This window comes from Larus michahellis, chromosome Z (assembly GCF_964199755.1).
Source record: "Larus michahellis chromosome Z, bLarMic1.1, whole genome shotgun sequence".
Taxonomy (NCBI): Eukaryota; Metazoa; Chordata; class Aves; order Charadriiformes; family Laridae; genus Larus; species Larus michahellis.
Genome location: NC_133930.1, coordinates 43933033 through 44077211, shown reverse-complemented (window position 1 = coordinate 44077211; position 144179 = coordinate 43933033). Strand labels below are relative to the sequence as shown.

The window sequence follows — 144179 nt, the reverse complement described above, 5'->3', positions numbered from 1 at the left end:
GGGCCTTGAAAAGCAAGTTTTATGGTGACACAGCATGCCTGAAAGAAATAAATCTGACAATGAGACTCATTTCTGAAGCAGCCTTATAAACGCCTAGACCAAGGAGCATGGCACTGAGTGGGTCTATCACATCCCCTATCATGTATCAGCCTCCAGGAAAACTGAATGATATAATGGACTGTTAAAAACTACACTGAGAGCAATGGGTGCTGGGTCTTTCACGCATTGGGGTACACATTTAGCAGAAGCCAATTGGCTAGTTAACACTAGAGGATCTGACAGTCAACCTGGCCCTGTCCAATCAAAAACCCTGCACACTGTGGAAGGAGGTAAGATCCCCGTAGTACATGTATCAACTTGTTGGGAAAAACAGCCTGGGTTATTTCTTCCTCAGGACAGGGGAAACCTATTCATGGTATTGTTTTTGCTCAAGGACCTGGGTGCACCTGGTGGGTAAAGCAGAGGGATAGGGGAGTCCAATGTGTACCTCAAGGTGATGTAATCCTGGGTGAAAATAATCCATGATTTGAGTTGTATGATGGCAGTGTTACATGATGCTGCGTGTCACCACTGCTGTGGCTGCCATGTATCAGCGGTATTACAGCAGGATATCACTGATAGCCAAGCTAGAGGCAAGAGGAGGAATTCACTGCAATGTTAAAACTTATGACCTAGTCCAAAGGGACCAGAAATAAAGAATGTAATGGATATACCTTTAAATCTTTGTAACCCATGATTTGATTTGCATGTTACAGGCAGTACTACAGCAGAAACCACCTAAATCAATGAAGGATGAACCTCACAAGAAGCAGTGCAAGTGCAACAGTGACTCCAGCTGATTTTAGTTCCCCGTAACCCCATGCAACACTACCTCTCCTGTCCTGAGTGAATACCATAACAGATGAAGCCCAAAGTCATACACCAAATGAACTCAATGAACATTTTATGGATATTTATGGACATTTAACAAACATTTTATGGGGAACGGGGTGATAATGAAGATGTATTGCAATAGGGTGGGACCCGAACATAATGTAAATAGCATGGAATAAGGGGTGGAGAACGTACTGGTTTGGGCTGGGATAAAGTTAAATTTCTTCACAGTACCTAGTATGGGGCTATGTTTTGGATTTGTGCTGAAAACAGTGTTGGTAACACAGGCACAGCTCAGTTGCTGCTGAGCAGTGCTTACACAACATCACGGCCTTTTCTGCTTCTCACACTGCCCCACCAGTGAGTAGGCTGGGGGTGCACAAGAAGATTAGAGAGGCAATGACACTGGGCCAAGTTTTTTTCAGGTGTGAATGGGTCAGCTCCAATGTCTTCAGGAAAATCTCACCTTAAAATATTGGGCAGACGGGTTTTCTGACTTATCTGCAAGGGAAGAAATCTTCCACTGATGTAGACAAGCAGTAACATTTTCAATACTTCTTAGTAGCTTTTCGAGATGGAGAGTGTCGCAACAGTGGAATGCTGAGGTGACAAAGACAGCAAATATGGGGTGAGGCTCCAGGAGATGGCTGAGTCACAGTCAAAGCAGACACTCCATCTTTGCTCCCTACCACTCCTACACCTGGGCAATCCCATCCCCACTAGCACCAGTATGGCAGGTTTCTGATCCCAAATTGACCCAGTTTATCTCACAAAACCACAGAAAACCTCAATCATTTTTTTTTTCTTGGTGGGCAAGCTTTCCTAAAGGAAAACAGCATCTATTGTACACACACACAAAAAAGCCACTTAGAAGATGTGCCAAATACTTGTTTAACCTAAGTAAATGTAGCTACGGAAAAACTGGGAATGTAATGACTTGGTTTAAGCTGGAACAAAAAGTCTGTGGCAGATTCAAGATCAGCACTCATGAAATTCCAGAGATTACATCTCCTCAAAAATAAAATATGATTCCGTGATGCCCAATACTGTGATCTGTTCTTTAAGTTCAGTTTTACCATTTATATGTATCTCACTTATCTTGTCTGATTTAATGAGTTGTACTCTTTTAATATTTTTCAAATTCTCTCTCTTGTTTTCTTTTATTCCAGGTAAATTTTGCAAGATTTGCTAATTCCCATTTCAGTACATTTGGATTCAATATGCTGTTTACTTTTTCTTGCAAAAGCTGACTAATCATATTTAGAAAAAAATCCCAGCTAATCAAAGTTTGGGTCTTCCAAGTATCATGCATATTTAGGACATGTGGCCCTTTTAGCTCACTTCCTCTTGTATTTATCTGATCATAGAAAATGCTAGTATTTGAGTACACAATTATCCATCTAATTGAAATCTAAAACAGAACCTGAGAGTTTCATAAAAACAACAGGAATTTTAGTTTCATAAAAATGACGGGAACTTGAGACAGTCTGGCATGGGTGCACTAATGAGGAGCTTCCATAAGACTAAATGTTGTTTGACCCACCCCAGTCAGCATGCCATGAAACATGCTGGGCCTGTAGCCACTCAAACAATTTTATGGAAGAAGGTGGACAGACAAGGCTCAGAAACGTTTCTGTGTTTGGCACCCCAGCCACATCTGCTCACAGTAATGGTTTTGGTAACTTCCGCTGTCATTAAGGGTAACAAGAAAAGCTTCTATAAGTTGTCAGTGATAAAAGGAAGACTAGGGAAGATGTGGGCCCTCCCAGAAGGAAACCGGAGACCTGGTCAACCAGGATAAGGAGAAGGCTGAGGTACTCAATCACTTTTTTGCCTCAGTCTTCACTGGCAAGGGCTCTAACCACACCACCCAAATCACAGAAGGCAAAGGCAGGTGCTGTGAGTATGAAGGACCCCCCACTGCAGGTGAAGATCGAGTACGAGACCATCTAAGGAACTTGAAGGTACACAAGTCCATGGGACCTGATGAAATCCATCCGCAACTTCTGAGAGAACTGGTGGATGAAGTTGCTAAGCTGCTTTCCATTATATTTGAAAAGTCATGGCAGTCTGGTGAAGTTCCCACTGACAGGAAAAGAGGAAATGTAACCCCCATTTTTAAAAAGGGAAAAAAGAAGACGCAAGGAACTACAGGCCAGTCAGTCTCACCTTTGTGCCCGGCAAGATCATGGAGCAAATCCTCCTGGAAACTCTGCTAAGGCACATGGAAAATAAGGAGGTGATTCGTGACAGCAAACATGGCTTCACTAAGGACAAATTGTGCCTGACAAATTTGGTGGCCTTCTATGACAGGGTTACAGTGTTGGTGGATAAGGGGAGAGCAACAGACCTCATTTACCTGGACTTGTGCAAAACGTTTGACACTGTCCCGCACAAGATCCTGGTCTCTAAATTGGAGAGACGTGGATTTGATGATGGACCACTCGGTGGATGAGAAATTGGCGGATGGCCGCACTGAAAGTGTTGTGGTCAGTGGCTCAGTGTCCAAGTGGAAACCAGTGATGAGTGGCGTTCCTCAGGGGTCAGTACTGGGACCAGTTATGTTTAACATCTTTGTCTGCGACATAGGCAGTGGGATTGAGTGCACCCTCAGCAAGTTTGACAACAATACCAAGCTGTGTGGCACGGTCAACTCGCTGGAAGGAAGGGATGCCATCCAGAGGGATCTGGCCAGGCTTGAGTCGTGAGCCCATGTGAACCTCATGAAGTTCAACCAGGCCAAGTGCAAGGTCCTGCACGTGTGTCATGGCAATCCCAAGCACAAATACAGGCTGGGCAGAGAATGGCTTGAGAGAAGCCCTGAAGAAAAAGACTTAGGGGTGTTGGTGGATGACAAGCTCAACATGAGCTGGCAATGTGTGCTTGCAGCCCAGAAAGCCAACTGCATCCTGGGCTGCATCAAAAGTAGTGTGGCCAGCAGATTGAGGGAGGTGATTTTGTCCCTCTGCTCCACTCTGGTGAGGCCCCACCTGGAGTACTGCGTCCAGCTCTGGAGTCCTCAGCACAAGAAGGACATGGACCTCTTGAAGTGAGACCAGGGGAGGGCCACAAAGATGATCAGCGTGCCGGAGCGCCCCTCCTATGAGGACAGGCTGAGAGAGTTGGGGTTGTTCAGCCTGGAGAATAAAAGGCTCTGGGGAGACCTTACAGCAGCGTGGCAGTACCTAAAAGGGGCCTACAAGAAAACTGGAGAGGGACATTTTACAAGGGCATGTAGTGATAGGACAGGGGCTAATGGCTTCAAACTGGAAGAGGGCAGGTTTAGATTAGATATCAGGAAGAAATTTTTCACTATGAGAGTGGTGAGGCACTGCAACAGGTTGCCTAGAGAAGTCGTGGATGCCCCATCCCTGGAAGTGTTCAAGGCCAGGCTGGATGGGGCTTTGAGCAACCTGGTCTAGTGGGAGGTGTCCCTGCCCATGGCAGGGGGGTTGGAACTGGATGATCTTTAAGGTCCCTTCCAATCCTAACCATTCTATGATTCTATGATTCCATGCCAGGCCATCTCCAGAGAGCGTCTTGCCAGGCAACTTTTCTTATTTTGAAGGGTCATACAGGGGAAGGCAAAAGTAACTTCCAAGTGCTGATGCAAACTAGGCTATAAAGCTATCATGTCCTGTCTTTGAAAGGTACCATAAGTAATTTTGGGAAGTTGCTGCTATTTACCTCTGTTCAAAATCTGTATACTGGTCCACATTTTGCTAAGGAAGTTCTGCATTGGAATGGGAAGGTGAATTCTCAGAAGGACCATGTGTGAGCTGATGCAGGCAGGACACTGGAACAACCACAAAACCATGGATAAAAGGCAAAGAACAAGTTTAATCTTAATACCTCACAGACTGGGGAATCTCCAAAGCAACTAGAGGCACACAAGCAGAGGACACGGCACCAAAGAGTGAGAGAGAGTCCTTGTTAGCAAGAGTCCTTGGCAGTGAGAGAGTCCTTGTTAGCAAGAGCATGCAAAGACTCCCTGGTCTTGCTATTTCAAGGGCTCAAGCATAGGTTTCCAACTGCTTTGACCTTCTTCAACAGTGCAGGATTCTCAAGCGGCTACATAAGGTGTCCCTGAGTCCATCACAGACTTACGTTATCTAAGTGCAAATGTTTTACTTGGAGGCACCGAAGTCTGAACAACAATTACTGTGACATAGGTGTTTCCCAGCACCCCAGGTGTGAGCTCACTTGAGCACCTCACTTGAGCTTATTTACAATCCTCCTCGCCGATCTTCCATTGCTTTCGCACAGACCATCTGATGAGGTGGGTTAAGAACACCTATTTTCCACAAATATGGATGCAAAAGTGTTGCGTGAAAGGGGCAAAGCGGTTTTGGCAGAAAATAAACACCCTTGCATTCTAACACTCCTCACCGAGGTGGGAGGCTAGGTGCGGCTAGGTTTAAATTCTGAGTGATGCCCAATTCAGCACTATCAGTCCAATCGTGTCTAATATGTATTAAACTGTTACGATTTGGATACACTAATAGTGGACTGCACCTTCAGTCTAGTCGTGCTCCTGAACTAGCATGGCCACTCTCGAGTCTTTGGTCGCGTTCAATGAGAAATCAAAATGACTAGCTACTAAAACAGTGCAGTTTATTTAAACAACAGATATATAGGTTCTTAGGATTGCCGGTGATAAATACACCGTCTGCAAAGCACATGCAAATAAAAGTATTGTTAAATATACAAAACACGCGACAAAGTTATAAACAATTCAGCCTGGCTGTAAATGTAGGAAAGAGATTCTCTAGAGAAATTTCTAAGTTCCCCGAGGAAGCACTCGGTATAGCCTAAGTCTTACGGAAAGGCGTCCCTATGCGGGGGAAGAAAGGCTCAGCCTGTCGACTGGTCCCGGAAGTCAGTGATGGGGTTCTCCTTGACTTGTTCGCAATGGTGTCTTCCCCAATATCCCCCCTCTCTTGGGCTATTTTTATACTATTTGTTATCTTCAAGGTGGAGTTTGAGTGACTTTCGTCATACATACTTTTATTATGATTGGTGTAAATTTTTCTCACTTCACAATTAAAGGTATAGTTTACAAGAAATTCAGGGCGCATAATCAAGATGGAGTGGTTGCACCTTGGAGGCGTGGGATGAAGGAGCGTTTTGGTATTATAATGACATTATAATGAGCAAAGTTTGCACAAATGACAGCATTTCATCAAAATTTGAAGAAATGTTGTCTCAGGGTAGCAAGGAGGTGGCTTATCTGTTTCATAGTACCATCTTGTTCCCGTATCTGCTATACGTCACAAGGCAAGGCCACAGAAGGTTACATTCCGTTCCGTCCCTCATGTAGCTTTGCAAGCATCCTTGTACAGGGAATCACAGATGTTGCATTCTTTGCATGCCAGCTGCGGCTGTATTCCACCTCAGAAGCCTTTTGATTTTATAACTTTCCTTAATGTGTGAACAATGCTGTATTTTTGTCCATTTTAGTAATTATTACACAAAAAGAGCAGCAGGAAGAGACCCTCCTAAACTAGGCATTAACTAAATAATGAAGGGGGCATGCAGAAACAGGGAGAAGCTGTAAGAGGAAGAGGCTGAGCGAGTGCAAGTAACATTCTGAAAATGTCACTTAATTCAGTGAGAACCGTAATTTAGTGAAAAGGGAAATAGAAGGTTTTCTTCTACAGGAAACCAGGTATGTGCCCACTTCCCCACCTGCCCAGGGTTTTCCCACTTCCTGCAATTTGTGTTTCTGTTTCTCTTGAGTCACTTGCTCTGAACATTACCTTCTTCGACTGGGGTGGTGTGAGGAAGTAACAATAGATTGGTGAGGAGGATTGTTCACACACTCAAGTGACTCGCACCTGGGGTATCGTAAAACACATACATCACACCAATGGTTATTTAGTCTTGTGTGCTTGACAAGTAGAACATCCGGACTTAGATAACACAGGCCTGTGATCGACTCAAAGGCAACTTATCAAACATGCTTGAGATGCCTGTCCTGCTTTGGAAACAATGAAAGCACAGTAGAAAACTATGCTTGCGTGAAGCCCTTAAATACAGGTGAGAAAAAGCATATTTGGATTCTCTCTCTCTCTCAGACTCTCTTGCTAACAAGGGACGAGCTCCATGGTGCCTGCGTTCCTGCTTGTGTGCCTCTGCCCAAGTGCTGCTTCGGGGATCCCCCGGTTTGCGAGGTATTGAGATTAAATTTACTCTTTGCATTTCATTCTGGGTTTTGTGGTTGTTCCTGTGCCCTGCCTGTGGCGGCTCACACAGGTGGTTGGTTTGATGAGGCACCCAGGCTATGTGCGGTTGGGTTTGGTACCCGCAGCGTGGCAGTGCCTTCACTCCTCCAGCGGACGAGCAAACAATGTTACGTTCTGGGGTTATTCTGCAGTATTTCCTTATATTGTGCTCTTTTTGCGATTGCTCGTGCCAGGCCATCTGGCACCGTGCCAGGCGCACACGACGCACCCCTTCCATTTTTGTCGGGTTCCACTGAACACTTAATTGCCGCGTTCTTCCGGCCTCGCGAAAGACCGCTCCACACCCACTCGCGGGTCCAGGGCTGGTCGTGACACAACGCCCGCGCCACCGGGAGCCCACCCGCCGACCCGCGGCCGCTGCCGCCCCCGCCTCCAGTGGGTCAGTGGGTCGGTGAGTGGGTCGGTGGCAGGGGGGAGGGTAAGGCCGGGGGCAGCTCCCTGCGACTCCCCCACCCCACGGCCGAAGCGAACCTACGGCCCAACCTACCCACGCCTTCCGTGAACACCCGCCCCGCCCCGCCCCGCCCCGCCCGGTTCGTCCCCGCCCCGTCGGGGGGAGGTGCCGGGCTGCCGGAAGAGCGGGTCGGATCGGCGGGGCAGAGGGCTCCGCACCGCTTCCGCCGCGGCAGGAGACGGGCCACCGGCGGCCGGTGAGTCCTCTTCCCTCGGCGGGTGCGGGCCCGGCGAGGCCTTCCCCGGCAGCGCGCGGTTTCCCCCAGCGTCCCTCCGCCCCGCACCGTCCCGGGCCTGGGCCACGGCCCGCCCGCCCCCGCCTTCCCCGCCGCTCGGCCCGCGGGTCGTCCGGCTGAGGCGGCGGGGCAGGGCCCAGCCGGCCCTAGTCCCCCGCCGCTGCCCCGCGCCGGCCGCCTGACCGGCCCGCCTTCTGCAGGCCGTTCGGGGGTCGGGCCGCAGGGGGCTGGGCTGGGGGCCTTCGCCAGCCGGTGGGAGGGCTAGAAGCGGGAGGGGGCCGGGAGCTGCCGCCTGGGAGCAAGGGAGCCGCAACCCACGTAGCGTGTTTCCTGCGTGGTGCGTCCCGCGGGCGGCGCGGCCGGGGGCCCGCGGGGAGCTGTGTGTCCCCCGCCCCGGTGCGGGCCCGGCAGGCCGGCACCTCCCGTCGGGCTGGGGAGACAGGGGACAGCGTAAACTGACTTTCCGGTGCCTTTCGGGGTGGCAGGGGAGCGCGGCACTGTCCGGGCTGGCGGCTGGGCGAGGGTGTTGCTGCTGGGGATCGTTCTGAAACAGGCTGGTTTTAGGTCACTCTGGAAATTCAGATGCGACGGCGGTTTCTTTCCTAAGATTGGACGCGGGTTCACTTTGCGCGTTTGAAACTTTTGTTTCATGTCTGAGCTGGAATAGCTGCAACTCCACGGTCGTACGTAACCGGCTCTCGGGTCTTTAGGGCAGGACTCCTACTTGTTCTGTCACTTACGTGACAGCAAGAAAACCTCTGTTTAAGAGGAGGATAAACACTAAAAGCCTGAAGCCTATAGAAAGCAGGCACTGAGGTGCCTGAGGATGTCTTTGGGGCCTGCATAACTTAAACATTTAAGAAAATCAGGTACCCTACTCCCATATTAAAGGCAATAGGAGGGCATTTCCTGCTGCTTGTAAATGCCCTTCAGCCCTCGCTGCATCCTTAAGCACACACATTTCTTTTGAAAGAGAAAACTTTTTTTGTTTGGTTTTATGTGGCTATATTTAAATTGAACAATATTCAGTGTCAATGTGACTGCTGCCACTTTACAGTCTCTCCCAGCTAGCTTCCCATTTCACAGTCCACACGGGTTTATGCTAACATTGGAGTTATAGCTCCCTGGAAATGTTTTACGATAAGAACATGGATGTGACCAGGGGAGGGGGGCAGTGGGCAGAGGAGACCAAATTGGTAGTCCAGATGTTTTAGAGAATACTAAAATAGCATGAAATACCAGTGCTTAATAACGAGTAATGTGAGACCTCAGAACGCTGGTATAGGTAAAACGTGCAGAGTGCACTGGGAGTGCAGCATAGTTTCTTAATCATTGTATCGTATTTGCCTGACAGATAGATTGTTACTCAACTTCTACATCTCTAGCTCCTCTGATCACAGTTTTCATTCTTAACAAGGTGAACAGTGTCTACTGTGGGGGAAAAGGGAATATTCTGATGATACTGAGGGGCTTTGGGGCCATCCTCATTATTGTCTGCTACATATTCTACGTACTACAAAGTTTCTTCTGTCATTCTTTCAAAGCTGAGACTCCTCTGTGGACTCTTAAAAGTAGTTATCTGTCCTAAAGGTGTCTAGGTATAAATGCCTAAATAACCCATAGGCGGTCTCTGCAGTTTGTGAATCATCCATAGGTTTTAGACGTTTTAAGAGAAGAAACCTAGCTGAGTTTTGAACTGCCTTTTGTTTGGTTGAAGCAAATTTTGCTTTCCACTAAGACTTGCTTGCCTTGATGGTATTACAGAGGCAGGGCTTTGATTGTTGAGATTTCTATAACACATAATAACCAGTGTTTATCTCTTGATTAATTTTGAAATGCAACTTTTAACTTCTCAATTTCTAGGTGGGGATCACTAAATTGAACAGCAATAACCATGGGAGATGCTGCAAAAACTTGCTTTGCAAAACAAAATAAGGATCAGGAAATTTTACATCAAGAAGAATTAAAAGGAAGTCCCTCACAGAAAGACTACCGAGTCATGGATGAATACAGAAATGGCCATAGCAATAAAACAGATACCAGCCTGCAAAAGAAAAAGGGAACACGATATGATTATGGAAACAGTCCCAGGCGAGGGCCACGTAGTGTTTTGAGTAGCCCAAATTCACTTAGAAACACAACTTACAGTCAAGGGTCAAAGTTAAGTGATATCCAGAGAGACCAAATGAAGAAGTGGGTGTCTGATGACCATCGTGGTACTTCTGGCAGCTGGAGAGAGTACAGATCTGTTGCCTGGATTCCTGCACATAGCCGGAAAAGAAAGGACTCTTTTCATGAGGTTGAAGGTGCTGGAAACAGAAATGTAAGACAACAGCTTCAGGAAGACTTAATGAGTGAAGATGTGCCAGACATGCAGAAAGGAAGCTCTGGTAATCAACATGTTTGATTTTACATAACTATCCAGTAAAATATTCACATATTTTTAGTCCAATGGTGATTTTTGGTCTGGGGTCTTCTAACACCTTATTCGATTCTTTTTCTATGTCCAGGCAGGCAAGCTGTTGACTACTCTTACCTTGTTGATCTGCAGTCTCTGCTGACAGTTGTAGCCTCCTTATCTTGTTTTCTTATACTAAAAGACTAAACACAGCACTGTACCAGCTTCTAGGAAAATTAATAAGAAAATTTATTCTGAAGCCTAAAGGCTTCAGCAAATCTAGCTACTTGTGTTATGTAAAGCTAAGCAAACAGCATAAATCACACCATAGTATAACCCCAAGTAGCTTATTCTAAGTAAAATTTATTTATTTAACCCAAACTAATATTTCTCAACAGAGAAACTTATTCATGAAAACTGAGGTACTGGCATATAGGAAAGGGCAAGTGTCTCTGTCTGGCTTTGGCACCCCACTTGAATGAATAAAATGGAAACAGTCCGAAGAAGAGCAAGAAGAATGCCAGGGCACATAGAAAACAGAAACTACACAAACTGTAAACAATCCCCAATCTTTCTGCAAAAGGAAAGGGTAGGGAGGCACGATAACAGTCTTCAGCTGTCTAGAAAGGCATTAAAAAGCTGATGTAGTAATCTGACTTGCATATTTCCAGTAGATGGGACAGAAAGCAATGGGCTTACGATTCAGCAAGGAAGGTTCAGATGAGGAATAAATGGAAAGTTTCTAATGGTCAAGGTAGGGAAGTACTGGAGAGGTTTTTCTGGACCGCTCATGGAGTATGTACCTGAAGGCCTTTAAGAACAGGTTAGGTGAGCATTGCTTAGGATTGACAAAGTTGATTTCATCCTGCTGTGAAGCACAGGCATGGCATAGCTCACCTCTTGAGGTCACTTCAAAAGCTCTAATTCTATGTCAAGTAGCAAACAATTATTAAAAATGTTTCTTCTAGCATTTCCTTTTACTTGAAATCTTTTCTGTGGTTATCCCTTTCCTTTACCTTTATGCCTTTTTACTGCAGCTCATAAGGAAGGAGTTTACCGAATCTCTGAGACACTGATTTTTCTGCAGGAGCTTTAACTTCAACTTGTCTTTAGTACTTTATTTAGTCATTTACCTATACTACTGCAACTGCCAAATATTAGAAGTATTTATTTATTTTATAATTTTTTAAAGTTAATTAGTGGTTACAGAAATAATTGGCAAGTAGGTAGTTGTCACATGCTTTCCTGCAAAGATGTTCATTTAATACAGATTTTTTCCAAATTCTGTCTACACTGATAAGTAAAAGTGTAGTTGAACAGCTACGGTGCGTCGTAGGATTTTGAGCTGGGGAGTCAGCAGGGAAAATGGAAGGGATATGTAAAGTTCGGGGACTCAAACTTCTGTTTCTGCTCCTTGGAGCTTCCTTTGGACTACTGTCCCTGCAATCTGCTAAGCCTTAGTTCTCTTTATTCCGGCATAAACTTGTGCTGCTACTGAAAGAAATTATATTGTCATTCTTGCTCTGGTCCTGTTTACCACACTAGCACATGCGTGCTGCTTAGTGAACTGAATCAAACTGGTTTAAAGTACACAAGTTGTTCCCCCTTTGCCAATTGTTAGAGACAAATATTGTGATCACAGGAAGGAAACTTTGTAAGCATATTTGGTAGAGCAGTTGTGTTTTATCTTCTTTTTTTTTTTAACAATTATTACAAATGAAAACATGCTATGATAAGGGTTTTGGAGCTTAGGGAACTTGCATAAACTTTCTCAGAAGCAGTGAACTTTAGAAATTCCAAGCATCTGAACATCCTGTATAGCTGTTCAAGTGAAAGGTAAGATGTGATCTGAAGTCACATGTGAAAATCTGGTGTGTGTATATTAATTCCTGAGATGATTTTTACAGGTATTGGACCAATAGCAATCCCTGCTTCAAAATGATGGCAAAGTCTGCTTAAAAGTAGAACTGGTATTTACATTGCTTCGTTCCAGAACTTTTGCTGTAAATATAACAAGCTTTCTAAATCATGTTTATTCTGCCAGTTTTATAGCTTTATTAAGCAACGTGTGCAAATACTTGGCAAGTTCATTTATTGACTTACGTAGCCAATAGAGGTTATTAGTTTGTTGGGGTTTTTTTCGCTTGTCTATTTAATAATGTGAAGGCAATACTGATCCATATGCCAGTTTAACTGAAAGGCAAGCAGCATTAACAGGCGGTTATTGCTGGTGGTAATAAATTATTGTATGCCAGCTAAACCATGCCAGTGCTATATCATAGTGCTGTTAGCTCTTACAAATCATTCAGATAGGTCTACACTCACTAATTCGGTCATATTTGTAGTGGTCTATGGGTCAGTTCATTTTCTAGCTTGTTCATCTACCTAAGCCTGACCAAGCATCCCAAAATGTTTATTCTGCCTTTTTGTCATAATGACATACAGGTATGTCCCAACTAGGCAGTGAAATCTATTGCATTTAGTGTTATTTTTTTGCCAGTTCTAACAAAGCCATCTAAATAAGGTTGGTGACTTGGACAGGAGAAATCAATGGTTTTTAATGGTTCAGAACAAAGGTACTATAGATTATGATATAAATATACAGCCTTGCTATTATCAGACTTACACAGAACAGAATATGAAACAATGCAGGGTAGATGATTTGTATCTTATTTGACTCACACATAAGTAGAATGGTAATTAAAGAAGAAAAACCAAACAAAATGCTTTGTGGTACTCTGAAGTTATTTGACATATTTGCTTTCCTAACTCTTTATAAGAAATGACAAAGCTTAAGAAACTAAGAAAATTGAGAAGAACTAGACAAGATGAACATGATCAAGATGAAGTGGATGGTCCAGTCATAGATGAATCTGTGCTGTCGGCAAAAGAACTTCTAGGGTTGCAGCAAGCTGAAGAACGATTGAAGCGAGACTGCATTTATAGACTGAAGAAGGTGCCACTGTCTTTACTTCTATAGTCCTCTCTTATTTTCTTGTCTGTAAATACAATATAGCGGGTACACTTCAAGCAATTTCTCTGACTGTAGCAGGAAAGTCTAGTTATAGAATTGATGTAATGTACAAAATGGGGGCTATTAATGAATTGTCAAGAGAAGGCAGGTTATTCTTTGGGGTTTTGCTATGTGTCTTCGTTTGGCAGCAAGTTAAGCACAAAAAATCGCTGCTCCTTTAGTTCATGAATTAACATCAGATCACTGCATGCCAGGGCAGTGGACCAGAAAGGTTTTATTGTATATTTGTTCAGTTAATATATTCTTCCATGGGCGTTGGGTAGTTTCCACAAGGCTTGATTGACCAGTACCACCATTCTGCTGGCATTATTTTTGATATGCAAACTTTTGACTCTAGAGATGAAGTTAGGAAAGCTAAAGTGAATATTTCTGGATTTCAAAGTTAGTCATTCAACTTAGCAAGTGTATTGAGTGAAATGAAAGTGGTATCTTTCTATATTTTAGGGGTTTTTTACTCTCTTTGTTTTAGCAACCTCGAAGCTACACGTCAGCAAAATATACCTGCAAATTGTGTGACGTTTTGATTGAGTCAGTGCCTTTTGCTCATAAACATATTAAAGAGAAAAGACACAAGAAGAGCCTAAAGGTGAGTTAAGGACAAGAAAAAGTATAAAATGCATATTTATGAAACTGTCTTCACCCTACTAATGACAATGAAACTATACTGCTTCGAACATCGTTCCACATTTATTTTTTTACTGTGTTTGAATCTTCTTAAAAACTCTTATTTAATCATATTGGTAAAAAGAGTAAACTTGGGACTTTGCTTCTGCTCCCAGCTTTGTAATATAATTTGTACTTTTTCATGCCTATTGTTACATTAAAAGAAGTCCTCATTTAAAGTGTAACTCAGTAATATTTTGTTGGTGGTGACTGAAGTATAATAAAAAACAACTGACTCTTCTGTTTTGCTGTTCTATAATTCTTCTTGTAGGCTACTTACGTGCATTCTTCTTGGTGTATATTTCATTGGCATATTTCAACAACGAAGAGTTTTGAACAATTCCAGGGCAATGAGGAGTAGCAATAAGCAAATATAGTTGGTATGGCAGAATTAGAAATTATAACCTATGTATCATGGTGAAGATTTCAGTTCAGAAATACAGTAAAAATTAAGAATTGTGCAGTATTACAGACTTGTTTATATGTAAAGGAAATAGGTTTGTTTTGAATATAAACATCAAAATAACTTCCAGGAAAACATCAATTTTACTTTTTTAATTAAACATCTTCTGTTCCTTCTACTTTCTCAGCTTGGATTGGACAAAACTATTTGTCTTCTGCAGCTTTTCTATTTCTTCCTTTTTAACTCCTACCCTTTCCCATGTCACAGGTGATGAAAGAATTGGTGACTTTTTTTTTAATATTCCAAATATATGTTTACATACCTCTACACATTACCAAAGCCTCCTGGAATATCTAGTTCTTCATTCCTGTTGCAGTTTCTCTGTTGGTGTTCTTTCTTCCAATTACCTCCATTATCTCAAAAACCTGTGGTGGTGTTACTTGGGATGAGTTGCAACATTCATTCTAGCACATTAAGCAACTCAAGAAAATCATTAAAACATCAGTCTTATTGTCTTTAAAGGAAAAGCAAGAAGAACAGCTGCTGACTGCTCTGCCTCCTCCAACGCCTTCCCAGATACAAGCTATTGGTGTTGCTATTGAAAAAGTAGTGCAGGAGTTTGGTTTAAATCATGAAGATCTAGAAGAAAGGCTCAACATTAAAACAGTGATGGAAAACTTGCTGTGTCAAAAATTGCCAGGTATTATTTGCAATTTGTTTTAAATGCTAGGTATACCAACTTAACAACAACAACAAAAAAACCCAAACTGAAACAACCCACAACAGCTCATAAAGTGAAAACTTAATTAAAAACTTTGTCTAGCTAAATTCTAAAACAGTATATTTAGTTGCTACTCTGTTGAATGACATGATGTGATGCTATAACCCTGAATTAAATGACAATGCTGCTCATGACCCGAACAGGGTCATGAAAATAAACAGGATGTGGGGGGCATTCGACCTTCACGATAAGCTTTTATGAGCAACAGCATGGAAAGCAGGAGTTATTAACACAGTTCTGTGCTGTTGGAAGACACTTCTTTATTTCCTGTGGTTATCAAAACTACATGTAGGTTTAAGATCTACTGACAATGCTGTAAAGAAGCTACAGGCTTAGAATGAGTAATGAGAATGAGTAAATGCAGTATCATTCTTTTTGTTGCAGAGTGCTCATTAAGATTGTATGGCTCCTCCTATAGCAGATTTGGTTTCAAAACTTCAGACATAAACATAGATATCCAGTTTCCTGCCAATGTAAGTAAGACCGTTTTATTAAGTATGTCTAAGTGGGTTTGAATGTTTGCACCTTTATGTAGATTATAGTTTAAGTATGACTTACAGTGTGGTAGTAGCACTTTTTATGAAAATGAATTAGGTAAAACAGCTATCACATTAAAATGGTCTTAAAATAGCATTCCTCACTTCATACATCAGTAATGTTCAGGCAGTATAATACAGCTTTGTGTTTTATTGAATCTTTATTCTGAAAAACTGAAAATACTTAAAACGTCTGTATTCCTACCAGTCATGTGAGACAGCTCATTATTTATGGCCTCTTACAGCTGGATTAAATGGCACTCCCATGATCTTATTGGTGTAGTGATACATGCACATCGGAGTTTTTGATTGCTAGGTTAATTTGAGCTGTGAAACCGTCTTAAGTCATTTATATGTAAAGTAATTTAAAGTCTTGATTTGTCATGCTAATTGTTTCTGTACATCCTCATGCCTGAACATTGAAAAAAAAATTAAGGACTGCGAAAAGCTTTTGATTCCGTATTTAAACTTATTCCTGCTGTAGTTGATTTGACGGGTTAAAATTTAGCATTTCCTCTAGGAAACAAAGATGGAAATGTTATATGGAAAAAGAATGATCCAAGTTCATAAAGTGCATATAATTTAAAAAGGCTATGATTCCAGTCTTTGATGTGAGGTAGATCCAGTATGTCCGAAGGCAATGATATTTAAGTGCACTGAAATAGTAGTTCTGTTGGTGGGTTTTTTTGCACAATCAAGTCTTTGGTACAGGTTAAAATAGCTTTGCTTCAAATTACTCCAGGGTTTGGGTTTTTTTTAATTCTAAATAAGCAGAGTTCTGGTTCCTTTTGATACAATTTAGTGATAGCCAAGGATTAAGAGAAGTTTTTTCTCATTTGTTGTTTTGTTTCCTTCTTGCTGCCCTCTCTGGAAGAAAAACAGAAGTGGCTTGGGGGGATGGGTTTTTTTTCAGTTGTGAGAAAGCACCTCTTTTACACTATGAAAACAGCTTTGTTACTTTTATTGACAGATGGCTCAACCAGACGTTCTCTTACTTGTGCAAGAAAGTCTCCAGAACAGTGGTAAGAAAGAATTGCTGCCTTCACAATTCTGTTAAATGTTACTGCTTAGTAATTGTCGAATTCCACCTCTGTTGAACAGGTAAACCACATGCTATTCTTTTTTTAGAAAGATGTGAGACTGAAAAATAGTGCAGGAAAGAATACATTGGCAGAACTAACTTTAGTTTGGTATTCAGTTTTATGATGGTTGAAGTCCCGTTGTTTGTGTTGATATGAGAAATTCCTAGTGGGAAGTTTTCTTCTACATTATAAGTGAAGATGTCATTAAACTACCTTAAGGTAGACTGTGCTGCCTTTCTTTTCCCAGGCTGCTCTATTAGCTGTGTATAGTGCAGAAGGTAGCCTAAGCTCTTCTAACATGTGCTCAGAAACTTGGTAACGTAATTTCAGGTTGTGGTCTCTCTTCCTATAATTATGTGCCCATGCCTGTTAGTGCAGTGAGGCTGTGTACAAATGACTGCATACAAACACGGTTTTTTTTCAGGTAATGAATACAACTCTATGCACTAATATAGGCAAGTAAAGTCTAAGATCTTAAAAAAATGCACTTACTCAAATCAATTCAAGCATATGCAGGCAAAAATGAAAAGATGGGAAAGAAACTCTTTTTAAATATAGATTGCAAAAAGTAGCTTTACTATTTTCTTGCCTTGCTTTATGCCCACGGTTGGGAAATCAGACCATATGGTTTCAAACTTGTATATTAAACATGCATATATTTACTGACCTAGTTTTTTCTCATTACCACCCCCATTGTATGTGCATCTTCTTGTCTGGTCAAATAACCATTATAGTCTTTGAGAATGGCGTTGTTGTTCAGCCAGACTGCTGGAATGGAGACCCAGATCCCATAAGAAGTTAAGATCTCTAATGTGTTTTGAAAGCAAGCAATATGTGTATTAACATTGTGTGCAATGCCTTTTTCTGTGAGTCAGAAGATACAGGGACAGAGCATTAGGCATTTGAGGTACCCCACTGGCAAAAGCAAGAAGTTTTTCAAAGAGGATATGTGTCCAAAGGGCTAGGTAACATCAAGAAAACTTTGTGATTTCAGAATTTTTGAGTTGGGTATCTAAAATTATTTCATAGTTTCCTATCTACCTGGCCCAGTGAAACAGTGAGGCATCAAGAAGTAAGCCCAGTTTGGATCAGTAAACTCCACTAGGAGAAGGGACTGCAGTAGCATCTGTATTTTGTAGTGTTAAGATAAAAATGTAGCTGAATTGTAATTGGAAACCTATGTAACGAATAAGAGGAAAAAAAAATAATTAATCATAGCAAGAAGACATTACATTTTGTCAGTAAGCCTGTTCTATACTTACATTTCTAGATTAACAGGGAAAGTAAACTTGCATATTTTCTTTCTGTCTGGTACTGACATAGCACTGTTTTTTTTTCATCTTTCGAACTAACATGTTTTTATAGATGTTATTGGTCTCTCTGTATGCCTGGATTACTGAAGCCAGCACTTAACCAAAATAGAGCTACTTAATTATACCTACTTTATGTATGAATTTTGAAAAGCTCCTTTTTTCTTGAGAATTCTCTTACCAGTGCTTATCACAGAGTAAAGACCATACTCTTCCCATCACATATGGAAACACTTGCATTAAAAGAGTTACAGGATTAGACTATCAGATGTGCTGAGCTATTTGTTTCAAAATTAATAATTTTATTAAGAAGTTGAGGTTCTAGCTGTACTCCTCTAGCTGCATCCAGTTCAACATATATTTTGTCAATATCATGCTTAACGTGGCTTCTTTTTCTTTCTCCCGCCTAGAATCTTTTATGGAAGTTGATGCTGATTTCCATGCTAGAATACCAATGGTGGTGTGCAGAGAAAAGCAAAGGTCTCGGTTGTCACTTTGTGTGTTCTAATAGTATATAGCAGTGTAAATTATGTGTACCATCATCTGAAAAATGACGTTTCTGTACTAAATTATTACAGTTCCATGGATCTTGAAACACAAACTAACACTCATGGGCAAGTCATTCCTAGCCTAGAATAAGAGGGTAAGGGTTGTTCTGTCCTCAGCTGTGTATTTCCCAATCCCTTCAATCATTATGGCTTCCAGCATGTACCCTTACCCTTCCATTTGGGAAAACTGCTTGAGCAGAAACTTTCGTTCCTTATGGGTAATGTAGATACCATATTAAATTATGGATTTCTGTAGGGGCAATATCAGATTATTTAGCTTCGCTGATATTTTGAGAACAAGTGAAAGACGTCTTATTTTGCCCATTTAATGGATATCACTTAAGATTCATGAAACATTCTATAGACAGCTACTGATATAGAAATGTTACCAGTTATTTGCTGCTACCTTTATCTTTCACTGGTGAAAATATTTCTTGTGCTATGTAAACAGCATAGAAACTATTTTCTGGTGGGCGTGGTATGGGAAGATTTTTCTGATTCATGAAGGAAATCAGTACTGTAACTTTTTTTTAATTCAGTGAACTAATGTCATTAGAAACAAATACTTGAATTGTATTTGAAAATACTTGTACAGAAAAAAAGTATAACGCATGTATTTTCAACCTATCCATAAATCAAATTGGTTTTTCATACGTCTTTTAAAGTAGATACAGTGTCTTTGAAAGGCTGCAAAGTCTTTCCTTACAGCCTCTGCCACACTGTTTTGTGAGAAGTTATCTGACCTATGTCTGGTCTTAGAAAACCTCCAAGATCTTTTACTTTTTTTTTTTTTTGGGTTTTAGTGGCCTTATTTGTAAAGTGAGTGCAGGGAATGAGAATGCTTGTCTGACAACAAACCATCTGGCTACACTTGGAAAACTGGAACCTACTGTAGTACCTTTAGTGATTGCCTTCAGGTACTGGGCAAAGGTAGGAGTCATTTATATTCCCCCATCTGTGAATAAATATTGAATGAACATTGATAGTATGCTGGTGAGACTGAAGGTATGGTTTAGAAAACAGTTGTTGAAACTCTCTTTCTAAAGAGTTGGGAAAAGGATATTTAAGTTTTCTATAAATTGTAAATTTTATAAAATATATCATTTATATCATTTGTGTGTTATAACGTTCCACTAAATTTCAAAAGTGGAATTTTAAGCTTGCTTCATCCAGTGGCCTGCAGACTGTAAGTATCCTGCTCTGTTACGAAACAAGTCAGAGGAACGTGAATTACCAGTTTCCCATAAACTTAATTGATCATGAAAAAAATGACAGGAAAAAGCTGCTTGTTTCCATATGTAGATGAAAACTTTCTTGTGAATTTAAAGAACTTGTTCCAAAACTTTGTGTGCCTACAACTAAAATATGATTTAAGAAAAAGCTTGAAAAACTTTTGATTTGTACTATATCTACATAAAACAAGTCATCATTTTTCCAAAGAGGCTGTATGCTGTCTGTTTTGCCAGTCTGCATCCTATGGCTGTCACACTGAAAATAAGACATTAATATTGTGACTGCAGTAAATGCACAGGCCTTGAGAACAAAGTCCATCTCATAAGAGCTCAAAGATGTCTGAGTTTCTGTCAGTATTTAATGCGACTGACTTCTGAACAATAATTAAAAGAATATTTTTCACATTATTACTTGAAACGTTAATGACTGCAGAATTTATTTTTACAGTTGTGCTGCATTGATCGTCCTGAAGAGGGAGGCTTGTCACCATATGTGTTCGCTTTAATGGTTATTTTCTTTCTACAACAGAGGAAAGAGCCTATTCTACCTGTCTATTTGGGATCATGGGTATGTGTATTAACACACTGAATAGTATAAATGAGAGGACCAATCCCTTTTCGTGGTGTGTAACCTGTCAGCTTCTTGCTATTCTGAGCAAGCCACACGCCAGCCACTTCTTCAGGAATTCAGGAAGAATGTGAATTCAGCCAGACTACATCTAACCTTTGTATGCTTGGCTGTAAGGATGCGATTCACAATCCTAGTCATAGAATTAAGTGTTCTGTTGCCCCTTTTGTAAGGAGAGCTGGGCATTGACTAATGCACTTCATAACAATCTACTTCCTCGTTTCTTCAGCCTTTTTTCCAGACTCTTGAGAACTCTGAATTCACATAGCTACATCAAAAAAAAAAAAAGTCTTGTCTTTTCACATCTAATTCTACAAAATGTAGACCACAGCTGGGGAGCATACTGGTGTGGTGTCTGCCCAAAGGATCAAACTAGGGGTTTAGAGCATGTATATCTTGGGTTTAGAAGCTGAAATTCATCTTGATATCAGGAGTTGTATGAAGGACGGAAATCCAGAATCCAATTCTCTAGGACACCATTCAAGTGTTATATTCATGGCATCCATTTTTGTTCTTAATAGTCAACTGTTATATTTAGCGTGCATGTTCCAGTTTCCATAACCAATTACATGGGCATTCCGGTTTACAGTTTCCTTCAGTACATGAATGACTCATTCCCAAAGCCTCTCCACTGTCTGCACTGAATGAGAGAAATGTGCTATAGTATATGGCCATATAATTAAAAAATATGTATTTTTGCTTGTGTCATGTGCAAGGCAAGTTTCTGTGACATATTGGATACCCTTCCAAAAGCAGTGACCTTTTGAGAGATTTTTTTGTATAGAAGTATAGGGAAAAGAGAGAAGCAGATTGGACTATATTCTAGGCCTGGAACAGTTATTTGTAAACTTTGTTCTGTTTTAATTTGGATTGGGGGGGGAATAGTAAGACTTAAAGTTCACGTGATCTTTAGCTGTATGTTTCTGTTTCCTTTAGATTGAAGGATTCTCATTAAACAAATTAACTAATTTTCACCTGAAAGAAGTTGAGAATGATGCTGTGGTTTGGGAGCATAACCCCATTGATGATTCTGATTTGCCACGAGAAACTTCCCCTAGAAGGGGCAAGGTCTGAACTATTTAATTTACTTCTGTAGTAATCTAGCAGTCTAGAACAGCAGAACTGCTGTTCTTGAGAAAAAGAACCATCTCCTATTTATTTTTTTTGTGTTTATGTTGCAAAACCATGAGCTGAACTAAGAGATTGCACGATTGCTTGGTACAAGGCTTTCTGTGTTTACCTCTTGATGCTAAGAGGCTAGCAGGAAACTAGGTGTTACTTCAAAGTCTTTGGTAACACCCCGGGTTTTATCTGTCAGGGGAGAATATAGTTTATGATTGCATGTTATGACAGTTAACAATACAGGTTAGGCTTTGCTAAAAAATAGGGTATATAATCCATTCTGTCCAATTAGATTACACGTGATATTTTCTTGGATATTTATAAATTATAAATGCTTAAATAAGCAATTGCTATTTATCATTGATGCTATTCTTTACCATTGCTGGAATCTTTCATTTGGAAATTTTATAATCTGAGTTTATGTGATCTCTTTCAATTTTTTTATTTGCAGTTTTTATTGCAATGGCAGGAGTATAGAAGCAACTATAAATTTTGTAATATTACATTACAGATGAGATACAAGGAAGTGTAACAGCTAAACACTTGTGCATTAAAAATTATTTAAGCTTTTCTTCTGTAATTTACAGGTTCCCTTAGTATTTGATTCAGGACATCAGTGTTCAGCACCTGCTGGTCAGCTCTGGGTAGAACTGCTTCGTTTCTATGCTTTGGAGTTCAGTATGGCTGATTCGGTTATTAGCATACGGCTCAAAGAAACAGTCCCTCGTGAATCAAAGGACTGGCCTAAAAAGCGCATTGCTGTGGAAGGTATATATATCAACAAACATCAAAGAACCGTTACTTTAATTTTCTAGGGTACTGTCTTGGCTATTGACATTGTGTGTAATAACTTAGAATTTTTCAATATTGGACTGTGATTCCCAATAATATAGTAGAATATGTTTTGAAAAAAAACAAATTTAATTAGTATTTCTCTTGGGTATTTTTTTCCACATTATAAAAGTAATTAAGAGAACTTAAAAATTGTCTTCAGCACAATTCATAGATCTATGTCCCTAAACAATGTTTTAGAGTAACAGTACTATATTCAGATTTTGTAAGGATGAAAGTGTATTCTTTTTTTAAAAAAAGTTAACTCCTACACTGCTGGCTCACTTCTTTTTAATAGACCCATATTCAGTGAAAAGGAATGTGGCAAGAACTACGAACAGCCAGCTAGTCTATGAGTATATTCTTCACTGCCTGAGAGCAACTTACAAGTATTTTGCCTTGCCTCACAAAAAAAGTGCAAAATTGAGCAAAAAATCCTCTCCGAATGCCAATGAGGAGAAATCCCAAATGCTGGACCATGGAAAAGATGCTATAAAGCATGAACATTCTGAGTTGCAAAACTTGGATGGTAGACCAAACACAGCAATAGTGGAAGATTGTGTAATGGAGACTGCAGGTATGCCCCAGGCACATAGAATTGATCCTTCAAAACTGTGTGATGGCTCAGAAAGCTTCACAGAAGAAGAAGTAGCTGATGATATAAGTCATTTGGGAATTGCCCATGAAGATTCAGACTGTATAATTGAGGAAGTTATTTCTGGAGATAATGAGGATTTTAAACCAAGTTGTGAAGAGACGGAGAGTGGAAATGACGAGGAAGAAGAGGAGGAAGACGAAGAACATGAACAACAAAAAAGATGGAATAATATCTTGACTACTGAGCAGGGAATAGATGAAGACAGTGATAGTGGAGATCTCCATGTTACAGTGAATGAGCATGATGTAGAGACATGTAGTACTTCAGACTTAGAAGGTTTTCAAAATGCTGCACTTACAGAGAGTGATGAGTTTGGCTTAGAGTGCTCTGGCATAATGGATGACAAGATTGACATCGATGAGGAGAGCACTGAGGGTACTGATGAACTGGATGAATCGCCCAAAAAATTCCTATGTTCAGCACAGAGTCAAATATCCCAAATGATTAACTCAGATGATGAGGAGGAAGTGGAGGAAGAAGAAACAAGTCTTCTAAACCAGAGAGAGTGTGGTGTTATCATAAGACCTGGGGATGAACTAGATAACACATACACTGGATCTGGAGAAGATGATGCACTGTCAGAGGAAGATGATGATTTTTCCATCCATAAGAAATATGAGAATAAACATTTCGAAGAAAATGTGGATGCACCCCTGAGGATCAACTTGAGTCAAGAGGATCTTACTGAGAAGGCGAACCTTTTTGAAGAGAACACAGCAATAGAACAGTGCTTAGAATCTGAACTTTTTTATGAATTCAGTAAACCAGCTTTTACAAGGGGCAAGGTAAGCATGCTGTATCGGAACATAAACATACTGCTTATGTTCTATTATCAGTTATATGAAAGTGTTGCTCAAACTCGTCAAAGTGTTATAGTTTTTAAAACCAGTCTTGCTTTCTGTTCATGCAGTCTCCTACAGTAGTATGTAGCTTGTGCAAACGGGAAGGTCATTTAAAGAAGGATTGTCCAGAAGACTTCAAGAAAATTGAGCTTGACCCACTGCCAGCGCTAACGCCCACGTTTTCAGTTATTCTAGATCAAGTTTGTGTCCAGTGTTACCGTAAGTTTTTTCCTTTGAATATTGTGTGATAGAAAAAGAATTGCAAAAAATAATGAAATAACTATGGACTAGTGGTGTTATAAAGGGGGCTGGTTTATTTGGACTTCGGACTTCATCATCTGAAAGGTCCCTTCCAACCTAGACAATTCTATGATATGCTACACTGCATCCAACTCTTAGATAAAAATCTTAGAATAGGACTGCTGAGTAGTTCGTATCTAGAGAAATACAAAATCTTTAGGTTTATCTTGTATGCGTTGGCTGTCTGATTACTCATTTAGACATCTTAATATAATTTCTAAGAGTTTAATTTTAGGTGCATTTTTTGACTGATGCTTTTACATTTCTGTCTACATTGTCTACATTTAATTTTGTTACTGTTCCTTAACTTGTGGTTTTTAGTAAACAAAGACTTCAGTGTTCTAGAAAAAATGGAGTCAAAATACTGTTTTGTAACACTTCTCCAATTTTGTTCTTTTCAGAGTGACCCAACTTTCCTCCTTTCTCTCTCGCCATTTCTGACCAGACAAAATGCATTATTTGTCTAATTAATGTTTTTCTTTGAACAGGTATTTCTCTTCTACTTCATCCTTGCTTTTTTTCCTTCACGTGTGAATCTTCTCTTGCTTTTTTTTTCTCCCCCCTCCCCTGCTGTAAACCCCTCACTTTTTTCATTTGAATCTTTGCTGTTGACTCTTTCTACAGATTAGTTTGCCTAAATTGTTGTCACTTTTATTTTTTTTTTCCAAGACGATTTTGCTCCAAATATTGGAGAGGATCAGGCTCGGGAACATATAAAAGAAAATCTGGAAAACTTCATTAGACAGGATTTCCCAGGTAATTGGGCAGTTCTTGCTTTATATTTGTACTTTGGTGTGTTCATACTTGAGTGTTTTCCAAGAAAACATGTATCAGCATGAAAAGGACTTTAGTTTTGAACATAGAACCTATATTGTAGCTCAGCATTGCTATACCTCATTACTTTAATTTCTGTCTTAAGACTTCCAAGGCTTTGGTTTAAGTCTTTTTTGACTTAGTCATATATACAACACATTAGTAGGAAGGAGCAATGTCAAGCTAAGCAGAAAACAATCAAAGCAGTAGTGGAACAGGTTTGTAATTGTTATTTTAGCCTTATTCATTAGACAGACTTCTTGTTTGTAAAAGCAGATACAATAACAAGCGTTTTGTAGTCCTTCCTACTGAAACTTACTGGTTTTGGAATATTTTAAAATGCAGGCACAGCATCTTACCTATACACAGAATGTTTTTTTTGTTTGTTTCTGGAATTCTTACCTGTAACACCTGAACTTTGGTTCGTAGTCTTTTAAAACTAGCAAAAGCTTTTTTGGCTGGAGCCTGGTATGTGGACAGATATGTCCCTTATCCTGAAAATCTTTGTAGAAGGCGGTCTTACTTTTTTTTTTTATCAGATGTCAGCTCAGACCTGCACGGTGATGATTTAATTATTGGAAAACCTAACTTGTTTCTGGATCTGTCAGACTGCTCATTTGAACCAATAAGAGATTCTTTTAACGGTGATGAGGATCATCAGCAAAGTTGATATGAAAATAAGTTTTGATGTACCATAGAAAGATAGTGATGTTTTCATGCCTTGTATTAAAAGACATGCAGTGGTTTGAAGCTATATACAATTTGAGATTCTGTGTCTCTATGGGGTTATAACACATCTAATAACATCTACCATTTTATATAATTTATAAAATCTCCTGTTTTATTACTTTATATAACCCATTTTATAACGTCTCTTGCAGGAACCAAGCTGAATTTGTTTGGCTCCTCAAAAAATGGCTTTGGCTTCAAACAAAGTGACCTTGACATCTGTATGACAATGGATGGGCTGGAAACTGCTGAAGTAGTTTGAAAAGATTTTTTTTTTCTTTTTAATAAATGCAGAATTTTATGGTTATATTGTGTATATAGTGTAACAAATTTATTATTTCATAAAAGCTTTTCAGATGAGAAGAAAACACAAGTAGGTGCCAGAAAGGGGTTTTGTTGTTGGTCTAGGCATGAGTTTAAGAACTACTCTCAGTAGTCAGTTTCCCACTGAATTCTGCACTAATATTACTTCTAGGATTAGCTGCGCAGATAAATAACGTGCTTTTTAGCATAAACAGCTAGGAACGGGAGACAGTGGAACAGGACATCAAACTCCTTTCATGACTAATATAAACTCCTTAAAAGTCTATGTTAAGATACCGTCTAGTGTTGATTTTACAAGTGCTATTTTGAACCAGTTTCTGGTATTCACATAATTCTGTATCGTATGAAACGTAATTACACAGCTTTAGGTTTAATGTCAAGTAATAAAAGGTTTGCCGAAAATACTTGTGGCAGATACAACCTTCAGCCTTTTTTCTTAATATCTTAGGGACTTGATTGCATCAGAATCATTGAAGATTTAGCAAACGTTCTCAAGAAACAGACAGGTAACTTTCTTGAAAACTAAAAGAAGTAGTTCTGTTTCCGTGACTTCAGTTGCTTTTGTGAGAATGTTCTGGGCACTGTAGAAGAAAATAATTAAGATAAAACTATATTGACGAGCTTAACGTTAGTAAAAATGAGGTTATATGTTGTGAACACTTGCATTTATTTTTGTTTGTGTATGTAGGTCTATGAGGTCATAATGTTATAGGACCGCATCTGAATTGGACAAGTAGTATATTTATAACCTACATGCAAAGGACGAACCTTGTTAAAGCTTCGGGCTTGAAGTTAGTAGTTTTGTTGTATTTGTATGTTCAGTGCCTAATAAGTTAAAAGGTAGGCTGAAAAGGAATGCTGTTTTTAATACAAGAAATTATGATTTTTATAGTGCTTGGTTGGTTTGGTCTGTGTCCCATGAATTTAATATAATTGGAGTGAACTATCAATGACCTCTTCAGCTTATTTTACCATAACATTTAGACAGATCTTTGCTTTATTACAGGGCTTAATGTGTGTTTGTATATATTATATTTAGCCAATTCATCATGTTTGACAAATGCCTAAAATCAATATTAAAGTATAACTGAAATACAATTTCAGTGTCACTAAGATTTTATTTTGTATCCTTTTTACTACAGTTTTGAGTTATTTGTGGAGTATTTGATACTGTTACAACTGTATTTCAGTCATTCAGTAACTAAACATTTCATCCTAGGTTTAAGAAATGTCTTGCCTATAACAACTGCTAAAGTCCCAATTGTCAAATTTTTCCATGTCAGAAGTGGTCTTGAAGTAGACATCAGTTTATATAATACTCTGGTAAGGTCATCTCCTTTTTTTATTTTTTTTAACAGAAAAATGTGGGTCTGCTTCTTGAAATTTAAGTGACTGTTTTGAGGTTCAATAATCAACTGTCTCCCTTCGCCTTATTGGAGTTTTAGATTTCTGAACAACTTTTTTTTTTTTTTGACTAGTAGTGGAGTCAGTTGCAGAATTGTGACTTTAGTGTTGCCACTTTTCTAAGAAAATATATTAGTTCTTCAATAATAGTAAAAAATAGTGGTTTAGGTGTTTAAAGTCTTCTGTAAATAAGAAAGACAAAATAATATAACTTCAGCTTTCCTATATTCCGCTTCCCATCATGGTGCTTGCGTAGTCTTGAGACCTGGAATAGTGATTTTGAACTCAGCTTGCCTGAACTAGAACATGTGTTGGAATTTACGAAAAACCACAAGTTCTTGGACAAATATTTTAAAAAGAAGCTTTGGGGTTTTTTTTCAACGTCTCTGAACTGCAAAAGCCAGTTCCTTGAAACATCAAAGACAAGTAAATTTTAGAGCCAAGTATTAAGCTTTCTGAAGGTTTTTTAAGAGCTCAAGGGAAGTCTTCAAGAAGATATCTCAACAACTAAGTAAGTCTGAAAGTTTTCTTCTTGAAGTTATGCATCAATATGGCTCAGTTGATAGCTCTCACATTTCTAGGCTCAAATCTCTTAGTTCAAGAACTTACCTTCTACCAAATATTTTGAAAATGCAGTAGTAGATTAGTGCTTCCCTTTGTGAAGTACTGTTGTGTGAATGCTGCTTTGTACCACTTCTGCGCAGATTCAGGACGTTGATCAGCATTTTAAGAGAGCAGGTCATAACTTCATTGTTGAATGCTTCCTTAGAAAATATACATTCTACTATGCAGGGCTTCACATCTGCATTTCTTGAGCGCACAGCTTAAGAGCTTTTGGTTTTCATGTTTTCAGTGTATTTCTTCAGAGCTCCTGTATTTTCTATATGACTTTCTTTTTTTTATAGGCCTTGCACAACACAAGACTCCTGTCAACATATGCAGCCATTGATCCTAGAGTAAAATATCTGTGTTACACAATGAAAGTCTTTACGAAGGTAGGTATATTTCAGACATTTTAGAAGCAAGAGACATAAATGACATAGAGACATAACCATAGAAGATACAAATCGTGTTTCTTTTTCTAGATATGTGACATTGGAGATGCATCTCGAGGTAGCCTTTCTTCTTATGCATATACTCTTATGGTGCTTTATTTTCTGCAGCAGAGAAATCCACCTGTCATCCCTGTTCTTCAAGAGGTACAGTATGTCAAGAAAGAAATGAGGATCTGTACACAGTATTGACCAATAGAATGTCAGTGCTGAATCTGAAGGGCTCTTCTAATGAGTTTAATATTGTGCTTTCAGATCTACAAAGAACCAAAAAAGCCTGAAATTTTAGTTGATGGCTGGAACGTTTATTTCTTTGATAAGATAGAGGAGTTGGTGAGTAAATCAGGTTAATTTTGAAATGGTGTTACCGGTAGTTTTGCCAATGAAAAAAGAATTTATTCTAAGAAACATTGTTCTCAAATATCATAGTTGAATATAGAAATGGAAGTGGAGTAGCTATTGCTTTGAAAATCCCAATCCCTTACTGTAAAGCTTTAAGAATCTGGTTGGTTATAATTCACCTGTGAAAAATCTGTAAAAACTGAAAAAAATAGATTAGATTAAAAAAAGTTATTTTAAGGTGTTAGTGAAGATTAATTGCTCTGTGTGTCCTGTTACTGGGTGGAGATAACCCCTACAAATACCAGCTGCACATCTAGTCACAGCTGCTTGATCCTGTTGAATAATTTTATGTCAAATAGACACATAAAGTGAATGAATATTTTTTTTTTATAACAGGCAAAACATAATGTTAGAAGTTCTATTAATTCTCCACTTTTGTTGTTAATATTTAAAAAAATCCACCACTTAAAAATCAATATTGTATTATTAATACCAATTATGAAAGGAAGAGAAGTATTCTGGTGTAACTCAATTGTGTCTCTTTATAAAATAAGACTTGCATTGTTTAAGTTTCAAAGTTATGAAAATTAATCTGCTTAATGTAAGTACTGGAAGTCAAAATACTTTGTCATTTTCAGTCAGTTGTTTGGCCAGACTGTGGCAAAAACACTGAATCTGTTGGGCAGCTGTGGCTGGGACTTCTCCGTTTCTACACAGAAGAATTTGATTTTAAAGAGCATGTCATCTGCATTAGGAGAAAAAATCTGCTTACAACTTTCAAGAAGCAGTGGACATCCAAATACATTGTAATTGAAGGTAAATGCCATGAAGTACATGAATATGTGGAATTTCTTTAGTGCCCACGTGAAAAATTGTGTCTTTCCACAAGGCTTGCTTATTTTCTTTTCCTGGGTTATAAGTTGTTATTTGCTCATGTTTTGAAATCATTGCAAAATTCCCATTCATGCTAAATATTATCCTTGGCGGCTTTGTCTCTACTGAAAAGAAGATGCAAAGCAGACTTCATACTTTTCATGAGGACAGTAACTGACAAAAAAAAATTTAACCAAATCCTTTAGAAAATAAATTAGCTGTAATGCAGTTGAGGTTTTCTCACAAATAGCTAGGTTTAGCAGACTCCATGTTTACATGACCAGTTTAATCCTGTGTATGGTTAAGTATGTTAAGTAATACCATGGTATCTATCAAGAAAATGCAGTGACACGTTTTAGAAATGTTCCCTAAACCCATATGATTTAGTGAAAAGAATTTCTGTTTTCTTGCCTGCACATTCAACTTACTGTTTTATAATACTTCAGTCAGTTTAGAGCTGGACAGCTGTGATCCTTTGTCTGTGGAGTTAATTCCTTTTCAATAAATTTGTAAATGGTTCCATTTCAGTATATTAATTCTGCATTGGGAATAGCTGCCTTGGGTTGATCATGTGTATGTATACATTTCTGATCTTGCCCTGGACTTGAATAATGCCTGTAATGCTTTTTCTACAGACCCCTTTGATTTGAACCACAATCTTGGAGCTGGATTGTCAAGAAAAAGTGAGTCTCCTGTTAACAAATTTGGGTACAAAGTGAAGATCTTGTCTTAGATCTTGTTTTACTGGCTTGTTTGATGTTTGGATGACGATGTTTTTGTGCTGTTTTTTTTCCTTCCCCAGTGACAAATTTTATAATGAAGGCTTTTATCAATGGCAGAAGGGTATTTGGTACTCCTATAAAAATATTTCCTAAAGAATATCCATCAAAAATGGTAAGTTACTTCTAAGACCAATATGTGCATACTTTTGGGTGTTTAGCTTAGCTTACCACTTGCAGGAGTCTGGTTACACTCTCTTTAAGCTCTTCTCCCTTAAATTTCATCAGTACTGTAAAAATCTGTATGGGAGTTATTACTGAGTACTGTTTTCATGTTGTTTGCATGTAAATGCTGAATACTAATCAAGTCAAAGCTTCATTGTACAGGCTTACATATTTTAGTTCCTATCAAAACCAGCTTACTATTTCTTAAAACTGCAGTTTTACAAAAGACCTTGCAGACCTGGTGGTCATCAGGCTGCCTGCAAAAAAAGAGGCCAGTGGCCAGTTAATGTCACCAGGTGTTTCAGGACTTCAGCTACACACACCAGGTTTATTATTCTCTATAACTCCTACTGCTGTTTAACACTTGCTTATCTGTCTTGATTCCAAAGTGTATGGGTTTTAATTTTAAATTAATGATTTCTTCTTCAGGAGTACTTCTTTGATCCAGAGGTACTAACAGAAGGAGAACTGGCACCAAATGATAGATGCTGCAGAATTTGTGGTAAAATTGGCCATTTCATGAAAGATTGTCCCATGAGAAGGAAGTGAGTATAGTTTTGGAATCTGTGGCGGACTTTTCCTTAGGTTTGTTTAGAAGAAAGATTAGGATGGTAATGCTAGAGCAAAACTCTTAAATGCTGCAGATTATTTCCGCACTGTTGAATTGAAAATGTATCAATACCAGTTTTGGCAGTGGTGGATGGTGGTGTTTTTTTTAAATTTTTGGTCAGTGTTGAGTCACTACTTAACTTTTGCCAGTATCATTTGTAGTGGTTTTTAACAGAATCTTTTCATAGAAAGCTGCAAAACCACCTAGCTTAAGTTAGTAATGCTGACTGCACTTTGTTAGTGCAGTAGTTAAAGAGAATCCAAATGATACTGTGAAAAGCACTTGTGAAAACAATCTTTTCATTTAAGAGTTTCTACTTCTAGGATCCTGCTACTCCCAGGAAGAACAGATTTTGTTCTGTTCACAGCAAGACAAGAATGTCACAGTGTTATTTATTTTTCTTAAGTACATGTGTAAGAGAACAATGTCTTGGTTTACATCCAAGAGAAGGTTTCCTCATCCTGAGTAACCAGAGATCTAAAATTCAGCAACTATCGTCTTGTAACAAACGAAAGCTAAACTCATCTTTCTGGTTTTCACCTTAGTCTAAAGTCTCTATTAAGTCTAAACTTAAAACTTATCCATTGATTTCTTTCCTAGTTAAGACAAAGTCTTTAGAGACTTCATGTCTATAAAAGAGTGAAAATTGGCAAATAAAACTTCAAGTGGACAACATCTTGAAAGCCTTTGTGCTCACTTGTAAGGTGAATGGAAAAATCTGACCTTTGTTTAGAGTCTGTCTATGTTAAAGCTGTAATTAAAAATCACCTGCACTTTTATGCCAAGTTGCTAAAAAGCTACTTGCATTGGATCAGATGAAGTAGCCTTTATGCTATACAATAGAGTATTGTTGAGACTGTTAATTTGGTAATTTATTCAACATCACCAAATGCACGTAGAGCAGCTGATAATAGTTTGATAATAAAGAAAAATGAAAGTGGTGTGAAAATCTATTCAGTGTTTAAACAGCTGTTTCAGATGCAATTGATTTTTTAGTCTTGCATTCTGGAGTGAAGCCCCAGTTCACTGCATATGTGCAGCTATGTTCTGTACAACATTAGAGTGAAAGTCAGTGGGATCTTGCATCTAAGCATACCCCCCCTTACGGGGTAAGACCACTGATACGTTTGAGTCCTCTGTCCAGCCATTGCAATAGGAGATGCTGTCTATGGAGGGCACACTAATTTGCTGTTCTCTGTAATCTCATGCATTCCCCCAGCATCTGCAGTCACTGTGTAAGAGATGTTAGAGCACATACCTGCCGTGGTTTGATAGTACTCTTTTGTGGACTGAGTTGTTCATGATTTTGTCCGGTTTGTTTGTATGTTTTCTGAACCTGATTCTTCCATTTTCTTTAACAGTCTTCTATGGCAACCAGTTCCGTAAGAATCATAGAACCGTTTAGGTTGGAAAAGACCTTTGAGATCATCAAGTCTAACCATTAACGTAGCACTGCCACGTTACCACTGAACCATGTCCCTGAGCAGTACATTTACATGTTTTTTAAATACCTCCAGGGATGGCAAATTAATCACTTCCCTGGGCAGCCTGTTCCAATGCTTGGTAACCCTTTTAGTGAAGAAGTTTTTCGTAATATTCAATCTAAACCTCCCCTGTGCAAGCTGAAGCCATACATGTGCATATATACATGAATGACATGGTGAGAAATGAAAACTAGTAATGGTAGAGGGCTGGAAGAGAGCCTGACGCCCCACATCGCTACAGCCTCCTTTCAGGTAGTTGTAGAGAGCTATAAGGTCTCCCCGCAGCCTCCTTTTCTCCAGCCTAAACAATCCCAGTTCCCTCAGCCGCTCCTCATAAGACTTATGCTCTAGACCCTTCACCAGCTTCATTGCCCTTCTCTGGACACACTCCAGCACCTCAATGTGTTTCCTGTAGTGAGGAGCCCAAAACTGAACACCGTATTTGAGGTGCACCTCACCAGTGCCGAGTCCAGGGGGACAATCACTTCCCTAGACCTGCTGGCCACACTGTTTCTGATAGAAGCCAGGATGCTATTGGCCTTCTTGGCCATCTGGGCACACTGCTGGCTCATATTCAGCCAGCTGTCAACCAGCACCCCCAGGTTCTTTTCTGCTGGGCAGCTCTCCAGCCGCTCCCCAAGCCTGTAGCACTGCATGGGGTTGTTGTGACCCAAGTGCAGGACCCAGCACTTGGCCTTGTTGAATTGTTGAATCCAGTTGGCCTTGGCCCATTGATTCAACCTGTCCAGATCCCTCTGTAGAGCCTACCTACCCTCATAGAATCATCATAGAATCATAGGGTTGGAAGGGACCTCTGGAGATCATCTAGTCCAGCCCCCCTGCCAGAGCAGGGTCACCTACAGCAGGTTGCACAGGAACGTGTCCAGGTGGGTTTGGAATGTCTCCAGAGACAGAGACTCCACCACGCCCCTGGGAAGCTTGTTTCAGTGCTCTGCCACCCCCAAAGTAAAGAAGTTCCTCCTCATGTTTAGGTGGAACTTCCTATGCTCAAGTTTGTGCCCATTACCTCTTGTCCTGTTGCCAGGCACCATTGAAAAGATCTTGGCCCCATCCTCCTGACACCCACCCTTTAAGTATTTATAAGTGTTGATAAGGTCCCCCCTCAGTAGTCTTTTTTCCAGACTGAAGAGACCCAAATCCTTCAGCTTTTCGTCATAAGAGAGGTGTTCCAGTCCCCTAATCATCTTGGTAGCCCTTTGCTGCACCCTCTCCAGCAGTTCCCTGTCCCTCTTGAACCGGGAGCCCAGAACTGGACACAGGACTCCAGGTGCAGCCTCACCGAGGCAGAGTAGAGGGGGAGGATGACCTCCCTCGACCTGCTGGCCACACTCTTCTTGATGCACCCCAGGATGCCATTGGCCTTTTTGGCCACAAGGGCGCATTGCTGGCTCATGGTCATCCTGTTGTCCACCAGGACTCCCAGGTCTCTTTCAGCTGAGCGGCTCTCCAGCAGGTCAGCCCCCAACCCGTACTGGTGCATGGGGTTATTCCTCTCCATGTGCAGCACCCTACACTTGCCCTTATTGAATTTCATAAGGTTCCTCTTTGCCCAGCTCTCCAGCCTGTCCAGGTCTCTGTATGGCGGCACAGCCTTCCGGTGTGTCAGCCACCCCCCCAGCTTTGTGTCATCAGCAAACTTGCTGAGGGTGCACTCTATCCCCTCATCCAGGTCATTGATGACTATATTGAAGAGGACTGGACCCAGTACTGACCCCTGGGGAACACCACTCGTCACTGACCTCCAACTAGACTCTGTGCCCCTGATCACTACCCTCTGAGCTCTGTCTTTCAACCAGTGTTCTATCCACCTTACTGTCCATTCATCAAGCCCACTCTTCCTAAGCTTCCCTATGAGGATGCTGTGGGAGACCGTGTTGAATGCCTTGCTTAAGTCAAGGTAGACCACATCTACGGCCCTCCCCTCATCTATCCATCCGGTCATGCCATCACAGAAGGCTATCAGATTAGTCAGACATGATTTCCCCTTGGTGAATCCATGTTGAGTACTTCTGATAGCTTTCTTTTCCTCCACATGCCTTGAGATGACACCCAGAACAAGCTGTTCCATCATCTTTCCAGGGATGGAGGTGAGGCTGACCAGCCTGTAGTTCCCCAGCTCTTCCTTCTTGCCTTTTTTGAAGACTGGAGTGACGTTGGCTTTCCTCCAGTCCTCAGGCACCTCGCCTGTTCTCCAGGATCTTTCAAAGATGATGGAGAGCGGCCCAGCAATGACTTCCGCCAGCTCCCTCAGCACTCTTGGGTGCATCCCATCGGGGCACATGGACTTGTAAATATCTAATTGATCTAATTAATCCGTCACCCGATCCTCCTCAACCCAAGCGAAGTCTTTTTTCCCTGTTACTTCTCCCAATGCCTGGGACTCCCGAGGGCTGGGCTGAGCAGTAAAGACCAAAGCAAAGAAGGCATTCAGTAACTCCGTCTTCTCTGCATTCTCCATCACCATGGCTCCTGTCTCATTCAACAGTGGGCCCACAACTTCTCTGTCTTCCTTTTTCTTCCAATATACTTGTAAAAGCCCTTCCTGTTGATCAGGATCAACAACCCTCAAGCAGATCAACACTCCTGCCCAACTTACTGAGTGTGTCATCTGCAAACTTACTGAGTGTGCACTTGATCGCCTCGTCCAGGTCTTTGATCAAGCTATTGAAGAGAACAGGCCCTAGTACTGAGCCCTGGGGAACACCACTTGTGACTGGCTGCCAACTGGATTTAAGTCCATTCACCGCAACTCTTTGGGCCCAGCCATCTAGCCAACATGCTAACTGATGTGTAAAATAGTACTTTCTTTCATCTGTTTAAAGCCAATCTCATTTTAGTTTCATAAGCGTTCCATAGACGTAGCCTTGTGGGATTCAGTTAGTAATGATACTGGCTTGATGATTTTGTAAGCCATGATTGTATTCACCTTCTCTCCAGATGGGAGAGTCTTGGCCTTCTTATTATCTGTTCCTTAAACACTTTTGTTCTTCATCACTTTACTGCCTTTCTCCATACCTTCTGTAGCTCTACTACTTCATTCTTAAAATACTGAGACCAGACTAACATGCAGTACTCAGATGTAGGCACACCATGGTTTTATGTAGCAACTAAATGATGTCTTCTGTCCTATTCTTAGCATTTTATTTGTCCTATCACTACACTTGCTGACACAGTCCCTCCCCATCTTTCTTGTAGGCCCCCTTTAAGTAGTGGAAGGCCACTGTAAGGTCTCCCCAGAGTCTTCTCTTTTCTAAGCTGAATAACCCCAACTTTCTCAGCCTTTTCTCATAGGAGAGGTGCACCAGCCCCCTGATCATTTTTGTGGTTCTCCTCTGGACTCACTCCAACAGGTCCCTGTCTGTCTTGTACTGAGGGTCCCAGAGCTGGATGCAGTACTACAGGTGGGATCATGAAAGCAGAGAAGAGGGACAGAATCACCTCTCTTGACCTGCTGGCCATACTTATTTTGATGCATCCCAGGTTGGCTTTCTGGGCTGTGAACACACATTGCCAGCTCATATTTGGTTTTTCATCCAACAGTGCCCCCAGACCCTTATCCTCAGGGCTGCTCTCAATCTGCTCATCACCCGGCCTGTATCTCTGTTTGAGATTTGTTCTGACCCACTTGCAGGACCTTGCGTTTGGCCTTGTTGAACTTCACGAGGTTCGTAAGGTTCACGTGGGCCTGCCTTTATAGCCGGTCAGGATCCCTCTGTATGGCATCCATTCCCTCTAGAATCTTAACCCCACCACTCAGCTTAGTGTCTGCAAACTTTCTGAGTCCCACTCTAAGCACTCAATCTCACTGTCCATGTCCCTAACAAAGATGTTAAATAATACCGCTCCCAGTATGGACCCCTGAGGGACACCACTCGTGGCTGGTCTCCACACTGACATCGAGTCATTGACCACAACTCTTCGAGTGCGGCCATCCAGTCAATTCCTTATCCACTGAGTGGTCCACCTGTCAAATCCATGTCTCTCCAATTTAGAGACGATGATGTGCGTGACAGTATCAAATGTTTTGCACAAGTCCAGGTAGGTGACGTCAGTCACTCTTCCCTTATCCACCAATTCTATAACCCCATTATAGGCAGTCACCATATTTTTCAGGCACGATTTGCCCTTAGTGAAGCCGTCTTGTCTGTCAGCAGTCACCTCTCTGCTTTCCACGTGCCTGAGCATAGTTTCCAGGAGGATGTGCTCCATGATCTTGTCAGGCAGAGGTGAGACTGACCAGCCTGTAGTTCCCTAGGTCTTCCTTTTTTCCCTTTTAAAAAAAAGGGAAGCTCACCTTGAAGCTCATCTGACTGACTGAAGGAGCCTAGTATCATCTTCAGACTTGAAAGTTTCACTGATGTCTCTTTCTCTAGGTCATGTATAAAGAAGTTAGATAAAACCAGTCTGGCAGTGGTAGCCATTTCCCCACTGCTAGATCTCTTAAGTCGCATAGAATGTTAGAAGTTTCTCCCAGTAGAAGAGACTTTTGGAGATACTGTGAACATGTACAGTTTCAGAAGGAAGGGAGTTCTGATTGAATTGTACAAGTAGGAAGAAAATCCCAGAACTATAGCCGTATTTTTCATACTTTGTTAGCATTTTGCTCACTGTTTCTTTTCTCCCCCTGTCTTTGCCACTCTAGCACCCAGATTTTCTGTTGTGTTTACATGTTTGACATATTAGGTATTAATTATTAGAATTTAAGGCTGTATTGTAATCTAATTGTAAACTTAAATTGTTATATGCACGTTATATCAGTGTACCACTGTTTGGTAGGAGAGTACAAGGGACAGGTATGTTAATTTGCTTTATTTAACCCACTGAAGAAATACATGAAATACATCGATTGTCTGCAGACAGCACTTGGTTTTATTTGTTTGTTTTTTAACTCTTGTGTATGTAAGGCCTATGAACTCTGCAGCATTTTTCTCCTCCTGCAGACTAAGACGGCAGCGTGATTACGAAGATATCCAAAACCAGAGGTACACAGAAAGTAAGGAGAAAAGAAGCAAAGAGGACAAAGAAACTCAGAATAAAACAACAGAAAAGGAGAGCTTAATTAAGGAGGGAAAATTGCATCTATGTACACCTCAAAAGAGGAAACTAGCAAGGGTAATAGTAGAAACCGGAAGAGAAAAGACTCCCAGGCAATCAGCAGAGAAGTGGAAGCGCCTGGAAGACAGAGACTTAAGAGAAAAACGCTGCTTTATCTGTGGAAGAGAAGGTCACATTAAAAAGGAATGCCCACAGTATAAAGGAGCTGCAGGTATGAAGCTGATCAAGCTGAGTAGTTTAAACAGACCTTATGTTTTTTTGGTATTTTTCACAGAGATGACTAACGGGTAAGGTTTTTGCTTTGAATGGCATCACATAAATACTATCTTTTTTTTAAAAAAAAACCAAAATGTAGTCACATGTAGTCAGTTTTCCCTTCATCCTCGCCTACCTTTCAGAACTTTGTTGTATCCCAACAGATTTGACGCGGTTTCTCTTGGCAGGTAAGATGCCTTTAATAGAAAGGGTGTGAGTGTCTAATATGTTTAAATTGCTTCCATTGTCCTCGCTGTATGAGTTTGCTAATGTTTCAAATTACAATTTCTCTTTCAGTACATTATAATTACAACAAAAGCTAGCCTTATAGCTCTTCACATCACCTAAACCAGAATTCTTCCAGAAGACCATAATGTCACTATGAAAGTGCACAGATTGCTGAGACAGAATACTGTGAATGAAATGATGTTCTTGCCAACTCAGCAGTCAGAGGGATACAGCAAGCTGTCTTATTTTTCATGGAGTCAGTTTGCAACTTTGACTTAAAAAAAAAAAAAAAAACAAACTATAAAAATGTCCCCAAATCCAGATCCTGACTGACAGACCTGAATGAAATAATGAAATAATGAAATACTTGCTTACTAGCATCTAAGTCATATTTCAGATAAGACAGATCTCTCATCATCTGTGTTGTAAAGGAAAATCATTGTAAGATAAAACTGAGACTCCTTAAGACAGTGAATGGTACTTATAGTTAGCTTCCAAAGGAGCACAGTATTACGGATTCCCTGTAGGTAAACCTAGGAGCATTTAAATTCATGCTGGAAAAATTTGCTCCACAGATTTGACCTCTTAAAGTAACAAATAGGAATCCTTTGTATAAATGGAATTTCAAACCAGCTCTTCTCTACTAGCAAAAAATGTTCTGTCTGGCTTAGATCAGGAGACTCTATTTAATCAGATGTAATTGGTGGAAAAGGGCATAAGACTGTGCTAACAAAGTACTGGAAGTGGGAGAAAAATGGTGCAAATATATTCAGAACTTTCAAGTTATTTAGAAGTGCTCTTAGTTCAATAGACCACTAGGAGCATTGGGTGGACAGAAAAGATGTCTAAAAATTGAAGCCACATTTTATTCAGCTTGTGACCTTTTGAAGGTCTCTGTCAAGTCTGAATTTAACTTCTGAGTTTCTTTATCTTTGACCTTGTCTCCTTGAACATTTCTTTCTATCGTTCTATTTGCCATGAGTTTGCTAAGGTGGAGTATGCCCAACTGTTTTGTAGTCAGTGACGCTGTATTTTACAATAGTCGTCATGTGAGAACTAATGCTGAGGCTGTATAGTACGTATGTCTAAAATCATGAATTCTGGAGTAGGTGTTTTTGTCTATTATCTGTAATTTGGGAATTACTGTATTTGAATTTGAAGAGAACTGCTGTAGGTTGGGCTTTGTCTGGTTTTGCTTGCTTAGTGCCTGAAGTGTTCTGTAGTTGAATAGAGGACTATGAACAACTGGACCTAAGAGATCAGATTTCATTCTTTGCTGTGCTACGTTTTGTGATACTATGGTCAATTCACTTATCACCATATTTTCATTCTCTGAAGTTCCCTGTCTCCCTCTGATTCTGAAGGAGGATAGCGAGCTTAATTTATTGTAGATTCCTAACTTAGATGCTTAACTGTAGATGCATATCGCCTCATTGGGACAGTTTTTCTGTGTTATGAAACTGAGGAAAATCAATGTCCTACCTTCTACGTACTATGAAGGTAGATTGCAAATACTTTGGTATTATTATATCTCATGATACCTGAAATGGAAACTAGTTTCAAATCTTTGTTATATTATGATCTTTGCAGGTGGTTCAAAACCAGAAGTGTTGTGTGGATCCTATTCTTTACCGAGTGCTGCCAAACATGCTGGTAGATTAAAGCAGGTAAACACCAAGTGTCCCTTTTCTTTGATCTTTGTCTCCTTACATGTTCTAAAGTCCATATAAAGTAATTAAAAATAGCTTTACCTAAGCTTTTGAGAAGAACCTTTTATTTTCTTATTGTGGAATGACATAATTAAATTTTGTTGATTCATCAATGTGTGTATGTTGTTTATAGGGAGTGCTTATACACGAAGAAAAAAAGAAACAAAAAGGAAAAGTATTTTTGAGTCCGCAGTCAGGTTTGTATATCTTCATTTCAATTCAGAAATTCTGCGTAAAAGCATGTATTTTTAACTTGCTTTCTCCATCAGTCCTTATGGGAACTCTGCCTAATTTGCTGAACGCAGCTGCAGTCTGGACAGGTTGCTAGATAATTCTGAAGTGAAGCCACGTTTATTTTACTGGAAAAGTGTGCAATTTTTCAGTTTTGTTTATGTCAGTTCTATACATTTTTTCTTTAACTCTGGTAGACTTATTTGATAAAAACCCACCATATCCTTCTGTAGATTTCACCTGTTTTGGCATACATGGGGTTTTGTGTTTCTTCAGGGACGACATATGGAGTGCTTTCTTGTGAGGCTTCCTCAGAGTCATTGTCTAGAATTCTACATGATCAGCTAACTTAAGAGAGCCTATCAAAGCACATCCTTGGTCTGAGCTGCCAAAATGCAAGAAAACTAAAATTACACTTACAAATAGCAGGCAAATGATAATATAAAGGCCTTTATGTACTCTCTCTGGATCAGAGATGTTTTGTGTTAGATGCACGGTTACAAATGTAGCTTCCTTAAAGTAATTTCTCACACTTACTAACAGGTACAATTACGATTTTAAAAGCAACTGCTTTGTTTAATTACTTTGAGTTTCTAGTGAAATCCTGCAAACCTTTTTTCAATAAAATATATAAATGTCTTCTGTGGCACCTGGAGGGGGACCTAAGTAGTCTTTAACAAATTTTGGAAAGCTAAACTGCAATTAAGTATCTCAAATTAAATTCTCAATTTTCTTGGGAAGACATGGTATTTTCTGTTTTCAGTGCAAGGCTTTTTCAAATCTAAGTTTGGGGATTTTAAACACAAGGTGATTTGTCATTGGGTGTTTGGTTGAAGAAAATGCTAGTTTTCAATTTTGTGTTTTAATACTTCCTACTGTCCTCCAGCAGGTAACGATGTAAAGCTGATCTGTACATGCTTTCATTACAGTTTGACTTAGCAGTAATTTTCTCCTGTCTAATTGTTTCAGTTGTTTTATGTCTTGGGTTTTTTTTCTTTACTTTTTTTTTTTTAAAAACCTTTAAAGCGTGATGCTTTTTTCCTCCCAATCTTAGGCAGCCTTTCCAATAAATACATGACTCAGGGAAAAGCCTCACAGAAGAGGACCCAACAAGAATCATGAGCGATATTAAGCACTGTTAAATTGCAATACAGGCCCTTCATTCATTTAAAAAATTTTCTTTGGCTAAAGCATCTGGATTCACAGGACAGCAGCACAGACAACGTTCTAGTTAGTTTTAATGAAATAGGGGTGGTTTATTGGTAGTACAAGCGACTGTGGATTTTAATATGGACCCCTGCTCTTAAATAGATTGTTTGAGCATTTTAATAGAAAGCCATGATGTTTCGTATTTGTTTCTTAGGTAAATCATGTAGAAAAGGGCAGGTACTAAAAATGGATTGTTTTCAAGTTTTTGTTGTTCCACCTGATCATTTTCAAATGCACTCAAATTGTGTGCAAGCCAAATACATTATATTTTCTTCAAAAATTGATTTTTTGAAGGAGCAAATAATATTTATTAATGTTAATTGTTTACTGAATCCTTGTGTAAAAGTGTTTGAAATGTTTGTAGACTGCTACGTTATTTTTTTTCCTGTAGAAAACTGAAAACATAGACACTAGTAAACATATGTAAAACAACTTCTGGACAAGCCGTGCCATTAAGATTTCTTGGGGTTTTTTCTGTTCTGTGATTTTTATGGGAGCTTGTTTGCTGCTGTGCTTGTGTACAAGAAGAAAGAAAGACTAAAAAACAGGTCAGTCCTGTTTGATGCTGCTAAGAATCTTTTTCAAGGCCTTGGGGATACAGACAAAAATGCTTTAAAGAACAGAGGTATTTTATTTGGCTACTGGGGAAAACACGTGTCCATTTTGCATAAAATGTGAAGAGGATCCTTGTACCAGCCAAGAATTTAATTAGTAGTATGAACTTGAGCTTTACTTGAAGTCCTTCCAGAGCTGGTAATGTACCATCTTATCTTGTTCAGGAGATAATTAGTTACATGGTAAAATTGAAACCACTGTTATTTATGACTTTCAAATAAATTTAAAAAAAAAAAATCAGGCTTAAGTGTTTGTCTTTTTTTTAGGTTGTGGTTTTCAGTATTTTGGACTTAAATGTAGAACTAATGATAACTTATTAGAATTACCTGGTTTTAGAAATGTCATGTTTAACTTCTTTTTCCTTATCCATCTATTTTTATTAAAATTGAAAGCTAGAATTGCCAAAGTGGTCTTAGGGAACTGGGATACTAACTCCTGTTTTGGTTTTCACCCATCTGTAGCAAGCTATCTGTAAACTTTTAGATGTGCAACTTTTGCAAATAATTTATTTTGTATTCTTTTCTCAACATATTTTCAAGCAAAATATTAGCCAGCAACAAACAGAAAATAATTCCAGCTTTGTGTTCTATAGCATAATTCATCCCATGAAATGCAGTCATTTTTTTCCCTCAAAAATAGGTTCATTCCTGTAGTTTTTCATTCACATCCCCAAAAAAAGAAAGGCTGACATGCCTTCTGTATGTCTTGTTTAGCCCTCTATTGAGAGTTACTTTCAGTTTTGCTGACAGGAATGAAGTGTGTAAACTTTAAGGCACTATGGCATAATCTAGAAGATAGAAGTTATTTAAAAAAAAAAATAATTTATGCATACTCACATACTCACATGATACTTTGTAGTTTAGCAGTGAAGTTTTCAACTGTGAAATTTCTGAACTCGAATTTGAATGAATGCTCATTCTGCAGATCCACCAGTCTTCTGCTTCCGTATACCAGCTGCTGCTTCCGTATGCAACTATAAATCCTAGATAGTTGCTAATCTCACAGACCTAAAATAAAACCCCCAAACTTGGATTATATGTTACAAGCATTAAACCAGTAACTAATAAATCCTTTGCTTAAAGAGTAGTTAAAGGGCACAGTCATAATTTAGAGCATGATATGGGACCCAGAATAAACACAGTTGAGGAGGCATGCATATCCGGTGGATTAAGTTGTAAAATTTAGGAAATGGATTGAAAATTAAAAGTGAAGAAAAGGAGGTTCTTCATAACAACTCTTGATATCCAACATCTTGCTTATTTTATGGGAGTATATTCTCAAAGGAGCAACTTTCCACATACAAAGAAAAACCCTGAAAGAACACACTGCATTAATAGTTTCTAGAATGCTATCAAAAGTAATAAACTACAATAATAGTTTACAACTAAATTTATACTAATAATAATAAATACTAAAAAACTAATAGTTTAAAAGACCTCTTCTGAACCACCTGTATACTCAGTCCCTCTAATGATATGGAGAATGCCGAGTTCGTTGCACTGTTTATTTGTGATGCTTTTTTCTTTAAAAAAAAAAAAGCTCTATTGTCCTTATTGTCCTATTTCACACAAATTTCACATGCTTTTTATGACCTGTTTCCAAATTTGGAAAATGTCTTGTGCTATGAATAGTTATCAGTACTGAAAAAAGGAGGACAAAGTTCTGTTTCAAGTATGCCATACAGTTAACCATGTGTTTTAAACAAGCAGTTTAATCTCAGTTAGCTATATAACTACGAGATTAACACGCATCCATCTCAATTCGTTTGTTCGTGTGAGATTTGTTTCATAGCTATATTTGAAACTGGTTTCTCATACATTAAAAATTATATTTAAATGTATTTAATACGCAATGATTTCTTTTATAAGCATCACATTTTTATAAGAACTGCGGAAGCCGCAGTAATTTCTTCACTAGTAACTTTTTCGGGCCTGAAATAGCCGCTTACAATGCGAGTGTGCTAGCAAAGCAAATACTTTTGTTTTCCTGTACTGATCAAGTGATCAATAATGTTTCTTGTTATTCACTTGAACTATTTAGATTTTAATACTGACTTTTGCTTTTATCTTCTCCTGGTGATGTACTGAAGATGAAATACAGCTTAGAAAAAGGCTGGTTTTCTTGCCCACGCTCAGTCTTTTATGCTGAGATTCAATCAGCAGACAGGTGACTAAATGGTTGGAAGCACCCTGAGGAAGTCCAAGAAGGTAAAGTTCTTTGTGCCCACGTGGTATACTGTGAATGATAAAGACAGTGTTAGTTACCTTCGCACACAACCTCCCCCCCGCCCTCCCCAAGCATGCATATTACTGACCTCAGCTTCTAGCTAATAGCACGTTGAAACCCCGCCACCACCTAAGCAGGTGTGTTTTAGTTGAGGAGATGTGAGCGTTTTGCACGAATTGTGTACAAAGGACACATTTTGTGTAGCTAAAGGAAATACAACTTTTTTTATGTATATACTTGCTGTCTTTGTATTGGAGGTGTAAGTACTGCACCTCATTGAAGAGTGGAGGCATAATTACCTATGTAAAAAGCAAAAACGTGCGCATTTGCTATCAAGCTCTTCAAAATGGCTAAGCCCAGAATTAGGTACCCAACAGACGCGGTGATGAGATGCGGACACGTTGCTTGTGCTTTGTAAATACAGGTTTACAGTACGATCTAGCACATTTAAAGATGTAGTCAAGAGCAGGCGAAAAGCGGGTACTTGTTTTCCCTCTGGCACAGCCCAATGCTCAGTTTAAGGCAATGGGATTAGTCTCCCTGTGCCCAGGCCGCCCGGGTTCAGGAGCCGGCTCCGCGCACCGCCCCCCGGGGCTGACAGCCGCAGCTGGGGCACGGCTCGGCCCTTCTGCCGGCAGCTTGCCGACCGCCGGCCCCGCGGCACGGCGCGCCAGGCCTCCAGAAGAGCGACCGGGCCTCGGCCGCCTCACAGACGCGGCGGGAGGTAGGAGGGCTGCTTCCCTCCCCGGGGAAGGGCCTCCTGCTGCGGCTGCCCTGCCCGACTCTGCCCCTTATCGCTGCGAGCAGCCCCGCAGCCTGCCTGGCCCTGCCCGCACGCTGGCGGCGCGGCGCAGGCCGGATGCAGGTCGCTCTGACCCGGCTCGGGGCGGGAGGCGGCGGGGAGGGGGCGGAGCCGCCGCCGCTTGCCCATCACGGCCCGCTGCCCAATGGGGAAGCGCGCCGTCGCGGCGTGACGTGGGCTGGTGCCCCATGGCAGAGGGCAGAGGACGGGGCGGCGGGGGGCGATGGCTTCCTCGGTGGTGAGGGCCACCGTGCGCGCCGTCAGCAAGCGCAAGATCCAGGCTACGCGCGCCGCCCTCACCCTGGTGAGTGCCGCCGACGCGGGCGGGGCGCGCTTGGCCCCCGCCGGCCCTCGACTCCTCACGGCCGCGAGAACTGCGCCACGGGGCCGGGCCGGGCTCCGCGGCAGGTGGTGCGCGGCCGCCGGTGACAGCGGGGCGTGAGGGCAGGAGGGGGAGGAGGACGGGCCGCCCGGCCTGTCGGCAGCGGCGCTGCCCGCTCCAGCTGTCAGCGGGGCGAGGCGCCGCGGCGTTGGGCCGTGCCGGGGGCGGCGGGAGGTTGGACTCGCCCCCGGGCCGCGTGGAAGCCGAGGGCCGGCGCCGTTAACCCTGGGTGATTGCCAGCTGGGCGTTGCTCGGTAGGAAAGGGTGGACGGGGGGGTCTCTTCCTTGGTGAGTTTACCGGAGTGAGCGGCCGCTGCTCGGTAATGCCGCTGGGGGCAGGCCCCGCGCCCCGCCGCAGGCTCCGCGGGCAGCAAGAGAGCGGAGGGCAGCGCCGTTCCTTCGTGCGGGGCGGGGGAGAGGGGGGAGCATTTTGCACGGTCACTTGAAGAAGTGTATTTATTTAAAACAAATAAAAAGAAAAAGAAAGAAAATGTATTATCTACCGAAGCTGATGAGTCGGTTGTTTCCAAGGAGGCTTTGTGTTCTTTCGTTAATTGAGGAAGTGCTTTTGCTACTTTGTGGGGTGTTGGGGAGGCAGTGTCCCTGTTAAGAGGGATTACTGCAAAGTACAGTCGGTTCCCTGCAGGAACAGGGGCAGATTAAGCGTGTATAGTTCAGTCATTTGTCAGAGCTGGTAATCCCTGTTCTGTCAAAAATGAAGATTAATAGCAGTAATTGGAAAAGGCTTTCTGCTGCAAGTCTACTTGTATTTTGCTTTGTGTGTTGTAGTCTGCTTACGTGAGAACTTTACGTTACTAATGTTTTTCCTTTTATCAGTGTCTTAGAAACTTGTCAGCATGTAATGGAAATTCTTACGTTTGTATTGTGTTCTTGCATTTCTGCAACAGCTAGATCTGCATGAACAGTGAATTTGTCTGCTGTAAAGTCACAGTTTCCCTCTAAGGTTAGTGGGAAGAAAGAAGTAGGCCATGAACACTTCTGTGCCTAGTTGATTTTTGTCTCTAATTTGTATGTGACAAAAGTTTCACAAGAGCAGAACTGCTTAATTGAATTGTGGTAGTGATTTTGTGGGGGAAAAAACCAAGCAAACGCCCAAATATTAAGGACTGCAGTTCTTGAGCTGTTTGCTGGCAGCGTGGGTGAGGAGGGGAGTGAGGAGGTATTGTGTTCTGTGTGGATTAGATTCAGCAATCATCTGTTTTACAGCAGAGTGAGTATCTTCAGATCAGATGTCAGTTTCAAGTAGAACACAGGCTAGTCAATACTGGCAGGTGGGTGATTTAGAAGGTGGACTTCGGAGGTAGGAGACGAATGTAAACTGAGAAAATTTGAGTGCATGGATTTAGAATAGAAATTTTTTATAGTATAATTGAATACATTGCACACTTAAATACGTGCACGCACTCACTGCAAATAAACCAAAAAAACCCCATTTCAAATCGATATATATGGTTTTGTTTTCCAGACACCATCAGCTGTTCAGAAGATAAAACAGCTTCTTAAAGATAAACCTGAGCATGTAAGTATAAACAGGGCCAGCCTGTAGAATGTGCTAAGGTATTAGCACAGCTCATGATCGCAAAGCATTTCTGGCTGACTTAGAAGTTTGAAATAAACACTGAAGTGTTTATTAGAGATGCTGGCATGTTTTTTGGAGGGGAATGTGTAAGCTTGTTTATATATCAAGCCTTGTTTCTTTATAAAATGAAATGCAGGAAATAACTGTGATGACATTTCACTGTACAGTTACTTTTGAGGTGGTTAAAGTTGAAAACATTTCAAGCTTCAAAATATTTATGAGCCTTGTAGTATGGTATAGTGGCGACTTTGGTCAGGCAAGAGATCTTCAACTGTTGATATTAAGACATTATTAATTAAGTTCTTGTAGGAATTTTCATTGTGCAGTATGTAATAATAAAGTTAGATTCATACCCATTGAAAAACATCTAGGTTTTAGGAAACTTGCCAGATAATATATATTTTTAAGTAATTTACTTAAAATCTGGAGAATTTCTCCAAATAAATGATTGAGCTTTTCATCTTTTCTTCTTGGGGAAAAACATGCAGAGTCTTGTTTTCTCACCATTATAAAAACAAGCATTAGATTTTCTTCTTTACGGTATTATTTCAAGAAGAATCTTCTAACTTTCATACGTGGCCCATTGTTTCTTTTGCTTCCTGCACATCTGCAACTAACTAGACTCTTTGTTCTAATGTTTTAAACCAGCCTAAGGAAGCCCTAAGCCGACAGTTTAGCTGGTCAGTCATCCCCTTGCTATAAATGGTGTTTGCGTCTTCCAGCCCATTATTTGTAGCAGTTCCTGTAGCGAAAGGTATTTAGTCTGAAAAGATCAAATGCTGTTTTTCTGAGATCCCGCTTGATGACAAGTCATACATTTTTATTGTAACATTGATTACGAGGATAGACAATGTAATTTTCCTCTTCAGTTATTAAGCGTTTTTGTGTGCAAAGTTGTACAGATACTTTTGAAAGATTTTTGTGCACAAATAAGTTTTCTGTTTTCTTTAAAATCGTTTCTCAGTTCATTACTTACACACATGCTGTCTTTGTCAGACTTGTTGGATACTCTGAATGTTACAAACATATTGACCTGATTGGCTTTTAATGTGGCTTAAAATGCCTTTTAATGATTAAAACAGTAAGCAAATACACCTACTTGATATAAGGAGGGGATTGTTTTTTAAGTGAGACTGTCAGTAGAGTAATGAGAAATCAAAGTATGTGTTTCAAAACTTTGGTTTGAAGCAGGTTTTCTGATGGTGTCACTAGTTCTGTGAAAATCTAGTAACTGCCCTTGTCGTGGCCTCACAGCTTCATAATTACAGTACTGTCAATAATCTTAACATAGCACCTGAATTAGCATCTGATTGAACTTTAATTTGAAGTCACAAAAATATCTTCTTTGAAATTTCACTCTTGGTGAGATACCAGACACCTACAGGAGTGCCAACAGTTTATTACTTCAAAAATTTAACGTACTTTAAGGCTTGATCCATGATAGCAAACATCTGACATTTGCTTTTACCTTGGCAGTCAATTTTGTAAAAGGAAAAAACTGTTACCTCTTAATCCATTAAGGAAATTCACTTCCGCTTTGAGGCAACGGAGAATAATAAATGTCAGCATTTTGTTGTTCTGCATGCTTTTTATCTTGGTGTTCCAGAACAGGTTCAAAAAATGTCATGAATGTGGTGTTGCGTTTTGTTTTTTGGTTTTTTTAGGTAGGTGTGAAAGTAGGTGTTCGTACAAGAGGATGCAATGGACTTTCTTACACGTTAGAATACACAAAATCGAAAGGAGACTCCGATGAAGAAGTAGTTCAAGACGGTGAGTTTCTGATGCAGCAGAACAAACTTCTGTGGTGGTGGGGAAGAATAACCTATTGCAGGTTTGCCAAGGTACAGGTTACAACTTACTTGAAGTGACGGCTTATATAGCAAGAGGTCCTGCTGTTCTGTTATGGGAATTGTCACATTAGTTTCTGTTTTGAAGTAATCAGTTAGTTAAAATCTGCATCTTTGCAGTCTCTGCATCAGAGGCTGCTCCACCAGGATAGTCTAGTCCATTATTCACGTCTTTGGAGGTGGCTAATAGCAGATATTTAGAGAATAATACAGAACAATGCACATGTAAAGGAATACTTTATCAGCACAGCTAAACCAAGGCTTGGCAAAATAAAGATTTTATTTTCAAGGGATTTTCCCAATTACCTTCTCTAACTAGTCTTATTCTTCATTGATTTGTAACTTGTTTTTAACCTCTGTGCTTTTGACCTTCACATTGCTTTTTAAAAAAAGGTTCCACGATTTTAATTTAGGAGTATTTTAAAAATTGTTTTCACGTGCTGGTACTTAAGCTTTCTGCCTGATAATGTCATTGAGCACCCCATGATAGGTCTATTTCTAGAGTTCTTGTTGTGGTTTAACCCCAGCTGGCAACTAAGTCCTACACAGCCGCTCGCGCACTCTCCCACCGTGGGATAGTGGGGAGAATCAGAAGGGTAAAAATGAGAAAACTCATGCGTTGAGGTAAAGACAGTTTAATAGGTGGAGCAAAATCTGTGCATGCAAGCAAAGCAAAACAAGGAATTCATTCACTACTTCCCATGGGCAGGCAGGTGTTCAGTGATCTCTGGGAAAGCAGGGCTCCATTATGCATAACGGTTACTTGGGAGACAAACACCATCACTCTGAATGGCCCCCCACTTCCTCCTTCCTCGTCCAGCTTTTGTATGCTGAGCATAATGTCATATGGTATGGGATATCCCTTTGGTCAGCTGGGGTCAGCTGTCCTGGCTGTGTCCCCTCCTGACTTCTGGTGCGCCCCCAGCCAACGCGCTGGTGGAATGATGTGAGGAGCAGAAAAGGCCTTTAATGCTGTGTAAGTACTGCCCAGCAGTAACTTAAAGCATCTCTGTATTATCAGCACTATTTTCAATACAAATACAAAACATAGCCCCATACAAGCTATTCTGAAGAAAATTAACAATATCCCAGTCAAAACTGGCACAGTTCTATACATTTTTCCAGATTTTGTAAAAACTTCTGTTTTGTCAGTGGTCTTTTTGTCTAATGCGGATTTTTATAAAAGCATAATAGTGTTTGATTCGTTTTCTGTTCTGTTTCTAAAAGTACTTAAGATTCCTTTTGTGGGGGTGGTTTTGGGTTTTTTTAGGCATCACTGAACTCTGTTATATTATGTTCAGGATTATTACTTTAATTTGGTGTCAAAGTGAGATATTGAAACATACGTCTGATATCACAGTCATTTTCTTAGAGCAGCTACGCTGCTAGGCAGAGCCCATCTTCCAGCTGCCTACAAAATATCTGTGACCAACTCATAAATTTTATTCTCTTTAACAGACAGTTAGATGGAACTTCAGCAAATGATTAAATTGAACCAGAGTATGCGAGATAGGGGCTGCCACATAATTCTGCAAGTGCCTCGATGTCAAATTCAGCTGGCTTATGGAGTTACCTCTTCTGCTTGCCTCAGAGCTGCTCTAGGTTTACAGGGCTGAAATCAGAAGGCATTTCCTGGTTTGGATCTTAAGGAAGATAAAACCAGTTTCCCTCAGTTAGGTCAGAGACCTTAAGTTCCAAAGCCAGACAGTGTTTCAAGTGTCTCTATGTACTTTCTGTTTGGTTTTGGTTGCTTCTGGACAGATTTCCAGTGAAGTCTCTGACTTTTATATAGCTTTGTGCTCAGTGAGATGGTGGCTTTGGATCTCAGCAAAAATTTTCTGATAGTAAGTGACCACTTCAGGGGTTGGGTCCATGAAATCTTTCATTAGGCTTAGCCTTCACTGTCAGTTACCGTCCAAATTGACCGCAAAAATGTGTAGATTCAACTCAGTTGCCCAAAGACTTGTGTTAGTAATGTTTTGTCTCAATGTCTACTATGATGAAACAGCTTTCCAGGAACTCTCATATAGCATAATGAGTTCTTGTTCTGTTTACTGATACAATTTACACTTTTATTTTCATTATTTGGTAGTCTGTGAAGAGCTAAACCAGTCCACTCAGGCCTGTGTATCAGATTTGCAGTTTGAAAGTTCCATAACTTTCCAGAGAGGTTGATACTTTGTATCCTTTAGAAAAGGGAGCTCTGGCTAGTTCCCTAAAATGAACTACTCATTCTAATCCTTAAAGGTTGTGATATCTTTGAAAGTTCACACATTTGCCTTATTATAGGATTCAGTATTGCTAATAGTTAATTTAGACATGATATTTGTGTCAGAGCAAAAAAGAATCCTTTTAAGAGAGGAACATTTGGGTTTTCAAGGTTTTGGGGCATCTTGTTGGATGCACAGACTTTAAGAATGGTAGGAAATGGGTTACTGACTGAAATGCCTGGGAATTAAGTATTGAAGCTGAGATTTGTTCCCAAATTCTACAGATTATTTCCCAGGGTATCACGTTTTCAGTTTCCCCCTCAAAAAAATACATACATTCATGTGCACAGGCAAATAACAGTTGTAGACTGTTGCTAGACTTTTCTAGGTAAAAACAGAGATGAAAGTGCCCTGTGTTAGGCCAGGGAAACCAAGTTATACTGGTAGTCTTCATACTTCGCTTCCATTTTTTTATTACTGGTGGAAAGAGAATTTCAAAGTGAATAATGATTTTGATGTATGTAACTGTTTTTCTTTGTTGTCTTCAAGGAGTTAGAGTGTTTATTGAGAAGAAGGCACAGCTGACACTTCTAGGAACGGAAATGGACTATGTAGAAGACAAACTGTCCAGTGAATTTGTCTTCAATAATCCAAACATCAAAGGAACGTGTGGCTGTGGAGAAAGCTTCAACATCTGAAATCTCAGGACTACTTCTTTGACTCTGAACACCCCAAAACACTTACTATTATGGCTTTTGGAAACAAATGCATTTTCTTCAGGTTCGTAGGCTGCATAAAATGGGGATATTATTAAGAAAAAATAAATCATTTTGAAAATGTAAATTGTGTGTTAAATTCCACTGCTGTTGTAGTTATGCTGTAATTTGTGATGAGTTAGGATCCAAAAGGTAAGAACAGTAAGCGCTGTAGTAACATCTCTGTACTTACACGTCAAGGAAATAAAATCTCACTGTTCTTTTCCTTTGTCATTTCCTTTGTCCACTCTACTCACACCTCCCCATCCGAAACCCATTTGAAAGAATATATTGCCTATGTGTTCTGCTTTGATTTGGCGGGGGGGGGGAGGGGAGAGGAAACACAACCATTTATATGTGTTTGTTTATAAAGATTTATATACACAGGCACACAGTCCTCCGCTTCAGCATTCACTATGATTACGTAGATGCTTGCTTTGTTTTTGTAGTTTTTCTGATGCTTTCATTTTTCATGTGTGGGTTTTTTGGTGTTTTATTTTCCCATAAATCTGGGAAAGTCCAGAAAGAAGTTCATGCATTAATATAGCTGTGAGCTACCATAGCACTGCTTGTAGACTTACTCAAAATGGGCTAACCCAATTTTAATTCTGTTCTGTTCCTTGTAAAAGGCACAGTCTCTGCCGTACTTAGAAAGTCATTTTCAAGAACATGAAATATATTCAGGCACTGGAGTACTAAAGCAGGATACATACAGGCATCATTTCTCACATTTCTGTTGCTTATCTTTCTTAACTTAAATTGCAAAGTTGGTAAAATGCCTCCAGATTCTGATTTCCCCATTTTCACAGAATGTGCTCTCTGTGCACCAAAAGCTATGAACACTTTTTTTGAGAGAGAGAAATCTTACACTTCTGACTACTGTTTTTTGTAGTCACGTCTGCTACTAATTTTGTTACAGCTTGAACACTGTTTTGTAACTGTATGTACTAGGGTTTTTCACCAAAGCTATGGTAGCTTCTGTTTAGCTCCTGTTGTGAAGTTAACTTGGTAGCAGGAGAAAAAGCATTTATAATTTCAAAAGCCCTAGTATTTAGTAATTGTTTTAAATAAATCTGGACAGTAATTAAAATACTATGTTTATAGGACACCTTTTTTTCCTTTAGAATTTAAACTTATTTTCTCATAATTGTGTAGAGAGTGTTTTTTCAGGCTTATGAAGTCTTCAGCACTTCTTCACTGGTGCTCAGGTGGAAGTGTAAATGTCTTGCCAGGCCTTCCCAAAAGCTGGTATGAGAAGTACTATTCCATCCTTTTATCGCCATGTTTCCCTGAATGTCCAAAGATGACATTGTGCTGCTAAGCTGCTCACTTGTGCAGAAGAGAAGATAATGTATCTGCCTGGGCAACTGATGGGAACAGCTGGTGAAAAGAGTACGAATAAAAAGCAGGGGACAACCGGGACTGGGATCTTGCAGTCCAAGACAGGAAGGTGTTGAGATGGGAGTGAACTGAGAGCAGTAAGGCTGCGTGTTGAAAATCCAGAGGTCATCTTGATCTGGACAGTTGTACCCACATGCCTGTCAACACCTTTGGAATAGTAATGTGCTGAAGATGTAGGATTGCAACTACATTTTTATTCTTCCCTCTACACCTTTTTTGAAGTGTAGAGGGAAGAATAAAAAAGAAAAAAATAAATCTGTTTTATGTAGTGCACAGGAAAAGAAGGTCAGAATTTCCACACCTACAGTGTAATATTAAATACTCAAATTTTGGTTGAATACTATATCACCTTTTGATGTAAAAACACTATTCCTTCAACAGTCAACTGTTGTACACAGTTATTTTACTTTATATAGTAAATCAGGAATTACTGGTAATACACTGGCTAGGTGCATTTATAGTGCTGTAAGTCTCTCAGTCTTGCCAAACAAAAAAATGCAGTTAATGTGATACTGCTGCATTGATACGTAAAGCTCCAAGCTAAGGGCATTTCTTCAGGCTGCACTTCTCTGCTTCTGCTGGAGGATAGGACTTTGAATGTGGTAGCACTGGTGATTGCTAAGAGAGTGCTAGTACTTACTCAACTTATTTTGGTGTGTTTTAGGGTGGGGGGATTTGTTTAAGGCTCTTTTTAGACCTGTGGCATGTGTAACAATCCTTTTCGTGTGTTCTGTGTATATGCCTTGAATGAAAGTTTGCACTTTCATACTCCCATGAGATAGTCCTCTAATTTGTCACTTTACTAAGACACCTAACGCACAATGTGTTAAACTTCTGTTAAAGTGGTATTTACAGTTGCATTATAATTTTGTGCAATACTATATGTAGAGTTCTCAGTTATTATAATAAATATTGCCTGTTGGTAAACATGGAATATTCGTATCTTGAATGATTCTGTTTACAGTAATAAACAAGCACTGGGGGGAGAGAATAGGTTTGTATGCTGGGATTACAAAGTAGATACAAGATTACTGTTACCTGAGTTCATACTTCTCAGAAATATGAAACATTTCCAAATTTTAACAGCATTGGAATAGCATAGAAACATATGGAAAGAAAATTAATCAACTACGTACAGAAAGGTATTTACATATACCAGAAGCATGGGCTGTTAATGTATAGACTTCTATTAAAATTTGCGACATGCTGTTCTCAGGGTAAAAATTCTAACAGGCAAGATGCTTATTTTGAAGGCTTTTATATGCCAAAGGTCATTGTGGTATGTTTTAATGCAGATTAATGATTTTTATCAAAGTAATTTGACATAAAAGGTTTTTAATTGGCTAAGCAATTTGAGGGTGACCATCAAAGGGCAATCCTGGCCATTCCACTTTAGTGCTGTATAATGACACTAATACGCCATAGTGTACTACTCTTATGACACATTCAGAGGTTTTTCTTAGATACAGTCTCTCCTCCTCTAAAGCTAAGTTTCCTTTTCCTGTTATGTGAAGGTTCTGAGTGATAGGGTGTGAAGTAATAAATTTTGGAAAAATGCTAGAGATTGTTGATACAGTTGCATATTCATGATGCTGGAGAGAGAGAACCAAGACCTTCCTGCAGTCAGGAGTCTGGAAACACAATGGTTACGTTTCTGCTGGAGTTCTTACAGAACTTGTGGAAAAAAACCCAGAACTACTTGCTTGCACCAGCAAGTCAGTATACCTGACCCACCCCTTTTTATAGCTATCCTTGAATGGCTGAAGAACAAATTGTTTACGAAAACACTGAACAGTTCAATATGCAAGTCATCCTGACAACAGCTGATGGGACAAAATGAATTTGGACTCCAAAATAAAAAATAAGACGCAGGTAATGGGACTGTGAAATTTAATGTCAAGGAAACTTTTTTTTTTTTAAAGTTAAATCCTATCTGGCATAGGTTGCTTCTATTGTTTGGGGGGTTTATTGTAATTATTATTCTCCCCATTTATTTAAATCAGCACCTTCACTAGTGGAAAAATTCTCCAACTATCCCGCTATTGTGCTTACATTGGCTGCCTGGCCAGTTGTCAGATAAATTTTTTATGACACTGAAAGTTTGCAGTGTCTTCTGTCAGAAGAACCCCATGGTTGTCTGACATGGCAAAGTGTGCACCTCTGTGTTTATCCCAAAAGAGTACTTGAAAAATTACTGTGTTCATCTTCAAAAGAATACTTGAAAAATTACTTTTTGTCATGGCTGGTGCAGCTTTTTGTCCATAAAGTTGTCTGCCAGACAGTATGCAGTTCAGTCTGCTTTGTTCTTAACTGCCACTTTTAACATGTATGAGATATGCTGCCTCAACATGGGGAGCAAAAACGCAACTACTTATCACAATACCACATGCATTTAGGTTTGAGCAGCGTTTGAATTTGAGCTGGCATTTTTCTTAAAGAGAGAGAGAACAAGGGAAGATTAACTGCTGCATTTCAGCAAGGTCTTCGCCCTCCTCTTTTACGGCCACGCAGCGGCAGTGGAACCCAGGGGGTCCCACACCATGTCTGCTTAGGGGCAGGGCCCTAACCCCTGCTTCTCTTCATAGACTCGACTCGAAATGCTAGCTGCTGGGAACAGATATCCACTGCCACTGGGTGTCAGCAAGTTTCCAGTCCACGTGTTCCGAAACGCGACTGGCCTCATTCCCGGTAACCGTGCTCCAAGTCTCCTACTGCAGTTGCTGAATACCGGAGTACTTTTGCATCTGCTGGTGAAAACTATGGTTCAGCTCTGCTGTTTGTCCTTCTTGTAGCCTGTTCTGTGCCTTTTACCTGTTCCTGAAGGATGGCAGATGACTGCAGAAATGCAAAATACCAAATCACTTTGTAGCTCCTGACGCAAAGAGAAGCAGAGGAGCACAGAGCATAGCTTTCTGACCAGCTTTGGCCATTGAAGCACTGCTTTTTTTCACCCTTCCTCCCCTTGCTACTAGTGTGCTGATGTGCCTCATCAATGTTGTGTCCAGCTCCAAATTATTGCAGATTTGTTTCTGGTGGTTGGCTTTAACCTCTAGGGTAACAGAAGTTCCTTGCTGGGATGGCACAGTCCAGCAGGACAAAGAATCTCACGGAACAGCATAGTTTCCGTTCACAACAGAAATACTCTCGTCCCCTGTGCCTCAATTATCTGGGTTTTTTTACTGATTGCATAATGGTTTTATTGCATTTGATTTTGATGAAAAATTCATTCTGTAGTTTACTGAAGCTGAGTCCAGACAGTAGGAATAAGTTCCTCTTATTAGCTAATGCAACAAGACAGCCTCCAAAATTTTGAAATAACCTGAGTAGCAGAATTCAATTCATACAGAGGATTTGCAGCCAGCCACTTCCTTTCTCAGTCACGTGTTCTAATCTTTAAATTGTTCATGGTGAGTCATTCACACAGACCTTTCCTTCCTAATCTCAGTGGTCCTCCCAATTAAATACTAAATAATTGTATAGAGTGACAAAACTGTGTTTAAATCAGATTGCTTCACTGTTAGTTATATTATTTCCTTCCTTGTGCTTGTTTCACTTAAGAAGCTTAAATGCAAGTATTCAAATAAAGAAAAAAGGCAAGATGTTAATGAATGTAATGTTGTGGGATCTTATGAAGCACATAGGTGGTAGAGAACAGGAACCAGTCCCTCCTGGCAACTCTGTTTTCTCAAGAGATTTGCAGAGTACAATCATCCCATTTGCAAATGAGGGCCAGCTGAACTGTATAGTCAATGTTTATTTCCAGTGACTATCTAATGTATACTCCCCCAAAATAAATAAATAGAAACCCTAATACTTGGGTATAAAAAGTGACAATGTAAAACTGCCATCTAGAAACTTTGTTGAGAAGAGAAATCATATTGCATCTCCTTGAAATACATCTTCTGAATTTCTGTCTCTACTATTTGAGCCATGAACATTCAACAAAACAAACGTTGGCAAATCTTGCTGAAGTGCTTTTAGGAAGATCCCATGTACTTGTCCCCTCTGTTTGAGGCTGCCACTACTACAGATTTGTGAAACAAGTGCCTGCGCCTCAGCTGTTGAGGGTGAGTTTACATTAATGTGTTGCACTGTCCACTTAGTTGTTCCAAGTTGTTTACTCTTGCTGAAATGTGGGAAAACCCCAGAAAAGTGACAAATAGTTACATAGTGAGTGTACTTTACTTAAACTACCCTATGGAGAAGAGCTAGAGATCATCTGACCATGTCTTAGGGAGCCTCAGATACCTGCTGCAAGGATATTTTAAATTGCCTCCCACAATGTTCTTTTCAAGAACCTATGGTTTCTACAAATAATTTAGAACATTAAAATACTCTTGCAACCCTTAAACCCAAAGCTTGTTAAGTATGTAACAGGGATCCTTGCCATTCCTATTTGATGGGAATGCCCCACAGCAGAACTGTGAAGCAGTTTAAAAAAGACTCAGAAAAATGGTTGTGAACCCCAGGTCTGGATACTTTCAAAGAAAACTATTCACATTAGATCTACGTGCGATTTGCCATCCTGCGTCTTACTGAAACTTGTGCTGCTAGGGCTGTACTTAAACTGGTTAAAACAGCCCTGCCTTATAATTCGGGCCATACGTTGCAATAAAGAGACTTTTGCATGCGCACACTTCTAAAAATGGAAGCCTTGTTTTTTTATGAATTGGAAAAATATTTCCTGGAAAACAGCGCTCTGGTGGGAGCCCGCCAGCACTGAGTTTTGCACAGGGGATGCTTTGGTGCAGTGCGAAGGCTGCAGCTTTGTTTCTGGTCTGCTTGATACCCCTGGCCCTGCCAGCTCGAGAAGCTTCCCTTGTAGTCACCCACGTTTAAAGCAAGTCCGCTACCAAGCATAGTACTTTTAAGTCAAGGAGGTGGCCTTTTGGGCAGGAGATGAAAATAGGCAGAAAACCAGGAATTGTTCACTTGAGGTAAAACATCCAGTAAAATACTGAGCCAAATAAATACGAAATTTCTGTTGAAATCATGAAGTACTGTATCTATCCTCGTGCCAACAGGAGCTGCCATTTACTGATGCCCATTTTCGTGGTCCAGAGGCCCCAAATCTTACCTGATGACTGACACCAGCCTTCCCCTCCCGCTGTACCCGCTAAACCAGCGCTAGGGACTGCAGTCCCACCACGTAGGTTCCCCCTCCCCTTTGGGTGTGAGGGAAGGGCCAAGCCCTCCCCCTTCCCTCCTGCTGGGGAGCCAAACATAGAAAAAGCAGCATGGTGCAGCCAAGGCCTTGCTGCTGGCGGCCATCTTCCCCAGCCCCTGCTGCCGCCGCCCTGAGCCTCCTCAGCATGCCCCAGCACTCCCTGAAGGCAACATCCTGAGCTGCTATTGGCTAACACAAGCCCTGTCCCCACCCCACCTGCCAAGCCCACCAATCACATTCTCCCTGGCCAGACGCCCCGCCCCCCCATGAGGCTGCTGAGGTGGCCATGGGCCATCCCTGCAGTGGCTCCCTCACAGGCCCCAGGGTGAGGGGCCGGTGGGCACTCTGTGCAGCCCTCATTTTCCTCCTAACAAATTTCATCTCACTGGGATTGTGGTGGTTTGTCTGCGGACCATGATGGGGCTCACTACGGGCAGAGACAATGGCGGGTGATGTCACCAGGATGACAGCCCGTGAGCATCCCCCTGAGCCAGAGCCCCTTGGGGGTCTCCTCTCTGCCTTCCTGGGGTGCAGAAGATGAATTTGGGGGAGAGCGTAGCAATAGTGGGAAGGCTGCTAGGGGAAACCCACAAAGTGAGCTTAGAAGGCGCCGGTGTGCCTTGGCAAAATGTAAGAAAAGGAGAGAAAAATGCTGGTCTACCAGGATACATAGGCAGCAAGCAGGCAGGGGATTTGTCTATGGCAGAAAAAGGGAAACCAGGGGAAAAAAGAATGACGCTAAGAAAGGAAAATGTAGTATTTTAGGATGAGCTAGCTGCTGAAATCTCTTGGCCTGGGAATCGTCTCACAAGGAAAGTGAGAAATCCTGCCATCTTTGAGAAGGTTTTAACTCCAGTGGGCAAAGTACTGTGATGCATAATACAGATGCACCATGGTTAGCTCACCAGACACTAGGAAATAAGGGACGGACTACCTTCTGGGCTTTTGGATTTTTCCTGTTCATCTTTTCTCTTTTTAATCCTGTTTCTCTATCATTTTCATGTCTTTTGATTGGTAATGAAACTGCTTTTCTTTTTTCAACACAGTGAAGGCACAATGGATCAAAATGGGAAAGATATACTGCCAAAAGAAGAAACAGTCATTCTCTCTTGGTTTGAAAATGAGTATTGTAACAGTATAAAACCAGTTTGTAGGTTTTCTATGTTATCTACTTTCTTTTATCCTCATTTTTTTATGGATCAATTGGGTAGGTACCTCTACAGTACCAAAATCTCTTCAAAATTCTCTTTGGTATTGTGGAGTAATTACTAAATTGGCCAAGAATACAAAAGTACAGCATTGTTCACACATTAAGGAAAGTCATAAAATCAAGAGGCTTCTGAGGTAGAATACAGCCGCAGCTGGCACACGAAGAATGCAACGTCTGCGATTCCCTGTACAAGGTTGTTTGTGAAACCACACGAGGGATGGAACGGAACGTGATTTTTCCATGGCCTTCCCTTGTGACGAACAGCAGATATGGGAACGAGATGGTACTACAGAACAGATAAGCGGCCTACTCACTACCCGAGCCAACATTTTGTCAAATGTTGATGAAATGCTGCTCTTTGTGTGAACTTTGCTCACCATAATGTACCAAAACACACCTCCATTCTGGAGGCTACCCACCCCCAAGGTGCCACCATTCCTCCTTGAGTACACCAACCATAATAAAAGTATTAATGACTAAAGTCACTCAAACTCCACTTTGAAGATAAAAAAATAGTACAAAAATAGCCCGACAGAGGGGGGATATTGGGGAAGACACCATCGCGAACAAATTGGGAGAACTCCATCACTGACTCCCGGGGCCAGTCGACGGGCTGAGCCTTTCTTCCCTCCCCACCCCCAGTAGGGACGCCTTTAAGGGTAAGACTTAGGCTATACCGAGTGTTTCCTCGGGGAACTCAGAAATTTCTCTAGAGAATCTCTTGCCTACATTTATAGCCAGGCTGTATTGTTTATAACTTTGTTGTGCATTTTGTATACTTAACAATATCTTTATTTGCATGTGCTTTGCAGACGGTGTATTTATCACCGGCAATCAGTTTAAGTAGCTAGTCGTTTCGATTTCTCACTGAACGCGACCAAAGACTCGAGGGTGGCCGTGCTAGTTCAGGAGCACGAATAGACTGAAGGTGCAGTCCACTATTAGTGTATCCAAATCGTAACAGTTTAATACATATTAGACACGATTGGACTGATAGTGCTGAATTGGGCATCACTCAGAATTTAAACCTAGCCGCACCTAGGTGGAATGAGTTGTAGAATGCAAGGGGGTTTATCTTCTGCCAAAACCGCTTTGCCCCTTTTCACGCAACAGGTATGGATAGTGGAACTGTCAGAGTGCAAAGATTCTAGGATAAAAGTCACAAATACATTTGTATTGATTTTTTTGTTGTGAAAATAGAGTTGATACCAGAATTTATAGCAGTTTAACATTTCAAGTTCAGTATTCATATGCACAGATTTTCAGTTACTATCATTTGCCACTATTCTGAAAAAAATAAGTATTTGTCTTAGCTTCATGGCATAAATTGAAAGATAATTCTGTTTGTCAATGGTGCTGTATGTGTCAGTACACTTGATCAGAAGATCTGATTCTGCTATTTGATTCTGCTTTGTCCCTTGGATTGTGTGGCCTTAAATTCTCATTCCCTGTTCTCGGTGATTTACCTTTTTCCTTTTCAACATTTGTGAACAACTACTACTAATAGACTCACTAGAAAGACAGCTGTGTTCGTTACATGCTGCAGCATCCCAACTGTTAGATCTGACTGTATAGAAGAGAGAGATTTGTTTTTGCTCCCAAAGTGATTGGTACTTTTGCTGCTCATTTTTAATATTTGTGAGGGATGACGACAATTCTGGTAGCTGAAAAGAACAGAAGAAATTTTTCACATTATATGACTGACTACAAAGTTTCACAACAAAAAAATCAATACAAATGTATTTGTGACTTTTATCCTAGAATCTTTGTACTCTGACAGTTCCACTATCCATACCTGTTGCGTGAAAAAGGGCAAAGCGGTTTTGGCAGAAGATAAACCCCCTTGCGTTCTACAACTCATTCCACCTAGGTGCGGCTAGGTTTAAATTCTGAGTGATGCCCAATTCACCACTATCAGTCCAATCGTGTCTAATATGTATTAAACTGTTACGATTTGGATACACTAATAGCGGACTGCACCTTCAGTCTATTCGTGCTCCTGAACTAGCACGGCCACTCTTGAGTCTTTGGTCACGTTCAGTGAGAAATCGAAACGACTAGCTACTTAAACAGTGCAGTTTATTTAAACAACAGATATACAGGTTCTTAGGATTGCCGGTGATAAATACACTGTCTGCAAAGCGCATGCAAATAAAGATATTGTTAAGTATACAAAATGCGCAACAAAGTTATAAACAATACAGCCTGGCTATAAATGTAGGCAAGAGATTCTCTAGAGAAATTTCTGAGTTCCCTGAGGAAACACTCGGTATAGCCTAAGTCTTACCCTTAAAGGCATCCCTATTGGGGGTGGGGAGGGAAGAAAGGCTCAGCCCGTCGACTGGCCCCGGGAGTCAGTGATGGAGTTCTCCCAACTTGTTCGCGATGGTGTCTTCCCCAATATCCCCCCTCTGTCGGGCTATTTTTGTACTATTTTTTTATCTTCAAAGTGGAGTTTGAGTGACTTTAGTCATTAATACTTTTATTGTGGTTGGTGTACTCAAGGAGGAATGGTGGCACCTTGGGGGTGGGTAGCCTCCAGAATGGAGGTGTGTTTTGGTACATTATGGTGAGCAAAGTTCACACAAAGAGCAGCATTTCATCAACATTTGACAAAATGTTGGCTCGGGTAGTGAGTAGGCCGCTTATCTGTTCTGTAGTACCATCTCGTTCCCATATCTGCTGTTCGTCACAAGGGAAGGCCATGGAAAAATCACGTTCCGTTCCATCCCTCGTGTGGTTTCGCAAACAACCTTGTACAGGGAATCGCAGATGTTGCATTCTTCGTGTGCCAGCTGCGGCTGTATTCTACCTCAGAAGCCTCTTGATTTTATGACTTTCCTCTAATGTGTGAACAATGCTGTACTTTTGTATTCTTGGCAAATTTAGTAATTATTCCACAATGACTTCAAAGTACGTTATGGATTCCTATCAGTTTTTCATATATTACTCTGTGTGCTTGTGTGTGTTTGCATGTGCACATGCCTGTCTAAGGAAAATACCAGTTTATGGCTCTGAGTGGCCTTCCTGCATAACTTGGGAAAACTTAAAACAATTTTTATAGTTTCTGGATTCTCAGATATAACCTCAAAACCCCACAAGGAACAATTTGGTGGAGGCTGTATGTTTTCCACCATTTGGAAAACTCCACCTACACTTTTGGGTAGGTGAGTCTGCACCTCAAGACTGCTACAACATCCACTTCTTTATGTCCCTCAAGAAGCTGACAACTCTTTAGGCAGCTAGTTTCAATTGGTTCTCACACTGTCTCTGCCAAGATGTTCCTCAGAGGCCAACAGCAACAAAATCCATGCCTAGATGACGAAGGAGGCTTTCGCATGGGAGCAGAATGAAATAAGCTGAAATAAGATCTGTTTTTTTAACTTCAAATAGCAGATGCAGTGTAGGCAGCACCAGTACAAACCTGTCTTCTCTGATTTGCAGCAACCCACATCTGTGAGAGCATACAGTTGTTAAGCATTGACATCTAGTCACTCTTTGGCGTAGTTACTGACACTGACAATATGAGTGCCAAACAGTGATGGTGATGTGAATTATTTTTCCTCTTGACTTTATAACCAGTAAAAATCTCTCTACGCATCTCAGTGGAAGCAGGACTATTTATTTTTTTCTAAAAAACAACAAACAACATAGGCATTTATCAGTGTGGATACCTCACTGCCACAGTTGAGTCCTGAACATCAGTTTAAATGACAGCATCAGAGGTCAGTGTTCTGCCTTGTTACAGTGCACTCCCACTTATTTTAGGAAAAAAATTATATTACATATGTGTTAACATAATACATACTTTTTTGCTAGTTTCAGAAATACCATATGTGACTTTTCCACAATCTGAGGGGACTGCAATGGAAATTGTATAAAGGCACTGTGAAGAGGAAAGAGCCATTCTGAAATTTTTTGACAGAAGCAAATTGTAGACCTTTCAAGATACCACAGGGAACAACTCAGAAAACACTCTATTTCCTCCTTCGATTTTTAAGGATTCCATAATTTTCTCTCTTTATCCTGCATATCCTGTTCTGCATCGTGAATTTAAATGGGAATGACTGCAGTTCATCAAAGAAAGCAAATAAAATTGTGAGTGCTGTAGGCAATTAAAAAGTTGACGTTATTTTGAATTATTCTTCAGACTGTAGTAGTAGCTTGAAATTGAGCCTGGAACATGACCTCATGCTGTAGAAACACCACAGAACAAAAAGACTTTTTCTCCCAAATGTTTTACTGCTCCTCAGTTCTGAAGCAGCTGGGCAGAAACATAAGCCTTCAGACAAACAATGTACATGTATTTCTTTGTCTCTGCAGGAACATAGTAATTTGCTGTTTATGTAACAAATAGTATGTCTTCTTCTATTCAATGTAATTCCCAGTTGAGAGAGACTGGCTCAGTTAACTACTGTCTGAGATATCCCTAGGTCAGATGTGATCTCGAGAGTAGGCATGTTCTAAGTTAATCAGCCCAGTTGTGCCCTGCTGAGACTAAGGAACTCAAGTCTGTCCTTCCTCCTCTCTCATCCCTTTATCTCTCACCTTATTTTTGCATATCTGTCTCTCTCTATATATTTCTCCATTGCTTTCTACCCTCTTTCCAAATAATGCCTTGTATTTTTTTAATCCCTTTTCTCTCAGAGTCTACTCTTGTCAGCCATGAAGCAGTCTTTGCTTCCAAAAGCCCCGGGAACGGCCCCTCTTTCAGTTTGCATTGTTTCAGGGATAAATTTCGCAGTTGCATTCCTCCCTCCTCTTACGTTCTCTTTTGACACACCAGAATCTCCTGTTCTATTACAGGATTCCCTCAGTCCTGATTATGAGAGAGATGCCTCTGCCAGACCCACAGCCCTGTCTCCAAGTGTTAGCAACATCTTTGGCTTGCTTGGTTGTCGTTGATGATGACTTAGTCCAGTGGTGTTGCCTTGCCAAAAAGACTCCCTTCTTTCCAGGCGCCCAGAATAGCCACAATCATTCTCTTCAAGCTACTCGCTACAGCTACACTGCTGGTAGCTGCCTGGTAGCCGTGCTCTTTTTCTGTCTTCACCATGCAAATAAGTTATTCCCTGGAGGCATACATGACTGTTAAACACAGCAGATTAAAACTGTCATTTCTTCAAGGATGAGATACCAGGCATGGGTACAGTCCTGCTGCACCAGCTGGTGTTCATGAAGATACCTAAGAAAAGAGTGCCGAAGCTGCCTTGGCTACCCACCATTAGTCATTCTCTCAGAAATCCCACTGGGGGAAAGCTATGTAAGAATTTCAGATTTACTCTAAAGCTGTAAAGCATTCTTCTCAGATGCATAAGGGGTGTGGCAAAGAGCTGAGTGAAAACCTCAGCTGGGTTCTACCTTGCTCAGCTTTAATTGTATCCCCACCCAGATCTGGTAGCTAGGTGGTGAAGTACTACTTTGTGTTTTGGGTTTTTTTAAAATGATCTGATTTGAAACGCATCAAAGTTATGAAAACCCTAAGGCTTCAGTGAACTTTGGATTAGGACCATAAGGTGTGAAATAGATTTCTTCTGACACAAGAAAGATAACTATTCAGTGAGTATCCTGGCTATTTTCTGATAATAGCTGCCTGTGCTTTAGAATTTTAGTTCGAAAGGACACGTAGCTTGATTTCCCAGACATGTACTGCTGTCAGAAAGCACTGCCTCTGGAAAACAGTGTGCAAAAAGGTTCTAGCTGAAGGAGGATAATACACATTTGCTGTAGAAGTGGTTCCTTTAAGAAGGGTGTTTTAATGCTGCCCAAAGGCAAGACTGTGCCTTAGTTCCTGGAGACTCTTGCATCTCAGCCTGATGGTGGTGTCACACTGGAGAGTGTCCTTCCCTTGCAAAGTGTTCTACAGAGTGATAAAGCAGACTGTACCTCTGATTCCTTCTGCATGTAGAAACACACTCAAATGTGAATCTCTCTATTTTGATGAATTAATATTGCTGGAGTAGAATGTGTAATTTAAAACTTGTGTAGGTCTTAGAACAAGTGCCTACAAAACAAAAGGAACTAGTGCCCGTGTTTCAGTTGTAGCACTATCATAATCATTCACTGTCTATAATTTTCAGGAAAGACAGATTTCCTAGTATAAAACAAAGATTGCATGATTTCCAACAGATCAGCTTAGGCTGTCCTTATTTATGATGCCTAAAATTCACGGACAAGCTAAAACAAGTAAAATTTCTTAAAAGTCTTTGGAGAAGTCTGTGGAGGGAAAGAAAATGAGAAGGAGGAATGCACTCTAACCTGTGTTTTGTGTCAATGTTTTTATTGATGTAGTAGTTTTTACAGTGAAGAATTTAACACAAATTATTCTAACATTGCTGAAACTGAGTAACCGAAAGCTACGTAGGAGAAATATAGTCTATTTTTCCAAGCTTTCGGTATCTGCTACACCTTTTGAGGAGTAATTTGAGCTATCCCCCCTCATCTGTAGTTACCTGTATTAAAAGATGTGAGAGTCTAACTTCCAGCAATGATTGTGATGTTGGATGTTTAATTCTGAAGTGCTTTATTCCACGCAGGGTGTTGTAGCTGCCTCACTGCATTCTGCCTGCACGCTGTAGGGGAAGCCTCACTGTCTAACATGGGCATTTGAATTCTGCTATGCAGCAAGATGATTAGAAGTTACATCTTTAAAGCTGATCTTAAACCACCTCTCCCCTCTCTTCCCCCTTTCCCCTCAAGTCGCTCCAGTCAAGTTTTCTTCAGCTCTCTGACATTCCAGGCTTACTAATACGATGTAGGGTGTCATGCAACAAATAGAATACCTAAAACAAAAATGCTTTTTTTTGTCCTTTTAAGGCTACCTCTGTCTCTGATCTAACAATGTGGCAACACCAGTTTTCTTTGCTCCGTGATCACTACTGTAATGGCTTGCGTATTTAGGAATGGCTGTGTCACAGCGGGTCGGTTTTTTTCACTTCTGAAGCACAGCTTCACCATACAATTATACTGTCGAGGGAACAGAAGACCAGGCTCTTTTGTGAATTATATGTAAAACACAAAGGACCAGGGACATTTCTTACATTGGAAAGATGTGGTCCGTCCCCACAAGAACTCCATAATCCTCACTGAAATCTTGCTTTATCTTTATGTTTTAAGAGTAACATGCATCATGCCTGATGCATCAGAAGTTTCCCTCTTTTATACAATGAAGTAACTATTTGCCTTGTACAGATTTGCTATAATATCTGACAAGTTACAATATACAACAATCAGAACAGATTGTAACGTGTAACAAGTTTCTACTGTTTGTGTGATTGTTTTTTAAGTAATGCTTGACAGTGACAGCGTTCTGCATTCATGCACCTGATTAGAAATCTCAGTGGGGATTTCACTGGCTGTTCCCAAGCTATCAGGAACAGGGACTTGGTGATTCAAGCTATGAGCACAAACAGGGCAGTGTAAGAGAAAGTTTCAAAAACTTTTACAAGGTAATATTCCTTTTTTTCTTTTGCTGTTTCCCCCGTATACAACTAAATAGTCATGTCTTGTTAGTTTTACCTTGTTAATGTACTTGTTTTGTTTTGTATGACATATTGTAGCTTAACATTTCTGTTGTGTTATATGCATAGTACACATACACACACTGGACAACTACTGATCTCACCAGCTAAAAACACATTAGAGCCACTAGAAGGAAAAAACACATGCATGGAAACTTACATACAGAGTCTGCTCTCCCAAGGTCACACAGACAAAGTATCACAGCTGGAAATAATATTCAAGACCTATTGTCCTTAGTCTCTTCTATTGTGCCTTGTAAATCATGAGTGTCCCAAAGCAGATATAAATTACACTTCTCTTGATTGCATACATCCCTGTGCATTGACAGAGTAGCGTGAACTACATGTGAATGATTGTCACAACTAACAGTTATAAATTCTACATAATGCAGGTGCAAGGCCCTCTCTGTAGTTTCTTGAGGGAATACAGAGAATAGAGTAAGAGGCTGAAGGTTTTTGCAAAAAATGCTGGAGCTTCAAGCATAGCAAGAGTTGGAGATGTGGCACAAATCACAGCAGATACATTGAGATTCACAAAAGGACAGCTGCTAGGCTCTTCCTCCAATTGCTTCATGCGGTTGCCTTCTGTACAAGAGAAGGGGAATGACTACATTTGAGTGGAGACACCTCAAGACAGCCTGGATCTTCTTTTCCACCTGAAATGTCAATCACTTGGAAAGCAGACATAGGAAAGTACGATGGGTCTAGCTAGGAAATCCCTGTTTTCTTTAATGTTTGGAGTGTGGTGGTTTTTTTGTGTTTGGTTTGGTTCGGTTTGGTTTGGTTTTTGGTTTGGTTTGGTTGGTTGGGGTTTTTTTGTTGTTTTGGTTTTTTTCTGCTAATGTTGTTTTATTTTAAGGGAAGATTTTTTGAAAAGTTCCTTCTTTGTGACATCAGAGAGTAACATTAGCAGAGTGAGTGGCACACAGATCATGCCCAACAGTAGGTCTGCAGACTTGAAGCACTACTGTGTAGCCATTGCAAAAAAAAAGCGAGAATATGTCTGCACTCTCCCTGTGTCCTGGAGTATTCTCAGGCAGGCACAAGCCTGTTAGCAGTTACAGCTTGAGAAATGGTTATCAGGTCTCTAAGTGCTTGTACTAGCAGCTGATCCCAGGCTCTTAAAAATCATGTTCATACAATCAGAAGGGAGGAGAAATGGATCAATACAATTAGTCCCCACTTACTGGTCCTCAGGCACCAAGAGAGACAGTCTGTCCTGAGCTACGCTCCAGAGGGCTGTCACATTCTTGCTTTGAGTGTATTATTTCAAATGCATTATTTTTAGAGCCTTCAAGTCTATAAAGGCCTATGGATGTTGGATCAGGGCCAGCTCTGACTGCACTTCTAAAAGTGGTGTCCACAAATAGCTATTCAGGGTAGTGCAGTGGATGACATGCAGATCTAATGAGCTCCTGGACTATTTTGGGCCAGCTATGCTTTTCTGTGCTGCAGGGCAGCTAGCTCACGAAAGGTGCTATTGTGCAGTTTATTGGACCTAAGGCAGTCCATGGCTGTGCAAAGGAGTATGAATTGACTTCAGGAGTTAGCCTTTGCATGCTACAAGCAGGCAAAACGTATCAGGGCCCCTACACATAGTTGTGTTTCAACTATTGCACAGCTTCCTCTTCCAAGACCAGCAGGATCACATCTGTGCCATGCATGATACACTCACCACTGCTGCTCCAAATAGTCTTTTGCTGGCTGTTTCCTATACAAATTCAATTATAGGATTAGCACTGCTAGCATTATACTTTCCACCACTGCTTCTGTCTGTATCAGTAGTCCCCATGAAATAATCTAATCTTCTAGGGGAAAGATGGAACACAGTACTAAACAATACCTCTTCTCATGGGAACTGTAGCCACTGATGAAGAGAAAGCAGGTGCAGATATGCCTTAATTTCTGTCATGACTAAGAAGGCAGTAGAAGCAGGAGCAAAGGATAATCTGTAATAAAGTCCATATCTTTCCAACTTCCACAACTGTGATCACTGTTCAGAAAACAACAAAGCAATGCAGACAGAGCATTAGTTAATGTGGAGGCTCTGATGGGATCTTGTAGTGGAGGATATATATATTTCTACAACAGCTCTACTGGCTGCCACTAAAGTATCAAGGAAAGGCATAGGGATGAGATCCAAAAGCGCATGACAACCAAAAAGAAATTGGAGACAGCCAATTTACAGCAATTTACCCCTAATTATAAAAAATAAAACTGTTGTTTTTAGATACTTTAAAAGAAAAGGATCCAAAATTACATCTCATGGTTCTGATGCAAAATGTCAATCTTTTGGAGGCACGGGTCACTCATCAAGCAAAGTAGCATTGCCATCCTTTGTGCAGAGCTGGTAGACAAGTCGTGAACTCTTTAAAATCCATTATCTTCTTTCCCGTCAGTACCTCAACTCTTAAGCCAGGGAGCTCTAGAAATAAAATAACAGTAATTCTTATGGTGGTGATGGCATAGGATTTGAGTGCTGGCAAGACTTTTTGGGTTGTTTCTTTTTTGCTACCTGATGGTGATAACCCATGCATTTGTAAGCTTTTGCACTTCACCCAGAAACAAAGGGCAGAGGAAGCTCCCAGAAGGCCTGACGCACTCTCCCTTGTACACACACTCAGTTTTGGAAAGCCTTTTCTCCTAAATGAAATGTTGTTCTGATATCTGGGGAGATTGTGACTATAGAAGCCTGACGCAGTTCCTGTAGCTGTGTATATCAGGGTCAGCAGAAATATAAAAACTACAGTATTTGATGAGGAGTTGTGTATTTATTTTTCTGTGGGACAGGGAAGATTTTTATGTTGGCCTACAGCAGTCTAGAGGCCAGGGTCTTACTATTGTTTTGGTGAGCAGATGGTATTAGCGTAGTATCAAAGAATGATTACAGTTGGAATGGACGTTAAAGATCATCTAGTTCCAAGCCCCCTGTGATGGGCAGGGACACCTTCCACTAGACCAGGTTGCTCAAAGTCCCATCCAACTTGGCCTTGAACACTTCCAGGGATGGCGCATCCATGACTTCTCTGGGCAACCTGTTCCAGTGTCTCACCACCCTCACAATAAAAAATTTCTTCCTAATATCTAATCTAAATCTTCCCTCTTTCAGTTTAAAACCATTACCCCTTGTCCTATTGCTACTCTCCCTGATAAAGAGTCCCTCTCCAGATTTCCTGTAGGTCCCTTTTAGGTACTGGAAGGCTGCTATAAGGTCTCCCCAGAGCCTTCTCTTCTCCAAGCCGAACAACCCCAACTCTCTCAGCCTGTCTTCACAGGTGAGGTGCTCCAGCCCTCTGAGCATCTTCATGCCCCTCCTCTGGACTCACTCCAACAGGTCCATGTCCTTCTTGTGCTGAGGACTCCAGAGATGGATGCAGTACTCCAGATGGGGCCTCATGAGAGCAGAGTAAAGGGGGAGGATCACCTCCCTCGACCTGCTGACCACACTTCTTTTCATGCAGCCCAGGATGTGGCTGGCTTTCTGGGGTGTGAGTGCACATTGCCTCCTCATGTTGAGCTTTTCATCAACCATCACCCCCTTTTCCACAGGGCTGCTCTCAATCCATTCTCTGCCCAGTGTGTATTTGCTCTTGGGATTACTGCGACCCATGTGCAGGACCTTGCACTTGGCCTCGTTGAACTTCATGAGGTTCACATGGGCCCACCTCTCAAGCCTGTCAAGGTCCCTCTGGATGGCATCCCTTCTCTCCAGCATGTCGACCACATCACTCAGCTTGGTGTTGTCAGCAAACTTGCTGAGGGTGCACTCAATCCCACTGCCATGTTGCCAACAAAGATGGTAAACAGCACTGGTCCCAGTACTGACCCCTGAGGAAAGCCACTCATCACTGGTTTCCACTTGGACATTGAGCTGTTGACTGCAACCCTCTGAGTGCAGACAACCAGCCAATTCCTTATCCACCAAGTGGTCCATCCATCAAATCTGTGTCTCTCCAATTTAGAGACCAGGATGTCTCAATGTGCAGGACACTGTCAAATGCTTTGCACAAGTCCAGGTAGATTATGTCTGTTGCTTTCCCCTTATCCACCAATGCTGTAACTTTGTTGTATAAGGCCATGAAATTTGTCAGGCACAATTTGCCATGTTGGCATGTTGGCTGTCACCAATCACCTCCTTACTTTCCATGTGCTGTAGCAGAGTTTCCAGGAGGATTTGCTCCATGATCTTGCCAGGCACAAAGATGAGACTGACTGGCCTGTAGTTCCCCATGTCCTCTTTTTTTCCCATTTTAAAAATGGGGGTTACATTTCCCCTTTTCCAGTCAGTGTGAACTTTACTGGACTTCCAGGCTTCTCAAATATGATGGATAGTGGCTTGGCAACTTCATCCGCCAGTCCCCTCAGGACCCATGGATGTGTCCCATCAGGTTCCACGGAATTATGCACCTTCAGTTTCTTTATATGTTCTTGAACCTGGTCTTCTCCTACTGTGGGTGGTTCCTCATTCTCTCAGTCCCTGCCTTTGCCTTCTGTGACTTAAGCAGTGTGGCTAGAGCACTTGCTGGTGAAGAATGAGGCAAAAAAGTTGTTGACAGAGTAGTGGATGAATATCCTGAAAAAGGTAATCCACTGCACACTATTCACTTTTTCAACTCTTATGCAGAAGCTATCAGGCAAAAGAGTTTAGTAAGCACCAGAGACTTCTTGACTTCAGTTTGAGAATCAAATTTGATAATGCCACAACCAGGTGACTGAAGACTACTGTCAACCATATTGCTGATTTTTGTGAACATCCTGATTTTGTCTCACCTGTTTGTCAGAAGGAACATAAAGGGTGTGTTCTGCTAACAGGAGTAAAGTGACTGTGTAGGATGTTTCTCAGTGGTGTGTTTTGATGTAGGAGAGTTTAAGCAGTTGTTCACAATTCATGTAGTATTTCTACAGAACAGCTTGCATGTATAAATACATGTGTCAGTGTTCATGGTTTCAAGAAATACAGTATAATTGAGAAAATTCAACAGATACCCATAGTATGTATTTGCTACTATCTGGTGGCTATCTCCATACACCGCTTTTTTGTCCCTTCAAATAACAGTGATGCAAAATTAATGGATTTTTAAAAAAATGTGCCTGTTGTGCAGTATCAGCTCTTGCAGATTGTCACAGAGGCTGTGTTTAATCTGAACCTCCAGACTTTTCTGTGCTACCCATACTTTTACAATGCAAAATCTGGAAATGCTGATGTGACACATTCCAAAGGTGATGCATTCTTACTCCTGCTGCTATGTTGGGAGTGTAGAAACATCATGTGCTCATTTCAGTGGCATCCTGTATATACCATCTTTGAACTGGTGATGGCAAAAGGAGATTTCATTCATGTAGGCCAGTGACAGCAGTCTCAGCCCAAGTGTGGACAATTAGCTAGCATCCCTACTGGAAATGCTTTGCTTTGTCTTGGTGCTAAATCACTGGTAAGGCTGTTATTCTCTGTTAGCTCCCTGTTGTGACCCATGAGATGGCAAATCAGGTTCACACACAGGCACTTGTGCCTCACAGGCACCAGTCCCAGAAAATACAGCGTTGCCTTCACATAAACAAATACCACTGTATAAAACTTGCACTATGAACCTCTGTAAATTCAACAGAAAATACTCTTTCTTTTGTCTTGCTACTACTCCTGCATTTACAGATAGACTGCTTTGCTGGATAATCTTGTTTCCCACCTGCATTTCCAAAGTACTTCTAGAAGTTCCCATGTGGCCTCTGTCATTGTTTCCCTTTTTGCCCTATACGTGCATATGCAGTACATATATTGTGTACAAGGTAGTTCAGAATTCATGTAAAGAGGTGTAAATCATCCTGTGCTTTATAGAGATGAGACCCCTTTAGCAAGACGCACCATCAGAGCTAAATACTGCAGCTGACAGGTAATTACATAAAAAGTCTACCATATATTACCATATCCCACTACCTAGTGTGAACCCTGGCATGAAGAAGTGACAAAATGATCCTTACATGTTCTAGCTTCCTATAAGCTGAAGAGAGGCAAATTAGCCAAAACGGTACTTATTACCGTGTTAGTTACCACTGCCCTTCTCTGCAGTTTTTCTAGAAAAGATGGACCAAGACCATTGTTTCCTGGGTGGACTTTAAAGATCTGAAGAGAGCTTTTGTAACCTTTACCCTGTTTTATGTATTTATATTGGTCTAGCCATGTGCTGTCCCTAATAAATTAAGCCTCTTGGTGCCCTCATTAGGTGGAAAAAGAATTATTGTTCTGGCTTATTGAGGAATAGCAGGGTTATTCAGCAGGGCTTGATCTACTCCTCCTTAATAGTCACAACATGGCACTTAAAAATGCTATAGCTCTTTCACCATATGTTAGAAAGGTAAATAATTAGCATCCTTGTACTTCAGTTAATGAAAAAAACATAATGCAAAATTAGAAGATATTTTCTAAAATAGAAAAGAGAAAGAGGTATTGGGGGTTTTTAACATTAGTTTTGTTCATGTGTGGATGTATCAGAAACACCACACAATGCACAGACACATAACACTGGGCTGGTAATATCTAAAAACTGTAGATTGTATATGTCAAGCAACTATATGTCAGTCATCCCCTGGAAACGTAGTATGCCCACACTTCATAACAATGTTTCACATGGATTAACTCTCCTGATTTATTTATCCAGGAGTTCAAGAAAAAAACAGATGTACTATTTATGTCTTTCACATGGATTAACTCTCCTGATTTATTTGTCCAAGAGTTCAAGAAAAAACAGATGTACTATTTACATAGCATCAACTGCAAAGTACTTTGTACCTCAGGTGTTTTCTTTTTAGGGACATTTTAACATCTATCAAAACCTACTGCTTATAATGAAGTTTCTGTGCTGAGTCCTAATAACATGAGAAAACTTGCATAATAAAGGCATCTGCTGTATACTGTTATCTTTCATGGGATAACTATCAATGTTTAAAAAATGTGCACCACCATCAGTTTTAATGTTTCTGACATAGATAAAACAATATTTGTTCCTTTAGCATTGACTGACTTGCTGACATTCAATTTTTGCATGTAAATGCATCCTGGTTTCAGTGCTATGCCAGCTATATACATGACTGGAGTGCCACAATTGATGGCTACAAGCTCTTCAGGAGGGGCAGACAGGAAGTGAGAGGCGGAGGAGTGGCCCTGTATGTTAGAGAATGCTATGAGAGCTCGGAAATCAAGTATACTGATGACAGGGTGGAGAGTGTTTGGATTAGGTTAAGGGCCGATAAAGCTGATATTGCTGTGGGAGTCTGCTATAGACCTCCCAACCAAAGCAGTGAGGCGGAGGAAGCTTTCTATAAGCAGCTGGGGGAAATCTTGCGGTCGCTTCCCGTTGTTCTTGTGGGGGACTTTAACCTCCCGGATATCTGCTAGGAATACAACACAGCAGAGAGGGAACAATCCAGGAGGTTCCTGGAATGTGTGGAAGATAACTTCCTCACACAGCTGGTAAGTGAGCCGACGAGGGAAGGTGCCCTCCTGGACCTGCTTCTTGTGAACAGGGAAGAACTTGTGGGGGAAGTAAAGGTTGGTGGCCGTCTAGGGCACAGTGATCATGAGATGATCGAATTTCTGATTCTTGGAGAAACAAGGAGAGGGGTTAGTAAAAATGCCACCTTAGACTTCCGGAGGACAAACTTTGACCTGTTCAGAAGACTGCTGGACAAAATCCCTTGGGAGGCTGCCCTGAAGGATATAGGAGCCCAGGAAGGCTGGACATACTTCAAGAGAGAAGTCTTAAAGGCACAGGAGGAGGTTGTCCCCATGTGCTGAAAAACAAGTAGGCGGGGAAGGAGACCCGCCTGGCTAAATAGGGACCTTTGGCTGGACCTCAAGAACAAAAGGAGAGTCTGTGACCTTTGGAAGAGGGGGCAGGTCTCTCATGAAGACTATAAGGATATAGCGAAGCTATGCAGGGAGAAAATTAGGAGAGCCAAAGCGCAGCTAGAGCTCAACCTAGCTACAGCCGTTAAGGGTAACAAAAAATGTTTCTATAAATTCATTAACAACAAAAGGAGGATTAGGGAAAATCTCCCTCCCTTATTGGATGCAGAGGGAAACATAGTCACAAAGGATGAGGAAAAGGCTGAGGTGCTCAATGCCTACTTTGCCTCAGTCTTTAGCAGCGGAACTAGCTGTTCCCTGGGCACCCCGCCTCGTGAGCTAGGAGACAGGGAGGGGAAGCTGAACGAGGTCATCACAATTAAAGAGGAAGTGATCAGTGACCTGCTAAGCCGCTTGGATGTGCACAAGTCTATGGGACCGGATGGGTTACATCCGAGAGTGCTGAAAGAGTTGGCAGACGTGCTCACCAAGCCACTTTCCATGATCTACCTGAAGTCATGGCTAACTGGGGAGGTCCCAATGGACTGGAGGGTAGCAAATGTAGCACCCATCTGCAAGAAAGGCAGAAAGGAGGATCCGGGAAACTATAGGCCTGTCAGTCTGACCTCGGTAGCAGGGAATGTCATGGAGCAGATCATCTTGAGAGCCATTACAACTCATATAGTGGACAAGCAGGGGATCAGGCCTAGTCAGCATGGGTTTATGAAAGGCAGGTCCTGCCTGATGAACCTGATCTCCTTCTGTGACAAGATGACCCGATTATTCGATGAGGGAAAGGCTGTGGACATTGTCTACCTGGACTTTCAAAAAGCATTTGACACTGTCCCCCATAGAATTCTCGTGGAAAAACTGGCTGCTCATGGCCTGGATGAGCATATGATCTGCTGGATGAAGCACTGGCTGGATGGGTGGTCCCAAAGAGTGGTGGTCAATGGAATTAAATCCAGCTGGCGGCCAGTCACAAGTGGTGTCCCTCAGGGCTTGGTGTTGGGACCATTTCTGTTTAACACCTTTATTGATGACCTTGATAAGGACATAGAGTGTGTCATCAGCAAGTTTGCAGATAACATGAAGCTAAGCGGGAGTGTTGATCTACATGAGGATAGGGAGGCTCTACAGAGAGACTTGGACAGATTGGACCGATGGACCAATGCCAATGGAATGTGCTTCAACAAGGCCAAGTGCCGGGTCCTGCACTTGGGCCACAACAACCCCATGCATCGCTACAGGCTTGGGGAAGTGTGGCTGGAGAGCTGCCTGGCAGAAAAGGACCTGGAAGTTCTAATTGACAAGCGGATGAACATGAGCCAGCAGTGTGCCCAGGTGGCCAAGAAAGCCAATGGCATCCTGGCTTGTATTAGAAATAGTGTGACCAGCAGAAGGAGGGAGGTGATTGTCCCCCTGTACTCAGCACTGGTGAGGCCACACCTTGAGTATTGTGTCCAGTTCTGGGCACCTCAATACGAGAGAGATATCAAGGTGTGGGCACCTCAATATGAGAGAGATATCGAGGTGCTGGAGTGAGTGCAGAGGAGGGCAACGAAGATGGTGAAGGGCCTGGAGAATAAATCTTATGAGGAGCGATTGAAGGAGCTGGGACTGTTTCGTTTGAGGAAGAGGAGGCTGAGGGGAGACCTCATCACTCTCTACAACTACTTGAAAGGCCATTGTAGAGAGGTTGGTGCTGGTCTCTTCTCACAGGTAATTAGCGATTGAACAAGAGGGAATGGGGTTCAAGCTGCAGCAGGGTAGGTTTAGGCTGGACATTAGGAAAAAATTCTTCACAGAAAGAGTGGTCAGACACTGGAATAGGCTGCCCAGGGAGGTGGTGGAGTCACCATCCCTGAATGTGTTTAAGACTCATTTAGATGTGGTGTTAAGGGATGTGGTGTTAAGGGATATGGTGTAAGGGAGAACTTTGTAGAGTGGAGTTGATGGTTGGACTCGATGATCTTTTGGGTCTTTGGGTCTTTTCCAACCTAAATGATTCTACGATTCTAGGATTCTATATATACATATGTTAATGATCACACACCTACTGCTGCGTTTCCAGTTAATCCAATGATAAATAACCATTATTATACATAGTCGTGTGCTTCTACTCCCTCTTTCTCAAAGCACATCTAATTTCCTTACTTCAGTTTAAACAGTAGTTTTAATTTTCACGAATATCTCTGGAACAGATACAAATTATGCAGATGATCCACCTCCAGCAGCCGACTGCAAATTGCTTTACTTCTAGACCACGCTCGTCACAGACAGTATTTTGACAGCAGTAAGTCATTAATACTCAGCCCTAGTATGTAGTGCTTTCAAGCACAAATCTGGCTTCCTTCTCAAGGCCAGCTCTATCCTGGGTTGAGGGTCACAGCACGGCCTTGTGAAGCCCATATACACAATCCCTTATCAAGTGTACTACTGTTAGTACTGGTCCCGAGAGATACTGTGGAGATCCTCAACCTTTCTGCAGTTTAAAGTACGTAGATGTGTGTTCCTATTGGCTTCAAAACAGTGTTAGAAGATAGATACTTCTGAAAGATCACCATAGGATTGTGAATATACAGCAAACAAAAAACCATGCTGAGTGGTCTGGCTGCTACATGCCATCCATTTTATTCTTCTAAACCAAGATGAGTGGTTTTTTTTCAAGAATTCTTTGCTTTACCACATTTATGTTTAAAGACAAAACTTGTCAGTTCTCGGTTAAAATGCATGGCTATTAATTTTTAAGATATATTTTTATTCATGTTGCATGTTCTACACATTTTTGTGCAAGATTGGTTATAGTTGTAAAGTATTAATTAATAGGGAAAGAAATGATAGCTATGAAGATTAAATAGAGCAGTTGGGTTTTTTCTGTAAGAACCATTGCTTTGCAGCATCTGAGGTTTTCACAGCTTCTTCGTCAGCACCAGTTACTGATATTTTCTGAAACACTGTTAAGTGATGACTGCCGATACGCATTTTGAACTAGTTCTTTTAATTTCTTCTCACTGGGTCCATACTGCAGACAGTGCTGGACCTAATAAAACCTTCACTCTCCCTATTAAAGACAGGCTTTATAGTCAATAAGGTTTTGAGACTTGTCAGTTACTTCTATATCCAACTGATCTTCCCCCCCTCCCCTATCTTTTGGACAGAAACGCCTCTCCTCAAGACAACTTGATGAGACAGGGAAAATAACAGGGTTATGTCCCCAGAATTTTTGGCTTCCTGTAAGCAAGCAGGCCAAAATTAGTCAATCGGTGGTCTGAGCTGCAGAGTCATATTCTGCATCATCTTCTGACACGTGGATCATTTTTGTTAAGTTTGCGCTCTTAGTTCAGTTAGAAATTTCATTTTTTTTTGTTAAATCTACCATGCCATTAAGGAAAATGATCTTGAAACAATAACTTCTGCCAAAGACTCATAAGTCGTTTTGCGTTTTCCATAGCCTACAACTGCTGCTTCAGCAAGTTCTACACTCTGCTTTCCCTCCGACTGTTTATCTTGCCCTTGCAGAGACTAACACGCAGAAACAACGTGCAGACCCCGGCGGCGGGACGTGTCCGGCTGAGTTAATACCCACGGAACATACACGTTGCCTAAATTCTGGGGGTTCTTTTGTTTTGAAATTTCTGAACGAGCAAAACACCCGCTTCGTCCAGCGCTGTCCCGCCAAGGTGCGGCCCCCGGCCCGCGGCGGTGGCCGCCGCCTGCTCCCAGACTTCCTCCGCGCCCCGCACTTCCTGCGCTGCCCAGCCCTGCCCGCTCCGCCTCCTGCCGCTCTCCCTCATAGCGGGCGGCGCGGCAGCGGCCGCCGCCTTCCTGCTGGGCGGGGGCGGCACGGCGAGGTGAGGTGAGCGGCCGGGTGACCCCCGCGGGGCTGGGGGTCGGTGCGGCCGGGTCTGCCCTCCCCGAAGCCCCGTTCCGCCGCACGGCGGTCTCTGCGGCGGAGGAGGCCGGTGGGCCAGGCGAGGGTGGGCGGCGCGGCGTGAGGGACCGCGGGCGGCCTGCCGCTGCTGGGCGGGCGCTGCCCCGCCGGGATCCTCTCGGCCGGCTCCCGCGGTCGGGGGGCGGCCAGCGGCGTTTCAAGCGCTGAGGGCGTGTGTATGTCGCGGGGGGGTGTCGGCAAACCTGGTCTCGGTGGGAGGCGAGCGGTGAGGCCGGCGGAGCTGGCGGCGCGGCGCGGCCCCCGGCGGGTTCTCTGCCCCCGGCACCTTCCCAGTGGCCGCGGGCAGCTGCCGGCGGAGGTGCCGGGGCGGTTCGTCTGGGCTTAGCTCGCCTGCATACGTGACGCTAGCGGCGTTTTATTGTATTACCTTTAATTTACTCTAAAAAGACCCCTCGTTGGGTCTTTTGCACGGAGAGGAGCGCGTTGAGCCCAGAACAGCTGTGGGGCGTTCGCAGTGGGGGCAGGATCATGGCGATGTTAGAAGTCAGGAGGGGCCGTTGGAAGGCAGGGCGTGGGGGAATCTCCTCCGGGATCCCCTTCCCGCGAAAGGTCGGACCAGGTGGTCTTTCGCGGTCCCTTCCAGGCAGGGCGGAGACCTGAAAATGTTCACCCTCCTCCTCCCGAGCCTTCGTCCGGGTCCCTGCGCTCCCTCCTTCGGGGAGAGCTGCGGGGGTCTCGCCTTCTTACCCCCGCCGAGGTTGGCTGGTGGCTTTTCCCACGTTCACGCCTTCGGGGACCTTCCCTGTTCTACTCGGAAAAGTGTTTCACCCACCTCCTCAGAAATTCTGTTTCAGCTGTTGGGTACACAGTAAGTGCTGGGTTTATTTCCTGCACCCAGGAGGCTTACCTTGCTTCGCTTCACTGGGTTTCCCCGCGCCCTTCTCAACTTGAAGGTGGGAGTAGTTGATAAGGTTTTTAACTAATGTTGCTCTTGGGTTGGGTCTTTTTAAGTGGCCCTTCATCTTTCGTCTTAACAGCACTTTGCTCATAGAGAACTGATTGCAGTGTTGATTTTTATGTTTTCCCTAGGGGAGGCTTGCGTGTTTTACAGCAAAATCCTACGTGTAGGGGTAGGGGGATGGTAGCAATTTTGCAGTTTTCTCACCACATATCTAAACTTACTGTACTCCATTTTCTAATTATTTTTTTTTAACATCAAGTGGGTGTCCTATTAATTGTTATCCTAGCAAGGTAGTTCATGTTGTATGGGAAGAACACCCACAACAAACTATTTTCCTAAAAAGAAATGAACAGTCTGACTAACTGTTGAGATCCTTCAGGTGTATAACTTTGCTTGTTTAATTTTGTTTTCATACACAGTATTTTCAGGTGGTAGTAGTATTGTCTACAAGTACATCTAGGCAGCATGTCTGGAAACTTTGGGTATTTTAGAAGGTTTTGTCAAGTTACCTGTGGTTCCTTAACCTCCTTCATCAGAATAGATACCTACCTTAAATCTCTGGCATCTTTTTGGCTACGCACCTATTTGGGATTTCTCTTTAATCAGATAAAAGGCAGGACATGGTGGGTGATCGGTTATTAGCTTCTTGTAAAGTAGTCTTTAGAAAGAAGAGATACTTCTCAATTTGAAAAATAACTAGTGGCAAGTGGTAACAGTCACCCTCCCCCTGAACAGATCACGCTTTTTGAGTATTTTCATAGTCTTCTCATCTGTTGCTTCTGGTTTAAAATGCATTAGAAAAGGAAGACCTAAGATCCGAATGGAGTATCAGATGGTGGTTAGTCCTAAGAAGGATGAGAGTGCAGTTGCTGAACGTGTTGTAATGTAAATACTTCTCCCCTTCCTCTTCCTGTGAAAAGTGTAACTTGATAATACGGGCAAATAGTGACTCAGTGACATCCTGCAGCATCTGTGTTTGAATTTTTGTTTGAATTCTTTTTTTATTGTGCGGTTGCCACTTTGAAGTGAGCCAGTTGACCAAAATACAGAAGTTTGAAAAGTGACTGTTGCTGAATGTTTCAGGAGGTTTTTTCATTTGCTTTTTTCAGCCTACAGTGTGTGGATTCCTGTGAAAGGTGTTCAGAAAGTTTGTGGTCAGCAGGCTGGAGTTCATTGGACAAACTTTAAGTCTCCATTGGAAAAGCATTTGTTTGACCTCTTTTGACTTGCAAACTTGAGAAAAAAAAAATACCCCCAAACAGCGTTGCTGCAGAGGGTGAATAAGAAATCTGTTTGCTGTGTTTTGTGACAGTGTATTAGACCCAGTTTCTGACCCGTGTCGGCAGTCGGTACACCCTGAAAGTGTAAAGGTTGCTGCTGGCGGTAACTGGTTCTTGATCTGTGAGTGGTGGTACTTTTGGGTAACATCCAGCCATGAGCGATTGGATTTGTCATTCAAGGATGATCACTACTGTATCTTAGCCATTTATGAAACTAAAAATGAAAGGTTTTGACTCATTTTTGTCATCTGTCCATTTCCACCCGCCCCCAAACCATCACCTTTTTTTTGGAAGACTGGGTGCACAAATGTTTGCTCTCTGATTTGCTTTTTTAAGAATTACTTTTTAAAAAGCTTTGGGGTTTTTTGTTTGTTTTCTTTTTTTTTTTCTTTTTTACAAAACCCAGTTTCTAGTACCTTTTAGTCTAATTTAGTCATGTCTAGGTGTAACTAGCTGACTGTTGTCAATGCAAAAGGTTTTGATTAGCTTGATTGGTTAAGCTGGTATATTTTTATTCAAACAGTCAGACATATCTGGCAATATCTGAAAAAACAGGTAATTTCATTCAGAATCTCACTGAGAAATTGGGGAGGAATCCACAAAAGGTGGGGATAGCACCATTGTCTATCTGCGGGGGTCCCTCGATGGGAGGAGGCTTCCCCAGCCTGGGCAGAGCAGTCAACTGCTGGCCGGTCTGGCCGGGATGGGGTTGTGTGTCCTCTCAGGGCTGTCTGGTAGCCCTCGGGTCTTTGTCGTTTGTTTATTTTCCCTGCTTTTTGTCTCCGGTTATGGCCCTGCCTTTCCAAAGGGGTTTTCCTAAGGCTCTTTCCTTACTCGGAGGCGCAGACCTCCAAGATGTGCCTTTGCTTTTCAGTGGCTGTTCCAGCTGCACTTGGTCTTCATGTGCTGCTCCGATGTACGCTGGCTTTGTACCATGTGCTGGCTGGGTGGTGGAGGAGGTGGCTGGTAGGCAGGTAAGCAGGCGGCGGAGAAATGACCCTTTTGCTTCCCCGCCCCGGGCTGTGTGCTCCTTTTACTAAATTCTTTGTCTATTCTGCATGTTCCTGCTTGGCTGGTTGCAGGCAAATACGCAGAGCTGGACTTCGTGAGCAGAGAGACTTTGCTTTCCTTCTGGGAGTCTGAAATGCACATATTGTTTTGCTCTGTCTTTGCCTCTAATGTCTTAGTCTTGAGACTTAGTTGGTGCAGTTGTTAATTATCTGGTGGAAGATTGCTGGATACCAGCTTTCCTATTTCAGCTGAGTATAGTAAAAGAAGGAATTGCTCAGACCAATACTACATTAATATGGGAAATAAAAGGATGCTGTATGTTAGTTTGCTTGAATATCGTAGACTCTAAAACATCTCCCTCTCGGTGAAGCACTGCTAGGTTGGAAATGGCAGAAGGATAAAACTTGCTGTTCAGAAGTCAAGAATTTTATGCTCTACCAAATCTAGAGCATTATGCATGTGATACAGCATCTCATTTTCACATCTGTAGTAGACATTCATGAAAGATGGATTCCTTCGTGTTCAGTAAAATCACTTTCTTACCCATCAAATCAGAAACATATTTTATTTTCAACACAAATAACTGTGCCAAACCAGATGTTTCCTGGAAAACAGCATGTACAAATACATTTCCATGTAAATGTACTTACTGAGATGATTTGCTTATCGCTCCTTCAGAATGCATGCATGTGTGCAACCATGATCGAAAGTTAAACAGTTTTTATTTTTAAACTGATGAGAGAGAGAATATCAATATTGCAATTGAGGTAGTGTTTTGGGTCTGTGCTATTTGGCTGGAAGAACCTTCTGTTTTGTCTCTTTCCTGTTCCTTTTGCCTTTCCTTCTGTTGAGTATAAAAATATATTCCTAATTAACATAAATTATTTAAAGGCAAACAACACTGGATTTTCTAGAGAGAACAATGTATTGAAGTCAAACATGCATTAGTGAAAACAACACTTTCTTGCCTGCTTGTTTTTGGTAGTTGAAAACAGCAGAAGGGTCGCTGAGGCTGCTGGGTTTGTGTACTTAGTGGGTGTATTGGCATTCCTTTAACATGGTTTTGTGCCTGTACTTTAAGCATCATTCATCCTTTGAACAATATAGTTGCTTTACCTCTGAAAATTTTCGAGCTAAATAGCTAGTCCCATATATTTATCCAGTAGTTCAATTCCAGTGGAAGTTGTTACTGCTGGTAACATGGACTACTTGCTCTATTTCTGACTGCTAGGAGGAAAATACCAGTTATTTTACTCAACTAACACTTGGAATGATGCAGTATATCTTGGTTTGCTTTGGATTTTTTTTTCTTTGTGTGTGTGTATGTACACGAAGAGGCAGGATTTTCAGGAAGCTGTATTTTACTCTCAGACTCTATATATACTCAATCCCCAAATATAAACAAATTCACAGATTTTTCAAATGAACAAACTGATTTGAAACCTTCACCAGCCTGGCAGTATTGTGCGCTCCCTGCTGAGAAAAGAGGAAGACAGGTTATATCTTAAATTGAATGCAAAGAGGGAATTTTTGCAGAGGGTGCATGTACACACTTAGGTATAGGATTTAAGTGCTGGACATACAGTAGAATCAGCATTTCAGGTACCTGCTAACTGCTGGCATCACCTTCTTCCCCTGTGATTGCAGTGTATGTCCATGTGTAGATCCTTTGAGAGTTGCTACCATTTATTGATTTTTAAATACATCAAAGCCTGTGGATTGTATCTGTGGGGAAGAAGTTGATTTATTTAAGAGCATGCACCTTGAGAGACCGTACAATGTATTAATAGTGAATGTACCCATTTCAGATGTAGTTAGTGTCTTGCAATGTATACATGTTTGCTATCTGTTTGATCTTCTGTGCTCATTTTTGCTGGCTGTTGTCTGCAAAGTGCAGAAAGAAAAAAAGTTGATCTCTAGTTTAACAAGGGAGCAATCTATTACAAACTGTGCCCAAGATTCTCAGTGGAGTTTGAGGATTTGTTGAGCTGTGTGCTATTACATTCATTAATACCAGATTTTATCAACTCATAGGATGAATACGACCTATTTCAAACTGAATTGCAACTGCCCTTTGTTGCTGCTTTTCTCTTAAGATGGACTGTTCCACAGAAACAGCTCAAATCTCAATAGCAACCAGTAGTACCCTTGGTACTGCTCATTAGTTAAAGCAAGGTTATTTGTTTTCTGTTAGGAGCAGAGAATGCAGCTGAGAAACAAATCAAACATCACTTAATACAATTTACCATTGAAATCAACCAACTGTCTGCTAATTTGGCCTTTCTTTGGCCTTCAGACGGAAATATCTAGACAGTGTGCCTTCCCTGCGGGGTGTAGCCCCTTCAGCTGAGATCTGTTGTGTTATTTCATTGTGTGTATAAAATAGTCATAGTGGAGGATGCAATATAATGTGTCTATTTTAATTTGCAGATTTCCACACTGTTGTGGTTCTTTGGATTTGTTTTTTTCATGAAATGGTAGGGCTCGGAAGCAGCTGCCGAGGGATGAAGTCTCCACCTCTCCTTGTGGCCGCACTTGTGGCGTGCATCATTGTTTTAGGTTTCAACTACTGGATTGCAAGTTCTCGCAGCGTGGATCTGCAGGTAACTTTCCTATTGCTCTGAATGTCGTCTTGTGTGTTTAACAAACATAGTCCACAACAAGAAGATGCTTCCCCTGCATGTAGTGGGTCAGGAGCTTCAGCTTGTTGTAGGAATTTTCACAAATATTACAGTTGTTGGTTATCAGCAGTGGGAGATGGGGGCAATGGGAGGAATACCAGCTTGTAGGTGAGAGGGACCCACATCTTGAAGACCTGCTTGTATGGTACTTGTCACTTCTGCTCACACAAAGAGTTCAGCTATCTTGGGCTCTTTCAGTTTACAGATGTGGCAAATACCATCCTCTATTTTTCTTTGTAATGACTGGCACTCCATTTTTAATCTGAATGGTCATCTGCAATTTGCTCATCTCCCTCAATTTTTTTTTCTTGCTAGACCCATAAGAATGTATGCTTGCTTTCCCACCAAGTACAAGGAAATCTAGCTTGTTCAGAAACAGGGTCTAAAAATCTGAATTTCTGTTTCTTAGAAACCTCTTAGGAGAGGTCACACAATCACACGGAATAATTACCTTGTCCGCTTTTTTCCTGTGACTGTTGAGCTCGGGTTTTAATGCTTTCTGGGCTGCATGTTCTGAAGTTGAGGAGTACATGAATAAAGTTTCTGATTTGTGACAATGTGTGCAGGATGGTTCTTCTTTTCTTTCTTTTTTGTTTTGTTTTTATTTTTAACAAGCAAGCCTAAACCTAACAATCTAGTGATTAAACACGGCTGGTGAGAGCTGCTCCCAAATTTTTCCACTGAATTTGTATCCTCTTTGTAATTGAGCCAAATTTTAGTACTGAGTTGGCAGCTGTAGGAACTGAACTCCTGTTTCTCTCAGAGCGGGCACTAGTCAAACAGGCCACGTGTCTCTGGCCATGCAGTGAAGGATATATCTTAGCCTTCCCTTGGTGTAGGGTGTGGTGCCCTGTCTTCTGGGACTGCAGTCATCCCTTGTTTTCCCTTTAGTCAGTGGCCTCAGGATGGTGGCTATGGGCAGGTAGTAACTGCGTCTGTACTCCTGAAGTTTTGCTGCACAGCTGTGAGGCAGTGAGGAGAATAAGCTACCATACTAGCTTATTCTTGATCCCAATAACCTAGAGACATAAGGTCCTCTCTGTTGGTACTGATGTATGCCATCATCTTGTATGTTTCTCCTAAAGTTAGCTTGAAAAACATTTAGATTCTGCGTAGTCATGTGCTCTGAATGAAATAATAGCGTAGCTGAAGGCACAGATGGAGCTTCTGAAGCCCTCTGTCAGCCCATTCGTTTGTTGGCAAGACTTTGCAGCTATTATGACTGAAATGGAAGAAGTGTTTTTATTTTCTATTCCAGCTAAACTGCAAGTGTTTCTCCTTTTCCCCCCCCATTTCCCCGTCACCTCTCCATTCTCCTGCTTTCTGTGGCAGAGAAGCAGAGTAGGCAGGCAGTAATAAGCAGCGTACTGTGCTGTAAGAAGATTTGGTCTATTTTCTTGGAAGATGCACAGTTTTTACGATATCTATTTTTGATCCACCTGTAATCCCCAGGTCTTTCTACCTGGGTAAATTCTGTTGTTATTCCACACCCCACCCCATCCCTTGCCATGTGTCTTTGTTTGTACTCTTCCTTGCTGCCAAAGAGCTGTTTAATCGAAAGTATTTAGAAACAGTGTCCTGCAAAAATAAATTAGTACTTTAAAAAAAAAAAAAAAGGCTCTGACAGCATCAGGCTTGATTCCCTTACCTTATGTCTCTGTGTTTGTATGTGTAGTATGTGATGGTGTTGAATTTTCCTCTGATTGTCACTGCTCTTTGAGAACTGAAGAATGATGATTTTCTGCTTATAAATGAGTCTTTCTCGTGTGACTTTGTGTAACAGCCACATGTCAGTTGTTCATGTAAAACTTGGGCAGTGTTATTCTCCATCTGCTCTTTCCCTGGTCTTCCAGGAAAACGTATTTATTTGAGAAATGAATTTTCCCTCTGAGTTGGTTTAGGATCAGCACTGGCAAGTGCAATGATGTCCGAATTGTCTGAATTAAATTTAAGAAATGATTTGATCTTGTACTTCAGAAAGATTGTAGACTGCAATTTTTTTAATGTTTTTTCTTTGGGGGGTGGGCGGCGTGTTTTGGGTTTCTTTAAGCTCATGTACTATGGCAGCTTTGCATTTCTTTTTAATTGAAATTTTGATAGTCTTTACAGAATATTTATGGAAAACTGATGTCAGTGTGTGTTGGGATGTGTGTGTCTGCGTGTGGCAGGTATCACCAGCTGACACAATACTTTGATGACATTAGCATTGTTAGTTCTGTGAAATTTGGTATTCCTCCAGTGTATTGGAGAAGAGTCTGGCAAGAGGGAAGCATTTCTATTTGCTTTGACTAATTTGCTTTTCTCAGGGTCGGATCATGGATCTGGAAGTCAAGGTCCGCCGAGCGGCAGCGGAGAGGGGTGCTGTGGAGCTCAAAAAGAATGAGTTCCAAGGGGAGCTAGAGAAACAGCGACAGCAGATTGACAAAATCCAGTCCTTGCACAGCTTTCAGATGGAAAATGCCAACAAAGTACATCAGGAAGAGAAGGTAAGGCCTTTTCTAGACACAGTTTTCTGTGAGACTGTGGTTTACCAAGATGCTCTCTGCGACAGAATAAGGTTGGTCAAATGTTCCAACTGATGGGCATACATTCAGTGTTGGGGTGGCAAAACATTTAATGTATCATTGTATAATATTTAGAAAGTGAACCTGGAATGCACATTATAGCATTCACTGTATAATATGTGAAATACTAGAAGCTGCAAGTAACAGCACTTTTGAATAAAACCCCTACCCCCTCTATAAGTCATTGCTGCCAACCTTGGGTTGGCGTCTGGCTTTCTTTCCTGTATATTAATGTTTTAATACTTACAGAAAAGAAGCAGCTGCACCAATAGATATATTTGTATTCCCAAATATATTTGTATGCATTTGTAGGCATAAGTAGTTGACATTTATTTCTAAATGCACTAGAAATTTTTGTGGTGCCTTGGCCTTCTGCCTCCAAAACCCAATAGCACTGGGAGACGTCAGAAGGTTAGACTAGCCTTTCGTGGCAGTGCAGCATTGCCAGAGGGATGGCAGTCCTTTATGAAGAATGTGAATGTACCTACTTAAATAGCAGTGTGTACGATTACTGCTGCGTAGTATCTTGCAAATTGTTTTCTTGTGTATTTTCTTCATGTTGGTGATGCCACCCCAGATGTGTCTGTAGTCATTAGTCATTAATACCACTTTTCTCATTTTTGCCAGAAGTATTTAGTTGAGAATATTCATTTTGGGTTTATTGCTTCTCCTGTAGAGTCTCTTGACTGATGTTTATAGATCAGCTTTCCAGAACTATTATTTTCAGGAGACTGAACAGACACAACTGATTATGATAGGTACTCTTCAGGTAAAGGGCTCACCATTAGGTGATGGTTCTCTACTCAAAACTTGTGATGCATGAACAAAATATCACTAGAATAATAGTTGAAGGACTAGAGGAAGAAAATTGAATAAAAATGGAAGGTGGAATTGTTTCATTAATATGCATATCAGTGACATATATTTTTAATATATTTTGAGATCATTTTTATCCAAGGTCTTCAAAGAAATAATAAACCAGTTCTTTTTACCTCTTTTGGGACAAACATGATTCTTTGATAATTTCTCTTGTTGGGTTCAATCTTTGCGTATACTTTAAAAAAGGTGAGATTTAAAAAAAGAGTTTGTCTATATGTTTATTTTTTAAAATATATATATTTATTAAAAAGATACCCCAGGATAGTCAGACAGCATATGAGTGAGTAATCAATCTTGTCACTTCTGCCTTCTAATAGTGGTTTTTGCTACTGTGTGCTGAGGGAATGGTTTAAATGTACTGTCCTCTGGGAAGGTACCCCAGTTCACATGTTGGTGAAACCCATCATTCTGTTTTGGCATCTTTTTACATTCCAGTTCTGTCCTGCAAGGTGTGAAAGCACATATATGAGTAAAAACAAACAAACAAAAAGTGGTAAGTAAAGGGCAAACAGAATAGAGTATTTCCTTAATTAACTCTACAGTCTTTTTTACAAGGGAATTGTATTTTATCCTTCCATTTTATAAGCAGATTTTCCTTTAGCCAGAATTATTAAAAGTCACTGGAACTGGAAGTGCTTGCCAGAGCTTACAGTGCAGGCTGGCCAGATGTTGAGAGCTGGTGGCAGGAGCTTGGCCAGGAGTTTTACGGAATCTCTTGGTGAAATGTTGCTTCCGCCAAGCACGGTATGCAGCCTTCTGCTTCAAATTACTGTGGCAGCAGACAAATGTAGTTGGCACCACGCAATCCACCTTTCTTGTTGTGGTGGTGTTTTTAAGTCTAGAGGGCATGTAGGAGCTGTCGTCCATTAAATCTGGCATCTGTGCCAGGAAAAGTGGTGGGAAGTATTTTCCAAAACTAGAACTGCTGTTGGATGTGGGGGTAGTCTGGGGAAGAGTCAAAGCAGTTTCTGGAAAAAGATATCTTAAGTCTCTTGGAGTTTCCTTCTGAGAGAGTCAGTGACAAGGATGAGGGATACTAATGAATGCATTCAGATTTGGAATTGTGAAAGGCAACACATGCATGGCTTCTAGAGAAATTATGTAGCCATGTGGTAAGTTGGTGTTATCACCGCGGTGAGTGATTTCTGGACCTTGTCCTTACCGACAAGCAGGGGCTGGTGGGGAGTAGAGTTCATGTTCCTTAGGGCAGTGAGGAGGGTGCACAGCAAGCTCACTGCGCTGGACTTCATGAGAGCAGACTTTGGCCTCTTGAGAGATCTGGTTGATAGGATTCCGTGGGAAAAAGCACTGGAGGGGAGAGGGACCTAAGGAAGCTGGTTAGTACTCAAGGATCACCTCTTCTAAGCTCAGGAACAGTGTATCTCAAAAAAGAAGTCATCAGGCAAAAAAACCAGGAGGCCTGCATGGATGAACAAGGAGCTCTTGGACACGCTCAAAAGCAAAAAGGAGGCCTACAGAGGGTGGAAGCAAGGATGGGTTGGCTGGGTGGAATACAGAGAAACTGTCCGAGCAGCCAGGAACCAGGTTAGGCAAGCTAAAGCCTAAGCAGAATTAAATCTGGCCGGGGACATCAAGGGCAACAAGAAAAGCTTCTGTAGGTACGTGCATATATATCCATGTATAAGTGTGTGTTGTATATTCTCATGTATGTACATACATATTTATATGTGCACACAGGCACACACGTATCCTTCTTATTCGGCTCCATGGATTCTGGTGGAATCCAGTACTCCTGGGAGGCAAGTAATGAATTCACCCTTTCTGGTTATAGAAGGCTTTGTCCTCGAACTGAACTTTATTTACCCCATGGGGATTAACAGCAAGTATTTACCTAGTCCAGGAATGATGAATGCAAATCCAAACCCTGAATCTCTCAACTTGCTTTACAAGTAATGCAAACTAAGTAACTAGACAGATCTTTGAGTGATAAACAGGATTTTGTTTAGTTCTTGTTGTTGTTCTTAAAGAAAAATGAAGATGCTTTCAGCGGATGTATAGGAGTGAATGGTCTGTCTCAAAACCCTCTCTTTTTCAGGACAAAATTATGGTTCTTCTGGTTACAGAAGAAGTCTACACAGGAACAAACTTTCACAGTCTGGACTCCTTATCAAAAGCAAATCTCAAAAAACATTTGAGACCCATCTTAGCTGCATTTCATCTCTGTCCACTGTATCTTATTACTCTGCTGATAAAATAAAGAATAATTATGCCACTGATTTAGTTTTATACCAAACAAGTACACCAGTAAGATGCTTGCCATGTTAACGTCATTGTCGGTGGCAGTGTGGTGATCACTTTGAATTAAATCTGCCGCCTTTTCTAGTCAAACTGTCTCTGTGCTACTTAAAGGACGAGGGCACAGAAGGCAGGAGGTAGTCAGAGCCTGAAATACGCCTGGTGGGCTCCCCAGTCACTGGGGCAACGTAATCCTGGGAAGTGGCTGTCGTAATTATTCTCTTAGGTCTGAGTATGTATAAAACACTTCTATCACTAGTCTGCTTTTAAAAAATTTGCTTGAAGTTTTAAGGATTAATGTAGATTTAGCAAATGGCTTCTGGAATTCCATACAGAAATAGACTGAAGAGATCAAGAGCGCTTACACGAACTCTTAGTAACAACAGATAAGGAATCAGGAGTGCTAAAGGGCTGTTTCTAATCCATAAGCAATTTTCTAAAGAACAATATTCTGTATGGTTGTTATTCAGGACTCGTAGCTTCTGGGATGTACGCAGCCACGATAGTCTTTTTGAAGACTGTAGCAGGAGAACAATATGTGTAATCTCTTTTATTTTTAACTGCTAGAACATGCTTTTGCAGCCTGTCATTTTCTTTGGATTTATGTAATTCTTTTCCAGCCCACATCTTGTTTTACTGAGGAGAGGGGCTAAGCTTTGTACATTGCATGTGAGGCACGTCACTGGCCTGTTTTAACAGTGGCCACAGCTGCTCTCAGATCCCCTCCCTCTGGGAAAATTTCAATTCCTGGCACAGCCTTCTAAGACAAAATACCTGTCGGTATGTGGAGAGTTTGCTCCGCTCAAAAGGAATGACACTGGGCGGTGGGGGAGAGAGGAGAAAGCCTGCTGTGAAAAGGAAAAGGTGCCTATGTGTGTTTTGTTTGTGTTTTTTAAACCAATGTTGCTTCTTCTCATTTTGATAAGGCTTTAAGGAAAAACAAGCACTGCCTCACACCCTGCTCTACTTGCCATAGCATGGTATTTCTAAATTAGCAAGAGAAATGAGTCTTCTTACTCATAACTGGTCCAGCATAGGTCTAGAAAGCTGCCTCTGCTTAAAATACATCTTTACGTGGTGAAGGAAAAAAAGAAAGGATGGTCTGGGACTACCTGAACCTTAGGCACCCTAAGAGTGGAAATTTAGAGTATGTGTAGTTTAGGAATTAACTACTGGAACTTTTCTACATCTTCACAGCAAAATAAAAGGACAAAAAGGAAAGCAGAAGGTACATTATATATAGCTGTATAGGTTTTATATTAAGATTCTCCCATCATAGGATTCTGTTTTGTTTACACTGCCTACTATTTGGGTTTTAGTTAAATATAACGAAGTCATGAAAGTCCTGTAGCTGCACAGGGCTTATTTTCTCCAATCCATTTGCTGTTGCCCTGCACCTGTAGAAGTAATTTGTTATTCATATGTGTCAACTTCCTCTTTCTTCCACTGAGAGCATAAGGAATTGTTAACTTTACAACTTTGGTGGTTTATGCAGTTTTGAGGTGTATGCCATTGTACATGTGTCCTTCATCAGAAAAAAAGGAGAGTCTAGACTGCTTTTAGCAGAGGATATGAAACAAGACTGAGTCCCTGATCTTCACCAGGATCACTCTTTAGGAATAAAGCTATGCTTTTGTTTTTGTTTTGAGGGTTTGTTTTTTTGTTTGGCTGGTTGGGGTTTTTTTCCTTTTATTGAGGATGGGAAAAGTCTGTCATTTCTGAATGGAATTCAGTTTGAGAGAAATAGGTTTAAACGAACAATGTCTCCTTCATTTTGGGCTTGAAATTTGTATTAGGCTTGCTTCAACTGGTCCTCCTACAATGAAGTATATATAAGTGTGTAGCCCACAGACCAACCTAAAAGAGAAATATTTTCTTAGGGATCTTATTTATGAACCTTTTCTCCGCTTACTAAAATGTAGTTAGCCGTTAATCTTATGTCCTACAATGAAGAAGCCTTTTGGTGGCTAGTATAAATGGTTTATTTACTCTTGAAGATTATTTCAAAGTGGTGAAAAAGAGTACAAAGAGAGAAAATTAACGATGTGTGTACTAGGAGAGTGTGTGTGTGGGGAGGTATGTTTGTAAAAATAGAGAAGCAGGATGTGAATTTCCAGATATAATTAAGAAATGAACAATACATAATCAAAATACGTCTTGTGCTGAGTTGCCGGCATGGTGGTGGGGGGCAGTAGGAATGTGTAAGGCAGAACTGCTCCTTGTCTTTGAGGTAAAGACTTTGATCAGTTTGAGTTAATCACGAAATAGATGCCCTTCTTCTCCCTTATTAATTATAAATGCGTGTTTCTTCTGGTTTCTGCACATAGAAATCTCACCCTCCCAGCTTGCTTTGTTCCCAGTTGGTTTTGTTCTTAGCAGCTGATTTTACTGTTGCTGTGGCTCATCTTTTTCTCCTTGTGAAAGCTACGTTTGCGAGTGCAAAGTCCCTTTTTTTCTTAGGTTTTAGTTCTGAAATCAGTGTTTACTTTCATCAAGTTCTTTGCTATTTTTTTCTGTTGCAATGTCTCATTATGCTTTTATATACAGGACATGCAGTCAGTGTTAGAAAGGACATACGTCAGTTCAGTGTGCTTGGGTTAGCTTGATTTATCACAGTTATAAATGCTGAAGGGCTCATTGTAGTAATGCCTTCAAAGAATATGTTTATGGAGACTACTGTGTAAGGCATTAATCGGATCAAATGCACATAGTTCAGAATATGTGCTCGAAACATAAGCTTTGAAATAATTTATCTCAAAGCTTCCTTGCAGGTAGTTCTGCATTACGTTTTGGGGTTTTTTTAAACAATAACTTTAACTTTTTGTGTTTCTTAAGTGGAACATGACTTATGTAGATGTGTTCTGTGGTGATTAAAAAAAACCAAATGCGTCTCTGGCAGTTGTCCTTAACAAAATTTGCTGTTCAGCTGGAGAAAGACTTTTTTCTTTCCATCACTGCTTGTGGCAGTATGGCTTTTGATTTTTTGATTTCTGAAGACCTGCTCTTCCCAGAATTGACTCCAGTCAAGAGACCGGCTTTTCCTCTGTGATAGTCACAAGGACTTCTGTGCAAGAAATGTTTGCAAATATAACAAGCTGATCTATGTTACAGAGTTACTTTGTCACAGAAGATCAGATTTTGATATGGTGATATAGTGAGTTTCCAAAAGCTGGATTCTCACTCCTAGAGATCATAGGTATTTTTGGGGGGGCTGAAGGTGATTTAAAATGTGAGTTTCTTCCTAGCACTGAATTTTGGCATGTGTTTGCTGAGTGTTTCCTGGCAGTTTACTTTCTTGACCAGCATAAAACCGGAAAATAAAATAACGTCTGCCTAATGCACAGCCATGAGGTGAAGATTAGTTAACACTTGGGTGACAGGAAGAGGAACAGAAAACCTGACGTTATTGATACAGTCGGATTGTAAGCAGGCAGTTGGAGCACTGCCCCAATGCACTGGAGTATTTCCTGCTCAAGTTAAACAGCTACCTAGATTTTCATGCTTTTCTCGTGGACTTTGACCCACAAATTCAGGGAGCTATGTGTGGCATTGCCAAAAGGAAGTTTTATATGCAATCCAGAAAGACCAAGGAATGCCTTTTCCACCCTCCCCCCACCCTGCCCTGTGGTGATTTAAGGAGCTTTTTTTCAAATGGCACATCACTCTATTCGCTTCAGCTAATCACAGTTATTATTGTCCTAATATAAAAAAAATTAACACTTGTCTTGTTTACTGTTAAATAAGAGGTCCTCGTATATGGGAGTTTCATTTTAAGAAAAAAACCCTGCACCACAACAAAACAAACTGTAGGAACATGAAGTTGCCATGTCATACTGATTTTTTCCGGTTTCTGATATGGCCAGTGCTGGAAACCCTGAAGGTGATAATCATGGAACAACCTGATTATGTTGCTCATGCAAAACTTGGCATTTTCATGAAAACATTAGCTTTTTTTCCCCCAATTAACAAGTGAAAACAAGTCCAGACCTGTCCTATGAGAAAGGAGAGGGGAAGGTATTAAACACTCCTAAGTGTTTGTTGTTAATCACGTTGTTACTATTATTTTTTCCTTTTTAACAAAGGAGAAAGGCCTTTGCTCTTGAGGTTTCACAACGGTGTTCGCGGACTGTCTGTATGTATAGAATGGTGTAGGAATATTTATTTTATTGGGTTGAAAACGGCTGCCTCTTCATCAACACGTGAATGACTGCCTCTTTGAACCGGGAGTCTTTAAAGGGTCAACAAAAATCTAACCTGCCCCTCTGCTACATGGTAGATTGATTGAACATGTGACTTTTCCTAATCAAGTGGCACTTATTGCTGTAGTCTTTGTGAAAAAAGGCGCTGACAGCCTTGTCGATGTTTGGGCAGACAGAATGGACGCAGTTATTTCTTTATATTAAAGTGGTGTGGGCTTATGAACACATCAGTACTTGAACGGAAACTTCAGGAAAGTGCGTGCTTGACTGGACTAGGTAATTTTTGAAGGGTCAGTGGATCTCATCTTTTTGTAGTCTTAAGAAGACTGTTCTGCACTAGACTTCCTAAATGTTAAATATGAATCTGAGTAATCCTGACATCTGTCTCACAGGAATTAATTTCCTTTAGACTTGGCTTGGTTCTGTCAATATTCAGGTATTTTGGGGCATGTGTATATATGGGTTGATAGAGGGGGATTGATGAAAGAACGGACGAAACATATTCCTATGTTGAATGCCTTTTCAGATTGAGAGAGAGGGCAAAGTGAGAGAATGGAAGGTCACTCCAGCACTTTCCTATCAAAGTGAGGGACAGCATAGTTAGAAAAGTAATACAATGCAAGGGGTTCACGTTGCTTTCGTACAGTGCTTTGTGCTCTTTGACTAAGGCTTTCATAACTCATCCTTGCATGCCTGAATGCAGGTGTATTGATTCCCTGGTGAGAGGGTGGTAGATAGTGAGCTGTGATACGCTGTATTCTTCCTTCAAGGGATAAATACGGTAAATCTGATGGTAAATCGTAAGACTAAAACCAGAATAAAGCAGCAGCAATTTTAGTACCAGACTCCTTAAATTCCTCTTCTTTTTATTTAAGTGCAGTGATATCTCCTCCCCCACCTCTCTATTTAGTGGGGAATTAGTGTTAAAATGCATGGTTTTTGTTTGTAATAGTAAATCTCTAGAGCAGCTAAAAGTTTTTTTTTGTGTTTGGCTGTAACCCAGCACTTCACAAAGAAAAGATGATTTAACAAGTGCTTTGGTTGGTGTTTTTTATAATGTTAATGGCAATACAGGTCCTTTGCAATTAAAATGTTGTTTTTTGCTTTGCTCCTTCCAGGCAGTGCTCATGAGTAACATCACAGTAAATGAAAGATTGATGCAGAATCTACGAGGTATGTCATAATACCACTCTGTATCCCTTTCATACTGGTTTTCAAGGCCCCATTTTTAAACTTGCCTTTTTCTGATGTCTTCTGAGAATGCTGCTTACTATTGATCTGTTGTTTGATACTTCTGTTGTAATATATGTAGGTATATATGTGTGTGTGTATTTTAATACATGTTTTAATCCTGTTTTGGTCAGAACACTTGAAAGAGTTGCAGACAGAATATGGGAAGCTACAACTGGTTGTTTACTGGTTTCAGAAGAACCAGACTAACCTTCAGAAGAAGTTCTCATATGACCTGTAAGTATGTTCTTTCTTGTTTATAATGCAGAGTATTCTTGTGATAGCTAATGTAATTAGTAAATTTACAGTTTTAATGAGAAAGTAACATGTGACACATATTCTAAAACTGCTCGCAGTTGATCTTTGGAGAAGAGCACAGACCTTGCAATGCTTAGCATCTCAGTGTCCACAGACTCCTCACACACTTCTTAATGTTCCTTCCATTGCAGGAGGAGAAAGGTAGCAATGTTCTCATTTAAGAGTTGTGGGGAAAATAGAAACACAAAGAGGCTAAACTCTGAAGAAGTTTAAGAACTAAGATATGGAAATACCTGCTGTATGAGCTGCCAGAGGTCTCAGAAAATTTCTGGTACAGTTATGGTCAGAGCCGTATGTTCCGCATTACATTTCATGCGTTATAGTCATGTTTTTTATGGAGAATTCCTACTGAATTATAAGGCATGGATACTTGAACACAAGTGCTTATCAGTATCCTTACACTGAATACACATTTCTGGTATTTCTAGGAATTTCTCCTGGGTTCTTTCTGTTCAGTAATGTTCTTGTTTCCTCTACCTGCTTCCACATCCTATTCTATCTTCCTTCTGGTACATAGGTATAGAAAACCAACAGAATTTGCTGTTAGCATGTTCTCATGATGATTTTCTATCAAGAATATAATTGCTGTAGTGGTATGTATTTATCCAGCAGCCACTGTTTAGCCAGATTTTGTAGGAATTCTGACTAAAAGCTTGACATGGCAATTAAAGAACTTGAATTCTGCAGGCCAAACTTGAAATACCTTTTTTCATATTCCCCCCTTCCCCTGCCCTGCTTAAGAATTAAGGATTAGTATTAGTGCTTTTGGGATCCTTACTGATTACCAGCTGGTTTTGTACTCTTTTTTGGGGGAGGGGCATTATTGGTCATTTAATAGTGACAACACAGGTGGATTGTATTAGTGGGTTTCTAATTACTTAGGTCTTCTAACAGAAAAGTAGAAGGAAGTTGGAGACGTAAGTTTGTAGCAACCATTTATTAAACCATGTTACACTTACGTGTCTGTTAAGGTACTTTTTCCCACTAAGTTTGTTGTGTACCATGGTTGTTAAGCACCATCTCTTTCCTGTTTAGTTAAATGACAGAGCTGTGACTCCTGGACCTCTGTTGATAATTCTTGGCTAGTTAGAGTGTCTGTTTGCCAGCATCTTTCTTGTGGCTGAGATCAGCAAGAACAAATGGATCTGTGGACAGATGTATGTGCTGTACAGTCATGCTCTACATGAGAGGTACATCCTTGGAGCACTGGATCGATACATGTGTGCAGGGAAGTGATACAAGACAAACGTAGTGAGTCTGGTTTTTGAAAACTCAGGTTTGTTGCCCATGTCTGGCGAAATGTTTTCAAGTACAGCTCTGTTGAGGAAATCACTGACAGAGCATCGTGGGAGTGTAGTGTAAAGAATCCCTCTTTGTTTAACAGAAGAAGGCAGGATCCAGAGGGTGCAGGTCCAGGGTCAAGGCTGGCTTAAGGTGAAGAGCTAAACAAGTTACAGTGATGAAGACGAGTTTGCTTGTGTCAGGGTAGATGTAGAGTCAGGCATGATAGTTCAGCCATGTGCTAGCTGAGTGGGAACCAATCAGTCCTGAGTCAGGTGCACTATTTCCTGCAGTCTCTCCATGGGAGTCCATAAGAGCGGCTGTCTCAGTCAAGGAGCTACACTTTCTTTACTAGCTTTGCTAAATAACACTTAAGTGTGCATTTTCTATTTCTGCATTTTTTTGTAGCTGTGCAAGTGAGGAAAACAAACTTGGCACTCTAATTTTCATGGAATGATGTATAGCTTGGGCACCCCATAGCATTCGCACAATTCTTATCAGGAACATATCTAAATGTATTTTTTAAATGTTGCTTGTTGTGTACCTTTAGAGGCAATGTTGGAACATTTAATATTTCACTGTTGTAGTAAGTTACATTACTAAGCATTGCATTGCTGCAGCTGTAGAAACATGTATCTGATGGTACGTGGTTACCTACAGCCCACTTTGCCAGAAGCTTACTTAATACTGTCATTTTAAATACTTACAAACAAACTTTTTCCAACGTGATTATGGACTTAGAAAAACAATTATTATTAGAGGGACTCAGAGTGTTACTTTTAATCTGTCTTCCTTTCTCCCCTCAATATTAGGAGTAAACCAACATGTTGCTTTTGTGTTCATCTTTAGTAGGCCTTGGCAGGAGGGGGTGTTAGACCTGCATTTGTGCTATGCCAGTGTTTCTTCCTTTGACTTGGAGTTGTGTGGATGAAGGTTTCGCACCGAAGTGTACCAAAGTACACTTTGCTCAGGGGAAAAAATGGAGAGGATTATTGTATAATTGAAAATGTTATAAAAAGATGACAGAAGTCAAATGCCTTTTTTTAATTGCACACATTGCAAATCACTCTTTTTAAAACAATTGGATATTGCACTGTAGAAGACAGTGATACACTGTTGTGTGTGTGGAGTGCCTAAGATCAAAATTTGTTAACCGTGCAAAAATCATTGTTTTTTTTCTCATGCACAAGTTTTGAAGTTTCATCTTAGCATTTTTTTTATTTCCTTTTTTTTTTTTTTTTTGGAGCAAGCTTCGTGTTTCCCATACGGAAGACATCAGGAGTTATGTTGAGCTTACTGGTATTGTGCACAAAAGGAGTGTGCGTTCCTCAGCAGTCACCTTACCAAGATACCCTTGGTGCATACTGTGCCCAGTGCTGCCTGCTTGCGGTAGAGCTCATTCAGCAAAGGCTGACTGGCAGCACTGACCCTTCTCCCCTGCAGCAGCCAGAGAGGAACGGAAGCCTCTGGATTGGTTTTTTGAAGATATTTCAACATTCATATGCATTTTGATTCCTGGGAACTTTGTTATGTAGCTGCTTCTTTGGAAATTGTGCTACCTATAAAAAGTCTAATAATTAGTTTGGTGTTTGCAGCCCCAACAAGTGTAAAGAGTGTGAGTGCATGAGTAATCCTTTTTTTGACAGGGATGAAAGGAGCTGATGATACATACTCCCGCAGGACAAAGATGCCCTGTTTCTCATGGTGGGGGCAGCAAATTCAGCAGCCTGGGAAGAGAGAGGCTGCATGTGTGTTCCTGTGCCCACAGAGCACACCTGTATGTGGCCAGGTACGCAGGTTAAATGGGACACACAAAGCACTTGCACTCGCATCACCAGTAGGGCCTCACCCTGGTTTCCTGAGGGTGGAGGTCTGCTAGGGAACATACATCCACATACTGGTACCGGCTGGCACCAGTCCCTCCACCACCCAGCGTGCAGTGCTCACACCCGGCTCTGACTCCAGCTGCTGCACTCACAGCCCCATACGCACACAGACACATACTGAACAGAGCGTCTCTCAACCAGGAAAGAGTTAAAAAGGGATTTAATAAAAATGGCACAGATTTTGCCGATCAAGGCCGGATAAACTCACCAGCCAGCAGCGTGTTTATGTGCGACTGACTCTATTTATCCCCTGATTTCTCTTTTTTTCTCGTGCTTGTTCCTGCCAGAGATCCATCCCTTTCCCTGCCTTTGTTCCCATAATAAGTCTTGTGCAATCCTGACGTGTTCTACCCCTGCATTGCATAATGTGTCCCCCACTCTGGGCAAGAAACACTTTGGTCCTGTTGACTCATCTTGCTGGGTTTCACACCTGGATGAGGGGGCTGAGGCTGACCTGAGACAGCCCTGGGGCTGTGGGGTAGTCTGGACAGGGTGTCCCTGAGTCTGAGTCTGTAGTTGACACTCCCCACTGCCCTTGTGCCTCTCCTTTGGGCTCATGGAGGTGGGCGTTGAGTGGGCTGATGGCTCCAGTGATGGGCCTGGGAGCAGCTGGGGAGAGTATTACTTGGGCTCCTTTGTGTGTGCGCAGGTGAGCTCTTTATCACAGAAATTATCTCTAATCTCGTGAGAGAGAAAACACGCCGCAGAGACTGAATTTGAGAGCACTGTTTTTGCACATTTAAAGTCTGTCATGTTGATGGGGTGAGGTGGAGAAATTAGTGCTGGTTTTGTGCTTCAGCGGTTGTTGTATGCATGAGCAGAGTATTCAAATCTCCAGAAATCCCTTTCACAAGAAGGGAATTCCTTCACAGATATAAACTGAAAACGATGAGTATTAGTCACGGATATTAAATGAACTTTATTTTCATGTACAGTGTGGGATGAAAGAGCATTTGTGAAAGGTTGCTCTATACCCAATTTTAGCTTGTCTGTATACAGCATCTTTCTCAAGCTTGCAAACTGAGGTGCAAGCAATTCTGATGTCCATTTATTTCCTAGAAATTAGTGGATGTGTGCATAACTCAAGCCTGTGTTGTGTTATTGTCTCTTGATGTTCACCAACTTAGAAAGCACTGCTTATTTTGATGACATTTCTATGTATTAGCACTATCAAAATCAGACTTTAGAATAATGTCTAGTCAAGAAGAAATAGTAATAAAGGTAATTAATTTGTCAGTTCATAAATGTAATTAACTTTTGCCAGTTTATAATGCCAGTTTTGTTAATGTAATTAACTAAGTGCCAGTTTATAGCATGTCTGCCACTGTTTCGTCCTTTTTGGGTGCAAATTATAGGACAGATTTTTTTGCTCTTAGAAAGTGGGGGTGGAGATGGATGAAGGTGCAATAAAAATGAATGACTTGCTGTCATAGAGGAAGTGTGCCCTCAGAATTCCTCTAGATTAGGTAGTAACTTATTTGCAGCTTGAGAAACTGGAACATGCCCAATCTGAACCAGCTGCTGTTACACTGTTGGTATTAACACTCTGCCAGAGCCAGGCTCAGAAGAATTTAATTAATCCCCCTTCTGTCTTAGTGAGGGGGAGGTAAAACGTGCAGGATGTGGACCATGTTGTTGTACAAAGGATGCTGAAAGAGGTTTTGCATGTGGAAAGATGTGTTTGCAGGGTCTGTAGCTGATGGTAGACATTGGTTACCTTAGAGTGGAAAAAAAACAGGGAGAGAAAGGAAAAAAAAGGGTTAAAAAAACCCACCAAACTCCTTTGCCACTGGGGCCAGCAGGGAAGAAAAAGAGTGTGGTCCCCAGGCAAGCCTCTTCCTTGGGCACACTCTCCAGTGCAGTGGGTGCTGACAGCGATGATGGTTTTTCACCACGTTTTCCTGTAGCATGATTCGCTTCTCATCAGGATCCACTCAAACCCACTATTGCTTGTTTGTGCTCATGGTGGGACCAACGCATACTTGGGGTCGTATGATGACTGGTTTCTAAGCCTTCTACATGTGTGTTACGGGGTAATGCTTATCTGCTTTGTTACTCACTAGGTCTTGTTCTTCCTCTAATATAAACCGAAAGTTACAAAACCAGGTTATGAAGAGAGTGGGGAGAAAGGGTGATCTTGCCCTGATGGCAGTCACTTCCCCTGAGGAACCCAGGTGGACGACATTCCTGGGGTTTGTACAGGATCCTCAGCACAACCACAAAAGGGGAAAACACTGGCAGCTTCAGAAAAAAACACTGCCACAACAGGGAAGGGCTTGCCTAGGGGTTACGGAGCTGTAAGGGACAGGCAGGCCCCTGGTGTCACGAAGGTTAAGGCACTAATGGCACTGTGTAATAGATATACAATATTTGCATCTTTAGGAAATACTCTTTTTTGGAACTTAAAATAGCTACTGATAAACTCAATTTCTCTAACGTATCTTTTGTTACATTTTGCAGCACTGCACTTTGGTGAAATACTGAGAAGGGGTGTTCAGTTCGCTAGCAGTAGCTTACACCTGTTTTTTATTTCATCTAGTACCTTGCTGTTTCCACTTCCTAGCTAAAATCCAAATACACATTTCTGTAATTGTACTAGAAATGCTTCAGGGATCAAAATTGACTTTGACTTAACTGAAATTAACTGGTTAGTGGAAGACAAGCAAATTCATGTAGCTTGTTGAGCTGGTCTAACAAAAGCAGTTTAAGTTAATTTCTTCTGGTAGAACTTGGACCGCCTGCACCACGAGATTTGTTCTTAGGACTTAAGTTAACACCCCATTTTTTCCTGCTGACTTCTCAAATGTAAGCAGAGATAATAGAAAAAAAAAAAGAATAATTCATTTTACAAAAGAACATTTTAGAAGAATGTGGATGGAAGTTAACAACTGCTGACTTGTTCATGTTTTCTCCAGGTCACAGTGCATCAACCAGATGAAAGAATTAAAAGAACAATGTGAAGAAAGGATAGATGAGCTTACAAAAAAGGGTAGTGATGTAGCACAACTGAAAGAAAACAAAGACTCAGAAGATTCAAAGAAAAAGAGCCAGGTATGGTTTGAGTGATTTCTTAAAAATCTTTTTCTTTGTAATTCTTAAGGGATCTTCCACCTTTCTACTATCTCCACCTAGCACTAGCCCATCTTACTAAGTTTTTCGCTGCTTTCCTTTGTGTTTATTGAATGTTTGTGATCTATGGGAAATGGGGTGATTCCAAGGACAGAACAGGCAGAGGTCCTGCAGGAGACTCCAAATCGTTGTGTCTCTGAGATGGGCAGAATTTGAGAGGTGATGCTGGGAGTGGTGTGGAGCCCGTTAAAGAATATTTACACTGCTGAGCTTTGGCTCACAGCTCCTTTTGACTTTGTTAACAGGCATAGTTGCTTTGTGTGTTGAAGATGTAGATGAGCATAAATTGTGAGTCATGTCAGAGTAGCAGCAAGCCTTGAATATGATATTGTACAAGGGTCTTCAGCCATCAGCTATGAATTTTCACAGAAATCCTAATGTCAGCCTCTTACTGTGGGAATGAGGGGAAGATCAAGCATCTTAGCTGTTTGCTTTTGGATATTCCGAGTCAGAGAACCACAAAGGGCGCTGCTGTATGTGACGTGAGAAGGCTCACTAGGATAGGGCAAGTTTGCTGCATAGGGTGGCCATGTGCCATCTGACTCTTTCTTCCTGGGGTACAGAGGGTAGGAGGAAACCCTGAGAAAAGGAAATTTCAGGTCACTGTGTTGTCTTGGCATGTGCATTATTGATGCTTCTTCAGTGAAGCAGGATTTGCTCAGGGATAGGACTGGATTAGTTAAGCTTGATAGAGATGGCCCTGGAAACACGCAATGAAGCTCCCGGGTGAGAAGGCAACTAATTTATTTCTATGTACTGAAGCAGCCCTTTCTTCAGGACTACGGGCACCACTTACAGGCGTTACATCTTTTACATGTGACTGAAATGGGGCCTTTCCCACATACCTGGGTGGCGAACTCTCATTGCAAAGGCAGTAGGGGTTCGGTGGTATATGCCCTTTTCTCTTTGGCTAGGAAAAGGCTACTGGAAGAAGCAATTTGATGACTTCAGAAGTGGAAAGGGTAAAGCAACGAGGATTGAAGTTGGGTTTTGCAAATAGCTGGAAGTGGGTGGGAGAAAATGGCTGAAACATCTGCCCCAGGATCCCTAGGTGTTCAGGTAATGGTTTCAGTTTGTGTCCAATCCTTCATGTAAAATGGTGTGAGAGAAAACTGCTGAAGTTTGTGACCTTTTATCCTGGGAACCTGCATTGTATGACGGCTGTGTGATGAATGAAGCATAAGAGACAGGAAATGCCAGCCATCCCTTTAAAAAAAAAAAGTGAAAGTTCTTGTTTGTCAATTTTTATCAAGTGTCAAGTAAATACATAGTAATAGTAAATATATAGTAATAAGTACATAAAAAGCCCATCATTTGAAGATGATACATTTGTTTGTCAAACAAATGTGTCTTGTTTAATGTCAAGATGTAAAATACGATTTGTAAAGTTGACGTGGGGAAGACCATACCAGAGAGGTGGTTGACTGGATTTCTTGTGTGGCTTTGCAACAGACTTTCATTACAATCATTTGCACCATCTGCTTTTTTGTTTTGTTTTGTTGTGTGGTTTGGGGTTTTTTTTACCATTTCCAGTTTGGAAGGGAAGTCATCCCAGAAGGAACCTGAGGAGTTTGGCTGAAGACCCTCTGCAGGACAATGTCAGTCTCCTGAAACAAGTGCCATAGCTGGAGGCAATCTTAACTCAAAGCAGGCAGTAGGTTAAGGAGGGCAGGTTATCTGTTCCCCTTTTAATCTAGGGATGGGATGGTCCCAGATGAGATAATCACTAATATAGCTACAGCCTAAATAAATTCTGTCTGCTTGTGTGTCCTAGTGTCTGTGACAGTGTTTCTTATAAGGTGTAAAACAGCTTACACCTGTCCAGCTGTAACCTTCTCAGTTGTTTGCTTGCCCAAGAATTGCAACTTTTTGCTTGTACAAAAGCTGAGTTATTTATCAGTAGCGCAGAATGACCCTGAGGAAATCTATATATGTTTTTAGCCAGAATAATTCTTGTTTGTAAGGTGTAGATGCTTAGGTAATGGAAAAGTCAGTGTTAAAATAAAACAGAGAAAGAAGATGGAGTGTTGGTTGATTAGTAGGTATACAGCTTTTCTTACAGCTCTGTATATTAAGGAATGCTATATACTTCTCAGTTGAGGAATATACATGTTCCAATTTCTTTTTATCCAAACATTTCAACTTAAAAAATTTTCAGCATACACCCTTCTGATTTATTTGACGCTGTCATTAAAAATTACTGATCTAGAAATTTAAGATAATATAAGTTAAGGGCTTTTGCATGTTTAATAAAGAGGTAATTTCTTTCTCTTAAGTGCAGGCTCAGTGTTTTTACAGAATTCATGCCCAGCATAAAGTGAAAAATGGTCTTATGTTCAGTTTCTGATGATTTCTACTGTAGAGTGACCTCAAGAGGCTGAATTATTTATAAAATAGAAACATTTCTAAATACAGCATTTTCGTTTCAATGACTGAAGGAGGACAGAGTTATTCTGAATATCTTTACTGCAATAACCAAATACTCTGTGGTAATACTTGCTTCTCAAGCTTTCATAAGAGTTGATGCCATATTACTTATTGTTGGTGTTGGATTTCATCGTATTGACCCAACAAGGTCTTTAGTTCTGCCTGGCTTTGACTGAGCTTAAACGTTTTCAAAACGGCCAAGTAATCATATCCTACAAATCCTCTGTGACCTTGGCCTCTTGCTTATTTTTGCACTTCTCTGTGGACGTTTTTCTAAATGACTCTATGGACACTTGACAATCTAGTGTTTTATTGGCCTGCTTAGAACAACAGGTAGCTACAGTCTTACCGACAATTGTAACAGAAAACTTCCTTTTGACTGTATGACTTTCTGTACCACCAGGTTGCCTATTGATTTGTATAGTACCATGTGTAAAAAAAAAAAAAAAAAGCTCTATATCTCTAAATGTCTGTATGCTTGTTCTTTCTCTTGTGTCTTTTGATTTTCTTCAAACAAAACAAAACCCCAACAAAAAATCCCCATAGAACAAACAGTTTTGTCATAGTGCAGGTTTTGGCAGCAAAGCTGGTATAGCGCAGCATGGGCTCCAGGCACATTCCATGTTTGCTGTTTGTGTGAACTGAATTGACACAGCTCTCAGCCAATTAAATGCTAATATGAGTAGAAGTTGTACATAAAATTTTAATTGCTGAATTGGAAGATCTTCAAGGTGGTGTGCATCTTAGCCATTGATCTTTAAGCAGGTTAAATGCTGAGAGCAGTCTAGTGCCAGTTTTTACTACATTCTTAAGTAAGCTCCATCATGTTAAACACATACCGTTGTCTAGTTAGTTGGCTTATGTTTCTCTTCTCCTAATCCTGCATTCAGCGTTGTTTTAGACCAGTTCTGTACAGGCTTGCTTAAACTCAGTTTACCTGTCCCTGTAGATTACTAACATTAGTTAATGACATCCAGTTTTTTTGCTCTGCTGACCCTGACGCGGTAGCAGGGCAACAGTGGAGAAGTGTGTGGGTTACAGTTCTGTGACCCTCAGAGAAAAACAGGTAGCGGTTCTTGTGAAACACTAACCAAGAACAGTAACTTTATCATTAGCTGCAATTAGATTAAAGAAGATGTATTAAATTCTCCTGATGTGTTGTGCTGTAAAATAGAAACATCACTCCATGTTCAAGATTGTATGGTACTTCCATCACCAATAAAAACTTCAGTCCAAGTATTTCTGAGGGTACTAGGACTTTTTTTCCCTTATGGAATTCTTTCCTAACTTCCACTTCCCTTTCCAAATCCAGCAGTAGTTATATAGACCATTGCTTATCGGCGTACATTCACTTTGTAGGTCAATATTCAACTGCCAGCTGTGAAGCAAACCGAGTTCAAGCCATCTGACTTGGAACAGCAGAAACCCAAAGAAGATGTACCTAAAGCAGTACCTACAGAAAAAAAGACAGACCCACTGCAGGCTAAAGGTGAGATGGAAATCAGTCTTACTAGCAACCGGTGAAGAATGTTTCTAATTTAATTGAACATTTGAAAAACATTTATTGTACACAAGATCAAGGTGGAAAAAGTAGACTGAACTTTAATAAATTTTTCAGCTGTGGAGAGGTATGATTACTAGCATTTCTACTGGTTCAGTTTTGTTGTAATTGACATGTTGCATGTAAAGGAAAATAGGAATATTTACAATTATGGAGTCGTATTCCTCATTTAATATGGAGAAAATACCCTGCTATTGGAAGCAATGTTTTTCAACCATGTTTAAAATTTTCTTTCTTAGTAAGTTTGATACATGTAGCCTGCTACCCCTCCCTGTGGAATAGCTGAAAGTTAGGCTTTAAACAAACACACATCCATGCTTCCCAAGTGTTGTCACTGAGCAAAATGCAATGCAGGACATCAGATTAGTTAACCTAATGGTTGCTTTTGGCTCTAAACTCTCATAAACTATTAATTTGGATGGATGTATCCTTGTGCATCAGTCTCATATAGTACTGTGTGTGATAGAAATTAAATTTTGTATGTAATAATTCTTACATGTTATCTTAAATTACAATCTTGGGAGCATACAAGTCATTTTAGAAAGCTATCTTTTAGATGGCTATCAATTGAAGACAACATCTATATATAGTATATTCAGGCAAATTTTATTGTGTTTTTTTTTTTTTTAGTTAAAAATACAGATACACAAGAAAAAAGATGTGGTAACGTCTGCTAAAAGTAATATCCCTCCTGCACTTCCTCTTCATACTTAAAAATAAGAAAAGCCTTGACTTACTTGCAAATCTGTGACTGCTTTGTCCTGAGCTACTTTTGAACACCACATCAGTTTTATTGTTAGTAGTGAAATGTAACACAGAAACCTGATGCTTATATAGGACACTGCAATTTTTATTTCAACTGCTCTGTTTCACCTGCCCAATTTATTAACTGCCCGTACCAAAATTTTAAGTAGGTAGAAGTGTGATCTGTTGACAGTGAACAATGTCTCATCCTTTAGCTGTTTCCAGTAGGAAAAATGTGTTGTCTTCTTTTTATCTTGGGAACTGTTGTGGCTGAAAGATATTCTTTCAGAGGAAAAACAAGAATTGAATGAGACAGATAAAGCAGTACTACTTAAAGGTTTTTAATGTGTGCCGCCACGGAAAGGCATTAGGTTTTTTACTCAGAATCGTTTTTATTGTTTACAGAAAGAATAAGCGACCTAGCTGACATCAGAAAACAGGAGCCTAAGGCAGAAGAGGAGCAGCTTTCTAATCAACTGAAAAACCCACAGGATTCACTCAACGCTGCAGCAGGTCATAAGGAGATGCTGCCTGAGTCAGAGAAGGAGCTGAATCCATCTGAAGATGAAAAACAAGTAGCTGGGCAAGATGCGTTACAGCCAGCAGCAGAGCAGGCTGAGAGTGAGGAAGTTGAGAGGGAGCAGCTCGTAAACTATGATGCTAAGCAGGATGACTCGCCCCCCAGAAGCGCTGGTTGGTAGCATGTCATGTATTGTTAAGAACAGTAACAAAATGAAAGTGTGGAATAGGGCATGATTTCTGCAACAGTGGTGGCAGCTGCCCAGACTTAGTTATAAGGTTTCATAAAGGTTAGTGCAAAATGTAAAAGGTGAGTCAGTTCCCAGCAGTCTTCTACAGTCCACGGGTAAAGATGGAGGCTTCTGTTTGTGCAACATGGAGCTACCAGGCTGAATTCTTCCGCATCACCATAGCAGCCTTCTGCTCTCTCTTTCCATTGGCTGTACAAGGTGTTTGGGGAAATTAGCCCCGAAACTTTCTGCACATGAGCCTTTATAAGAATATGATGCATTTGAAACGGATGAGATGTTAACCATCTAAAACATTGGTAAATAGAGAGATACTATATATTGATGTTTTGCAGATAGTCTTTTTATAGTGTCAGTGTGCAAACGCTATTTATCCCTATTTCAAAATAAGCTAGCATGAATAAAACTTGACCTAAGACTTCAGGTATCTAAAACTTATTATTGTGAGTCTGCAAAACTGCAGATCAGGTGTTGCAAAGGTGCTTGTTTCTGGCACCAACCATGTGTGACCCTGAACTGCATGTCTGCATGGCACCAAGCAGCAGAGTATTGATGTTGTGCCTAAATTTGACTAGAATCTAGACATCCTTCTGTGTGTCTTGAGGAAGTTGGTCTCAGGTGGACCCAGTAGCCCAGAGCAGTCAAGAGGAAGCCTTATGGCAGTCAGACCAGGCATTGATACACACAAAAAAATGCTGTTAATGCTTTTCTAGTAAATGCATTCATAGAATCATGAGTAATGATGTTAACACTGTTGATAACTTGGCAGGGATAAATAATCTCATCTGCATTGCTAAAATAATATTTTTCTAACTAGTCCAAAAAGATGCTGGCCGGAGCAGGCTATTGGCCAGAGAGATATGAATATAAGTTATCTAAACGGCTTCCATTTTAACGGAAATAAATACACAGATGTAGCCCGTGAAAGGTCAGAGTTTCTTTGAGCTAGAAAGACTAGCAGGATGTTCTTCAGGCTTGATTGTTCAACAAAAGTAGCATACCTTACCACCAAGGTTCCTTATAGCCAAAGGAGCCTACGGTACAAAAAAAATTCTTCTGCATTCTGTGAGTATCCTCTCTCTGTCAATAACAGCTTCTTTTAAAAGTTTGAGACCGTTAGGTCTGTAGCTGTAAAAATCTGTTTGATGTGGTGGTCTGAACACAGACAACATGAGGCTAAAAATTTTCAAGCCTGTTTCTAAGCCAGCTACTAATTACAGGGTTTGGCTTAAGAACGTTCAGAACCAGTGACTCTCATCTCTGTTGACTGGGGTGCACTTACACCTCTATGCTGTTACATTTTTTTTTTTTTTTTTTTTTTCTGGCTGGTTAACTGAAAAATATAGTAGTTTGGTAATCAGAAATAATTTTTCCATTTGCTTCTGAGCTCTTTATATAAAGAGCTCTTTATCTATTTCTTTATATAAAGAAATCATAAGACATAAGAAATAAAAGTTTAGATAATTAAATGATTGAGTGAAGAAAATCTTTTATAGAAAAGCACTTTTGTGTCAAGTTAGCACATAAAATACTCGGGCTTTTTTTTTTGTTTTGTTTAAATGCTATGTTCACAGCTTTAGTTTGGTGGACAAACTACAAGAAGGGAAGCTGAGATACATTTTAGCACTGGTGGTAATACATTTAAAGCAACAGTTTTAGTCAAGCTTTTAGCCTTTGTTTCAGGTTTTACTCTTCCTTAGGCTGTCCTTTACTGTATTCTGAAATTGTTTAATGCTTTTCTTTTCTGTCTGAGTGCTGGCTGAATTTTATTACACTTTCCAAATCCCAAAAGATCCTGTCTTTTATCTCTCTAGAAAAGATATACAGCAAAGGCTAGCTCTGAAATTTAACACTTCAAAACCAATTAATTCAGCAGCAAAATAAATTCTGTGGAAGATCTGTTTCTTGTGCAGATGACCTTATGGTATAGCATAAAACTAATTAATTTTTATGTTTTTACAGACAAACAGGAACATGAAGCACTGAACCAGGACAAGGATGTTGATTACAATGTAGATGAGAATGAAGCTGAATCAGAAACGGACAAGCAAGCAGCACTTGCAGGGATTGAAAATGGTAAAAAAGAAAAGTTTTACCCTAAAAGTACCACGCGCTGGAAACTTTTAAAATGATATTTCAAATGGTATCCTGTAACAATATAGCTAGCTAACTTCTGTCTTTTGATCTTTCCCTCATGTTGACAGTGTGGTCTATTTTCTGTATAGTGTCACTGAAGCTACTGGTGAAGATGTGGTGGGGGAGGGACAGTATCTGTAGCTTTACTGTACTATACAGTACTTAACAGTACTTTCAGAATTTCTTCTGCTGTGTTCTGGATTGTTTTCTAAATGAAGAACTATCACTTCAGCTTCTTAAAGAGATTTCTGTACCTTTTTCTTTTTTCCTAATTAGTTCAAAACCCTGATGATCTGAAGAACCACTTACCTGAGCAAGGTGAAGAACTACAGAGGTTGTGAACAAAGGAGGTTCACAGTGCAACTTTTTCACCTCTTCATATAAATGCAGCAATGAGAGCAAAGTGATCTGAGAACGTTTTGATTGTCTTCTCAAGGCTTCAGTAAAGGCCCAAATGAAGTAGTATTTTCTTGTGAAGTTTTAGTACTGTTTCAGTGGTGAAAAAAGTAATCTTAAATCTCGGGAGGCTTGTTTTAAAGCAGCTTGACCTCTGCAATGACTCTTGACTTCCTGTCAATTACAAAATTGAAACCAACTAGCAGTAAGTGTAGTAACTTTGAAGTCAGCTAACTCCTGCAGTCATACTATGGTGACAGTATGTGTGGATTGCTGGTAGATGAAAGAAGAGAGTCCTCTGCCAAGGATGGAACTCTCCCCTGAGCAGTGCAGTGAGAAATCCCCAGCCGAGTTCTAAGAGGAGCTTAAGAGGAGTTAACTTACTTACCTTGACAAAACATGGGAAGGGTGAAGAATGGCCCATGCTGCAGTCTACCCATGTGCCTGGCAGAGATAGACTCAGAAAGCATAATTTTTAGTCCTCTGATATTATGCAGTGTGATATATTTTCCTGTGCCTCCTAAATGAAGTGGCCAACTTAACCAGGCTGACACACTGTCCTCGTTGTGTTCTTAGCTTTTAGGTTAAAAAAAAAAAAAAGTAGGATCCTGACAATACTGTTGTCTTATTATGAGATTAGCAGGAAGATTTTTCTGAAAGCTTTCTTGGACTCATGTTCAGAAGCTAAGCATGATGGTATGGTTGAGTTACCACTAACTTGCACAAGTTATGAGTGTAAACATTCATACTCCTGAACTTTTCATGACAGAAGCCACCTGAAATGGCTATGAAGTGCTACAACTTCCCTCTACTCCTGCCAGCCACTATCTTCTGCTGAAAAGTAGAAAGGCAAATGCTTGCTGTGTAGAACAGCGTCTCAGCTGTTCAGAGTGACTAATCTTCTCTGCCAGATGGTAAACCAGACTATGCATTTACCAGACATCTCAGTGTCTCCCACAGGTGAAGCTGTAGTTGTTGTGAAATCTTGTTATGCACAATGTATCGTGTTGTTAATGTTCTGTAGTCTTTGTCTTTTCTGTAACTTGTTGAATGCAAACTAGAAACTAGTTTACTTGCAATAACCTAGAAATACCCTCTACTACCACTAAAGCACCCTTAAGTGCAGTCCCATCTGCATTGTGTGGCCAGCTGTTCAGAAGGTGGTATTGGTGACACCTGTGCTTGGAGCAATCTTTGTGAACATGAACCAACCTCTGTCGAGACAGCATGGGAGCAGACAGACATGACTAACTTCCCAACCAGCAATTCCATTTAAGAAAGTGCAAATTTGTCTTGGCTTTCTCTTAGTGCATTTCATTTTGTAACTACTTTTGTGGTGTTTCATTCCTCAGTGTACTGGTTTACAATTCCTGTAACTTAAGATGACATAAATATGCACGTGGATGGTTGGTTCTTTTGTGTGTGAAGAGAGCACTAGTTGTTGCTGAGTGACAGGCAGAGCTCAAGTCAAACAGTGCCTATTAAGCCTAAATATGTAAACAGTTCACTGACAGACTTCCATGTGCAACTTGAATTCTTCTAAGAAAAGCACTGACTTCCATTACTGAGTTTTTGGTTACTCTTTTTTTCACTGTTTATGTGAAATGAAAATTAGCATCAAAATTTTACCCATATATTCTGAGTTAAGGGAGCATTTTCTTAGGACTTAATCTGTAAACAGTTACATAGCTGAGATTCAGTCAGTCTGGAATTTAATAGTGATTGTTAAAGAGTACAGTGAAACATGGTATTCAAGTTGAATGAATGGCTTTAACCTGATACTGGTAAAATCCCGAACAACAGAATCCTTAAGGTAATTAATATATTGCCAGACTTCTGTTTTGGTGGTATTTCTGTAAAGGACCCAAACCTGAGTGGGTTCTCACTAGCCAGGCAGATGTCCTCTCCATACACAAGACCACCTTCATATGAAGCACACTTGTTACACCTCTGACAGTACAGGCTCTGAAAACCTGCGTAAGAGCAATCTTCAAAAGCATAAAGGAATACAATCATTCTGAATGGCTTCAAGTACTATGGGAATATAACAAGTGGCCTGTAGTAGACATATATAGTAGACAAGGGGCCTGTATGTCTACTATATAGAACTTTAAAGGACTTTTTTAGTTGAACAAAACAAGAGATTCAGTTGGAACTGTGGTTTACATACTATCACTAAGATTTTTAGTTGTGTGAGGCATGAAAGCTTCTTTGCTGTAATCATTTTGGGGTTAAATTAACACTTTTCCTTGATGTTTTTTTTAATACTAAGCCTGATTCAGTTTAGATAAGCATTTTCAAATAAAAGTAATCTTCTCTACTGTGTATTCACCTTAACTCGGTACAGTTCATCCACTTCTAATAATGAAAATGGGAAAGGCGATATTCAGAAAAATTAACTTACGATTAAAACTGTAATAAAATCAATTAAGGTACAACTTTCTTCAACAATACAGTGAATTGATTAAAATCAGCTTCACCAGTAAAACTTTATATAAACGACTTTAAAACAGCAGTTCTCATTCATATCACATAAACAAGGCAGACTATAGATATTCTATGTAACAGTATTTTTATCCTGGAGCTCCCTCTCAGTCTGGATATGGCATCAGATATTCCACCTGTGTATCAGATATTCACATTATGATTCGGGTATCTTAACAATAATAATCTCTTGTCTTTCAAACAAGCTTCACAACTGGAAAATATTTATGAGGGGAGAAGTCAAATTCTGGAGGAACCTACAAAGAAAAGATTTAAACCATTACACAGCAGTACTACTGAATGTCAAAATACCCTGCAGACGAAGAAAAACTTTTAAACGTCAAAAGACTGGAAAAAAAAAAATCCTAGCTCTTTAAATTAATACCTGAAAAACATTCCAACCCAGTTCCGGATATGCCAATCACTCTCCAGTAGCGATGGGCACAAAGCTGTAGAGTGCCGGTGTGCCCCTTCATCAGGAAGCCTGAAGGCCCCTCTCCCTCCGGCCCAGCTGACCCACTCATCCCGACAGCCAGCACTCTCCCCATTGTGTTCGCACAAGCTGTTGATGCGCTGCTAACAATTATTTCTTCCTGCTCTTGAAGAATACCCACCCATATTTGTACGTATCATCCCACATGCACTTCCCAATTTTTTTTCCAAAATATTCGGAAATGAGAGTTTTCCATATTTAAATAATTACAACAATTTGCAAGGGAAAAATGGATTGTTAATTTCCCAGTTCTTTGAAGAGTTAGAGAAAGTATGCCTGAATCTGCTCATTCAGCTGTAAGAGACCTGTGGTAGCACAGGGTGTAATACTGCATTTCACGTTCAATTCAACTGGCATTTTCTTACCTTAGAGTCTTTTTTGTGGCCTCCTGCCAGCAGCTTCATGACAACAATATTGGGTTTAGCAACTTTTAGAATTCGATTGACCTAAACACAAAACAGCAAGAAATTTTCAAGTGAAAGCATATGACCTCAAAATTATTTCAAAGATAACACTCAAATATTTACATACAGTAGCAATACAGCAGTCCTCTTACAGCATCCGTTTAACAGAGATCAAGCTGTTTTGGATTTGAAGTATAACAGATGATAGATTAATGAAATTTAATGAAGGGAACACTCATTTTAATAGTTACCTTTTTTATTAGAGCAAAGAAACCGCTGCTCTCCATGCTTATGTTGAAAGAGTTCTGAGGCACTCCTCCAAATAAAGGTTTAGACTCTAGGCATCTACCCCCAACACTGTGATACGATGAGAAGGGGAAACTCAAGTATCAAACCAGGGGCTTTTTACATGGAAGTGCTCCGGGCACACTTGAACTACACCTAACTACCCTGGTTGGCCTCAACCATACAGCTCATGTGTAAGTACATGAGATCCAGAGAACAGGCAGGGATTCCTAAATTCTCACGAGGACCTAATTCTGCAACTGTTATTAACCCGCTCAGATGCGACAGAATAAGCATCCTCCTTGCTCCAAAATACAGTCTGGGACACTTAGGCTATGGACAAGGAGGAAGAAATTCCTACTTACAGTCCAGTGCTGAGAAAGCTGCTTTAGGAAACAAGTGCCAGACTCAATCCTCTTTTCAGCCTGGTGACATTCAAACCTATTTCTACCATCCCTCAAGACTACATGTGAATTACCAGATTCCAGGTAAGTGAAGCAGGCATGTGTCACCTCCTTGTTAAAACAGATGAGCTTTTAGAATGGGGATAGAAGGCAACATGCAAGAAGGAACTAAATTGCTCTCTAGCATCTAAGATACTCAGCAGGGAGAGGTTTTGAAACAGAGCACAACCCTGATTATGTTACCTAATCTACTGAAACAGACCACCGTGTCAGATGCCATCATGCTCCTCTGTCCACTCCTTTATCAAAGCAGTCAGCTTTGCTCAGCATTTTGACAAAGTACACTTTGGATCTCAAGCAGATCCAGCTGAAAACAAACACTCTATTATGAGCAAGTACTCCTTTTTTCAGTATTTCGGTTTTACCTCGTAGTCTGGATTAGGAATATTCTCAAGAATCATTTTAGCCTGCTGGAAGTGTTTGCTAGCTGCCATGTAGAGATCCGATGACTGAGGAGGCGGGCTGTACTTATTTAAATCAGACATCTCCTAGCATGTTACAGAAATATATAAATATATATTAAAATCAGTTAACAACAAATCGCATTTTTATCACCTTAAATGAAAACAAATTACTATATTCAAGAAAAAGTTGTTCTTAAAACATTGTTTAGTTGATATAAACACTGAAGTTGAAAATGTTTATTTAGAATGGCAAATACCAAGCAGCAACACAGTGCCACAAAGTGCAATAAACTTCTCATACTCTTTATAAAACATAATCATTCTCCTGAACAACTTGTCATTCGTTTGCTTTAATAGTGCCATGCAGAAATAGTGCCATGTAAGAAATTACAGGAAAAAATAGGAGGAAAAAAAAGAAGTATTTGATACTGTTTACTCAAATCAAGTTCACAGCAAGGGAGATACTGAAACTCTTCAAAACTTCATTGTATATAATTCTGATGCTTCCAAATCTTTTTTTTTTCATTAGGGATAAAAAAAACTTCAGTGACAAGTAGGAAGCCACTATAGTCTTAATTTCCACTACATCTGTTCATAACACTGAAGTAGGGAGAGTGACTGGCATACAATATAGTACAGTTGCAGTTCAGATTTTTTCACACTTGGCTAGACAAAGACACAGTTGATCTGATCTGTAATGCTGCTTCAGGGAGAAGACTGGAAAAGACAAGCCTCCACTGGTCCCTTCCAACCAACACTTCTGTGATTGCACAGTCAAAATTACTTTTGTTTCGTTCTCCTGTTTGCTTGCTGCAGTAATAAAAACGTGCTGCTATATAAACCACAGACAAAAGGTCTGTCAACAGACTTTCAAGAGATTTCATTTTCATGCAAACCAACACAAGCATCTCAAACTGCCACATCAGACCAATTTTTAAACATCCAAGAGTCTGATTTTAGTAAGAATTCAAAGCAAAATATTTTCCTTGCACACAACTAAAGCTAGAACTCCTTGCAATTTTGACTTATGCTTCAATATGAACTTTGAGATACCAAAGCCTCTTTCTACAATGACAACAATATCTAAAGCAGGTGAGCAAATGACTCACAAAAGCATGAGCGACATCCTGTTTTAAGATTACCTACTTTAAACTGCAAGTAGTGCACTGGGGGTGGTGTGATAACGCTGTTGAATGGAGCAAACCTGTGCTCATATCGAACTTGTTCACTATCCAGTTCAAACTTGGGTTTTCTTACTTTGCCATCCATGTCAAATGCGATCATTGTCTAAAAAGGAACGGGAAAATACAGTGAAAACTGTTAGCTTTATGTCACATTTTGCTTTAAGCAAGATGAAAGTTATGATTTAGCTATTAACGGGAGGATAGAAAAATAGAAGAGAATTAACCATATCACATTATAAACTTGAACTTAATTTCCAGTCCCACTAAAAACAAAGGCGGCATGCAATGTATGCTTGATTCCTATTAGAAAAAAAACTGAAGCCATCGTTCAGGAAGCACAAATAAATTACCTTGTACATCCCAGCACACATATTTTGGTACGCTTGACTCATGGTGATCTCTCTGCTGAGAGGGCGAACTGCAAATTTCACATAAGATTTTTTTTATTCAACATAAGTACATATATTAATTTCAGATCAAAACAGTTCTTTCAAATTTTAAGAAAGTGACATAATTCTCAGTTATATTTTAAAATAATGGAAGAAAACTGAAGCATAAAAAGCACGGACATGCACTTCTGATCATCTGGCTCCTGATCACGCAAATATCTCAAGACAGACTTAACAGCTGCATGAGTACCATACTGCTGCCGGTGAAATAAAGTGATCCAGACAGTCAACAGTATTAGCATGCCACTCACTATACAACACTAAACAATAGTCTAGAATTGCTTCTCTCTAGAGTTCGCTCTCTTGAGAGAACACTCAACTCAATTACAGTTGAGTGGCCTGTTCGCTATGTTCATGGATTTTTAAAAACTTTTAAGATTAGAAGGTTAAAGCATTTTTATTCTAGTAAGAAAGATAATACTCCTTTAACCTTCCCTTTAGTTTCCAGTACTTAACTGCTGCCAAACTGCCCCACACTTGGCACCTTTTTAAAAAGTATAAAACACAGTAGTAACTTTCTGGTTGATATGACCTTGAGGTGTTCATATCCAATCGTTTGTTCCCCTTGAAAAGGCCACAACGATAAACACACAAAAAAGATGACCCAGCAAAGAATGAAAGCGAGCTTCTGCATGGTGTTTACTTGCAATGTTAATGCTGAAGTAACTCCAACATACCACAACCATAGTAGCCACTGAGGCATGGCAAATCTCTATCAAATTCTATTTAGACACTGGTTTTGGATGCCTTTTTGGTAGCAGGCTTACAGTTCTGACCACAGAGCCAGACTGCTATGATGTAAGAAGGGAAATTCTCATTTTCTCTCATACATGTACACCAGAGAAAGAATGAGTTTCTCAGGTGGCTTTTGCACAATAGTATTGTCACTGAATTGAAAGGCGGCAACTCATCATTGTAAAATTAAGAAACATGCTTGAACAATATCTGAACCCAGAGAAATTACAGAAATCCACTGAAAGTTTAGTCTTTGAATCTACCTACAGCCACAAAAAACATAATTCTGCAGGAATTACAGACTGTAGAAAGGTAGTATTTTTCAAAGGTAATTGCTCTGGACCTGTTAGTTACATCTCACAGGATCCAACACTTAACACAACTGCTGAAGCTGTGAATATAAATGAATTTGGGTTTTCCTGAAAGACCTATTTAAAAGTAAGCAAATAAATGGGAAATTCTTACACAGCGACTGACTTTAGTTAAGTTTTTATATTTGGCCTTCAAAACTGCCCACATCAGTGTTGACTCCATACATTTTGGATTCTAATTCTACATAGCTGCAAAAGGGGAAAAAAAAAAAAGTCTGAGTTACACTCTACACCTAGATACCTTTTTTCTTTTTCTTTGTTTTCTTACTACTACGGCCTTTCTGTTGTTCCTCCATTATTCTTTCCTCCGCCATTTGAGAGCTGTCAGCGCGGCTCAGTGTTGACATCAACCAGGCGTAGAGGAACTCTGATAGATACCTACAGTAAAAACAGTATGTAGCTGTTACAAACTGCAGTGGAAAACATATTCATAATGCACACATCCTCACCGAATGCCAAGCCATTGACTCAAAGAACTAATAGTAAAGGACAACTTTTAGGGCAGTTAAACTTTTCACTTTGCATGGCTGAAATCAACAGATAAGTCTGTTCTGATTTTGCTTGGTTTTCTTTTAAACAAGACTCTATACAGATTCAACCATAGGCGCGTGCTCCTTATATGTTTATTAAGTCTAAGCTTATTGTTTCAAAATACTTAGAAGAACAAATTTTTCTAGAATTCTTCCTTCCTCCAGCAAATGAAGCATTTTTTAAAAAGATACTATGGTAATATCTTTTCTATTTTTGTCAGGAATTACTATTTTGAGAAACAAGGTTATTACTGATTTGTTTCAAGCATTTAAAAAATCCAAGAATTATTAAATAAAAGGGCCAAGCCCACAGGAACGTGAAATCCACGTGCAATTCCTGAATATTTAAGAGAGATCTCTAAGAATCCTTTAAGAGCGATTTCTTAGTAAGTGGAAGCAGGTCCAATAAATCTCTTGACTTACTTCAAATCAGAAGGAGTAGGAGAAAAAAGAGAATAGAAATTACAGATCTGGAGCGCATGAAGAAATAATACCTCATAAGTCATAATTCAGAAGAATAATTACTGAGAAATATAATAATTTTGAGTTTCATTTCCACATTTCCCCTCAGAAATTCCCTCTCTTTTTTGTCCTTCACTTACAGTAAGGAGATAAAGCAGCTGACATGACAGTTCCAATTAAGAGTGATTTTATTAAAATGGTGGGGGGAAATACGGGCAGGTAAAAAATACCGTCTTACAGAAAACCTGGTACTACTTATTGAGGTATTACTTAAAGAATATTGCCATCTTTTGGTAACTATCTGGAGTATTAGTTTTCTCATTTAATGTTTAAATCCACTAATGAAACAGCATAGAAACAAAACGAGATGTGCTGAAGTTCAAGCCATTTGAACCGGTCTAATCTCTCAGAAAGAAGGCTTACAGCTTACCTAATAAGAGTTTACCGGTAGCTTTACAGAAAACAAAACAAAACACTGAAGTACAGAAGCACTTTAATATAGGAAGGTTCAACATAAAATTGTTATTGCTGAATCAAAACCAAATAATCAAAAATCATTTACCTTTTGGACCAAGCCATCAACTATAATCAATGTGAACGGAAGCGGAAAAATAAAAAATATTTTGACTCCCAGAATGAGATGTTATTTTTACCTAGTCAACTTTCAGATTACAGTCACAAAAACTCTGAAGATCTTTTTAAAAATACTAGAGATCAACAAGACCATTGATCTTGGTACTACAAAGAGAGAAAAGAATAAAGAAAATTGTTCTCCTCCTGTATTCTCTTGTCAGCCAACATTGGCATATTTTTCAGTCATTGTCATTAGAAGACACTGTTTTAAAATGCTAATTAGAGAGCAAATGACTACTTCAGAAAAAAAGTACACTATTTAGTAGGTCTAGAAAAGAGACCAACAGATTTTTTTGTTGTGTGATTTTATGATTTTATGAATGTGATTTTATGAATAGCTAAACTAAATGCTGTGTGGAGCAAGCTTGAGATTAGAAAAGTCCCTCCTTTAACTATTTTCACAACTATAGCTACGTGGGAGCACCCCTCCTCCAACAGTTGTCAATAAAGCATCCTCTTACCAATATATGTAGTAATATTCATGCATACTGTAAAGTTCCAACTCAAAGCCGCTCAGAAGATACTGTATCATAATACGAAGGTTATGATATAGGACCCAGGTGCCCAAGCAAGCCAAATGTTGCCTTTGTGGTTCCTGCTTCAGTAACATACTATGAAGCGCTGCATCTACTTTCTCTGCCTATGGAAAAACAGAGCAAAGTAACAGACAGGGAAGGAAGAGCATTTGACCGAAACAACATTCAAGCTCTGCCAGAAATAAAATCTTAACCCAAAATACAAATTGTGTCAGCAGAGCCATGCTCCAGATTAAAAGACAGAAAAATGTTTTTACAGATGTTGCCAGCTCTATAATCTAGAACTGTCCGAAAACTGAAAAGTTATTCACTTAACTGTAAATAAATTCTGCCTGCATAGAGGGGAAAAAAAATTCTATACAGTAATACAGAAATAACATCAGGGTTTTTTTTTTTAATTTAAAATTTTAAAAAGTATTTATACACAGATTGTTAGCAGTCACGTAAGCAGGAAAACTCAGAATCGATTACAAGCTGTTATGTGTTTTGTCATATTGGCAATAATTACTTTTAAAAAAAAAACACACAAAAAAAACCAAAAAAGCAAAACTAGCTGCATTGCAAAATTAAATTTGTAAGCTTAACATGCAAGAAATACACTGTGGCCCACCAGAGAAACTAAAATACTGCCAAGACCAATTCAGTCTTAAAAAGTAATTGTATGGAAGACATGAAGTCTCCCACAGTTGGAATATTATCAGTAGTCCTGAACAAATCGATCCATATAACCTGTTACAAAATGAAATAACGGCGTGCCTCAGCCACAGTACTGCAACAAACTCCTAACGAAACCACCTTGAGAGAGGTTGGAGCACACAGAAATTCCCCTCCAAGTTCCTCCACTGTTCTCCTTAGCATGCACACCTTGGAAAATTATTTTATTACTTCCCGACTCTCTCTGATGAAGAAATGCATTTCCAGCAAGTGAAGATAAACCTTTCCCTGTCATCTTTCACTCCCCATTATTGAGAAATGTTCAAAATCAGTTGGAGCACATATTTTAAGGAGTTATTATTTGATTTACACATATTTTTAAAAACATTAAAAAATTTTGCAATTTACACCTTGCATAGCTATAATGCTGAACTTTCAAAGGTGTCGTGTAAACGTGTTTTATCCACACAATGCAATTACCATTTAATTACAGGCATCACTGCAGGTTACCCTGAAGTCTACTTATTGGACAAAGTTAATCTTTAAAAATGTAACACCTTTTTGTTCAAAAGATCGAACCGAAAGTCTCTGGATGCATCCTACAGAACGAGGGCTGCATTTGAGGAATCCTTGTCCTAAAGATTTTAGGACAAACAGAGGAGTTGCATCATTCATGCAGAATCTAATACCACATGCTCCACCCTGGTAGTATACCATACCTCATCCTGGAGGGTGGCAAATTCCTCAAGAATGTGACCCAGTTTATCTCTCTGACGAGCTCTATTGTGTCCATGGATCTGAATCAGACTACAGAATGGCTGAAAGAAACAAAGTGTAGTTTTAACTTTTCAACACAAATTCAAAATTGCAGGAGGAGTACTACATATAAAACCAGGCACCTGTTATATACATCTATATTAGGAAATGGGATCCTTAAGGATTCCTACAGAGTGCAAGCTAGCAGGCACGCAAGCTCTCTGGAGTGATGCAAGCGCCCGTTTCTCTGTGCGCAAGTAAACGTGAGATTGAGTGAGCATCCCTTCGGAATCTCATCGGACCAGAACGCTTTGGGTAAGAAAGATATTTCTTATGCCTAAATCCATCTGCCTGTGTGGCCAAGAAGGCCAATAGCATCCTGGCTTCTATCATAATAGTGTGGCCAGCAGGACTAGGGAAGCGATCCTCCTCCCTGTAGTTGGCACTGGTGAGGCTGCACCTCAAATACTGTGTTCAGTTTTGGGCCCCGCACTACAAGAAAGACGTTGAGGTGCTGGTGCGTGTCCAGAGAAGAGCAATGAAGCTGGTGAGGGGCCTAGAGCACAAGTCTTATGAGGAGCGGCTGAGGGAACTGGGGTTGTTCAGCCTGGAGAAAAGGAGGCTGAGGGGAGACATTATCACTCTCTACAACTACCTGAAAGGAGGCTGTAGCGAGGTGGTGGTCAGCCTCTTCTCCCAACTAACAGGCGACAAGATAGGAATTGGCCTCAAGTTGCACCAGGAGAGGCTTAGATTGGATATTAGGAAAAACGTCTTTACTGAAAGGGTTGTTGAGCATTGGAACCGGATGCCCAGGGAAGTGCTTAAATTGCTGAAGGTATTTAAAAGACATGTAGACGTGGTGCTTAGGGACAGGGTTTGGTGGTGTTAGGTTGTTAGGTTAACGGTGTTAGGTTAACGGTTGGACTTGATGGTTTTAAGGGTCTTTTCAACCTAAATGATTCTATGATTTTCTTAGATTTCATTGTGCCACATTCAATAATGAATCTTTTAAAACAGGTTTTTAAATTTTTAAACTGGAGAGAATGTAAAAATAATTTTGTTTTTACTAGTGCTATGCATTTGTTTTGTGACATGAAATTACCCTGTAAAGAGGTAGTAGATGCAGACTAATTTCACTAATTAAGTGAAATGTTAGTGAAAAATCTGGAAGCATAATAAAGGAAAAAACCAGCAACAACTCTACTGGCTATTTTAAAATTGTTACCATTTTAAGATGGCCAACTTCTGCAATTTTGCGTTCACGACAGGTGTCTAAAAAATCTGGTCTCATTTTCAAACATCAGCAAATCTTTAAAGTGCTCATACACACATAAACATGCTGTAATTGGAATGAATGCTTACCCGAACGCAATGTGTCACAAAAGAATCAATGTAGTCCTTCGCCTGGTGATTATTATAAAGACAACACCTGAAAAGGAAATATCCACGTACATACATACGTTTATAAATGTCACCAGTCTATGTAGCACAAAATTAAAAACAAAACATGAGTGCAGCAACAGCAACTGACTCCTTCATACATATGCACTAATAAGTACAAAATGTATATATCCTCTATGTGCCTGTCCTTGCTTTTGTAGGCAGAAATACTTTTTTATCAGACATGTAAACACATGCAAGCAAATTCAAGATCCACTTACTTTGGGGAAAGTACTGGAGGACTGACAAAAGACCTTAAAGCATCTTTTACCATGTCTTGCATGAGGTGAGTGCCAAAGACCTTCTTGTTATCTACCAGAAAAGTTGTCTGAAAGTGAAAATATGTTTTTAGAAACACGTTACAAGTTAAAAGTAATGCTTCAGAAATTACTAATAGAAAGCTCTTACAGTATCTTTATTATATCAGAAACTTCTAACATTGCTTTAAGAACTGAAATGGTCCAGCTAGGTACAACGTTACGGATTCAGAAACAGAGGCATATTGAGATCTGTCACTTCTGTGGTATTCCCATGACACAAAATACAGCTCTATTACATGCATAAGACAATGCATGCAAAATGATTTTATTTCTTGGACTTTAAAGATAATTAATCAGACAGATATTTCTGAAGATTAACATAAAATAGGCTATGCGGCTTCCCTGGAGGCTGACAAAGGCAAATCTTAAGACTAATGCAGATTTTTTTCTAACCCTATAGATACTATGGCTTTCATTGGTCACGTCTGATGCTCGTTTCACTTTTCCCCACAAGTGCTGTGTCCCTTTCTTACATGGCTCTTCAGCAGTTGGAGAAAAAGCTCTGCTATCAGGCACCCACAGGGATTGCACCAACACATATAGTGGGAAGTCAGAACACAAACGCTATGAACACATTTTACTTGCCAAGAGTCATATTCATCAGCTCTATATATGATTTAATTGGGATCAAATGTAAAGGAGTTCTGACGTCCAGGGACACCCTAATCAAATCAAAACCTCCTATAAGGAAGCATATTTTACTCCGAGTTAAGGAATATATAATATACTTTCAAGGTAAGTAAAACAGTGAGAAGAAAAGTAGTAGCCTGTTCTGCCCTAACCATCAGTTTTACTGTTGTTGCAATAGAAGCAGTCTATACACGAAATCCAGTCCAAACAGGGAGGATGAATACAAATACCAGCCCCAAACTGAAACAGCATAAAAAAAACCGTGTGCACAGGTCCAGCTTTCGGGCAGAGAAAAAAATTGTAACACTTTCCGCTTTAATTAACATGTACTAACATGATCTAAACAACAGCATTTAAAAATGTTTTAAAAAATTAGATCAGAACATAAGCCTCCATATACCTAACACTTAAGTATCTCCAGAAAATTTTTTACCATTTATATATTAAGTGATATGTAAACAATTTAAATATTTGAAACAAGAAGATGAATCCATATTTATAATGAACGCAGACGTATTTTATTCAAAGACATATATTAAGACTTGCCTGTAATAGGGATCTTGAAAGAACACATGGTGATTGCTCACTAAACTCACAGAAAAAATCCTAATTTATATTAGGAGAAAAAAAAAAGGCAACTCAGGTTAATATGCCAATTTTTTTTTATATATACATCTCTATCTATATATCTCTCTCTATATATATCTACACATACACACATTTGCATTTTTATATATACACACATATATGTACACAATTGTGTAAATACACCTGTATTTTGCATACACAAACACACACACATACGCATAGCATAGCTTACACAACTTGTAAGAAAGTAAGCATGAATAATTTGAGCAAAAGAGAACATATTATAAAGCTAAAATCTCTTTTTTTCTGCAATTATTTGTTATTTAACAGAACGAAAGATTTCTGAATTTTCTTCTTCAGACGCAACAATTAGGAGGACAACAGTGTAGAAAAAAGATACTGTGAAACTGTTAAAATCACAACATAACTGAACAAGGTATGTAACAGAACTGCAATGTTTCACTGGTACCAGATGCTTGATCCAAACGCTGCTTTAACTAATTTAACAGGAAATAGGAAGACAAAGATTTTTGCTTGATCTTTGAACTGATGTAACTGTAGCTCTTCTCTCAGTCAGTGAATGCGTGTACGGTAAAAAGTATTTCAAGCATTTAAGTGTCTTCTAATAAATGTAGGCAGCAACTGAGAATAACGTCACTTATTCCAGGAAGAACATAAGCAGGTGCTTAACTTTATGCCTATTCAGGGAATTACGTGCTTAAACAAACATGTATTAAGTGTTCTCTTGTGGTACAGGCACTTATGCAGAATGCTGCTTACTCAGTCTGAAAAAGTCAGGAATGCAGCAACGCATTATGTTCTGCTACTGCAGATGCAGCTCTTCAACGAAAGACTTACAAGGAAATTAACTTGCTTGGGCCCTGCCACTAACATGCACAATTACTTAACAGATTACGGGAAATACTGGAGGTTTGACAGGAGAAAAGGTCTTTGTCAAAAAAAGAAAAACACTAAGTGTCAGAAAAGACAGAAAAGTCTGAAATCGCACACAACAGTAAGAAACACCATGATTGGCTACAAATAAGAAATATTGCTTACCAGTATACAGTGCAAATTAGTTAAGTTGACTACTTCACATACAGTTTTTATTCGGTCTATTAGTCTGGAAAAATAATTGACCATTTCTTCCCTTTTAATTATTTTTGCATATCGAGGGAAAGTTGGTGGCAGCAACCTCTGATTAACGAGGGGCTCAAAGCCCATCATAATAGGATGATCTAATGAAGTAGGAGGGGAGAGAAAAAAAAGAGAGAAAAAGAGAAAAGCTGCACATAAGCTGTGTTTTAGAACTCACTTCAAACTTGAAAGTACAATACAAATTATTCAATTATGCAAAATGAACCTTAACTGACAGTTAACTTCCAGAGACACTAACTACCCAACTGAGACAATGATTCCTACTGAAGAAAACCCAGGCCTCAACATCTCAGCATATACCTGTACAGACAGTGAGGTGGTGTTCCCTATTTTAAAATGGCATATATGCTGATCTGAAGTGCAATGCACTTAATCAAAGGTTCACATTATCTCTGGCTTTGAAGTGACGTATTGCTCTCAGGAGAACCATCATTTAGTGAAATAAAATTAATACCAAACAATGCAAAGCTGTAACAAGTATTATTAGTTCAAAGTAAATAGTGGGTTTTTTTAAAATACATGCAGATATTACAGTGCATCAAGACAGCATATTTAAGAAAGGAAAAAAAATGGTAAAACTTGATACATACCTCCTTTAGTGGTATCATTCTGTGCCTGTATACCATGATGCAATGAATTGTGGATAGCAGAAAGCAAGTCAGCTGCCTGAGTCATTAGTTTCTGAGCTTCTGCAACTGCACTTGTCTGAAAGGCAGGTAGCAATTATTCACATTATGAATCAACATATTTTGACTATAGAATTAATTCTAGTATCAGAAAAAAAATTACATTAGGATTCTAATGTTGGTATAAAATCAGTACTGAAAAAAAAATACCCAACAGATTTTTATGCAATAAAACGTTCTTTGTATTTTACATATCTACACATTTAGTACTGTATTTTTTGCTATATAAGATAAGCCTTAACAGTAATTATAATTGGAAGTCTAGTATACACTACATGCAAGTCCTCTACATTTGGTTGTGTGTGTGTGCAAAAAACCCCATGAAACTCTTCTACCAAATGAGGCAGAACTCCCAAACTGCGAAGAGGAAAAAAACCTCTTATCATTAGGAAATGCAGAATTACTGAGTATGTAGACAAACCGCAACCTATCAACTGAAATGAAACCACTATATAAATTAGAACATGCCCATTAGAAATCCTGATTCATGATTTGCTGACATGCTGAATTTTCTGATGTCCTATGAATCCAAATCTGTTGGCAAACCAGGTACCATTTAAAATAGATGTCCGTAAAACATAAAATCTTTTTTTTAAAAATACGGGACTAACAGTCCCCAATGGAACTTAAAATATTTGAAATCTCAAGTCAAATTGAAACTTGACTTCTCTTAGAAAAAAAGATGTTTAAAACCCCCGGAAAATCTAATTGAAGCTGAACAAGATCTGCAGTTCTGCATAATATATGTTCATGTATTACAGCATCCATAAATCTACTAGAAAAATATGCTGCTAAGCAGATCTAACTCAAATCAAAGTAATCCATGATGTAAATAACTTATACCTTAAGTAATCAGAGTTTAGCAACACTAAATTAATTTGATTTTGCAGTTCATTAACTCATAGCAGTAAACACAGACAGAATTTGTACCTCAATGTAGATCACTTCCATGTCACAGTTTGATTTCTGATGTAACTAATGGTTATACTCAGAATGCAATTATTCTCAACCACTCAATCACTTTTTTCTCAACACTGATGTCTATCAATGATACTGGCACATGACCTTCAATTTAATCAAGGTCTTTTAAACTGTACAGTATGCAGCTGCTTCAACAGCAGAATATGTGGGAACCACTCCATGCCACTTGAGCAAGAAACTTGTTTATTTCCTTATGAAAATGGAAATAACAATAAGCAATAGACAGATATTTATCCTTATATAAAGAAAAAGCTATTCAAACAAAAAGCTTTATCTTATTTAACATGTGATTCTACCCTTTTGCCCCAATGCATGCAGCTTCTAAATCTTATATTCAAAAAAGCGACCAAATTGCATGGAAATCTGTTATATTCCTCTTCTCAGAGCAAAGAAGTCTAGATATAAATCCAGTATCGCATGGAAGGAAAAGTTAACAACTCTTCAGAGATGGACAAACCACTGCCCAATGTCAGGTAGCTCCACAGGAGACTGAACGCAAGACAGAAAACTTTTGCTCATGTGTGTGAAAAGAGTAATCAAAACCCCATAAATATTTTTAAGTGCTCTAGAAGGAATATCCTGTCTCTCTGCAAGGCCATAATAATGTCAGCTACTAGCCTTCCCTATGTTTTCTTTAAAAATGAAAGAAAACTGAATGGTTGCCACTGTAAGGCCTTATCCATCGCTTTACCTGCAGCAACATCAATTCAAATCCACAGAATCTACAGAATAATTGCTTGACCTTAAAGAATGAAAAATCAGTATTTCACAGGATCACAATGCAAACACAGAAACACCACATGAACATACCTCTTTTTTGGTAAATGCTATTAGAACAGTCAGTAGTACCCGGGTAAACTTGACTCTGCTGAACACAGCTAAACACTGCTGATGCTGTAATAAAATATGCTGCAAATTACTATGCTGTACACATTAAATCCTGAAACTCACTAAAAAAACTTTTATAGATTTATTGAAGCATGCTCTCTAGTCTTAAAAATGTTATCTAGTATGATTCTGAAGAAAAATTACAGAATTTATAGAAGAAATCTGTACTGCTGTCAGAAAAGCACTAACACAAAAAATACTAAGATAATTTTAGTAAAGCACAACCACTAGCTGTACAGCTATTTCTCACGCAAATGCCATTCAAATCTCAGCTTAACTAAACAACCACAAATTATTAAACTAATTTTCTCTCCTTTTTGCTGAAGATTTATGTTAAAAGTAGTTTCTGTAGAAAATAACATTACTGGGAAAGGAAACCCACACCTTTTCTAAATCAGCCACATCGACTACATCAATTACTGCTTTTTCCTGGAAGGAGCTACACTGCTTTCCCCTTCTCCTCCTACCTTCTCCCTTGCCAGTGAGGCTGCCAGCAGCAGTAAAAGCTGCTGGGAAGGAACTGAGGGAAGAAGGTAGAGGAAAGATAAGACCACCTACTTTGCTAATGGCTTTTTCTTGAGAGGTAGGTGCATAAATGGTAGAACTGCAGCAGTGTAATTATTCTGCCATTGGGATCCATCCAGAACTCTATCCCTTCAAAGCATAAAAGCCAACCTGCTAGCCTGAGATTTGCTCAGGGCCATGTCTAAGCAGTTTACATACAACAGGAGTAGCAACACCGGTGACAGGCATTTCTCACAAGCTGTTAACTATTGATTAAAGTAATGATGCATTAATTCATGAAATCCAGAAAAAAAAAAATAAGCAATTCATTACTTCAAGTTCAACTTCTGGGTCTCTCTCTTCTCCTTGTCGACTTCGAGTACTCTAGAAGGTAAAGGAATTTCAAATAACTTATTAGAAATTGAAAAGGGAAATCACTGATAAAATCCCTTTACTCTCTCCAGAACACCCATCCATAAAGTAACCCTAAAAATCACTTCAAAAGTGATTTTTGTTCAAAACCTCTTAATATATAATCTAGGTACTTGAATGATCCAAGACTCTCCTATAGTAGTAAGATCTATCTCAGTCCACTCTGCAAATAGGCAAGGAAATTGTATGAACATTTTATATTGTAAACTATGGTAAAGGAAGAGTAAGTGACTTCTTTAACATCACATAGTATCTGCATAAAAGCCAGAAGTTAAACGCACACTTTCAGTGTCGCCTTCTACATCATGATTCCTCCTATTACTAATGAAGCAATTATTAGAAAAGTGTTCTGAAAAGTCTGAAGACTGCAGCATCTTTACCTAGAAGGCAAACTACCAGCACGTTCCACAAATCATTATGGCAGTTCTTCAAAAAAACCCCACCATTTGATGACACAAAACCACAGCATTCTTCATTATCCAACTACCTTCCCCAAACCTATGTTAAGTACACTTGAAGTACAATCGACAAGGCAAACATGAGAAAAATACCTTCACTCGTCTTTGCATGTCATCTTCTACATCTTTTAGCATACCTGGAAAAATCAGGGTACAATTAAAAGCTGAGAAGCATTGCTAGGTACAGCTACACCACTCAGACGAAAACAGTTTTGAGGAGAAATCAAGTTGTGAAGTGCTTTACATATCCATTAGCCAAAGACCAGACAAAAAATATTCTTGTGAGGGATGGCGGGGATGTCTTGCAACAATAGGTAAATCAGAGTATAGGCTGACTGATCCAAAGCTAAAGTGTTCACAAATTTTCTAAAAATAATCAATAGAAAGCTCAAATGTGTATCAAAAGGCTCACATACATATGTATGTATCTAATAACATACGTACTCATAGCTTTAGAACTACTAGATTGCTTTTTCCTCAAAAGCAATCCGTTTAGATCACAACAAACTGTCAGGCAGAGAAGCAGAATTCAAGCAGTCCTGGATGAGCTCACTCACACCCAGCCACCTAAGTGGCACATCTAAAAGCACTTTCTCTGTTTCTCAGTCATTTAACAAATAAACAGCTGAATCTTTTCTTCAAGGAAAAATAATTTGATCTCTCTTCTTACCAAGCCACCAATTCATTAGGTTTGGTTTAGAGCCATTAACATGCTCAAAAGAGAACGAAACTGACGGACAGATACAGAGAAAACACAAACTGTACCTGTAACTCTAAGATCAGTCACACTGTTGGCCATTTTAAATCCGTAAGTCATTGACTGAAAATCTTCCTAAAAAATAAAAATCAAAGCAGCAATATGTAGTGAAATATAAACAAGTTGGGGTTTGGGGTTTTCTTTTTGTTTAGTTTGTTGTTGGGTTTTTTTATCTCCTTGTTTTGTTGTTTTTTTTTTTTGTTTTGGGGTGCTTTTGTTTAACTACACCAAGTATAAAAGTCTGATTTTATTCTGTACAACTGAATACACCTATGGTTTGGGTGACTTTCCTGCCCAAATCCAGCTTGGGGTAATTATTTTCTGCATAAATCATTAATACCAGTACGCCCTTCATATTTTCATCAAGTGCCACCCTATCAAAATGTTACAAGAACTAGGGATGCAAAGTACTATTTAACCAATGCTAAATATAGGCAGCAAGAAGTGACTTGTCCAAGTTCAGATGAAACAAAAACTGCTCTGAGCATGTAAAACCAGACTCTGATTCCACTGCTAGATGGGCATTTCAGACAAAAGACAGCCATGGTTATCTCAAGTAGAACAAAAATATTAAATAGGAAGAAAACCACAAGTAAAAACGATTTCAAATGGTTAGCTTCTTGAGTAAAATATTTATGTGACTCCAATACTCAAGCAAAATACAGAAAAGAGCACTCAATACCTTCACTGAAGAAAATTGCATTTTAAAGAGTTCAAGTATAATACCGTTAGGAGGATGAACTGCTACTCCTACTGTATCCTTGAATCAAACAGTAATAAATTTCTCTAATATACTGTTTTATTTGCATTATGGAGCCTACATATAATGCTACATATATAACCACAGGAGATAAGGAAACACATACCTCCTCAAAAACAGCTGCTTTGTTAACCTTTTCTCTGGCAATATCACAGATTTTTAGGATCCCTAGAGCAAAAGCCTTCATAGCAGGATCTTCTATGAAGTCTGGATTATGAATGTAAAGGCAAGTGAACACCGTCTGTGCCAAGGAATGTCCCTCTAACCATGTTATCTAGGGAAAAGAAAATTAAATATTTTACTCATGACAGCCAAGTCCTCATTTTTATATCTCCATTCTTTTTCCATCCCACTGTGCTTCAGTGAGTCATTAAGGAAGTTCCTATCATGCCAACCTTCCATCTATCAAAAAAGGGCAAGAAGTCTCTCAGCCTTTAACCTTGGTCAATGTGCGGGCTGTGGCAGGCACTAAGTTACTAAACCCTGTTAACGCTAACAAATTTGGATGTTGGCTAACCTCTTCCACAAAGTTCAGGTCTCATTTCTGTGACTTAGACATGACATTAAGTTAAGAGAATATCAGATTTATAAGATTCCTCTACATAAATACTGAATGAAAAGTACTAGTGGCTATGAAACAACTCATCAATATTCTGCATGTTCTCTTCTACAATTTATAGCTTCTTTTCACGATCCCCTCTCTCTTCTGCTTTCATGCTGCTTTAAGCTGCAGAGAAAGCTTCAGTAATTTAAGCAATTATTTCTATCCTGAAATAGCATAAAACACAGTAGGATCAGATTTTTAATACGACCGTTGTCCCTTCTCAAAAAAAAAAAAAAGGGGAGGGAGCAGATGAAATATGTTACACCATAACAAACACACAGTGACTTTTACATGTCTTTTTGGACTAAATTAATTTGAAATATTTTTTTAAAACCCAAATAAATGTTATTGATGTTATTTTAAAGAGTAACTGAAAATAATTTGTATCATTTACTGAGGAAATTAAGAAATATACATAGAAAAAAAATCACAATTAACAAATAACTGATAATTCACTTATTTCCTTTCTAAAGGGATTTAGGCATTTTCTTTTCTTTCTTCAAAATACCCCTGAAAGCTCAGTCAATATTGGCTGTACAGGAATGAGCAATAGCGTGCTGTAGGTTAGTGCACAGTCGCTTTTCAACACAGTCAAACACCAATACAGAGCAGGCAGTCAGATACCATACATTTAGAAAACACAAATTACAAAACCTTTTTACATTATTCAAAACTCTACGGGTTTTCTTCCATTATGATTTGTTATAATAAAAAATCCAAAAATCAAAATTATGCCTCTTATAATAGACAATGCAAGTACCTAAATGGAAATCAAAATACTAAGTATGCACTTTCTGCCTGGTGAATCTTTTTTCTTGAGTTCTACCATTTTTTCTTTTTTTAAACTGGATTAAAGGATCACCCTTTGAAAGCAAAAACATCTAACATTCAAAGCAGAGAAATGCTTACCAAACAACAAAAACAGGTATCCATTATTCCGACCAGCTCAGGTGAAGTGAGATCCTTTATTTTAATGGTGCCATCCTTCGGAAAAAAAGAAAGAAAAAAATCTAAAGACTATGGAAGCCTATAGGCAAAATCCAACTTACTATTTGTACAGCCAAGAAAGCAATTACAATTTGGTTAAGACTTCAGAATATTTGGATACCACTAGCTTTATTGAAGAGCTTCATAATGTGCCTCAAATTCTGAAAACCTTCCCTGCATTGCGTTGAACACTGACCAAACATAAAGCTATTCAAAGAGAAAGACATAAAGCTATTCAAAGAGAAAGCTAAAATAAAATTTATGATTTATGAGTAGCCAATGTAAGTTTAATACCAGTTAACAATCAATACTTAAACCACAAAACAGTAAGTATAGTCATAATAAAGACTGAACAAGGAAAAATACGCAGGACCCGTTCTTTGAAGACTGCTTTTTGCACTGCAGATACTTGTAGAGTTTTACTGCCTTCGAGGTCAAGACCAAGAAGGCAGCAACCCCACTTCTGTCATTTTATTTGTTCGATGTATGCAATTCTCCATACATACTACACGACTTAGCCAATATTTTACACAGAATTCTCTTAGTCCATTCAAAACCCAGTTTATGGTAAAAAAATATTTTTTCCCCTGTGAATGCATTATTTTTTCCAAAATAACAGAAAGTCTTTCAACCTCCCTCCCCAACTTTATCTTGACCATGCATCAAAAGTTAATCATTACTGTCAATGTTGTTAAATTAGCCAGCTTCTGCTCAATGCTAATGAACTGATAGTTTCATTAAGTGTTAATTTCCAGCTTTTGTAAGGAAGCTCGTTTCCATTCAGCTTAAAGAGACACTACCCAATACATCTTCATATAAAAGATGCATTTTCGGGAAGCACAGGGTCATTTGCAAAACCATTTCTGAAATTTATTTATTTAAGGTATCAATACCAAACAATTTCACAGTACTTCTCACTGGACGAGTTAGCATCATTGTGGTAATACAGGTAACAAAAAAGGTAAACATCACAAGCTATTTCTTACTTAACTATCCAAAATAAAAAATAAAAAAAAAATTTTAAGTAAAGATTGAAAACATTTTCAATTGTGCTTAACTGCAATTTGATAAACCTACATCATGCTTTTACAGACAGTGTAGGCAAAACCTGGAAAGTCACGCATACCTTAATAGCTTGCTCAAAGTTAAGAACCTTTCTGTTAACTTGGTTTCCAATCATACCAGCATCCATCTTGGGATCCATCATTTCAATAGCAGACATGGCTTCAAAAAGACCAAAACTAAGAACACCAAAAAAAAAAATATTCAGAATGTAATTATTTTATATAAAACAGTCTTCCTCCACAAACCAATGTAAAAGAACATACGATGACGAACTGAGTACACTCATTACAGACAGTTCTGGTGTCTGCACACCGGGTAAATGACCCTGCTTTGGGACAACATCACTACAGACAATAAGATAAGGTATGTGAACAGATTTTCAGAGATTATTGTTTTCAGGAATTTGAGGATCTCTCAACAATGAAGTAACCAAATAGATACCTAAAAGAAAACTCTAAGCCTTTTTTTAATGCTGAAGTACACTCCTGAGACAAATATGGCATTACTGAATCTATGTACACTTTTTTCTAGACAACTCATTAAAGATCACATAACATAATAAACTCGTATTAACTGAACAGACTGTTATTATGCTCCATCCAAAAACCCAAGTAAGATACGTCCCCCACAAACTAATGACAATATACATGACACAAACTGACAATAACATACATTTAATATACCAACTTTGATTAAAATGGGCATGTTAAGAAAACTGATATAAAAAAACCCCAGCATGTGACAATGGATTACTTGTAGTCAGGGCATAAAACCTTGCAGGAGAACTACACCAAATGAAGACTGGCCTACAGAAGAATGGATATATTGCCTCACCTTTGTTACATACAATATTCATCAGAACTGCTGCACAAGCCTTTATTATATAAAATAGGTTATTGTGTGTGGCACATTCTAATTCTGAAACGGGTATTTGCTCTGAAATGCTCTTATGTATAAAATTATACCTCAAAAACGTGCTTTGATTCTGCTGAGTAACTACTCAGTGACATCCTTGCACAAGTTTTTAAGCAGGTTTGCATTTAAAAGTGTGCTTCTATTTTCTGAGTTTTAAGTAAGCACTTTTCTCTTTATGGAAGTGAATGGACTCATGTGGCTAAACTCACGTGCTATAAACTGCTAAACTACATTGATCAATTGAAAACATAATGTTACACTGGTTCCATAAGAAATGTTCAGTACTCATAGAGATGCATCATACACATGCTGCTGAGGACAAATGATGTGCTGAATACTTCAACTATTTTATTTAAAGCAAAAGTTTAAAAAAGCTTCCTTGATACTGCATGGCTTGCTTATTAGTAAACATTAACAAATTTGCACTAATCCTATCTGAAAAACAGAACTATCCCACAGGCATACTTACAGCTTGTCATGAAGCAGCTCTCCTAACTTCAGTTCTACAAAGGAACAGAACAGGATAAATAATTAGAATCACTGTTCTAGTGCAACCTTTCCAGGATAGTCTTGTCTCTCACCAAACTCCTTTATGCTAAGAGAGAACAAGGTGTGGGAAGCAGACCAGACATTTCTACTCCACCTTCATTTGCTTTTATTTACAACGCGCTTTCAAGACTGAAAGGCTAAAAAACTCCCAGTTTTTCCACAGTCTTTCCTCATCCCTCTCTGTTATACCAACTGTTAAAGGGTTTCAGAATCACCAAGTAGTAGCATCTGAATAGCCTGCAACACAGGATGGCAGTTTTCTGTGCTCCTTTATGCAGACATCTAATTTTTTCCAGGGGAGTTTATACCAAAAGACTTGCTTTTCCTCATTACTTTTAATGAAAATTTTAGATGTACTCGATGTGTACACAAACAGTATATGACTATTATACAGGAATTGTTTGACGGCATAAGGAAATTGTGTTTATCATTATGTAATATTGTCTGCTGTAACTTGCAGTTTTATTCTTATTTTTCCCTAACGTCATCACAAAATCAGTTGGAAAAAAATAAAGTCCCTGTCACGGTAAACTAGCACTAATATCTAATAACAACAAAGGTGCCTATTTAAATGGACACAACTGCTTCCCCCTGACTGATATGCACTGCATGTCCTCCGAAGCTCGATCTCGTTAAAAAGATGAAAAGTGAGGCACTGACCAATTAAATGAATACATCATTGGACCCTATAGTTCCAAAAACGTACAGGGAAAAACAGTGTTGATTCTGCATGGATGAATGAGGTTTCCAGTTGCCAGAAGAGATAGGAAGAAATTTTTGCAAAGAAAAAACACAGGTGTAAAAATGCATAAAATGAAAAAACATAACTTAAAAAAGGTATGTATGTAATCTGGAAAAGAAAGCAAGGCGAGGTTCTTCTGACATTTCCAACCTCAGAGATTGATTCTGTATTTCCCTGTGATTAACCTATGTAGTCCATTCATCTGGAGCTTGAACCTGGCTCAAACTGTTGCTTAAAACACCTCAACGAACTATGCTTAGTCCTCCAAAGGATTCCAAGTTTTCTCAGAACACAAGCAGTACAACTCACCTCTACAAGCTTCTTCAAAATCCTGTGTTATATCTATCCAGCTTGTATTACTCTTTTCCATCTTGTCAGGCATCCCGAGTTCCCATCCTGAATCATCATCTTCCACTGAAGCTTTCATCACCATGATACAGCACCTTTAAATCTGTGTCAGAGACACTGCACATTATGCACAAATTAGAGATAAGTGCTTCATGGGAATAATTTTTTTTTTCTTTTCAAGAATCAGGTAAGAAACGGAGACTAACTAACCTGATTTCATTTAAAACAGCTACATTACATAAAACAGCTCAAACAACTTACTTATGAAAATCCTTTAAGAAAAATAAGTTTTCTCATTCACTGATTCTCGAAGGCTAGCTTGTAGGCCATGAAACCTCAAAACATCCTGGTTTGAGTGACATGGGACTAATTTCTCTTGCAATGCTTGGGAAAACTGCACTTTTAGAAGACTCTCTTGTCTGAATTCGTGAAAATAGTTACTTCTTAGCCAGCTAGTCTATGTGGGTTTCAAGGTCTCAAGTGTTTTTGAACCTTGCTAGCCACAGGGATGACGAGGAGCAAGACCTGGGCACTTGCCCCAGGCTGGCCAAAAGGATTATTTCTTATTATTTCATGAACACCACATTCAATACAAATTATAAAGTTTTCCGTGTAGTTCTCACTCTCCCTTTATGGCGGCGGTCCAGAGAACTTCTTGGCCAGTGCTGGACCCCTGAGCTCTTCTCTTCCTCCTGAAACCATTGTGCTCGTAGAGTCTGACATTTGCTGCCCACTGCTGGGAGTGCACAGCTTCCTACTGATAGAACTGGCTGAGTTTAATCCTTGTATATTTTATATTGGTATTCGGATCAATACTGGCTCTTCAATATTATTAACATTAATTATTTAGTCTTATTCTATTAAACCTATTTATATTTCATCCCACGTGTTTCTTTGTTTTTCCCCAATTCCCCCTCCTGGGTAGGTGAGGGGTCATCGGCTGGTAGAACAATTGTCTACACGACGATAAACTGTTATAATTTGACAATATATTTTGTCAAACCGTAACAACTAAGGACAGCAAAACTTTAGCAGCAGAGAGCCATAATAAAGCGTATACTGTCAAATTGGAAATAAAATGGGAAACACTGTCAGATAATCATATCTTACAACAGATACAGACAGTACTTTTTTTTTGGTTTACACCATTAGAAATACACGTCCTCCAACTGCTCTGTTTAAGGAATCAAAAAGGGAACTGTAAAACTGACCACACACGTTTGCTATTTGTACAAAGTATATCCAAACAAATTTGTGAAAACGGGCTTATTTCCCCTGACTTCTTTAGTACAACAGTAATATCAAAATTACGGTAGCAACGTTAAGCGATGTCAGACCGGAATATAATTTTTAGATTTCACCCACTAGCTATTTCGAACTGTTTTTGTGCTTCTGCAATATCACGATACAGAGGGTCGACCCTGAAGAATTCTGTATTTTGGCAGTCGTCCTGCCTTGGGGACGCCAGCAATGCTGACTCTCCCCTTCCAGCAAGAGGCACCGACGGGCCCGCCGAGCTCCGCGCAGCTCCTTCAAAGCCCACACGGCGGCTGTAAACAAAGGCCTTCCGTGACACGGGACCTCCGGGGGGTCGGTAATTAACAACAACGGGAGGGGAGGGGGGTATCAAACGGATTCTGAAAACCGTTCCAGGAGCCCCTTCTCCCAACGAATGCCCCGTTCCCCCTCGACGCCCGTCATCCCTTCCCAGGCTGCCGCAGGGCTCCGCGGCCTGGCAGGAGGAGGTGCATGGAAAAACGATTAAAATAAATGGAAATCACGCTTGAGATTTCAGACGTTAATGCCCGCGCTGCCAGAAACACACACCACCCACCTCCCCGCACCCCACCCCCCTCCCCGCCGGGTTCGCCTCTTCCCGCATATCCCCCGTCCCCAAACCCGGCGCCGCCTCGGCACCACAGCTCACCGGGCGCTGCTACGGTACGCGGCCGGCGGGCAGCCCAACTCCCTCGGGCACAGCGGGCGGTCGCTCACTGACAAACCGGGCAACTCCTCCGCCCTGCCCGCCCGCCGCCGCCGCCGCAGACTACCCCCCACGCTCCCCCTGCGGGGCTGGCTCTGCCTGGTCTCACTGTGGCACCCACCTGCCGCTTCCCACAGCACCTTCCAGCTCCTTCCGACCCTCCAAACCTGCCTAGGCCACTGCCGCGCACGCGCTCACCGCCCAACTCGCCTCGGGGCTTCCCGGCGCAGGCGCGGGGCTCCCCCCCCCGCCCCTCCGCACCTGCGCACGCGCCTGCCGCCGCTGACGGCGCGGCGGGAGGGGGGAGGGAAAATGGCCGCCGTGTCCGCGTTGCAGCGTGAGGCAGGAAGGGGGTGAGGCGGCAGCTTCGCCGGGCTCGGTGCTGGAGACCTGAGTCCCGCGTTGTGTGGGAGAGGCGGCAGAGCCCCGGGAGTCCCTCGGCACAGTGGGGGCTCGAGTACGTCTGGCTCGGGCTGGGAGGAGGAAGACCGAGCAGGGGCCCGAGGCCTGGCGGCGTGCGGAGGCCGGGGCGCGCGGGCGGGAGGGACCATGCCGCTCAGCGGGGGCGTAGAATCTGTCGGTAGGGCTGGCCCAGGCGATGTCGGTGGACCGCGGTAAGCGGTGGGCCGGCTCCGCCTCTGCAGGCAGCCGTAGAGCCCGCTCCCAGCCCGGCTGGCCCCTGGTGCGGGTCGGAGCCGGGTGAAGGTGTGGCGCTGTCTGCGGGGCTCGGGGGCCCTGGTGCAGCCGTGCGGGCCCCTCTGGTGGTTTGCCGAGTTTGAAGTGGCGAATTGAAGGCAGACCTGAGGCAATTTTTTCTCTTTTTTCTCCTGTGTCAGTGGTTTCCTCCTTCATTTTAGTGAAATACATCTGCTGGAGATTACCTGTGTTTCTGCAGAGTTTACTCATTATCTCTTCAGTGGGGGAGGAAGCCAGCTGACATGTCTAAGGGAACTGCGTTTTTAGAGCCATTTACAGTGGATTTGATCTTTATTAATTTTTTTCAAGAGTGCACAAACTGAGTGTTTCCAGCGTTTCTGGCAAAGATCAGAAATGGAAAAGTGGCTAATATGCTTTACTAACGAAATAGAGGCTAGCTTAAGTAGATGTTGCCTCCAAGGTTATAAGCAAGTAGACTTTAAAGTGAAAATGCTAACTTGACCCACCACCCTTTCTGTTCACCCTGCTCAAAGTACAGAGCATTTGTACTTGGAGGAAAAGCATGAGGAGAAAACTCTGTGAGCTCTTAAACCAACGACAGCACTTACTTTATCTGAAAGAATTTTTTTCAGTTCAATGGCTGTTGAAATATCGGGTGGTTCACAGCTGCAGTGTACTTAATTCCTGAGCTGATACAGAACTCTGTATGATAGACATCTTATAAAGGTAGCAAAGAGTAGATTGTGATTGTTGAACTTGATGGCGGTTAAAACATCTGTAAATGAAAGTTGGTTGTATCTTTTTTAATACAGAAAAGTGGTACCTGGCCCAGCGCCGTGCTCTGTAGGAAAGACTGTCTATTTTCTGGAGAATTCCATTTTTAAGTTCAAGAAAGAAGGGCTATAGCCCATATAATATTCTCTAACAGTCATTTAACTGTGAAACAAACAAATCCAATATTTAATGAAAGTTAAGTTCTGAAAAGGTAGCATATTTGGAGTTTGTCACACATGCTTGTGCTAGCAAGTACCTTTTGTGCTTCTGCGAGGGCTGAATGGTAGTGATTATCAGCTGGCTTTTGTGAAGTAATTGTGGCGATCTCAGTCCAGTTCTCAGTAGACCAATGTCCTAATTAGTTGTAAGCAATTATCACTTCTCTTGGCAAAAATACCAAGCATCAAAAATGAACAGCAGGTTGGTTATGTGTGTGTGAAATAATCATAGCAGTTTCAGAAGTTAACACATGTTCACTGCAGTAACGCCTAAGCTGAGATCCTTTGCTTAGAGAACATGAAAGCACTTTAACCTGATACGATACAATGAAGTTGTATGGAGCACTGATGAAGCATTGATGGAGCGCTGTTAAGGACTGGTCTAATTCTGGTACGTTATACTTGCATGGGAACATCCAGAGAAATAAAATCGCTTTTTACATAGTTTTAGGTTCCACACACGCAATTATTTTTGGGGGGATGGATTACAAAAGTTAAATAGTATTTAAAATGCCTTGGTGTATAATACAAAAGCATTTTTCTCAGTCAAGCACATACGTGCAGGATCCACAAGGTAGTCCTCAATGTTAAGCAAAACAGAAAAGAAAAGCAACCTCCAGATAATTCTTGGTGGTTGTGTTCAGAGCATGTTGTGTGCTTCCTTCTGGGTGAAGTGGGAGTAGATTAAGAATAATGAAGAGCTTGCTTCAGTGTTAATTATGGAGTACCTTTGTTCCTGTAATACAGTAAGAGCACATCATCATATATTTGACTTAAATAGGCTGCTTTGTTTAAGAAGACTTCAGCTAAGCGTGTACTAGTTTAGGGTGTAGTCAGTTGAATGCTTATTATTTTTGTCTCCAAAATGATGTTAGATTTAATTTTGAAGGTACTGATGTATTTTGTATGAGTTTGTAATACAGAGTGTCTATTTTTACTCTGTAGAAACTCACACTAAAGCATTATGAATTTTTTAAGAATGCTTAAGAGGAGAAATGAGCAAACTTGTCCTCTACTGTTCAGCATAAGAAAAAATCCTGTAAAAGAAATGTTGACAGGCATAAGCAAAAGGGCATCTGCAGTCTTTGAAGTAGTGTATGCACAAAGGTTAGTTAAATCAAATGCAAAAACATAATTTACCAGTAAGTTTTTTATGTTTATAATGTATTCTTCTCATGGTCCGGATGCTATTCGTAAAACATGGTAAATAAATGGAAGCAGATTTAAAAAATAAGTCTCCTTCATTTGCTCTAACATCAAGGATCTTAAGTGTGTAGAGTTACATATTGACCTGTTTGTACAAAATCACATCATTTGTTTATCATTTTCTGAATAACAGAGAACCCGCCTCTCCCTCAAAGTGTCCTAAGTCTGTCGTGGGAAGAGAGGTCACCTGCTGCAAGTTAGTTTCAGTCAGCTTTCCCCCAAGAAGTAGGTATCTCTCTTGAAGATTATTATTTAGCTTTTGCCTTGTTTGACGTACAGCTGATTTTTCAGGAATTTACCATTGCTTTGGATGCCCTTGTTAATGGAAGTAATTGGTGCAGGCAGAAAAGGAAAATGGAGGTATGTGAAAGTATGCAAATACTTTCATAAATGGAAAGGTGACCTTCAGCTGGGCCAAAGTCTATTTTAATTCTTGCTGTTCTTTAATGTGCCTGTATATGAAGGAATTTACCACGGGCTATTCCAGAATAAGGGCCTGTTTAAAAACAAAACAACCCGAAAAACTGCTCCACTTTGCATTTCGTAGTACTTAGGACAGCTTTGTCCTATTATAAGATGTCAAAATCTGGTGCAGTGATATAACTAAAAATGCCTGTGGTAGTAATCAGGATATGAAGAAGTAGCAACATATTGCCCTTAGTGCACAAATTAAATGATACACGATTATTTATTTTTTTTTTAAACTTCTGAGTATGTAGGTTCTCGTTTGACTGAAACACATGAAATTTGTTCTTGGTTTTGGTTTTTTGTTTTGTTTTAATATCCTGTATATATAAATTAAATGTGATTGTCAGTAGGTATATGGAAATAAATGGCTGACTTGGTATGAGCTTTTGAAACATGGTGCATCACTTTAGAAATGTGTCCCCTTCCAGCCCTCAAAAATAACACCCACTCCTTCCCACCCCAATCCTCAGAATGCATAGATGAAAATACCCACCAGGGTACAAATCTACATGATGGGTTATTTCAATTGTAGTCTTACAAATGCAAGAATAGCCTAATGAACCACAGATGTGAAGCTGAACTGAAATGCTTTTGTATGCATTGAAACGCACACTTAACAGCGCACAAAAGATCTTCTCAAAGGTGAAAAAGAACAGGCTATGTTGGAAAAGTACCAAGTGTTCTGATGGTTAGGGAGGAGTGACGTATCTAGAGATAAAGAGCCAAAACCAGATTCTCCAGTGTGTATGTGGAGACAGGCACTGGCTTTGAAATGAGGGAGTGTTTTAGAGTTAAGGAGAGCTGGTAGCCACGTTCATTATCTGGAACTGATGATACGTCCAGTGCATAGGAGTATAGAAGCAGGCAAGGCAGATTTAACTAATAATACACATTAAGATTTAATAGTAAACAGTGAGTAGCCAGCTGATAATTACAAATGAAGAAGGTAGGATCTAATAATCCTTACACATTGCTGCCCATTATAGTATTTTGAGAGCTTTTTCTTATTCTCCTTACTTTCCTGCTTCCAGAGGGGATAACCATGAAATCTTAAAAATTTGTGATTATTTTAGCTGTATGGTCTGATCCTGGAAGTCATGATGTACTGCTTACATAGGAATAAATGTTGATTTCACAGACTATAAACATGCAGCTGGGAGTGGGGAGCCTGGCTTTGTCTGAAGACTTGTGTCTGTATAAACGTCCGCAGTATGTTGCTTGATTAACTGCTTGTATTGCCTTGTCAAAAATACTAAATGAATGCAATGTGATCTGTGTAAACATATAAGCTGACTTTTTAGCTTATGATGCTGGACACCTCTAATGTCCTTACCTTTCCGTACTGTGTGTAGATTGACAGATATTTGTTACTTTTTTTTCTAAGTGTTTGGATTGTCCTGTTAAGAATTATATACCTATGGCTGAATTCCTTACAAATATCAAAATCACAGATTTAATTTTGTCTGGAACCCATTTTGCTCTACAACGTAGTATTACTGTTGCTGCTGTTTTCAAAGAAGAGTGCTGGGCTCCCCATCAAGCTTTCACTTAAAGGCAATATAGTTTGCCATCACCTTATTTTCAAAACACCACAGATTTATGATTTTCTCTGGCTAAATAACATGTTGTTTGTTTGCAGTAGTCTTATGTGCCTGTTAACGATTTTACTTGAAATGTTGTAAAATTTTGTAAAATTAAAAGAATAATAAACCATTATATTAGTTTCATAGCATCAGATAAATGTTTAGAATTGTATTTAATGTGATTCTTAAGTACATCTTTCCAAAAGATTCAATGGATAAACTATTCACTTTTGCACACAGTAATGTGTTCGAAAACAAATAAAGCTAGGGCAGGTGCCTGCAGTCTCGTGTAAGTAAACTGCATCTGAAACAGTGAAAATTATTATGTAAATAAGAACGGCAGTGGCCTGCTATTGCATGTTTACACCAGAGTCAAGTTTGCTAAAAGTAAACTTTCTCTGTAGAAATAAATTCTAAACTTGGAATCACTGTATCTGTCAAAAAAAAATAATCTAGGTTCAATCAATCAATGACCTTTAACTTCCCATAAACAGACATTTTGCTAGTAAAAATAGGAGTTCTGCACAGAACAATCTTTTGGGTGAAGTAATTAAGAAAAATGCAGCCAAAAAAACTCCACAAACTTTTATTTTCTGCATTCTTTATTTACATTAACAGTGAGAAAAGTTAATGGGTTTCAGTAACTGATACAAGTATTTGTATGAGGCATGTTACTATCACTCATTTTTTCTTAAATGAAATTACACTTTTTGCCAGTCTTAAATTAAATGGATCTACTGCGATGTCCTCTTTCTTCACTAGAAAATTCTCGTATTTCTAACTGATTTATTTTTGTCATGTGCCAGGACACGTGGAGAGCTGTTTAAAACCATTCTTAACTAACTTCAATAAACTGACTTTGACTTCAGCTTTAAAAAATCTGAGATTTTTATCTACACCCCCCTTATTTGCTCTTTACTTGCAGAGCCTGCCTGATGCTATTTTTGTCTTTGCCAGAGTCATACTTGAGTTTATTCCATGTCTTTTGCTTTGCTT

General features: G+C 40.2%; 4 protein-coding genes across 10 annotated transcripts; 3 read left to right on the top strand and 1 right to left on the bottom strand.

The window, feature by feature from the left end:
* The first annotated feature begins 7661 nt into the window (after positions 1–7661).
* TUT7 (terminal uridylyl transferase 7) lies at positions 7662–42298 on the top strand. Of its 2 annotated transcripts, XM_074568919.1 has the most exons (29): positions 7662–7768; positions 9671–10197; positions 12986–13161; positions 13709–13825; positions 14828–15005; positions 15471–15559; positions 16593–16644; positions 18425–18494; positions 19366–19492; positions 20243–20362; positions 21359–21490; positions 22132–22312; positions 22674–23818; positions 23944–24094; positions 24845–24931; positions 25870–25970; positions 26490–26547; positions 27261–27364; positions 28351–28440; positions 28531–28644; positions 28753–28830; positions 29478–29655; positions 30348–30395; positions 30515–30606; positions 31086–31201; positions 37712–38037; positions 39900–39976; positions 40152–40215; positions 41304–42298. In XM_074568919.1, exons 2-29 carry the CDS (start codon positions 9702–9704, stop codon positions 41369–41371), a joined length of 4635 nt encoding a protein of 1544 aa, XP_074425020.1. In that variant the 5' UTR covers positions 7662–7768; positions 9671–9701; the 3' UTR covers positions 41372–42298. The 2 variants fall into 2 exon arrangements, with proteins under 2 accessions (XP_074425020.1, XP_074425019.1); XM_074568918.1 differs by lacking the exon at positions 41304–42298 and having other exon boundaries at positions 40152–40497.
* Positions 42299–45197: 2899 nt separating this feature from the next.
* Positions 45198–52129, top strand: ISCA1 (iron-sulfur cluster assembly 1). The gene is made up of 4 exons (XM_074568920.1): positions 45198–45405; positions 46970–47023; positions 48748–48853; positions 51690–52129. Exons 1-4 carry the CDS (start codon positions 45325–45327, stop codon positions 51836–51838), a joined length of 390 nt encoding a protein of 129 aa, XP_074425021.1. The 5' UTR covers positions 45198–45324; the 3' UTR covers positions 51839–52129.
* A 26589-nt stretch (positions 52130–78718) lies between these two features.
* Positions 78719–113072, top strand: GOLM1 (golgi membrane protein 1). 5 transcript variants are annotated; one of them, XM_074570786.1, is made up of 11 exons: positions 78775–78892; positions 82044–82143; positions 84611–84783; positions 87168–87347; positions 95878–95932; positions 96124–96226; positions 102390–102525; positions 106390–106519; positions 107741–108028; positions 110065–110178; positions 110515–113072. In XM_074570786.1, exons 3-11 carry the CDS (start codon positions 84655–84657, stop codon positions 110577–110579), a joined length of 1200 nt encoding a protein of 399 aa, XP_074426887.1. In that variant the 5' UTR covers positions 78775–78892; positions 82044–82143; positions 84611–84654; the 3' UTR covers positions 110580–113072. The 5 variants fall into 5 exon arrangements, with proteins under 5 accessions (XP_074426891.1, XP_074426887.1, XP_074426892.1 ...); XM_074570791.1 differs by having other exon boundaries at positions 78834–78887; XM_074570790.1 differs by lacking the exon at positions 82044–82143 and having other exon boundaries at positions 78719–78892.
* On the bottom strand, positions 113020–138808 carry NAA35 (N-alpha-acetyltransferase 35, NatC auxiliary subunit). Of its 2 annotated transcripts, none has more exons than XM_074570784.1 (23): positions 138399–138808; positions 136255–136396; positions 135124–135157; positions 133801–133915; positions 132597–132671; positions 131190–131357; positions 130332–130398; positions 129660–129703; positions 129010–129060; positions 128095–128178; positions 126208–126322; positions 125519–125697; positions 124418–124477; positions 123143–123249; positions 122844–122910; positions 121442–121540; positions 119994–120172; positions 118149–118285; positions 116703–116770; positions 116315–116455; positions 115130–115252; positions 113977–114057; positions 113020–113375 (listed from the first exon to the last, which is right to left on the bottom strand). In XM_074570784.1, exons 2-23 carry the CDS (start codon positions 136376–136378, stop codon positions 113316–113318), a joined length of 2178 nt encoding a protein of 725 aa, XP_074426885.1. In that variant the 5' UTR covers positions 136379–136396; positions 138399–138808; the 3' UTR covers positions 113020–113315. The 2 variants fall into 2 exon arrangements, with proteins under 2 accessions (XP_074426885.1, XP_074426886.1); XM_074570785.1 differs by having other exon boundaries at positions 136255–136410; positions 138399–138503.
* Between the last annotated feature and the right edge of the window lie 5371 nt (positions 138809–144179).

Excerpts from the sequence above, each read along its gene's own strand:
- TUT7 (XM_074568918.1), top strand. The coding sequence starts at position 9,702 with ATGGGAGATGCTGCAAAAACTTGCTTTGCAAAACAAAATAAGGATCAG. Across the intron at positions 19,493-20,242 it reads CCTTCAGGTACTGGGCAAAG|TTGTGCTGCATTGATCGTCC; the intron begins GTAGGAGTCATT and ends TTATTTTTACAG. Across the intron at positions 22,313-22,673 it reads AAAGCGCATTGCTGTGGAAG|ACCCATATTCAGTGAAAAGG; the intron begins GTATATATATCA and ends TCTTTTTAATAG.
- ISCA1 (XM_074568920.1), top strand. The coding sequence starts at position 45,325 with ATGGCTTCCTCGGTGGTGAGGGCCACCGTGCGCGCCGTCAGCAAGCGC. Across the intron at positions 45,406-46,969 it reads CGCGCGCCGCCCTCACCCTG|ACACCATCAGCTGTTCAGAA; the intron begins GTGAGTGCCGCC and ends TTTGTTTTCCAG. Across the intron at positions 47,024-48,747 it reads TTAAAGATAAACCTGAGCAT|GTAGGTGTGAAAGTAGGTGT; the intron begins GTAAGTATAAAC and ends TGGTTTTTTTAG.
- GOLM1 (XM_074570790.1), top strand. The coding sequence starts at position 84,655 with ATGGTAGGGCTCGGAAGCAGCTGCCGAGGGATGAAGTCTCCACCTCTC. Across the intron at positions 95,933-96,123 it reads ATTGATGCAGAATCTACGAG|AACACTTGAAAGAGTTGCAG; the intron begins GTATGTCATAAT and ends TGTTTTGGTCAG. Across the intron at positions 106,520-107,740 it reads AGACCCACTGCAGGCTAAAG|AAAGAATAAGCGACCTAGCT; the intron begins GTGAGATGGAAA and ends TATTGTTTACAG.
- NAA35 (XM_074570784.1), bottom strand. The coding sequence starts at position 136,378 with ATGGTGATGAAAGCTTCAGTGGAAGATGATGATTCAGGATGGGAACTC. Across the intron at positions 120,173-121,441 it reads TTGCCACCCTCCAGGATGAG|GCAGAGAAAGTAGATGCAGC; the intron begins GTATGGTATACT and ends GTTTTTCCATAG. Across the intron at positions 115,253-116,314 it reads TGCACTACTTGCAGTTTAAA|GAGATGTCTGATTTAAATAA; the intron begins GTAGGTAATCTT and ends GTAACATGCTAG.